The sequence below is a fragment of the Lissotriton vulgaris genome, chromosome 6, assembly GCF_964263255.1.
Source record: "Lissotriton vulgaris chromosome 6, aLisVul1.2, whole genome shotgun sequence".
NCBI classification, from domain to species: Eukaryota; Metazoa; Chordata; class Amphibia; order Caudata; family Salamandridae; genus Lissotriton; species Lissotriton vulgaris.
This window is the reverse complement of record NC_141694.1, coordinates 421,623,370-421,767,548: the sequence shown is the minus strand read 5'-3', so window position 1 is coordinate 421,767,548 and position 144,179 is coordinate 421,623,370.

Here is a 144,179-nt window from a genome sequence, read left to right as displayed (position 1 = left end):
GGGCATGGATGGCATTGGATTGTGGTGATTTTTGTGTGCTTTTCGTTTTTTGGGGATGTTGTTCGGGCCTTTTGCCCAGGGGTTCTCAGTGGTGCATGGACTGAGTCTTTCTGTGGGGTCTCTTGAAAGTAAACATCGTGTAGGGCATGGAAGGAATTGGATTGCAGTGATTTTGGTGTGTTTTTTGATTTTTGGGCTGTTGTTGGGGCCTTTTGCCCAGGTGTACTCAGTGGTGCATGGACTGAGTCTTTCTGTGGGGTCTCTTTAATGTAAACATCATGGAGGGCATGAATGGCATTGGATTGTGGTGATTTTTGTGTGTTTTTTGATTTTTTGGGGTGTTGATGGGGCCTGTCCATGTGGGTGGGGGCCATTTTGAGGACTGGTACAGGCCGGGCCTGGCAATGTAGTGGGGGTCTAGGGGCCATTTTGAAGCCAGGCAGTGTGCTTTGTTGTGCCATACGCCTGCAGCCAGTCTGCCATGCTTTCATCCATTATGCACAGGGGTACTCAGTGGTGCATGGACCTAGTCTTTCTGTGGGGTGTCTTGAATTTGAACATGATTGAGGGCATGGATGGCATTGGATTGTGGTGATTATTGTGTGTTGTTCGATTTTTGGGGATGGTGTTCGGGGTTTTTGCCAGGGGTTCTCAGTGGTGCATGGACTGAGTCTTTCTGTGGGTTCTCTTGAATGTAAACATCATGTAGGGCATGGATGGCATTGGATTGCAGTGATTTTTTTGTGTTTTTAGATTTTTTGGCTGTTGTTTGGGCCTTTTGCCCAGGGGTACTCAGTTGTGCATGGACTGATTCTTTCTGTGGGTTCTCTTTAATGTAAACATCATGGAGGGCATGGATGGCATTGTATTGTGGTGTTTGTTGTGTGTTTTTTGACTTTTTGGGAGTTGTTGGGGCCTGTCCATGTGGGTGGGGGCCATTTTGAAGACTGGCCAGGCAGGGCCTAGCCATGTGGGTGGGGGTCTAGGGGCCATTTTGAAGCCAGGCAGTATGCTTTGTTGTGCCATAGGCCTACACCCAGTCTGCCATGCTTTCATCCATTATGCCCAGGGGTACTCAGTGGTGCATATGCCTAGTCTTTCTGTGGGGTGTCTTGAATTTGAACATTATTGGGGGAATGGATTGCATGGACTGTAGTGATTTTTGTGTGTTTTTCGATTTTTGGGCTGTTGTTGGGGCCTTTTGCCCAGGGGTACTCAGTGGTGCATGAACTGAGTCTTTCTGTGGGGTCTCTTTAATGTAAACATCATGGAGGGCATGGATGGCATTGGATTGTGGTGATTTTTGTGTGTTTTTTGATTTTTTGGGGTGTTGATGGGGCCTCTCCATGTGGGTGGGGTCCATTTTGAGGACTGGTACAGGCAGGGCTTGGCCATGAGGTTGGGGTCTGGGGCCATTTTGAAGCCAGGCAGTGTGCTTTGTTGTGCCAAAGGCCTGCACCCAGTCTGCCATGATTTCATCCATTATGCCCAGGGGTACTCAGTGGTGCATGGGCCCAGTCTTTCTATGGGGTGTTTTGAATTTAAACATGATTGAGGGCATGGATGGCATTGGATTGTGGTGATTTTTTTTATGTTTTTCGATTTTTTGTGGTGGTGTTGTGGCCTTTTGCCCAGGGGTACTCAGAGGTGCATGGGCCTAGTCTTTCTGTGGGGTGTCTTGAATTTGAACATGATTGAAGGCATGGATGGCATTGGATTGTGGTGATTTTTGAGTGTTTTTCGATTTTTGGCTGTTGTTGGGGCCTTTTGCCCAGGGGTACAAAGTGGTGCATGGGCTAAGTCTTTCTTTGGGATCTCTTTAATGTAAACATCATGGAGGTTATGGATGGCATTGGATTGTGGTGATTTTTGTGTGTTTTTCGACTTTTTGGGTGGTGTTGGGGACTGTCCATGTGGGTGGGGGCCATTTTGAGGACTGGTGCAGGCCTGGCCTGGCAATGTGATGAGGGTCTAGGGGCCATTTTGAAGCCAGGCAGTGTGCTTTGTTGTGCCATAGGCCTGCACCAAGTCTGCCATGCTTTCATCCATTATGCCCAGGGGTACTCAGTGGTGCATTGGGCCTAGTCTTTCTCCGGGGTGTCTTGAATTTGAACATGATTGAGGGCATGGATGGCATTGGATTGTGGTGATTTATGTGTGTTTTTTGATTTTTGGGGGTGGTGTTGGGGCCTTTTGCCCAGGGGTTCTCAGTGGTGCATGGACTGAGTCTTTCTGTGGGGTCTCTTTAATGTTAACATCATGGAGGGCATGGATGGCATTGGATTGTGGTGATGTTTGTGTGTTTTTTGATTTTTTGGCTGTTGTTGGGGCCTTTTGCCCAAGGGGTACTCAGTGGTGCATGAACTGAGTCTTTCTGTGGGGTCTCTTTAATGTAAACATCATGGAGGGCATGGATGGCATTGGATTGCGTTGATTTTTGTGTGTTTTCTGATTTTTTGGGGTGTTGATGGGGCCTCTCCATGTGGGTGGGGTGCATTTTGAGGACTGGTACAGGCAGGGCTTGGCCATGTGGTTGGGGTCTGGGGCCATTTTGAAGCCAGGCAGTGTGCTTTGTTGTGCCATAGGCCTGCACCCAGTCTGCCATGATTTCATCCATTATGCCCAGGGGTACTCAGTGGTGCATGGGCCCAGTCTTTCTGTGGGGTGTCTTGAATTTGAACATGATTGAGGGCATGGATGGCATTGGATTGTGGTGATTTTTTTATGTTTTTCGATTTTTTTGTGGTGGTGTTGGGGCCTTTTGCCCAGGGGTACTCAGAGGTGCATAGGCCTAGTCTTTCTGTGGGGTGTCTTGAATTTGAACATGATTGAGGGCATGGATGGCATTGGATTGTGGTGATTTTTGTGTGTTTTTCGATTTTTGGGCTGTTGTTGGGGCCTTTTGCCCAGGGGTACAAAGTGGTGCATGGGCTAAGTCTTTCTTTGGGGTCTCTTTAATGTAAACATCATGGAGGTTATGGATGGCATTGGATTGTGGTGATTTTTGTGTGTTTTTCGACTTTTTAAGTGGTGTTGGGGACTGTCCATGTGGGTGGGGGCCATTTTGATGCCTGGTCCAGGGAGGGCCTGGCCATGTGGGTGGGGTTCTAGGGGCCATTTTGAAGCCAGGCATTGTGCTTTGTTGTGCCATAGGCCTGCACCCAGTCGCCATCCTTTCATCCATTAGGCACAGGGGTACTCAGTGGTGCATGGACCTAGTCTTTCTGTGGGGTGTCTTGAATTTGAACATGATTGAGGGCATGGATGGCATTGGATAGTGGGGATTTTTGTGTGCTTTTCGATTTTTGGGGATGTTGTTCGGGCCTTTTGCCCAGGGGTTCTCAGTGGTGCATGGACTGAGTCTTTCTGTGGGGTCTCTTGAATGTAAACATCGTGTAGGGCATGGAAGGCATTGGATTGCAGTGATTTTGGTGTTTATTTTTTATTTTTGGGCTGTTGTTGGGGCCTTTTGCCCAGGTGTACTCAGTGGTGCATGGACTGAGTCTTTCTGTGGGGTCTATTTAATGTAAACATCATGGAGGGCATGAATGGCATTGGATTGTGGTGATTTTTGTGTGTTTTTTGATTTTTTGGGGTGTTGATGGGGCCTGTCCATGTGGGTGGGGGCCATTTTGAGGACTGGTACAGGCCGGGCCTGGCAATGTAGTGGGGGTCTAGGGGCCATTTTGAAGCCAGGCAGTGTGCTTTGTTGTGCCATACGCCTGCAGCCAGTCTGCCATGCTTTCATCCATTATGCACAGGGGTACTCAGTGGTGCATGGACCTAGTCTTTCTGTGGGGTGTCTTGAATTTGAACATGATTGAGGGCATGGATGGCATTGGATTGTGGTGATTATTGTGTGTTTTTCGATTTTTGGGGATGGTGTTCGGGGTTTTTGCCCAGGGGTTCTCAGTGGTGCATGGACTGAGTCTTTCTGTGGGTTCTCTTGAATGTAAACATCATGTAGGGCATGGATGGTATTGGATTGCAGTGATTTTTTTGTGTTTTTTGATTTTTTGGCTGTTGTTTGGGCCTTTTGCCCAGGGGTACTCAGTTGTGCATGGACTGAGTCTTTCTGTGGGGTCTCTTTAATGTAAACATCATGGAGGGCATGGATGGCATTGGATTGTGGTGATTTTGTGTGTGTTTTTCGATTTTTTGGGGGGTTGATAGGGCCTGTCCATGTGGGTGGGGGCCATTTTGAGGACTGGTGCAGGCCTGACCTGGCAATGTGGTGGGGTCTAGGGGCCATGTTGAAGCCAGGCAGTGTGCTTTGTTGTGCCATAGGCCTGCACCCAGTCTGCCATGCTTTCATCAATTATGCCCAGGGGTACTCAGTGGTGCATGGGCATAGTCTTTCTGTGGGGTGTCTTGAATTTGAACATGATTGAGGGCATGGATTGCATTGGATTATGTTGATTTTTGTGTGTTTTTCGATTTTTCGGGTTGGTGTTGGGGCCTTTACCCAGGGGTACTCAGTGGTGCTTGGGCCTAATCTTTCTGTGGGGTGTCTTGAATTTTAACATGATTGAGGGCATGGATGGCATTGGATTGTGATGATTTTTGTGTGTTTTTCGATTTTGGGGCTGTTGTTGGGGCCTTTTGCCCAGGGGTACTCAGTGGTGCATGAACTGAGTCTTTCTGTGGGATCTCTTTAATGTAAACATCATGGAGGGCATGGATGGCATTGGATTGTAGTGATTTTTGTGTGTTTTTTGACTTTTTTGGGGTGTTGATGGGGCCTCTCCATGTGGGTGGGGTCCATTTTGAGGACTGGTACAGGCAGGGCTTGGCCATGTGGTTGGGGTCTGGGGCCATTTTGAAGCCAGGCAGTGTGCTTTGTTGTGCCATAGGCCTGCACCCAGTCTGCCATGATTTCATCCATTATGCCCAGGGGTACTCAGTGGTGCATGGGCCCAGTCTTTCTGTGGGGTGTCTTGAATTTGAACATGATTGAGGGCATGGATGGCATTGGATTGTGGTGATTTTTGTGTGTTTTTCCATTTTTGGGCTGTTGTTGGGGACTTTTGCCCAGGGGTACAAAGTGGTGCATGGAGTGAGTCTTTCTGTGGGGTCTCTTGAATGTAAACATCATGTAGGGCATGGATGGTATTGGATTGCAGTGATTTTCGTGTGTTTTTCGATTTTTTGTCTGTTGTTTGGGCCTTTTGCCCAGGGGTACTCAGTGGTGCATGGACTGAGTCTTTCTGGGGGGTCTCTTAAATGTAAACATCATGGAGGGCATGGATGGCAATGGATTGTGGTGATTTTTGTGTGTTTTTCGACTTTTTGGGTGGTGTTGGGGACTGTCCATGTGGATGGGGGCCATTTTGATGCCTGGTCCAGGGAGGGCCTGGTCATGTGGGTGGGGTTCTAGGGGCCATTTTGAAGCCAGTCAGTGTGCTTTGTTGTGCCATAGGCCTGCACCCAGTCTGCCATGATTTCATCCATTATGCACAGGGGTACTCAGTGGTGCATGGACCTAGTCTTTCTGTGGGGTGTCTTGAATTTGAACATGATTGAGGGCATGGATGGCATTGGATTGTGGTGATTATTGTGTGTTTTTCAATTTTTGGGGATGGTGTTTGGGCTTTTTGCCCAGGGGTTCTCAGTGGTGCATGGACTGAGTCTTTCTGTGGGGTCTCTTGAATGTAAACATCATGTAGGGCATGGATGGCAATGGATTGTGGTGATTTTTGTGTGTTTTTCGATTTTTTGGGGTGTTGATGGGGCCTGTCCATGTGGGTGGGGGCCATTTTGAGGACTGGTGCAGGCCTGGCAATGTGGTGAGGGTCTAGGGGCCATTTTGAAGCCAAGCGGTGTGCTTTGTTGTGCCATAGGCCTGCACCCAGTCTGCCATGTTTTTATCCATTATGCCCAGGGGTACTCAGTGGTGCATGGACCTAGTCTTTCTCTGGGGTGTCTTAAATTTGAACATGATTGAGGGCATGGATGGCATTGGATTGTGGTGATTTTTGTGTGTTTTTTGATTTTTGGGGTTGGTGTTGGGGCCTTTTGCCCAGGGGTTCTCAGTGGTGCATGGACTGAGTCTTTCTGTGGGGTCTCGTTATTGTAAACATCATGGAGGGCATGGATGGCATTGGATTGTGGTGATGTTTGTGTGTTTTTTGATTTTTTGGGGTGTTGATGGGGCCTTTTGCCCAGGGGTACTCAGTGGTGCATGAACTGAGTCTTTATGTGGGTTCTCTTTAATGTAAACATCATGGAGGGCATGGATGGCATTGTATTGTGGTGATTGTTGTGTGTTTTTTGACTTTTTGGGAGTTGTTGGGGCCTGTCCATGTGGGTGGGGGCCATTTTGAAGACTGGCCAGGCAGGGCCTGGCCATGTGGGTGGGGGTCTAGGGGCCATTTTGAAACCAGGCAGTATGCTTTGTTGTGCCACAGGCCTGCACCCAGTCTGCCATGCTTTAATCCATTATGCCCAGGGGTACTCAGTGGTGCATATGCCTAGTCTTTCTGTGGGGTGTCTTGAATTTGAACATTATTGGGGGAATGGATGGCATGGACTGTAGTGATTTTTGTGTGTTTTTCGATTTTTGGGCTGTTGTTGGGGCCTTTTGCCCAGGGGTACTCAGTGGTGCATGAACTGAGTCTTTCTGTGGGGTCTCTTTAATGTAAATATCATGGAGGGCATGGATGGCACTGGATTGTGGTGATTTTTGTGTGTTTTTGATTTTTTGGGGTGTTGATGGGGCCTCTCCATGTGGGTGGGGTCCATTTTGAGGACTGGTACAGGCAGGGCTTGGCCATGTGGTTGGGGTCTGGGGCCATTTTGAAGCCAGGCAGTGTGCTTTGTTGTGCCATAGGCCTGCACCCAGTCTGCCATGATTTCATCCATTATGCCCAGGGGTACTCAGTGGTGCATTGGGCCTAGTCTTTCTCCGGGGTGTCTTGAATTTGAACATGATTGAGGGCATGGATTGCATTGGATTATGTTGATTTTTGTGTGTTTTTCGATTTTTCGGGTTGGTGTTGGGGCCTTTGCCCAGGGGTACTCAGTGGTGCTTGGGCCTAATCTTTCTGTGGGGTGTCTTGAATTTTAACATGATTGAGGGCATGGATGGCATTGGATTGTGATGATTTTTGTGTGTTTTTCGATTTTGGGGCTGTTGTTGGGGCCTTTTGCCCAGGGGTACTCAGTGGTGCATGAACTGAGTCTTTCTGTGGGATCTCTTTAATGTAAACATCATGGAGGGCATGGATGGCATTGGATTGTGGTGATTTTTGTGTGTTTTTTGACTTTTTTGGGGTGTTGATGGGGCCTCTCCATGTGGGTGGGGTCCATTTTGAGGACTGGTACAGGCAGGGCTTGGCCATGTGGTTGGGGTCTGGGGCCATTTTGAAGCCAGGCAGTGTGCTTTGTTGTGCCATAGGCCTGCACCCAGTCTGCCATGATTTCATCCATTATGCCCAGGGGTACTCAGTGGTGCATGGGCCCAGTCTTTCTGTGGGGTGTCTTGAATTTGAACATGATTGAGGGCATGGATGGCATTGGATTGTGGTGATTTTTGTGTGTTTTTCTATTTTTGGGCTGTTGTTGGGGACTTTTGCCCAGGGGTACAAAGTGGTGCATGGAGTGAGTCTTTCTGTGGGGTCTCTTGAATGTAAACATCATGTAGGGCATGGATGGTATTGGATTGCAGTGATTTTCGTGTGTTTTTCGATTTTTTGTCTGTTGTTTGGGCCTTTTGCCCAGGGGTACTCAGTGGTGCATGGACTGAGTCTTTCTGGGGGGTCTCTTAAATGTAAACATCATGGAGGGCATGGATGGCAATGGATTGTGGTGATTTTTGTGTGTTTTTCGACTTTTTGGGTGGTGTTGGGGACTGTCCATGTGGATGGGGGCCATTTTGATGCCTGGTCCAGGGAGGGCCTGGTCATGTGGGTGGGGTTCTAGGGGCCATTTTGAAGCCAGTCAGTGTGCTTTGTTGTGCCATAGGCCTGCACCCAGTCTGCCATTATTTCATCCATTATGCACAGGGGTACTCAGTGGTGCATGGACCTAGTCTTTCTGTGGGGTGTCTTGAATTTGAACATGATTGAGGGCATGGATGGCATTGGATTGTGGTGATTATTGTGTGTTTTTCAATTTTTGGGGATGGTGTTTGGGCTTTTTGCCCAGGGGTTCTCAGTGGTGCATGGACTGAGTCTTTCTGTGGGGTCTCTTGAATGTAAACATCATGTAGGGCATGGATGGCAATGGATTGTGGTGATTTTTGTGTGTTTTTCGATTTTTTGGGGTGTTGATGGGGCCTGTCCATGTGGGTGGGGGCCATTTTGAGGACTGGTGCAGGCCTGGCAATGTGGTGAGGGTCTAGGGGCCATTTTGAAGCCAAGCGGTGTGCTTTGTTGTGCCATAGGCCTGCACCCAGTCTGCCATGTTTTTATCCATTATGCCCAGGGGTACTCAGTGGTGCATGGACCTAGTCTTTCTCTGGGGTGTCTTAAATTTGAACATGATTGAGGGCATGGATGGCATTGGATTGTGGTGATTTTTGTGTGTTTTTTGATTTTTGGGGTTGGTGTTGGGGCCTTTTGCCCAGGGGTTCTCAGTGGTGCATGGACTGAGTCTTTCTGTGGGGTCTCGTTATTGTAAACATCATGGAGGGCATGGATGGCATTGGATTGTGGTGATGTTTGTGTGTTTTTTGATTTTTTGGGGTGTTGATGGGGCCTTTTGCCCAGGGGTACTCAGTGGTGCATGAACTGAGTCTTTCTGTGGGTTCTCTTTAATGTAAACATCATGGAGGGCATGGATGGCATTGTATTGTGGTGATTGTTGTGTGTTTTTTGACTTTTTGGGAGTTGTTGGGGCCTGTCCATGTGGGTGGGGGCCATTTTGAAGACTGGCCAGGCAGGGCCTGGCCATGTGGGTGGGGGTCTAGGGGCCATTTTGAAGCCAGGCAGTATGCTTTGTTGTGCCACAGGCCTGCACCCAGTCTGCCATGCTTTAATCCATTATGCCCAGGGGTACTCAGTGGTGCATATGCCTAGTCTTTCTGTGGGGTGTCTTGAATTTGAACATTATTGGGGGAATGGATGGCATGGACTGTAGTGATTTTTGTGTGTTTTTCGATTTTTGGGCTGTTGTTGGGGCCTTTTGCCCAGGGGTACTCAGTGGTGCATGAACTGAGTCTTTCTGTGGGGTCTCTTTAATGTAAATATCATGGAGGGCATGGATGGCACTGGATTGTGGTGATTTTTGTGTGTTTTTGATTTTTTGGGGTGTTGATGGGGCCTCTCCATGTGGGTGGGGTCCATTTTGAGGACTGGTACAGGCAGGGCTTGGCCATGTGGTTGGGGTCTGGGGCCATTTTGAAGCCAGGCAGTGTGCTTTGTTGTGCCATAGGCCTGCACCCAGTCTGCCATGATTTCATCCATTATGCCCAGGGGTACTCAGTGGTGCATGGGCCCAGTCTTTCTGTGGGGTGTCTTGAATTTGAACATGATTGAGGGCATGGATGGCATTGGATTGTGGTGATTTTTTTTATGTTTTTCGATTTTTTGTGGTGGTGTTGGGGCCTTTTGCCCAGGGGTACTCAGAGGTGCATGGGCCTAGTCTTTCTGTGGGGTGTCTTGAATTTGAACATGATTGAGGGCATGGATGGTATTGGATGGTGGTGATTTTTGAGTGTTTTTCGATTTTTGGGCTGTTGTTGGGGCCTTTTGCCCAGGGGTACAAAGTGGTGCATGGGCTAAGTCTTTCTTTGGGGTCTCTTTAATGTAAACATCATGGAGGTTATGGATGGCATTGGATTGTGGTGATTTTTGTGTGTTTTTCGACTTTTTGGGTGGTGTTGGGGACTGTCCATGTGGGTGGGGGCCATTTTGAGGACTGGTGCAGGCCTGGCCTGGCAATGTGATTAGGGTCTAGGGGCCATTTTGAAGCCAGGCAGTGTGCTTTGTTGTGCCATAGGCCTGCACCAAGTCTGCCATGCTTTCATCCATTATGCCCAGGGGTACTCAGTGGTGCATTGGGCCTAGTCTTTCTCCGGGGTGTCTTGAATTTAAACATGATTGAGGGCATGGATGGCATTGGATTGTGGTGATTTATGTGTGTTTTTTGATTTTTGGGGGTGGTGTTGGGGCCTTTTGCCCAGGGGTTCTCAGTGGTGCATGGACTGAGTCTTTCTGTGGGGTCTCTTTAATGTTAACATCATGGAGGGCATGGATGGCATTGGATTGTGTTGATTTTTATGTGTTTTTCGATTTTTGGGCTGCTGTTAGGGCCTTTTGCCCAGGGGTAGTCAGTGGTGCATGGACTGAGTCTTTCTGTGGGGTCTCGTTATTGTAAACATCATGGAGGGCATGGATGGCATTGGATTGTGGTGATGTTTGTGTGTTTTTTGATTTTTTGGCTGTTGTTGGGGCCTTTTGCCCAGGGGTACTCAGTGGTGCATGAACTGAGTCTTTCTGTGGGGTCTCTTTAATGTAAACATCATGGAGGGCATCGATGGCATTGGATTGCGTTGATTTTTGTGTGTTTTTTGATTTTTTGGGTTGTTGATGGGGCCTCTCCATGTGGGTGGGGTCCATTTTGAGGACTGGTACAGGCAGGGCTTGGCCATGTGGTTGGGGTCTGGGGCCATTTTGAAGCAAGGCAGTGTGCTTTGTTGTGCCATAGGCCTGCACCCAGTCTGCCATGATTTCATCCATTATGCCCAGGGGTACTCAGTGGTGCATGGGCCCAGTCTTTCTGTGGGGTGTCTTGAATTTGAACATGATTGAGGGCATGGATGGTATTGGATTGTGGTGATTATTGTGTGTTTTTCAATTTTTGGGGATGGTGTTTGGGCTTTTTGCCCAGGGGTTCTCAGTGGTGCATGGACTGAGTCTTTCTGTGGGGTCTCTTGAATGTAAACATCATGTAGGGCATGGATGGCAATGGATTGTGGTGATTTTTGTGTGTTTTTCGATTTTTTGGGGTGTTGATGGGGCCTGTCCATGTGGGTGGGGGCCATTTTGAGGACTGGTGCAGGCCTGGCAATGTGGTGAGGGTCTAGGGGCCATTTTGAAGCCAAGCAGTGTGCTTTGTTGTGCCGTAGGCCTGCACCCAGTCTGCCATGTTTTTATCCATTATGCCCAGGGGTACTCAGTGGTGCATGGGCCTAGTCTTTCTCTGGGGTGTCTTAAATTTGAACATGATTGAGGGCATGGATGGCATTGGATTGTGGTGATTTTTGTGTGTTTTTTGATTTTTGGGGTTGGTGTTGGGGCCTTTTGCCCAGGGGTTCTCAGTGGTGCATGGACTGAGTCTTTCTGTGGGGTCTCGTTATTGTAAACATCATGGAGGGCATGGATGGCATTGGATTGTGGTGATGTTTGTGTGTTTTTTGATTTTTTGGGGTGTTGATGGGGCCTTTTGCCCAGGGGTACTCAGTGGTGCATGAACTGAGTCTTTCTGTGGGTTCTCTTTAATGTAAACATCATGGAGGGCATGGATGGCATTGTATTGTGGTGATTGTTGTGTGTTTTTTGACTTTTTGGGAGTTGTTGGGGCCTGTCCATGTGGGTGGGGGCCATTTTGAAGACTGGCCAGGCAGGGCCTGGCCATGTGGGTGGGGGTCTAGGGGCCATTTTGAAGCCAGGCAGTATGCTTTGTTGTGCCATAGGCCTGCACCCAGTCTGCCATGCTTTCATCCATTATGCCCAGGGGTACTCAGTGGTGCATATGCCTAGTCTTTCTGTGGGGTGTCTTGAATTTGAACATTATTGGGGGAATGGATGGCATGGACTGCAGTGATTTTTGTGTGTTTTTCGATTTTTGGGCTGTGTTGGGGCCTTTTGCCCAGGGGTACTCAGTGGTGCATGAACTGAGTCTTTCTGTGGGGTCTCTTTAATGTAAACATCATGGAGGGCATGGATGGCATTGGATTGTGGTGATTTTTGTGTGTTTTTTGATTTTTTGGGGTGTTGATGGGGCCTCTCCATGTGGGTGGGGTCCATTTTCAGGACTGGTACAGGCAGGGCTTGGCCATGTGGTTGGGGTCTGGGGCCATTTTGAAGCCAGGTAGTGTGCTTTGTTGTGCCATAGGCCTGCACCCAGTCTGCCATGATTTCATCCATTATGCCCAGGTGTACTCAGTGGTGCATGGGCCCAGTCTTTCTGTGGGGTGTCTTGAATTTGAACATGATTGAGGGCATGGATGGCATTGGATTGTGGTGATTTTTTTATGTTTTTCGATTTTTTGTGGTGGTGTTGGGGCCTTTTGCCCAGGGGTACTCAGAGGTGCATGGGCCTAGTCTTTCTGTGGGGTGTCTTGAATTTGAACATGATTGAGGGCATGGATGGCATTGGATTGTGGTGATTTTTATGTGTTTTTCGATTTTTGGGCTGCTGTTAGGGCCTTTTGCCCAGGGGTAGTCAGTGGTGCATGGACTGAGTCTTTCTGTGGGGTCTCGTTATTGTAAACATCATGGAGGGCATGGATGGCATTGGATTGTGGTGATGTTTGTGTGTTTTTTGATTTTTTGGCTGTTGTTGGGGCCTTTTGCCCAGGGGTACTCAGTGGTGCATGAACTGAGTCTTTCTGTGGGGTCTCTTTAATGTAAACATCATGGAGGGCATGGATGGCATTGGATTGCGTTGATTTTTGTGTGTTTTTTGATTTTTTGGGGTGTTGATGTGGCCTCTCCATGTGGGTGGGGTCCATTTTGAGGACTGGTACAGGCAGGGCTTGGCCATGTGGTTGGGGTCTAGGGGCCATTTTGAAGCCAGGCAGTGTGCTTTGTTGTGCCATAGGCCTGCACCAAGTCTGCCATGCTTTCATCCATTATGCCCAGGGGTACTCAGTGGTGCATTGGGCCTAGTCTTTCTCTGGGGTGTCTTGAATTTGAACATGATTGAGGGCATGGATGGCATTGGATTGTGGTGATTTATGTGTGTTTTTTGATTTTTGGGGGTGGTGTTGGGGCCTTTTGCCCAGGGGTTCTCAGTGGTGCATGGACTGAGTCTTTCTGTGGGGTCTCTTTAATGTTAACATCATGGAGGGCATGGATGGCATTGGATTGTGTTGATTTTTATGTGTTTTTCGATTTTTGGGCTGCTGTTAGGGCCTTTTGCCCAGGGGTAGTCAGTGGTGCATGGACTGAGTCTTTCTGTGGGGTCTCGTTATTGTAAACATCATGGAGGGCATGGATGGCATTGGATTGTGGTGATGTTTGTGTGTTTTTTGATTTTTTGGCTGTTGTTGGGGCCTTTTGCCCAGGGGTACTCAGTGGTGCATGAACTGAGTCTTTCTGTGGGGTCTCTTTAATGTAAACATCATGGAGGGCATGGATGGCATTGGATTGCGTTGATTTTTGTGTGTTTTTTGATTTTTTGGGGTGTTGATGGGGCCTCTCCATGTGGGTGGGGTCCATTTTGAGGACTGGTACAGGCAGGGCTTGGCCATGTGGTTGGGGTCTGGGGCCATTTTGAAGCCAGGCAGTGTGCTTTGTTGTGCCATAGGCCTGCACCCAGTCTGCCATGATTTCATCCATTATGCCCAGGGGTACTCAGTGGTGCATGGGCCCAGTCTTTCTGTGGGGTGTCTTGAATTTGAACATGATTGAGGGCATGGGTGGCATTGGATTGTGGTGATTTTTGTGTGTTTTTCGATTTTTGGGCTGTTGTTGGGGCCTTTTGCCCAGGGGTACAAAGTGGTGCATGGGCTAAGTCTTTCTTTGGGGTCTCTTTAATGTAAACATCATGGAGGTTATGGATGGCATTGGATTGTGGTGATTTTTGTGTGTTTTTCGACTTTTTAGGTGGTGTTGGGGACTGTCCATGTGGGTGGGGGCCATTTTGATGCCTGGTCCAGGGAGGGCCTGGCCATGTGGGTGGGGTTCTAGGGGCCATTTTGAAGCCAGGCATTGTGCTTTGTTGTGCCATAGGCCTGCACCCAGTCTGCCATCCTTTCATCCATTAGGCACAGGGGTACTCAGTGGTGCATGGACCTAGTCTTTCTGTGGGGTGTCTTGAATTTGAACATGATTGAGGGCATGGATGGCATTGGATTGTGGTGATTTTTGTGTGCTTTTCGTTTTTTGGGGATGTTGTTCGGGCCTTTTGCCCAGGGGTTCTCAGTGGTGCATGGACTGAGTCTTTCTGTGGGGTCTCTTGAATGTAAACATCGTGTAGGGCATGGAAGGCATTGGATTGCAGTGATTTTGGTGTGTTTTTTGATTTTTGGGCTGTTGTTGGGGCCTTTTGCCCAGGTGTACTCAGTGGTGCATGGACTGAGTCTTTCTGTGGGGTCTCTTTAATGTAAACATCATGGAGGGCATGAATGGCATTGGATTGTGGTGATTTTTGTGTGTTTTTTGATTTTTTGGGGTGTTGATGGGGCCTGTCCATGTGGGTTGGGGGCCATTTTGAAGACTGGTACAGGCCGGGCCTGGCAATGTAGTGGGGGTCTAGGGGCCATTTTGAAGCCAGGCAGTGTGCTTTGTTGTGCCATACGCCTGCAGCCAGTCTGCCATGCTTTCATCCATTATGCACAGGGGTACTCAGTGGTGCATGGACCTAGTCTTTCTGTGGGGGTCTTGAATTTGAACATGATTGAGGGCATGGATGGCATTGGATTGTGGTGATTATTGTGTGTTTTTCGATTTTTGGGGATGGTGTTCGGGGTTTTTGCCCAGGGGTTCTCAGTGGTGCATGGACTGAGTCTTTCTGTGGGTTCTCTTGAATGTAAACATCATGTAGGGCATGGATGGCATTGGATTGCAGTGATTTTTTTGTGTTTTTTGATTTTTTGGCTGTTGTTTGGGCCTTTTGCCCAGGGGTACTCAGTTGTGCATGGACTGAGTCTTTCTGTGGGTTCTCTTTAATGTAAACATCATGGAGGGCATGGATGGCATTGTATTGTGGTGATTGTTGTGTGTTTTTTGACTTTTTGGGAGTTGTTGGGGCCTGTCCATGTGGGTGGGGGCCATTTTGAAGACTGGCCAGGCAGGGCCTGGCCATGTGGGTGGGGGTCTAGGGGCCATTTTGAAGCCAGGCAGTATGCTTTGTTGTGCCATAGGCCTGCACCCAGTCTGCCATGCTTTCATCCATTATGCACAGGGGTACTCAGTGGTGCATATGCCTAGTCTTTCTGTGGGGTGTCTTGAATTTGAACATTATTGGGGGAATGGATTGCATGGACTGTAGTGATTTTTGTGTGTTTTTCGATTTTTGGGCTGTTGTTGGGGCCTTTTGCCCAGGGGTACTCAGTGGTGCATGAACTGAGTCTTTCTGTGGGGTCTCTTTAATGTAAACATCATGGAGGGCATGGATGGCATTGGATTGTGGTGATTTTTGTGTGTTTTTTGATTTTTTGGGGTGTTGATGGGGCCTCTCCATGTGGGTGGGGTCCATTTTGAGGACTGGTACCGGCAGGGCTTGGCCATGTGGTTGGGGTCTGGGGCCATTTTGAAGCCAGGCAGTGTGCTTTGTTGTGCCATAGGCCTGCACCCAGTCTGCCATGATTTCATCCATTATGCCCAGGGGTACTCAGTGGTGCATGGGCCCAGTCTTTCTATGGGGTGTCTTGAATTTGAACATGATTGAGGGCATGGATGGCATTGGATTGTGGTGATTTTTTTTATGTTTTTCGATTTTTTGTGGTGGTGTTGGGGCCTTTTGCCCAGGGGTACTCAGAGGTGCATGGGCCTAGTCTTTCTGTGGGGTGTCTTGAATTTGAACATGATTGAGGGCATGGATGGCATTGGATTGTGGTGATTTTTGAGTGTTTTTCGATTTTTGGGCTGTTGTTGGGGCCTTTTGCCCAGGGGTACAAAGTGGTGCATGGACTAAGTCTTTCTTTGGGGTCTCTTTAATGTAAACATCATGGAGGTTATGGATGGCATTGGATTGTGGTGATTTGTGTGTGTTTTTCGACATTTTGGGTGGTGTTGGGGACTGTCCATGTGGGTGGGGGCCATTTTGAGGACTGGTGCAGGCCTGGCCTGGCAATGTGATGAGGGTCTAGGGGCCATTTTGAAGCCAGGCAGTGTGCTTTGTTGTGCCATAGGCCTGCACCAAGTCTGCCATGCTTTCATCCATTATGCCCAGGGGTACTCAGTGGTGCATTGGGCCTAGTCTTTCTCCGGGGTGTCTTGAATTTGAACATGATTGAGGGCATGGATGGCATTGGATTGTGGTGATTTATGTGTGTTTTTTGATTTTTGGGGGTGGTGTTGGGGCCTTTTGCCCAGGGGTTCTCAGTGGTGCATGGACTGAGTCTTTCTGTGGGGTCTCTTTAATGTTAACATCATGGAGGGCATGGATGGCATTGGATTGTGTTGATTTTTATGTGTTTTTCGATTTTTGGGCTGCTGTTAGGGCCTTTTGCCCAGGGGTAGTCAGTGGTGCATGGACTGAGTCTTTCTGTGGGGTCTCGTTATTGTAAACATCATGGAGGGCATGGATGGCATTGGATTGTGGTGATGTTTGTGTGTTTTCTGATTTTTTGGGGTGTTGATGGGGCCTCTCCATGTGGGTGGGGTCCATTTTGAGGACTGGTACAGGCAGGGCTTGGCCATGTGGTTGGGGTCTGGGGCCATTTTGAAGCCAGGCAGTGTGCTTTGTTGTGCCATAGGCCTGCACCCAGTCTGCCATGATTTCATCCATTATGCCCAGGGGTACTCAGTGGTGCATGGGCCCAGTCTTTCTGTGGGGTGTCTTGAATTTGAACATGATTGAGGGCATGGATGGCATTGGATTGTGGTGATTTTTTATGTTTTTCGATTTTTTTGTGGTGGTGTTGGGGCCTTTTGCCCAGGGGTACTCAGAGGTGCATGGGCCTAGTCTTTCTGTGGGGTGTCTTGAATTTGAACATGATTGAGGGCATGGATGGCATTGGATTGTGGTGATTTTTGTGTGTTTTTCGATTTTTGGGCTGTTGTTGGGGCCTTTTGCCCAGGGGTACAAAGTGGTGCATGGGCTAAGTCTTTCTTTGGGGTCTCTTTAATGTAAACATAATGGAGGTTATGGATGGCATTGGATTGTGGTGATTTTTGTGTGTTTTTCGACTTTTTAGGTGGTGTTGGGGACTGTCCATGTGGGTGGGGGCCATTTTGATGCCTGGTCCAGGGAGGGCCTGGCCATGTGGGTGGGGTTCTAGGGGCCATTTTGAAGCCAGGCATTGTGCTTTGTTGTGCCATAGGCCTGCACCCAGTCTGCCATCCTTTCATCCATCAGGCACAGGGGTACTCAGTGGTGCATGGACCTAGTCTTTCTGTGGGGTGTCTTGAATTTGAACATGATTGAGGGCATGGATGGCATTGGATTGTGGTGATTTTTGTGTGCTTTTCGTTTTTTGGGGATGTTGTTCGGGCCTTTTGCCCAGGGGCTCTCAGTGGTGCATGGACTGAGTCTTTCTGTGGGGTCTCTTGAATGTAAACATCGTGTAGGGCATGGAAGGCATTGGATTGCAGTGATTTTGGTGTGTTTTTTGATTTTTGGGCTGTTGTTGGGGCCTTTTGCCCAGGTGTACTCAGTGGTGCATGGACTGAGTCTTTCTGTGGGGTCTCTTTAATGTAAATATCATGGAGGGCATGGATGGCACTGGATTGTGGTGATTTTTGTGTGTTTTTGATTTTTTGGGGTGTTGATGGGGCCTCTCCATGTGGGTGGGGTCCATTTTGAGGACTGGTACAGGCAGGGCTTGGCCATGTGGTTGGGGTCTGGGGCCATTTTGAAGCCAGGCAGTGTGCTTTGTTGTGCCATAGGCCTGCACCCAGTCTGCCATGATTTCATCCATTATGCCCAGGGGTACTCAGTGGTGCATGGGCCCAGTCTTTCTGTGGGGTGTCTTGAATTTGAACATGATTGAGGGCATGGATGGCATTGGATTGTGGTGATTTTTTTTATGTTTTTCGATTTTTTGTGGTGGTGTTGGGGCCTTTTGCCCAGGGGTACTCAGAGGTGCATGGGCCTAGTCTTTCTGTGGGGTGTCTTGAATTTGAACATGATTGAGGGCATGGATGGCATTGGATTGTGGTGATTTTTGAGTGTTTTTCGATTTTTGGGCTGTTGTTGGGGCCTTTTGCCCAGGGGTACAAAGTGGTGCATGGGCTAAGTCTTTCTTTGGGGTCTCTTTAATGTAAACATCATGGAGGTTATGGATGGCATTGGATTGTGGTGATTTTTGTGTGTTTTTCGACTTTTTGGGTGGTGTTGGGGACTGTCCATGTGGGTGGGGGCCATTTTGAGGACTGGTGCAGGCCTGGCCTGGCAATGTGATTAGGGTCTAGGGGCCATTTTGAAGCCAGGCAGTGTGCTTTGTTGTGCCATAGGCCTGCACCAAGTCTGCCATGCTTTCATCCATTATGCCCAGGGGTACTCAGTGGTGCATTGGGCCTAGTCTTTCTCCGGGGTGTCTTGAATTTAAACATGATTGAGGGCATGGATGGCATTGGATTGTGGTGATTTATGTGTGTTTTTTGATTTTTGGGGGTGGTGTTGGGGCCTTTTGCCCAGGGGTTCTCAGTGGTGCATGGACTGAGTCTTTCTGTGGGGTCTCTTTAATGTTAACATCATGGAGGGCATGGATGGCATTGGATTGTGTTGATTTTTATGTGTTTTTCGATTTTTGGGCTGCTGTTAGGGCCTTTTGCCCAGGGGTAGTCAGTGGTGCATGGACTGAGTCTTTCTGTGGGGTCTCATTATTGTAAACATCATGGAGGGCATGGATGGCATTGGATTGTGGTGATGTTTGTGTGTTTTTCTGATTTTTTGGCTGTTGTTGGGGCCTTTTGCCCAGGGGTACTCAGTGGTGCATGAACTGAGTCTTTCTGTGGGGTCTCTTTAATGTAAACATCATGGAGGTTATGGATGGCATTGGATTGTGGTGATTTTTGTGTGTTTTTCGACTTTTTGGGGTGTTGATGGGGCCTCTCCATGTGGGTGGGGTCCATTTTGAGGACTGGTACAGGCAGGGCTTGGCCATGTGGTTGGGGTCTGGGGCCATTTTGAAGCAAGGCAGTGTGCTTTGTTGTGCCATAGGCCTGCACCCAGTCTGCCATGATTTCATCCATTATGCCCAGGGGTACTCAGTGGTGCATGGGCCCAGTCTTTCTGTGGGGTGTCTTGAATTTGAACATGATTGAGGGCATGGATGGTATTGGATTGTGGTGATTATTGTGTGTTTTTCAATTTTTGGGGATGGTGTTTGGGCTTTTTGCCCAGGGGTTCTCAGTGGTGCATGGACTGAGTCTTTCTGTGGGGTCTCTTGAATGTAAACATCATGTAGGGCATGGATGGCAATGGATTGTGGTGATTTTTGTGTGTTTTTCGATTTTTTGGGGTGTTGATGGGGCCTGTCCATGTGGGTGGGGGCCATTTTGAGGACTGGTGCAGGCCTGGCAATGTGGTGAGGGTCTAGGGGCCATTTTGAAGCCAAGCAGTGTGCTTTGTTGTGCCGTAGGCCTGCACCCAGTCTGCCATGTTTTTATCCATTATGCCCAGGGGTACTCAGTGGTGCATGGGCCTAGTCTTTCTCTGGGGTGTCTTAAATTTGAACATGATTGAGGGCATGGATGGCATTGGATTGTGGTGATTTTTGTGTGTTTTTTGATTTTTGGGGTTGGTGTTGGGGCCTTTTGCCCAGGGGTTCTCAGTGGTGCATGGACTGAGTCTTTCTGTGGGGTCTCGTTATTGTAAACATCATGGAGGGCATGGATGGCATTGGATTGTGGTGATGTTTGTGTGTTTTTTGATTTTTTGGGGTGTTGATGGGGCCTTTTGCCCAGGGGTACTCAGTGGTGCATGAACTGAGTCTTTCTGTGGGTTCTCTTTAATGTAAACATCATGGAGGGCATGGATGGCATTGTATTGTGGTGATTGTTGTGTGTTTTTTGACTTTTTGGGAGTTGTTGGGGCCTGTCCATGTGGGTGGGGGCCATTTTGAAGACTGGCCAGGCAGGGCCTGGCCATGTGGGTGGGGGTCTAGGGGCCATTTTGAAGCCAGGCAGTATGCTTTGTTGTGCCATAGGCCTGCACCCAGTCTGCCATGCTTTCATCCATTATGCCCAGGGGTACTCAGTGGTGCATATGCCTAGTCTTTCTGTGGGGTGTCTTGAATTTGAACATTATTGGGGGAATGGATGGCATGGACTGCAGTGATTTTTGTGTGTTTTTCGATTTTTGGGCTGTGTTGGGGCCTTTTGCCCAGGTGTACTCAGTGGTGCATGGACTGAGTCTTTCTGTGGGGTCTCTTTAATGTAAACATCATGGAGGGCATGAATGGCATTGGATTGTAGTGATTTTTGTGTGTTTTTTGATTTTTTGGGGTGTTGATGGGGCCTGTCCATGTGGGTGGGGGCCATTTTGAGGACTGGTACAGGCCGGGCCTGGCAATGTAGTGGGGGTCTAGGGGCCATTTTGAAGCCAGTCAGTGTGCTTTGTTGTGCCATACGCCTGCAGCCAGTCTGCCATGCTTTCATCCATTATGCACAGGGGTACTCAGTGGTGCATGGACCTAGTCTTTCTGTGGGGTGTCTTGAATTTGAACATGATTGAGGGCATGGATGGCATTGGATTGTGGTGATTATTGTGTGTTTTTCGATTTTTGGGGATGGTGTTCGGGGTTTTTGCCCAGGGGTTCTTAGTGGTGCATGGACTGAGTCTTTCTGTGGGTTCTCTTGAATGTAAACATCATGTAGGGCATGGATGGCATTGGATTGCAGTGATTTTTTTGTGTTTTTTGATTTTTTGGCTGTTGTTTGGGCCTTTTGCCCAGGGGTACTCAGTGGTGCATGGACTGAGTCTTTCTGTGGGGTCTCTTTAATGTAAACATCATGGAGGGCATGGATGGCATTGGATTGTGGTGATTTTGTGTGTGTTTTTTGATTTATTGTGGGGTTGATAGGGCCTGTCCATGTGGGTGGGGGCCATTTTGAGGACTGGTGCAGGCCTGGCCTGGCAATGTGGTGGGGGTCTAGGGGCCATTTTGAAGCCAGGCAGTGTGCTTTGTTGTGCCATAGGCCTGCACCCAGTCTGCCATGCTTTCATCCATTATGCCCAGGGGTACTCAGTGGTGCATGGGCATAGTCTTTCTGTGGGGTGTCTTGAATTTGAACATGATTGAGGGCATGGATTGCATTGGATTATGTTGATTTTTGTGTGTTTTTCGATTTTATGGGTTGGTGTTGGAGCCTTTGCCCAGGGGTACTCAGTGGTGCATGGGCCTAGTCATTCTGTGGGGTGTCTTGAATTTTAACATGATTGAGGGCATGGATGGCATTGGATTGTGATGATTTTTGTGTGTTTTTCGATTTTTGGGCTGTTGTTGGGGCCTTTTGCCCAGGGGTACTTAGTGGTGCATGAACTGAGTCTTTCTGTGGGATCTCTTTAATGTAAACATCATGGAGGGCATGGATGGCATTGGATTGTGGTGATTTCTGTGTGTTTTTTGACTTTTTTGGGGTGTTGATGGGGCCTCTCCATGTGGGTGGGGTCCATTTTGAGGACTGGTACAGGCAGGGCTTGGCCATATGGTTGGGGTCTGGGGCCATTTTGAAACCAGGCAGTGTGCTTTGTTGTGCCATAGGCCTGCACCCAGTCTGCCATGATTTCATCCATTATGCCCAGGGGTACTCAGTGGTGCATGGGCCCAGTCTTTCTGTGGGGTGTCTTGAATTTGAACATGATTAAGGGCATGGATGGCATTGGATTGTGGTGATTTTTGTTTGTTTTTCTATTTTTGGGCTGTTGTTGGGGCCTTTTGCTCAGGGGTACAAAGTGGTGCATGGACTGAGTCTTTCTGTGGGGTCTCTTGAATGTAAACATCATGTAGGGCATGGATGGTATTGGATTGCAGTGATTTTCGTGTGTTTTTCGATTTTTTGTCTGTTGTTTGGGCCTTTTGCCCAGGGGTACTCAGTGGTGCATGGACTGAGTCTTTCTGGGGGGTCTCTTAAATGTAAACATCATGGAGGGCATGGATGGCAATGGATTGTGGTGATTTTTGTGTGTTTTTCGACTTTTTGGGTGGTGTTGGGGACTGTCCATGTGGATGGGGGCCATTTTGATGCCTGGTCCAGGGAGGGCCTGGTCATGTGGGTGGGGTTCTAGGGGCCATTTTGAAGCCAGGCAGTGTGCTTTGTTGTGCCATAGGCCTGCACCCAGTCTGCCATGTTTTTATCCATTATGCACAGGGGTACTCAGTGGTGCATGGACCTAGTCTTTCTGTGGGGTTTCTTGAATTTGAACATGATTGAGGGCATGGATGGCATTGGATTGTGGTGATTATTGTGTGTTTTTCAATTTTTGGGGATGGTGTTCGGGCTTTTTGCCCAGGGGTTCTCAGTGGTGCATGGACTGAGTCTTTCTGTGGGGTCTCTTGAATGTAAACATCATGTAGGGCATGGATGGCATTGGATAGCAGTGATTTTCGTGTGTTTTTCGATTTTTTGTCTGTTGTTTGGGCCTTTTGCCCAGGGGTACTCAGTGGTGCATGGACTGAGTCTTTCTGGGGGGTCTCTTAAATGTAAACATCATGGAGGGCATGGATGGCAATGGATTGTGGTGATTTTTGTGTGTTTTTCGATTTTTTGGGGTGTTGATGGGGCCTGTCCATGTGGGTGGGGGCCATTTTGAGGACTGGTGCAGGCCTGGCCTGGCAATGTGGTGAGGGTCTAGGGGCCATTTTGAAGCCAAGCAGTGTGCTTTGTTGTGCCATAGGCCTGCACCCAGTCTGCCATGTTTTTATCCATTATGCCCAGGGGTACTCAGTGGTGCATGGGCCTAGTCTTTCTCTGGGGTGTCTTAAATTTGAACATGATTGAGGGCATGGATGGCATTGGATTGTGGTGATTTTTGTGTGTTTTTCGATTTTTGGGCTGTGTTGGGGCCTTTTGCCCAGGGGTACTCAGTGGTGCATGAACTGAGTCTTTCTGTGGGGTCTCTTTAATGTAAACATCATGGAGGGCATGGATGGCATTGGATTGTGGTGATTTTTGTGTGTTTTTTGATTTTTTGGGGTGTTGATGGGGCCTCTCCATGTGGGTGGGGTCCATTTTCAGGACTGGTACAGGCAGGGCTTGGCCATGTGGTTGGGGTCTGGGGCCATTTTGAAGCCAGGTAGTGTGCTTTGTTGTGCCATAGGCCTGCACCCAGTCTGCCATGATTTCATCCATTATGCCCAGGTGTACTCAGTGGTGCATGGGCCCAGTCTTTCTGTGGGGTGTCTTGAATTTGAACATGATTGAGGGCATGGATGGCATTGGATTGTGGTGATTTTTTTATGTTTTTCGATTTTTTGTGGTGGTGTTGGGGCCTTTTGCCCAGGGGTACTCAGAGGTGCATGGGCCTAGTCTTTCTGTGGGGTGTCTTGAATTTGAACATGATTGAGGGCATGGATGGCATTGGATTGTGGTGATTTTTATGTGTTTTTCGATTTTTGGGCTGCTGTTAGGGCCTTTTGCCCAGGGGTAGTCAGTGGTGCATGGACTGAGTCTTTCTGTGGGGTCTCGTTATTGTAAACATCATGGAGGGCATGGATGGCATTGGATTGTGGTGATGTTTGTGTGTTTTTTGATTTTTTGGCTGTTGTTGGGGCCTTTTGCCCAGGGGTACTCAGTGGTGCATGAACTGAGTCTTTCTGTGGGGTCTCTTTAATGTAAACATCATGGAGGGCATGGATGGCATTGGATTGCGTTGATTTTTGTGTGTTTTTTTTATTTTTTGGGGTGTTGATGGGGCCTCTCCATGTGGGTGGGGTCCATTTTGAGGACTGGTACAGGCAGGGCTTGGCCATGTGGTTGGGGTCTAGGGGCCATTTTGAAGCCAGGCAGTGTGCTTTGTTGTGCCATAGGCCTGCACCAAGTCTGCCATGCTTTCATCCATTATGCCCAGGGGTACTCAGTGGTGCATTGGGCCTAGTCTTTCTCTGGGGTGTCTTGAATTTGAACATGATTGAGGGCATGGATGGCATTGGATTGTGGTGATTTATGTGTGTTTTTTGATTTTTGGGGGTGGTGTTGGGGCCTTTTGCCCAGGGGTTCTCAGTGGTGCATGGACTGAGTCTTTCTGTGGGGTCTCTTTAATGTTAACATCATGGAGGGCATGGATGGCATTGGATTGTGTTGATTTTTATGTGTTTTTCGATTTTTGGGCTGCTGTTAGGGCCTTTTGCCCAGGGGTAGTCAGTGGTGCATGGACTGAGTCTTTCTGTGGGGTCTCGTTATTGTAAACATCATGGAGGGCATGGATGGCATTGGATTGTGGTGATGTTTGTGTGTTTTTTGATTTTTTGGCTGTTGTTGGGGCCTTTTGCCCAGGGGTACTCAGTGGTGCATGAACTGAGTCTTTCTGTGGGGTCTCTTTAATGTAAACATCATGGAGGGCATGGATGGCATTGGATTGCGTTGATTTTTGTGTGTTTTTTGATTTTTTGGGGTGTTGATGGGGCCTCTCCATGTGGGTGGGGTCCATTTTGAGGACTGGTACAGGCAGGGCTTGGCCATGTGGTTGGGGTCTGGGGCCATTTTGAAGCCAGGCAGTGTGCTTTGTTGTGCCATAGGCCTGCACCCAGTCTGCCATGATTTCATCCATTATGCCCAGGGGTACTCAGTGGTGCATGGGCCCAGTCTTTCTGTGGGGTGTCTTGAATTTGAACATGATTGAGGGCATGGGTGGCATTGGATTGTGGTGATTTTTGTGTGTTTTTCGATTTTTGGGCTGTTGTTGGGGCCTTTTGCCCAGGGGTACAAAGTGGTGCATGGGCTAAGTCTTTCTTTGGGGTCTCTTTAATGTAAACATCATGGAGGTTATGGATGGCATTGGATTGTGGTGATTTTTGTGTGTTTTTCGACTTTTTAGGTGGTGTTGGGGACTGTCCATGTGGGTGGGGGCCATTTTGATGCCTGGTCCAGGGAGGGCCTGGCCATGTGGGTGGGGTTCTAGGGGCCATTTTGAAGCCAGGCATTGTGCTTTGTTGTGCCATAGGCCTGCACCCAGTCTGCCATCCTTTCATCCATTAGGCACAGGGGTACTCAGTGGTGCATGGACCTAGTCTTTCTGTGGGGTGTCTTGAATTTGAACATGATTGAGGGCATGGATGGCATTGGATTGTGGTGATTTTTGTGTGCTTTTCGTTTTTTGGGGATGTTGTTCGGGCCTTTTGCCCAGGGGTTCTCAGTGGTGCATGGACTGAGTCTTTCTGTGGGGTCTCTTGAATGTAAACATCGTGTAGGGCATGGAAGGCATTGGATTGCAGTGATTTTGGTGTGTTTTTTGATTTTTGGGCTGTTGTTGGGGCCTTTTGCCCAGGTGTACTCAGTGGTGCATGGACTGAGTCTTTCTGTGGGGTCTCTTTAATGTAAACATCATGGAGGGCATGAATGGCATTGGATTGTGGTGATTTTTGTGTGTTTTTTGATTTTTTGGGGTGTTGATGGGGCCTGTCCATGTGGGTGGGGGCCATTTTGAGGACTGGTACAGGCCGGGCCTGGCAATGTAGTGGGGGTCTAGGGGCCATTTTGAAGCCAGGCAGTGTGCTTTGTTGTGCCATACGCCTGCAGCCAGTCTGCCATGCTTTCATCCATTATGCACAGGGGTACTCAGTGGTGCATGGACCTAGTCTTTCTGTGGGGTGTCTTGAATTTGAACATGATTGAGGGCATGGATAGCATTGGATTGTGGTGATTATTGTGTGTTTTTCGATTTTTGGGGATGGTGTTCGGGGTTTTTGTCCAGGGGTTCTCAGTGGTGCATGGACTGAGTCTTTCTGTGGGTTCTCTTGAATGTAAACATCATGTAGGGCATGGATGGCATTGGATTGCAGTGATTTTTTTGTGTTTTTTGATTTTTTGGCTGTTGTTTGGGCCTTTTGCCCAGGGGTTCTCAGTTGTGCATGGACTGAGTCTTTCTGTGGGTTCTCTTTAATGTAAACATCATGGAGGGCATGGATGGCATTGTATTGTGGTGATTGTTGTGTGTTTTTTGACTTTTTGGGAGTTGTTGGGGCCTGTCCATGTGGGTGGGGGCCATTTTGAAGACTGGTCAGGCAGGGCCTGGCCATGTGGTTGGGGGTCTAGGGGCCATTTTGAAGCCAGGCAGTATGCTTTGTTGTGCCATAGGCCTGCACCCAGTCTGCCATGCTTTCATCCATTATGCACAGGGGTACTCAGTGGTGCATATGCCTAGTCTTTCTGTGGGGTGTCTTGAATTTGAACATTATTGGGGGAATGGATTGCATGGACTGTAGTGATTTTTGTGTGTTTTTCGATTTTTGGGCTGTTGTTGGGGCCTTTTGCCCAGGGGTACTCAGTGGTGCATGAACTGAGTCTTTCTGTGGGGTCTCTTTAATGTAAACATCATGGAGGGCATGGATGGCATTGGATTGTGGTGATTTTTGTGTGTTTTTTGATTTTTTGGGGTGTTGATGGGGCCTCTCCATGTGGGTGGGGTCCATTTTGAGGACTGGTACAGGCAGGGCTTGGCCATGTGGTTGGGGTCTGGGGCCATTTTGAAGCCAGGCAGTGTGCTTTGTTGTGCCATAGGCCTGCACCCAGTCTGCCATGATTTCATCCATTATGCCCAGGGGTACTCAGTGGTGCATGGGCCCAGTCTTTCTATGGGGTGTCTTGAATTTGAACATGATTGAGGGCATGGATGGCATTGGATTGTGGTGATTTTTTTATGTTTTTCGATTTTTTGTGGTGGTGTTGGGGCCTTTTGCCCAGGGGTACTCAGAGGTGCATGGGCCTAGTCTTTCTGTGGGGTGTCTTGAATTTGAACATGATTGAGGGCATGGATGGCATTGGATTGTGGTGATTTTTGAGTGTTTTTCGATTTTTGGGCTGTTGTTGGGGCCTTTTGCCCAGGGGTACAAAGTGGTGCATGGACTAAGTCTTTCTTTGGGGTCTCTTTAATGTAAACATCATGGAGGTTATGGATGGCATTGGATTGTGGTGATTTGTGTGTGTTTTTCGACTTTTTGGGTGGTGTTGGGGACTGTCCATGTGGGTGGGGGCCATTTTGAGGACTGGTGCAGGCCTGGCCTGGCAATGTGATGAGGGTCTAGGGGCCATTTTGAAGCCAGGCAGTGTGCTTTGTTGTGCCATAGGCCTGCACCAAGTCTGCCATGCTTTCATCCATTATGCCCAGGGGTACTCAGTGGTGCATTGGGCCTAGTCTTTCTCCGGGGTGTCTTGAATTTGAACATGATTGAGGGCATGGATGGCATTGGATTGTGGTGATTTATGTGTGTTTTTTGATTTTTGGGGGTGGTGTTGGGGCCTTTTGCCCAGGGGTTCTCAGTGGTGCATGGACTGAGTCTTTCTGTGGGGTCTCTTTAATGTTAACATCATGGAGGGCATGGATGGCATTGGATTGTGTTGATTTTTATGTGTTTTTCGATTTTTGGGCTGCTGTTAGGGCCTTTTGCCCAGGGGTAGTCAGTGGTGCATGGACTGAGTCTTTCTGTGGGGTCTCGTTATTGTAAACATCATGGAGGGCATGGATGGCATTGGATTGTGGTGATGTTTGTGTGTTTTCTGATTTTTTGGGGTGTTGATGGGGCCTCTCCATGTGGGTGGGGTCCATTTTGAGGACTGGTACAGGCAGGGCTTGGCCATGTGGTTGGGGTCTGGGGCCATTTTGAAGCCAGGCAGTGTGCTTTGTTGTGCCATAGGCCTGCACCCAGTCTGCCATGATTTCATCCATTATGCCCAGGGGTACTCAGTGGTGCATGGGCCCAGTCTTTCTGTGGGGTGTCTTGAATTTGAACATGATTGAGGGCATGGATGGCATTGGATTGTGGTGATTTTTTTATGTTTTTCGATTTTTTTGTGGTGGTGTTGGGGCCTTTTGCCCAGGGGTACTCAGAGGTGCATGGGCCTAGTCTTTCTGTGGGGTGTCTTGAATTTGAACATGATTGAGGGCATGGATGGCATTGGATTGTGGTGATTTTTGTGTGTTTTTCGATTTTTGGGCTGTTGTTGGGGCCTTTTGCCCAGGGGTACAAAGTGGTGCATGGGCTAAGTCTTTCTTTGGGGTCTCTTTAATGTAAACATAATGGAGGTTATGGATGGCATTGGATTGTGGTGATTTTTGTGTGTTTTTCGACTTTTTAGGTGGTGTTGGGGACTGTCCATGTGGGTGGGGGCCATTTTGATGCCTGGTCCAGGGAGGGCCTGGCCATGTGGGTGGGGTTCTAGGGGCCATTTTGAAGCCAGGCATTGTGCTTTGTTGTGCCATAGGCCTGCACCCAGTCTGCCATCCTTTCATCCATCAGGCACAGGGGTACTCAGTGGTGCATGGACCTAGTCTTTCTGTGGGGTGTCTTGAATTTGAACATGATTGAGGGCATGGATGGCATTGGATTGTGGTGATTTTTGTGTGCTTTTCGTTTTTTGGGGATGTTGTTCGGGCCTTTTGCCCAGGGGCTCTCAGTGGTGCATGGACTGAGTCTTTCTGTGGGGTCTCTTGAATGTAAACATCGTGTAGGGCATGGAAGGCATTGGATTGCAGTGATTTTGGTGTGTTTTTTGATTTTTGGGCTGTTGTTGGGGCCTTTTGCCCAGGTGTACTCAGTGGTGCATGGACTGAGTCTTTCTGTGGGGTCTCTTTAATGTAAATATCATGGAGGGCATGGATGGCACTGGATTGTGGTGATTTTTGTGTGTTTTTGATTTTTTGGGGTGTTGATGGGGCCTCTCCATGTGGGTGGGGTCCATTTTGAGGACTGGTACAGGCAGGGCTTGGCCATGTGGTTGGGGTCTGGGGCCATTTTGAAGCCAGGCAGTGTGCTTTGTTGTGCCATAGGCCTGCACCCAGTCTGCCATGATTTCATCCATTATGCCCAGGGGTACTCAGTGGTGCATGGGCCCAGTCTTTCTGTGGGGTGTCTTGAATTTGAACATGATTGAGGGCATGGATGGCATTGGATTGTGGTGATTTTTTTTATGTTTTTCGATTTTTTGTGGTGGTGTTGGGGCCTTTTGCCCAGGGGTACTCAGAGGTGCATGGGCCTAGTCTTTCTGTGGGGTGTCTTGAATTTGAACATGATTGAGGGCATGGATGGCATTGGATTGTGGTGATTTTTGAGTGTTTTTCGATTTTTGGGCTGTTGTTGGGGCCTTTTGCCCAGGGGTACAAAGTGGTGCATGGGCTAAGTCTTTCTTTGGGGTCTCTTTAATGTAAACATCATGGAGGTTATGGATGGCATTGGATTGTGGTGATTTTTGTGTGTTTTTCGACTTTTTGGGTGGTGTTGGGGACTGTCCATGTGGGTGGGGGCCATTTTGAGGACTGGTGCAGGCCTGGCCTGGCAATGTGATTAGGGTCTAGGGGCCATTTTGAAGCCAGGCAGTGTGCTTTGTTGTGCCATAGGCCTGCACCAAGTCTGCCATGCTTTCATCCATTATGCCCAGGGGTACTCAGTGGTGCATTGGGCCTAGTCTTTCTCCGGGGTGTCTTGAATTTAAACATGATTGAGGGCATGGATGGCATTGGATTGTGGTGATTTATGTGTGTTTTTTGATTTTTGGGGGTGGTGTTGGGGCCTTTTGCCCAGGGGTTCTCAGTGGTGCATGGACTGAGTCTTTCTGTGGGGTCTCTTTAATGTTAACATCATGGAGGGCATGGATGGCATTGGATTGTGTTGATTTTTATGTGTTTTTCGATTTTTGGGCTGCTGTTAGGGCCTTTTGCCCAGGGGTAGTCAGTGGTGCATGGACTGAGTCTTTCTGTGGGGTCTCGTTATTGTAAACATCATGGAGGGCATGGATGGCATTGGATTGTGGTGATGTTTGTGTGTTTTTTGATTTTTTGGCTGTTGTTGGGGCCTTTTGCCCAGGGGTACTCAGTGGTGCATGAACTGAGTCTTTCTGTGGGGTCTCTTTAATGTAAACATCATGGAGGTTATGGATGGCATTGGATTGTGGTGATTTTTGTGTGTTTTTCGACTTTTTGGGGTGTTGATGGGGCCTCTCCATGTGGGTGGGGTCCATTTTGAGGACTGGTACAGGCAGGGCTTGGCCATGTGGTTGGGGTCTGGGGCCATTTTGAAGCAAGGCAGTGTGCTTTGTTGTGCCATAGGCCTGCACCCAGTCTGCCATGATTTCATCCATTATGCCCAGGGGTACTCAGTGGTGCATGGGCCCAGTCTTTCTGTGGGGTGTCTTGAATTTGAACATGATTGAGGGCATGGATGGTATTGGATTGTGGTGATTATTGTGTGTTTTTCAATTTTTGGGGATGGTGTTTGGGCTTTTTGCCCAGGGGTTCTCAGTGGTGCATGGACTGAGTCTTTCTGTGGGGTCTCTTGAATGTAAACATCATGTAGGGCATGGATGGCAATGGATTGTGGTGATTTTTGTGTGTTTTTCGATTTTTTGGGGTGTTGATGGGGCCTGTCCATGTGGGTGGGGGCCATTTTGAGGACTGGTGCAGGCCTGGCAATGTGGTGAGGGTCTAGGGGCCATTTTGAAGCCAAGCAGTGTGCTTTGTTGTGCCGTAGGCCTGCACCCAGTCTGCCATGTTTTTATCCATTATGCCCAGGGGTACTCAGTGGTGCATGGGCCTAGTCTTTCTCTGGGGTGTCTTAAATTTGAACATGATTGAGGGCATGGATGGCATTGGATTGTGGTGATTTTTGTGTGTTTTTTGATTTTTGGGGTTGGTGTTGGGGCCTTTTGCCCAGGGGTTCTCAGTGGTGCATGGACTGAGTCTTTCTGTGGGGTCTCGTTATTGTAAACATCATGGAGGGCATGGATGGCATTGGATTGTGGTGATGTTTGTGTGTTTTTTGATTTTTTGGGGTGTTGATGGGGCCTTTTGCCCAGGGGTACTCAGTGGTGCATGAACTGAGTCTTTCTGTGGGTTCTCTTTAATGTAAACATCATGGAGGGCATGGATGGCATTGTATTGTGGTGATTGTTGTGTGTTTTTTGACTTTTTGGGAGTTGTTGGGGCCTGTCCATGTGGGTGGGGGCCATTTTGAAGACTGGCCAGGCAGGGCCTGGCCATGTGGGTGGGGGTCTAGGGGCCATTTTGAAGCCAGGCAGTATGCTTTGTTGTGCCATAGGCCTGCACCCAGTCTGCCATGCTTTCATCCATTATGCCCAGGGGTACTCAGTGGTGCATATGCCTAGTCTTTCTGTGGGGTGTCTTGAATTTGAACATTATTGGGGGAATGGATGGCATGGACTGCAGTGATTTTTGTGTGTTTTTCGATTTTTGTGCTGTGTTGGGGCCTTTTGCCCAGGTGTACTCAGTGGTGCATGGACTGAGTCTTTCTGTGGGGTCTCTTTAATGTAAACATCATGGAGGGCATGAATGGCATTGGATTGTAGTGATTTTTGTGTGTTTTTTGATTTTTTGGGGTGTTGATGGGGCCTGTCCATGTGGGTGGGGGCCATTTTGAGGACTGGTACAGGCCGGGCCTGGCAATGTAGTGGGGGTCTAGGGGCCATTTTGAAGCCAGTCAGTGAGCTTTGTTGTGCCATACGCCTGCAGCCAGTCTGCCATGCTTTCATCCATTATGCACAGGGGTACTCAGTGGTGCATGGACCTAGTCTTTCTGTGGGGTGTCTTGAATTTGAACATGATTGAGGGCATGGATGGCATTGGATTGTGGTGATTATTGTGTGTTTTTCGATTTTTGGGGATGGTGTTCGGGGTTTTTGCCCAGGGGTTCTTAGTGGTGCATGGACTGAGTCTTTCTGTGGGTTCTCTTGAATGTAAACATCATGTAGGGCATGGATGGCATTGGATTGCAGTGATTTTTTTGTGTTTTTTGATTTTTTGGCTGTTGTTTGGGCCTTTTGCCCAGGGGTACTCAGTGGTGCATGGACTGAGTCTTTCTGTGGGGTCTCTTTAATGTAAACATCATGGAGGGCATGGATGGCATTGGATTGTGGTGATTTTGTGTGTGTTTTTTGATTTATTGGGGGGTTGATAGGGCCTGTCCATGTGGGTGGGGGCCATTTTGAGGACTGGTGCAGGCCTGGCCTGGCAATGTGGTGGGGGTCTAGGGGCCATTTTGAAGCCAGGCAGTGTGCTTTGTTGTGCCATAGGCCTGCACCCAGTCTGCCATGCTTTCATCCATTATGCCCAGGGGTACTCAGTGGTGCATGGGCATAGTCTTTCTGTGGGGTGTCTTGAATTTGAACATGATTGAGGGCATGGATTGCATTGGATTATGTTGATTTTTGTGTGTTTTTCGATTTTTTGGGTTGGTGTTGGAGCCTTTGCCCAGGGGTACTCAGTGGTGCATGGGCCTAGTCATTCTGTGGGGTGTCTTGAATTTTAACATGATTGAGGGCATGGATGGCATTGGATTGTGATGATTTTTGTGTGTTTTTCGATTTTTGGGCTGTTGTTGGGGCCTTTTGCCCAGGGGTACTTAGTGGTGCATGAACTGAGTCTTTCTGTGGGATCTCTTTAATGTAAACATCATGGAGGGCATGGATGGCATTGGATTGTGGTGATTTCTGTGTGTTTTTTGACTTTTTTGGGGTGTTGATGGGGCCTCTCCATGTGGGTGGGGTCCATTTTGAGGACTGGTACAGGCAGGGCTTGGCCATATGGTTGGGGTCTGGGGCCATTTTGAAACCAGGCAGTGTGCTTTGTTGTGCCATAGGCCTGCACCCAGTCTGCCATGATTTCATCCATTATGCCCAGGGGTACTCAGTGGTGCATGGGCCCAGTCTTTCTGTGGGGTGTCTTGAATTTGAACATGATTGAGGGCATGGATGGCATTGGATTGTGGTGATTTTTGTTTGTTTTTCTATTTTTGGGCTGTTGTTGGGGCCTTTTGCTCAGGGGTACAAAGTGGTGCATGGACTGAGTCTTTCTGTGGGGTCTCTTGAATGTAAACATCATGTAGGGCATGGATGGTATTGGATTGCAGTGATTTTCGTGTGTTTTTCGATTTTTTGTCTGTTGTTTGGGCCTTTTGCCCAGGGGTACTCAGTGGTGCATGGACTGAGTCTTTCTGGGGGGTCTCTTAAATGTAAACATCATGGAGGGCATGGATGGCATTGGATTGTGTTGATTTTTATGTGTTTTTTGATTTTTTGGCTGTTGTTGGGGCCTTTTGCCCAGGGGTAGTCAGTGGTGCATGGACTGAGTCTTTCTGTGGGGTCTCGTTATTGTAAACATCATGGAGGGCATGGATGGCATTGGATTGTGGTGATGTTTGTGTGTTTTTGGATTTTTTGGCTGTTGTTGGGGCCTTTTGCCCAGGGGTACTCAGTGGTGCATGAACTGAGTCTTTCTGTGGGGTCTCTTTAATGTAAACATCATGGAGGGCATGGATGGCATTGGATTGCGTTGATTTTTGTGTGTTTTCTGATTTTTTGGGGTGTTGATGGGGCCTCTCCATGTGGGTGGGGTCCATTTTGAGGACTGGTACAGGCAGGGCTTGGCCATGTGGTTGGGGTCTGGGGCCATGTTGAAGCCAGGCAGTGTGCTTTGTTGTTCCATAGGCCTGCACCCAGTCTGCCATGTTTTTATCCATTATGCACAGGGGTACTCAGTGGTGCATGGACCTAGTCTTTCTGTGGGGTTTCTTGAATTTGAACATGATTGAGGGCATGGATGGCATTGGATTGTGGTGATTATTGTGTGTTTTTCAATTTTTGGGGATGGTGTTCGGGCTTTTTGCCCAGGGGTTCTCAGTGGTGCATGGACTGAGTCTTTCTGTGGGGTCTCTTGAATGTAAACATCATGTAGGGCATGGATGGCATTGGATAGCAGTGATTTTCGTGTGTTTTTCGATTTTTTGTCTGTTGTTTGGGCCTTTTGCCCAGGGGTACTCAGTGGTGCATGGACTGAGTCTTTCTGGGGGGTCTCTTAAATGTAAACATCATGGAGGGCATGGATGGCAATGGATTGTGGTGATTTTTGTGTGTTTTTCGATTTTTTGGGGTGTTGATGGGGCCTGTCCATGTGGGTGGGGGCCATTTTGAGGACTGGTGCAGGCCTGGCCTGGCAATGTGGTGAGGGTCTAGGGGCCATTTTGAAGCCAAGCAGTGTGCTTTGTTGTGCCATAGGCCTGCACCCAGTCTGCCATGTTTTTATCCATTATGCCCAGGGGTACTCAGTGGTGCATGGGCCTAGTCTTTCTCTGGGGTGTCTTAAATTTGAACATGATTGAGGGCATGGATGGCATTGGATTGTGGTGATTTTTGTGTGCTTTTCGATTTTTGGGGATGTTGTTCGGGCCTTTTGCCCAGGGGTTCTCAGTGGTGCATGCACTGAGTCTTTCTGTGGGGTCTCTTGAATGTAAACATCATGTAGGGCATGGAAGGCATTGGATTGCAGTGATTTTGGTGTGTTTTTTGATTTTTGGGCTGTTGTTGGGGCCTTCTGCCCAGGTGTACTCAGTGGTGCATGGACTGAGTCTTTCTGTGGGGTCTCTTTAATGTAAACATCATGGAGGGCATGAATGGCATTGGATTGTGGTGATTTTTGTGTGTTTTTTTGATTTTTTGGGGTGTTGATGGGGCCTGTCCATGTGGGTGGGGGGCATTTTGAGGACTGGTACAGGCCGGGCCTGGAAATGTAGTGGGGGTCTAGGGGCCATTTTGAAGCCAGGCAGTGTGCTTTGTTGTGCCATACGCCTGCAGCCAGTCTGCCATGCTTTCATCCATTATGCACAGGGTTACTCAGTGGTGCATGGACCTAGTCTTTCTGTGGGGTGTCTTGAATTTGAACATGATTGAGGGCATGGATGGCATTGGATTGTGGTGATTATAGTGTGTTTTTCGATTTTTCAGGATGGTGTTCGGGGTTATTGCCCAGGGGTTCTCAGTGGTGCATGGACTGAGTCTTTTTGTGGGTTCTCTTGAATGTAAACATCATGTAGGACATGGATGGCATTGGATTGCAGTGATTTTTTTGTGTTTTTTGATTTTTTGGCTGTTGTTTGGGCCTTTTGCCCAGGGGTACTCAGTGGTGCATGGACTGAGGCTTTCTGTGGGGTCTCTTTAATGTAAACATCATGGAGGGCATGGATGGCATTGGATTGTGGTGATTTTGTGTGTGTTTTTGATTTTTTGGGGGGTTGATAGGGCCTGTCCATGTGGGTGGGGGCCATTTTGAGGACTGGTGCAGGCCTGGCCTGGCAATGTGGTGGGGGTCTAGAGGCTATTTTGAAGCCAGGCAGTGTGCTTTGTTGTGCCATAGGCCTGCACCAAGTCTGCCATGCTTTCATCCATTATGCCCAGGGGTACTCAGTGGTGCATTGGGCCTAGTCTTTCTCCGGGGTGTCTTGAATTTGAACATGATTGAGGGCATGGATGGCATTGGATTGTGGTGATTTATGTGTGTTTTTTGATTTTTGGGGGTGGTGTTGGGGCCTTTTGCCCAGGGGTTCTCAGTGGTGCATGGACTGAGTCTTTCTGTGGGGTCTCTTTAATGTTAACATCATGGAGGGCATGGATGGCATTGGATTGTGTTGATTTTTATGTGTTTTTTGATTTTTTGGCTGTTGTTGGGGCCTTTTGCCCAGGGGTAGTCAGTGGTGCATGGACTGAGTCTTTCTGTGGGGTCTCGTTATTGTAAACATCATGGAGGGCATGGATGGCATTGGATTGTGGTGATGTTTGTGTGTTTTTGGATTTTTTGGCTGTTGTTGGGGCCTTTTGCCCAGGGGTACTCAGTGGTGCATGAACTGAGTCTTTCTGTGGGGTCTCTTTAATGTAAACATCATGGAGGGCATGGATGGCATTGGATTGCGTTGATTTTTGTGTGTTTTCTGATTTTTTGGGGTGTTGATGGGGCCTCTCCATGTGGGTGGGGTCCATTTTGAGGACTGGTACAGGCAGGGCTTGGCCATGTGGTTGGGGTCTGGGGCCATGTTGAAGCCAGGCAGTGTGCTTTGTTGTTCCATAGGCCTGCACCCAGTCTGCCATGATTTCATCCATTATGCCCAGGGGTACTCAGTGGTGCATGGGCCCAGTCTTTCTGTGGGGTGTCTTGAATTTGAACATGATTGAGGGCATGGATGGCATTGGATTGTGGTGATTTTTTTATGTTTTTCGATTTTTTTGTGGTGGTGTTGGGGCCTTTTGCCCAGGGGTACTCAGAGGGGTCATGGGCCTAGTCTTTCTGTGGGGTGTCTTGAATTTGAACATGATTGAGGGCATGGATGGCATTGGATTGTGGTGATTATTGTGTGTTTTTCGATTTTTGGGCTGTTGTTGGGGCCTTTTGCCCAGGGGTACAAAGTGGTGCATGGGCTAAGTCTTTCTTTGGGGTCTCCTTAATGTAAACATCATGGAGGTTATGGATGGCATTGGATTGTGGTGATTTTTGTGTGTTTTTCGACTTTTTAGGTGGTGTTGGGGACTGTCCATGTGGGTGGGGGCCATTTTGATGCCTGGTCCAGGGAGGGCCTGGCCATGTGGGTGGGGTTCTAGGGGCCATTTTGAAGCCAGGCATTGTGCTTTGTTGTGCCATAGGCCTGCACCCAGTCTGCCATCCTTTCATCCATTAGGCACAGGGGTACTCAGTGGTGCATGGACCTAGTCTTTCTGTGGGGTGTCTTGAATTTGAACATGATTGAGGGCATGGATGGCATTGGATTGTGGTGATTTTTGTGTGCTTTTCGTTTTTTGGGGATGTTGTTCGGGCCTTTTGCCCAGGGGCTCTCAGTGGTGCATGGACTGAGTCTTTCTGTGGGGTCTCTTGAATGTAAACATCGTGTAGGGCATAGAAGGCATTGGATTGCAGTGATTTTGGTGTGTTTTTTGATTTTTGGGCTGTTGTTGGGGCCTTTTGCCCAGGTGTACTCAGTGGTGCATGGACTGAGTCTTTCTGTGGGGTCTCTTTAATGTAAACATCATGGAGGGCATGAATGGCATTGGATTGTGGTGATTTTTGTGTGTTTTTTGATTTTTTGGGGTGTTGATGGGGCCTGTCCATGTGGGTGGGGGCCATTTTGAGGACTGGTACAGGCCGGGCCTGGCAATGTAGTGGGGGTCTAGGGGCCATTTTGAAGCCAGGCAGTGTGCTTTGTTGTGCCATACGCCTGCAGCCAGTCTGCCATGCTTTCATCCATTATGCACAGGGGTACTCAGTGGTGCATGGACCTAGTCTTTCTGTGGGGTGTCTTGAATTTGAACATGATTGAGGGCATGGATGGCATTGGATTGTGGTGATTATTGTGTGTTTTTCGATTTTTGGGTATGGCGTTCGGGGTTTTTGCCCAGGGGTTCTCAGTGGTGCATGGACTGAGTCTTTCTGTGGGTTCTCTTGAATGTAAACATCATGTAGGGCATGGATGGCATTGGATTGCAGTGATTCTTTTGTGTTTTTTGATTTTTTGGCTGTTGTTTGGGCCTTTTGCCCAGGGGTACTCAGTGGTGCATGGACTGAGTCTTTCTGTGGGGTCTCTTTAATGTAAACATCATGGAGGGCATGGATGGCATTGGATTGTGGTGATTTTGTGTGTGTTTTTTGATTTATTGGGGGGTTGATAGGGCCTGTCCATGTGGGTGGGGGCCATTTTGAGGACTGGTGCAGGCCTGGCCTGGCAATGTGGTGTGGGTCTAGGGGCCATTTTGAAGCCAGGCAGTGTGCTTTGTTGTGCCATAGGCCTGCACCCAGTCTGCCATGCTTTCATCCATTATGCCCAGGGGTACTCAGTGGTGCATGGGCATAGTCTTTCTGTGGGGTGTCTTGAATTTGAACATGATTGAGGGCATGGATTGCATTGGATTATGTTGATTTTTGTGTGTTTTTCGATTTTTCGGGTTGGTGTTGGGGCCTTTGCCCAGGGGTACTCAGTGGTGCATGGGCCTAGTCTTTCTGTGGGGTGTCTTGAATTTTAACATGATTGAGGGCATGGATGGCATTGGATTGTGATGATTTTTGTGTGTTTTTCGATTTTTGGGCTGTTGTTGGGGCCTTTTGCCCAGGGGTACTTAGTGGTGCATGAACTGAGTCTTTCTGTGGGATCTCTTTAATGTAAACATCATGGAGGGCATGGATGGCATTGGATTGTGGTGATTTCTGTGTGTTTTTTGACTTTTTTGGGGTGTTGATGGGGCCTCTCCATGTGGGTGGGGTCCATTTTGAGGACTGGTACAGGCAGGGCTTGGCCATGTGGTTGGGGTCTGGGGCCATTTTGAAGCCAGGCAGTGTGCTTTGTTGTGCCATAGGCCTGCACCCAGTCTGCCATGATTTCATCCATTATGCCCAGGGGTACTCAGTGGTGCATGGGCCCAGTCTTTCTGTGGGGTGTCTTGAATTTGAACATGATTGAGGGCATGGATGGCATTGGATTGTGGTGATTTTTGTTTGTTTTTCTATTTTTGGGCTGTTGTTGGGGCCTTTTGCTCAGGGGTACAAAGTGGTGCATGGACTGAGTCTTTCTGTGGGGTCTCTTGAATGTAAACATCATGTAGGGCATGGATGGTATTGGATTGCAGTGATTTGCGTGTGTTTTTCGATTTTTTGTCTGTTGTTTGGGCCTTTTGCCCAGGGGTACTCAGTGGTGCATGGACTGAGTCTTTCTGGGGGGGTCTCTTAAATGTAAACATCATGGAGGGCATGGATGGCAATGGATTGTGGTGATTTTTGTGTGTTTTTCGACTTTTTGGGTGGTGTTGGGGACTGTCCATGTGGATGGGGGCCATTTTGATGCCTGGTCCAGGGAGGGCCTGGTCATGTGGGTGGGGTGCTAGGGGCCATTTTGAAGCCAGGCAGTGTGCTTTGTTGTGCCATAGGCCTGCACCCAGTCTGCCATGTTTTTATCCATTATGCACAGGGGTACTCAGTGGTGCATGGACCTAGTCTTTCTGTGGGGTTTCTTGAATTTGAACATGATTGAGGGCATGGATGGCATTGGATTGTGGTGATTATTGTGTGTTTTTCAATTTTTGGGGATGGTGTTCGGGCTTTTTGCCCAGGGGTTCTCAGTGGTGCATGGACTGAGTCTTTCTGTGGGGTCTCTTGAATGTAAACATCATGTAGGGCATGGATGGCATTGGATAGCAGTGATTTTCGTGTGTTTTTCGATTTTTTGTCTGTTGTTTGGGCCTTTTGCCCAGGGGTACTCAGTGGTGCATGGACTGAGTCTTTCTGGGGGGTCTCTTAAATGTAAACATCATGGAGGGCATGGATGGCAATGGATTGTGGTGATTTTTGTGTGTTTTTCGATTTTTTGGGGTGTTGATGGGGCCTGTCCATGTGGGTGGGGCCCATTTATAGGACTGGTGCAGGCCTGGCCTGGCAATGTGGTGAGGGTCTAGGGGCCATTTTGAAGCCAAGCAGTGTGATTTGTTGTGCCATAGGCCTGCACCCAGTCTGCCATGTTTTTATCCATTATGCCCAGGGGTACTCAGTGGTGCATGGGCCTAGTCTTTCTCTGGGGTGTCTTAAATTTGAACATGATTGAGGGCATGGATTGCATTGGATTGTGGTGATTCTTGTGTGTTTTTTGATTTTTGGGGTTGGTGTTGGGGCCTTTTGCCCAGGGGTTCTCAGTGGTGCATGGACTGAGTCTTTCTGTGGGGTCTCGTTATTGTAAACATCATGGAGGGCATGGATGGCATTGGATTGTGGTGATGTTTGTGTGTTTTTTGATTTTTTGGCTGTTGTTGGGGCCTTTTGCCCAGGGGTACTCAGTGGTGCATGAACTGAGTCTTTCTGTGGGTTCTCTTTAATGTAAACATCATGGAGGGCATGGATGGCATTGTATTGTGGTGATTGTTGTGTGTTTTTTGACTTTTTGGGAGTTGTTGGGGCCTGTCCATGTGGGTGGGGGCCATTTTGAAGCCTGGCCAGGCAGGGCCTGGCCATGTGGGTGGGGGTCTAGGGGCCATTTTGAAGCCAGGCAGTATGCTTTAAAGTGCCATAGGCCTGCACACAGTCTGCCATGCTTTCATCCATTATGCCCAGGGGTACTCAGTGGTGCATATGCCTAGTCTTTCTGTGGGGTGTCTTGAATTTGAACATTATTGGGGGAATGGATGGCATGGACTGTAGTGATTTTTGTGTGTTTTTCGATTTTTGGGCTGTTGTTGGGGCCTTTTGCCCAGGGGTACTCAGTGGTGCATGAACTGAGTCTTTCTGTGGGGTCTCTTTAATGTAAACATCATGGAGGGCATGGATGGCATTGGATTGTGGTGATTTTTGTGTGTTTTTTGATTTTTTGGGGTGTTGATGGGGCCTCTCCATGTGGGTGGGGTCCATTTTGAGGACTGGTACAGGCAGGGCTTGGCCATATGGTTGGGGTCTGGGGCCATTTTGAAACCAGGCAGTGTGCTTTGTTGTGCCATAGGCCTGCACCCAGTCTGCCATGATTTCATCCATTATGCCCAGGGGTACTCAGTGGTGCATGGGCCCAGTCTTTCTGTGGGGTGTCTTGAATTTGAACATGATTGAGGGCATGGATGGCATTGGATTGTGGTGATTTTTGTTTGTTTTTCTATTTTTGGGCTGTTGTTGGGGCCTTTTGCTCAGGGGTACAAAGTGGTGCATGGACTGAGTCTTTCTGTGGGGTCTCTTGAATGTAAACATCATGTAGGGCATGGATGGTATTGGATTGCAGTGATTTTCGTGTGTTTTTCGATTTTTTGTCTGTTGTTTGGGCCTTTTGCCCAGGGGTACTCAGTGGTGCATGGACTGAGTCTTTCTGGGGGGTCTCTTAAATGTAAACATCATGGAGGGCATGGATGGCATTGGATTGTGTTGATTTTTATGTGTTTTTTGATTTTTTGGCTGTTGTTGGGGCCTTTTGCCCAGGGGTAGTCAGTGGTGCATGGACTGAGTCTTTCTGTGGGGTCTCGTTATTGTAAACATCATGGAGGGCATGGATGGCATTGGATTGTGGTGATGTTTGTGTGTTTTTGGATTTTTTGGCTGTTGTTGGGGCCTTTTGCCCAGGGGTACTCAGTGGTGCATGAACTGAGTCTTTCTGTGGGGTCTCTTTAATGTAAACATCATGGAGGGCATGGATGGCATTGGATTGCGTTGATTTTTGTGTGTTTTCTGATTTTTTGGGGTGTTGATGGGGCCTCTCCATGTGGGTGGGGTCCATTTTGAGGACTGGTACAGGCAGGGCTTGGCCATGTGGTTGGGGTCTGGGGCCATGTTGAAGCCAGGCAGTGTGCTTTGTTGTTCCATAGGCCTGCACCCAGTCTGCCATGTTTTTATCCATTATGCACAGGGGTACTCAGTGGTGCATGGACCTAGTCTTTCTGTGGGGTTTCTTGAATTTGAACATGATTGAGGGCATGGATGGCATTGGATTGTGGTGATTATTGTGTGTTTTTCAATTTTTGGGGATGGTGTTCGGGCTTTTTGCCCAGGGGTTCTCAGTGGTGCATGGACTGAGTCTTTCTGTGGGGTCTCTTGAATGTAAACATCATGTAGGGCATGGATGGCATTGGATAGCAGTGATTTTCGTGTGTTTTTCGATTTTTTGTCTGTTGTTTGGGCCTTTTGCCCAGGGGTACTCAGTGGTGCATGGACTGAGTCTTTCTGGGGGGTCTCTTAAATGTAAACATCATGGAGGGCATGGATGGCAATGGATTGTGGTGATTTTTGTGTGTTTTTCGATTTTTTGGGGTGTTGATGGGGCCTGTCCATGTGGGTGGGGGCCATTTTGAGGACTGGTGCAGGCCTGGCCTGGCAATGTGGTGAGGGTCTAGGGGCCATTTTGAAGCCAAGCAGTGTGCTTTGTTGTGCCATAGGCCTGCACCCAGTCTGCCATGTTTTTATCCATTATGCCCAGGGGTACTCAGTGGTGCATGGGCCTAGTCTTTCTCTGGGGTGTCTTAAATTTGAACATGATTGAGGGCATGGATGGCATTGGATTGTGGTGATTTTTGTGTGCTTTTCGATTTTTGGGGATGTTGTTCGGGCCTTTTGCCCAGGGGTTCTCAGTGGTGCATGCACTGAGTCTTTCTGTGGGGTCTCTTGAATGTAAACATCATGTAGGGCATGGAAGGCATTGGATTGCAGTGATTTTGGTGTGTTTTTTGATTTTTGGGCTGTTGTTGGGGCCTTCTGCCCAGGTGTACTCAGTGGTGCATGGACTGAGTCTTTCTGTGGGGTCTCTTTAATGTAAACATCATGGAGGGCATGAATGGCATTGGATTGTGGTGATTTTTGTGTGTTTTTTTGATTTTTTGGGGTGTTGATGGGGCCTGTCCATGTGGGTGGGGGGCATTTTGAGGACTGGTACAGGCCGGGCCTGGAAATGTAGTGGGGGTCTAGGGGCCATTTTGAAGCCAGGCAGTGTGCTTTGTTGTGCCATACGCCTGCAGCCAGTCTGCCATGCTTTCATCCATTATGCACAGGGTTACTCAGTGGTGCATGGACCTAGTCTTTCTGTGGGGTGTCTTGAATTTGAACATGATTGAGGGCATGGATGGCATTGGATTGTGGTGATTATAGTGTGTTTTTCGATTTTTCAGGATGGTGTTCGGGGTTATTGCCCAGGGGTTCTCAGTGGTGCATGGACTGAGTCTTTTTGTGGGTTCTCTTGAATGTAAACATCATGTAGGACATGGATGGCATTGGATTGCAGTGATTTTTTTGTGTTTTTTGATTTTTTGGCTGTTGTTTGGGCCTTTTGCCCAGGGGTACTCAGTGGTGCATGGACTGAGGCTTTCTGTGGGGTCTCTTTAATGTAAACATCATGGAGGGCATGGATGGCATTGGATTGTGGTGATTTTGTGTGTGTTTTTGATTTTTTGGGGGGTTGATAGGGCCTGTCCATGTGGGTGGGGGCCATTTTGAGGACTGGTGCAGGCCTGGCCTGGCAATGTGGTGGGGGTCTAGAGGCTATTTTGAAGCCAGGCAGTGTGCTTTGTTGTGCCATAGGCCTGCACCAAGTCTGCCATGCTTTCATCCATTATGCCCAGGGGTACTCAGTGGTGCATTGGGCCTAGTCTTTCTCCGGGGTGTCTTGAATTTGAACATGATTGAGGGCATGGATGGCATTGGATTGTGGTGATTTATGTGTGTTTTTTGATTTTTGGGGGTGGTGTTGGGGCCTTTTGCCCAGGGGTTCTCAGTGGTGCATGGACTGAGTCTTTCTGTGGGGTCTCTTTAATGTTAACATCATGGAGGGCATGGATGGCATTGGATTGTGTTGATTTGTATGTGTTTTTTGATTTTTTGGCTGTTGTTGGGGCCTTTTGCCCAGGGGTAGTCAGTGGTGCATGGACTGAGTCTTTCTGTGGGGTCTCGTTATTGTAAACATCATGGAGGGCATGGATGGCATTGGATTGTGGTGATGTTTGTGTGTTTTTGGATTTTTTGGCTGTTGTTGGGGCCTTTTGCCCAGGGGTACTCAGTGGTGCATGAACTGAGTCTTTCTGTGGGGTCTCTTTAATGTAAACATCATGGAGGGCATGGATGGCATTGGATTGCGTTGATTTTTGTGTGTTTTCTGATTTTTTGGGGTGTTGATGGGGCCTCTCCATGTGGGTGGGGTCCATTTTGAGGACTGGTACAGGCAGGGCTTGGCCATGTGGTTGGGGTCTGGGGCCATGTTGAAGCCAGGCAGTGTGCTTTGTTGTTCCATAGGCCTGCACCCAGTCTGCCATGATTTCATCCATTATGCCCAGGGGTACTCAGTGGTGCATGGGCCCAGTCTTTCTGTGGGGTGTCTTGAATTTGAACATGATTGAGGGCATGGATGGCATTGGATTGTGGTGATTTTTTTATGTTTTTCGATTTTTTTGTGGTGGTGTTGGGGCCTTTTGCCCAGGGGTACTCAGAGGGGTCATGGGCCTAGTCTTTCTGTGGGGTGTCTTGAATTTGAACATGATTGAGGGCATGGATGGCATTGGATTGTGGTGATTATTGTGTGTTTTTCGATTTTTGGGCTGTTGTTGGGGCCTTTTGCCCAGGGGTACAAAGTGGTGCATGGGCTAAGTCTTTCTTTGGGGTCTCCTTAATGTAAACATCATGGAGGTTATGGATGGCATTGGATTGTGGTGATTTTTGTGTGTTTTTCGACTTTTTAGGTGGTGTTGGGGACTGTCCATGTGGGTGGGGGCCATTTTGATGCCTGGTCCAGGGAGGGCCTGGCCATGTGGGTGGGGTTCTAGGGGCCATTTTGAAGCCAGGCATTGTGCTTTGTTGTGCCATAGGCCTGCACCCAGTCTGCCATCCTTTCATCCATTAGGCACAGGGGTACTCAGTGGTGCATGGACCTAGTCTTTCTGTGGGGTGTCTTGAATTTGAACATGATTGAGGGCATGGATGGCATTGGATTGTGGTGATTTTTGTGTGCTTTTCGTTTTTTGGGGATGTTGTTCGGGCCTTTTGCCCAGGGGCTCTCAGTGGTGCATGGACTGAGTCTTTCTGTGGGGTCTCTTGAATGTAAACATCGTGTAGGGCATAGAAGGCATTGGATTGCAGTGATTTTGGTGTGTTTTTTGATTTTTGGGCTGTTGTTGGGGCCTTTTGCCCAGGTGTACTCAGTGGTGCATGGACTGAGTCTTTCTGTGGGGTCTCTTTAATGTAAACATCATGGAGGGCATGAATGGCATTGGATTGTGGTGATTTTTGTGTGTTTTTTGATTTTTTGGGGTGTTGATGGGGCCTGTCCATGTGGGTGGGGGCCATTTTGAGGACTGGTACAGGCCGGGCCTGGCAATGTAGTGGGGGTCTAGGGGCCATTTTGAAGCCAGGCAGTGTGCTTTGTTGTGCCATACGCCTGCAGCCAGTCTGCCATGCTTTCATCCATTATGCACAGGGGTACTCAGTGGTGCATGGACCTAGTCTTTCTGTGGGGTGTCTTGAATTTGAACATGATTGAGGGCATGGATGGCATTGGATTGTGGTGATTATTGTGTGTTTTTCGATTTTTGGGTATGGCGTTCGGGGTTTTTGCCCAGGGGTTCTCAGTGGTGCATGGACTGAGTCTTTCTGTGGGTTCTCTTGAATGTAAACATCATGTAGGGCATGGATGGCATTGGATTGCAGTGATTCTTTTGTGTTTTTTGATTTTTTGGCTGTTGTTTGGGCCTTTTGCCCAGGGGTACTCAGTGGTGCATGGACTGAGTCTTTCTGTGGGGTCTCTTTAATGTAAACATCATGGAGGGCATGGATGGCATTGGATTGTGGTGATTTTGTGTGTGTTTTTTGATTTATTGGGGGGTTGATAGGGCCTGTCCATGTGGGTGGGGGCCATTTTGAGGACTGGTGCAGGCCTGGCCTGGCAATGTGGTGTGGGTCTAGGGGCCATTTTGAAGCCAGGCAGTGTGCTTTGTTGTGCCATAGGCCTGCACCCAGTCTGCCATGCTTTCATCCATTATGCCCAGGGGTACTCAGTGGTGCATGGGCATAGTCTTTCTGTGGGGTGTCTTGAATTTGAACATGATTGAGGGCATGGATTGCATTGGATTATGTTGATTTTTGTGTGTTTTTCGATTTTTCGGGTTGGTGTTGGGGCCTTTGCCCAGGGGTACTCAGTGGTGCATGGGCCTAGTCTTTCTGTGGGGTGTCTTGAATTTTAACATGATTGAGGGCATGGATGGCATTGGATTGTGATGATTTTTGTGTGTTTTTCGATTTTTGGGCTGTTGTTGGGGCCTTTTGCCCAGGGGTACTTAGTGGTGCATGAACTGAGTCTTTCTGTGGGATCTCTTTAATGTAAACATCATGGAGGGCATGGATGGCATTGGATTGTGGTGATTTCTGTGTGTTTTTTGACTTTTTTGGGGTGTTGATGGGGCCTCTCCATGTGGGTGGGGTCCATTTTGAGGACTGGTACAGGCAGGGCTTGGCCATGTGGTTGGGGTCTGGGGCCATTTTGAAGCCAGGCAGTGTGCTTTGTTGTGCCATAGGCCTGCACCCAGTCTGCCATGATTTCATCCATTATGCCCAGGGGTACTCAGTGGTGCATGGGCCCAGTCTTTCTGTGGGGTGTCTTGAATTTGAACATGATTGAGGGCATGGATGGCATTGGATTGTGGTGATTTTTGTTTGTTTTTCTATTTTTGGGCTGTTGTTGGGGCCTTTTGCTCAGGGGTACAAAGTGGTGCATGGACTGAGTCTTTCTGTGGGGTCTCTTGAATGTAAACATCATGTAGGGCATGGATGGTATTGGATTGCAGTGATTTTCGTGTGTTTTTCGATTTTTTGTCTGTTGTTTGGGCCTTTTGCCCAGGGGTACTCAGTGGTGCATGGACTGAGTCTTTCTGGGGGGGTCTCTTAAATGTAAACATCATGGAGGGCATGGATGGCAATGGATTGTGGTGATTTTTGTGTGTTTTTCGACTTTTTGGGTGGTGTTGGGGACTGTCCATGTGGATGGGGGCCATTTTGATGCCTGGTCCAGGGAGGGCCTGGTCATGTGGGTGGGGTGCTAGGGGCCATTTTGAAGCCAGGCAGTGTGCTTTGTTGTGCCATAGGCCTGCACCCAGTCTGCCATGTTTTTATCCATTATGCACAGGGGTACTCAGTGGTGCATGGACCTAGTCTTTCTGTGGGGTTTCTTGAATTTGAACATGATTGAGGGCATGGATGGCATTGGATTGTGGTGATTATTGTGTGTTTTTCAATTTTTGGGGATGGTGTTCGGGCTTTTTGCCCAGGGGTTCTCAGTGGTGCATGGACTGAGTCTTTCTGTGGGGTCTCTTGAATGTAAACATCATGTAGGGCATGGATGGCATTGGATAGCAGTGATTTTCGTGTGTTTTTCGATTTTTTGTCTGTTGTTTGGGCCTTTTGCCCAGGGGTACTCAGTGGTGCATGGACTGAGTCTTTCTGGGGGGTCTCTTAAATGTAAACATCATGGAGGGCATGGATGGCAATGGATTGTGGTGATTTTTGTGTGTTTTTCGATTTTTTGGGGTGTTGATGGGGCCTGTCCATGTGGGTGGGGCCCATTTATAGGACTGGTGCAGGCCTGGCCTGGCAATGTGGTGAGGGTCTAGGGGCCATTTTGAAGCCAAGCAGTGTGATTTGTTGTGCCATAGGCCTGCACCCAGTCTGCCATGTTTTTATCCATTATGCCCAGGGGTACTCAGTGGTGCATGGGCCTAGTCTTTCTCTGGGGTGTCTTAAATTTGAACATGATTGAGGGCATGGATTGCATTGGATTGTGGTGATTCTTGTGTGTTTTTTGATTTTTGGGGTTGGTGTTGGGGCCTTTTGCCCAGGGGTTCTCAGTGGTGCATGGACTGAGTCTTTCTGTGGGGTCTCGTTATTGTAAACATCATGGAGGGCATGGATGGCATTGGATTGTGGTGATGTTTGTGTGTTTTTTGATTTTTTGGCTGTTGTTGGGGCCTTTTGCCCAGGGGTACTCAGTGGTGCATGAACTGAGTCTTTCTGTGGGTTCTCTTTAATGTAAACATCATGGAGGGCATGGATGGCATTGTATTGTGGTGATTGTTGTGTGTTTTTTGACTTTTTGGGAGTTGTTGGGGCCTGTCCATGTGGGTGGGGGCCATTTTGAAGCCTGGCCAGGCAGGGCCTGGCCATGTGGGTGGGGGTCTAGGGGCCATTTTGAAGCCAGGCAGTATGCTTTAAAGTGCCATAGGCCTGCACACAGTCTGCCATGCTTTCATCCATTATGCCCAGGGGTACTCAGTGGTGCATATGCCTAGTCTTTCTGTGGGGTGTCTTGAATTTGAACATTATTGGGGGAATGGATGGCATGGACTGTAGTGATTTTTGTGTGTTTTTCGATTTTTGGGCTGTTGTTGGGGCCTTTTGCCCAGGGGTACTCAGTGGTGCATGAACTGAGTCTTTCTGTGGGGTCTCTTTAATGTAAACATCATGGAGGGCATGGATGGCATTGGATTGTGGTGATTTTTGTGTGTTTTTTGATTTTTTGGGGTGTTGATGGGGCCTCTCCATGTGGGTGGGGTCCATTTTGAGGACTGGTACAGGCAGGGCTTGGCCATGTGGTTGGGGTCTGGGGCCATTTTGAAGCCAGGCAGTGTGCTTTGTTGTGCCATAGGCCTGCACCCAGTCTGCCATGATTTCATCCATTATGCCCAGGGGTACTCAGTGGTGCATGGGCCCAGTCTTTCTGTGGGGTGTCTTGAATTTGAACATGATTGAGGGCATGGATGGCATTGGATTGTGGTGATTTTTTTTTATGTTTTTCGATTTTTTGTGGTGATGTTGGGGCCTTTTGCCCAGGGGTACTCAGAGGTGCATGGGCCTAGTCTTTCTGTGGGGTGTCTTGAATTTGAACATGATTGAGGGCATGGATGGCATTGGATTGTCGTGATTTTTGTGTGTTTTTCGATTTTTGGGCTGTTGTTGGGGACTGTCCATGTGGGTGGGGGCCATTTTGATGCCTGGTCCAGGAAGGGCCTGGCCATGTGGGTGGGGTTCTAGGGGCCATTTTGAAGCCAGGCATTGTGCTTTGTTGTGCCATAGGCCTGCACCCAGTCTGCTATCCTTTCATCCATTAGGCACAGGGGTACTCAGTGGTGCATGGACCTAGTCTTTCTGTGGGGTGTCTTGAATTTGAACATGATTGAGGGCATGGATGGCATTGGATTGTGGTGATTTTTGTGTGCTTTTCGATTTTTGGGGATGTTGTTCGGGCCTTTTGCCCAGGGGTTCTCAGTGGTGCATGCACTGAGTCTTTCTGTGGGGTCTCTTGAATGTAAACATCATGTAGGGCATGGAAGGCATTGGATTGCAGTGATTTTGGTGTGTTTTTTGATTTTTGGGCTGTTGTTGGGGCCTTCTGCCCAGGTGTACTCAGTGGTGCATGGACTGAGTCTTTCTGTGGGGTCTCTTTAATGTAAACATCATGGAGGGCATGAATGGCATTGGATTGTGGTGATTTTTGTGTGTTTTTTTGATTTTTTGGGGTGTTGATGGGGCCTGTCCATGTGGGTGGGGGGCATTTTGAGGACTGGTACAGGCCGGGCCTGGAAATGTAGTGGGGGTCTAGGGGCCATTTTGAAGCCAGGCAGTGTGCTTTGTTGTGCCATACGCCTGCAGCCAGTCTGCCATGCTTTCATCCATTATGCACAGGGTTACTCAGTGGTGCATTGGGCCTAGTCTTTCTCCTGGGTGTCTTGAATTTGAACATGATTGAGGGCATGGATGGCATTGGATTGTGGTGATTTATGTGTGTTTTTTGATTTTTGGGGGTGGTGTTGGGGCCTTTTGCCCAGGGGTTCTCAGTGGTGCATGGACTGAGTCTTTCTGTGGGGTCTCTTTAATGTTAACATCATGGAGGGCATGGATGGCATTGGATTGTGTTGATTTGTATGTGTTTTTTGATTTTTTGGCTGTTGTTGGGGCCTTTTGCCCAGGGGTAGTCAGTGGTGCATGGACTGAGTCTTTCTGTGGGGTCTCGTTATTGTAAACATCATGGAGGGCATGGATGGCATTGGATTGTGGTGATGTTTGTGTGTTTTTGGATTTTTTGGCTGTTGTTGGGGCCTTTTGCCCAGGGGTACTCAGTGGTGCATGAACTGAGTCTTTCTGTGGGGTCTCTTTAATGTAAACATCATGGAGGGCATGGATGGCATTGGATTGCGTTGATTTTTGTGTGTTTTCTGATTTTTTGGGGTGTTGATGGGGCCTCTCCATGTGGGTGGGGTCCATTTTGAGGACTGGTACAGGCAGGGCTTGGCCATGTGGTTGGGGTCTGGGGCCATGTTGAAGCCAGGCAGTGTGCTTTGTTGTGCCATAGGCCTGCACCCAGTCTGCCATGATTTCATCCATTATGCCCAGGGGTACTCAGTGGTGCATGGGCCCAGTCTTTCTGTGGGGTGTCTTGAATTTGAACATGATTGAGGGCATGGATGGCATTGGATTGTGGTGATTTTTTTATGTTTTTCGATTTTTTTGTGGTGGTGTTGGGGCCTTTTGCCCATGGGTACTCAGAGGTGCATGGGCCTAGTCTTTCTGTGGGGTGTCTTGAATTTGAACATGATTGAGGCCATGGATGGCATTGGATTGTGGTGATTTTTGTGTGTTTTTCGATTTTTGGGCTGTTGTTGGGGCCTTTTGCCCAGGGGTACAAAGTGGTGCATGGGCTAAGTCTTTCTTTGGGGTCTCTTTAATGTAAACATCATGGAGGTTATGGATGGCATTGGATTGTGGTGATTTTTGTGTGTTTTTCGACTTTTTAGGTGGTGTTGGGGACTGTCCATGTGGGTGGGGGCCATTTTGATGCCTGGTCCAGGGAGGGCCTGGCCATGTGGGTGGGGTTCTAGGGGCCATTTTGAAGCCAGGCATTGTGCTTTGTTGTGCCATAGGCCTGCACCCAGTCTGCCATCCTTTCATCCATTAGGCACAGGGGTACTCAGTGGTGCATGGACCTAGTCTTTCTGTGGGGTGTCTTGAATTTGAACATGATTGAGGGCATGGATGGCATTGGATTGTGGTGATTTTTGTGTGCTTTTCGTTTTTTGGGGATGTTGTTCGGGCCTTTTGCCCAGGGGTTCTCAGTGGTGCATGGACTGAGTCTTTCTGTGGGGTCTCTTGAATGTAAACATCGTGTAGGGCATAGAAGGCATTGGATTGCAGTGATTTTGGTGTGTTTTTTGATTTTTGGGCTGTTGTTGGGGCCTTTTGCCCAGGTGTACTCAGTGGTGCATGGACTGAGTCTTTCTGTGGGGTCTCTTTAATGTAAACATCATGGAGGGCATGAATGGCATTGGATTGTGGTGATTTTTGTGTGTTTTTTGATTTTTTGGGGTGTTGATGGGGCCTGTCCATGTGGGTGGGGGCCATTTTGAGGACTGGTACAGGCCGGGCCTGGCAATGTAGTGGGGGTCTAGGGGCCATTTTGAAGCCAGGCAGTGTGCTTTGTTGTGCCATACGCCTGCAGCCAGTCTGCCATGCTTTCATCCATTATGCACAGGGGTACTCAGTGGTGCATGGACCTAGTCTTTCTGTGGGGTGTCTTGAATTTGAACATGATTGAGGGCATGGATGGCATTGGATTGTGGTGATTATTGTGTGTTTTTCGATTTTTGGGTATGGTGTTCGGGGTTTTTGCCCAGGGGTTCTCAGTGGTGCATGGACTGAGTCTTTCTGTGGGTTCTCTTGAATGTAAACATCATGTAGGGCATGGATGGCATTGGATTGCAGTGATTCTTTTGTGTTTTTTGATTTTTTGGCTGTTGTTTGGGCCTTTTGCCCAGGGGTACTCAGTGGTGCATGGACTGAGTCTTTCTGTGGGGTCTCTTTAATGTAAACATCATGGAGGGCATGGATGGCATTGGATTGTGGTGATTTTGTGTGTGTTTTTTGATTTATTTGGGGGTTGATAGGGCCTGTCCATGTGGGTGGGGGCCATTTTGAGGACTGGTACAGGCCGGGCCTGGCAATGTAGTGGGGGTCTAGGGGCCATTTTGAAGCCAGGCAGTGTGCTTTGTTGTGCCATACGCCTGCAGCCAGTCTGCCATGCTTTCATCCATTGTGCACAGGGGTACTCAGTGGTGCATGGACCTAGTCTTTCTGTGGGGTGTCTTGAATTTGAACATGATTGAGGGCATGGATGGCATTGGATTGTGGTGATTATTGTGTGTTTTTCGATTTTTGGGTATGGTGTTCGGGGTTTTTGCCCAGGGGTTCTCAGTGGTGCATGGACTGAGTCTTTCTGTGGGTTCTCTTGAATGTAAACATCATGTAGGGCATGGATGGCATTGGATTGCAGTGATTCTTTTGTGTTTTTTGATTTTTTGGATGTTGTTTGGGCCTTTTGCCCAGGGGTACTCAGTGGTGCATGGACTGAGTCTTTCTGTGGGGTCTCTTTAATGTAAACATCATGGAGGGCATGGATGGCATTGGATTGTGGTGATTTTGTGTGTGTTTTTTGATTTATTGGGGGGTTGATAGGGCCTGTCCATGTGGGTGGGGGCCATTTTGAGGACTGGTGCAGGCCTGGCCTGGCAATGTGGTGGGGGTCTAGGGGCCATTTTGAAGCCAGGCAGTGTGCTTTGTTGTGCCATAGGCCTGCACCCAGTCTGCCATGCTTTCATCCATTATGCCCAGGGGTACTCAGTGGTGCATGGGCATAGTCTTTCTGTGGGGTGTCTTGAATTTGAACATGATTGAGGGCATGGATTGCATTGGATTATGTTGATTTTTGTGTGTTTTTCTATTTTTCGGGTTGGTGTTGGGGCCTTTGCCCAGGGGTACTCAGTGGTGCATGGGCCTAGTCTTTCTGTGGGGTGTCTTGAATTTTAACATGATTGAGGGCATGGATGGCATTGGATTGTGATGATTTTTGTGTGTTTTTCGATTTTTGGGCTGTTGTTGGGGCCTTTTGCCCAGGGGTACTTAGTGGTGCATGAACTGAGTCTTTCTGTGGGATCTCTTTAATGTAAACATCATGGAGGGCATGGATGGCATTGGATTGTGGTGATTTCTGTGTGTTTTTTGACTTTTTTGGGGTGTTGATGGGGCCTCTCCATGTGGGTGGGGTCCATTTTGAGGACTGGTACAGGCAGGGCTTGGCCATGTGGTTGGGGTCTGGGGCCATTTTGAAGCCAGGCAGTGTGCTTTGTTGTGCCATAGGCCTGCACCCAGTCTGCCATGATTTCATCCATTATGCCCAGGGGTACTCAGTGGTGCATGGGCCCAGTCTTTCTGTGGGGTGTCTTGAATTTGAACATGATTGAGGGCATGGATGGCATTGGATTGTGGTGATTTTTGTTTGTTTTTCTATTTTTGGGCTGTTGTTGGGGCCTTTTGCTCAGGGGTACAAAGTGGTGCATGGACTGAGTCTTTCTGTGGGGTCTCTTGAATGTAAACATCATGTAGGGCATGGATGGTATTGGATTGCAGTGATTTTCGTATGTTTTTCGATTTTTTGTCTGTTGTTTGGGCCTTTTGCCCAGGGGTACTCAGTGGTGCATGGACTGAGTCTTTCTGGGGGGTCTCTTAAATGTAAACATCATGGAGGGCATGGATGGCAATGGATTGTGGTGATTTTTGTGTGTTTTTCGACTTTTTGGGTGGTGTTGGGGACTGTCCATGTGGATGGGGGCCATTTTGATGCCTGGTCCAGGGAGGGCCTGGTCATGTGGGTGGGGTTCTAGGGGCCATTTTGAAGCCAGGCAGTGTGCTTTGTTGTGCCATAGGCCTGCACCCAGTCTGCCATGTTTTTATCCATTATGCACAGGGGTACTCAGTGGTGCATGGGCCTAGTCTTTCTCTGGGGTGTCTTAAATTTGAACATGATTGAGGGCATGGATGGCATTGGATTGTGGTGATTTTTGTGTGTTTTTCAATTTTTGGGGATGGTGTTCGGGCTTTTTGCCCAGGGGTTCTCAGTGGTGCATGGACTGAGTCTTTCTGTGGGGTCTCTTGAATGTAAACATCATGTAGGGCATGGATGGCATTGGATAGCAGTGATTTTCGTGTGTTTTTCGATTTTTTGTCTGTTGTTTGGGCCTTTTGCCCAGGGGTACTCAGTGGTGCATGGACTGAGTCTTTCTGGGGGGTCTCTTAAATGTAAACATCATGGAGGGCATGGATGGCAATGGATTGTGGTGATTTTTGTGTGTTTTTCGATTTTTTGGGGTGTTGATGGGGCCTGTCCATGTGGGTGGGGGCCATTTTGAGGACTGGTGCAGGCCTGGCCTGGCAATGTGGTGAGGGTCTAGGGGCCATTTTGAAGCCAAGCAGTGTGCTTTGTTGTGCCATAGGCCTGCACCCAGTCTGCCATGTTTTTATCCATTATGCCCAGGGGTACTCAGTGGTGCATGGGCCTAGTCTTTCTCTGGGGTGTCTTAAATTTGAACATGATTGAGGGCATGGATGGCATTGGATTGTGGTGATTTTTGTGTGTTTTTTGATTTTTGGGGTTGGTGTTGGGGCCTTTTGCCCAGGGGTTCTCAGTGGTGCATGGACTGAGTCTTTCTGTGGGGTCTCGTTATTGTAAACATCATGGAGGGCATGGATGGCATTGGATTGTGGTGATGTTTGTGTGTTTTTTGATTTTTTGGCTGTTGTTGGGGCCTTTTGCCCAGGGGTACTCAGTGGTGCATGAACTGAGTCTTTCTGTGGGTTCTCTTTAATGTAAACATCATGGAGGGCATGGATGGCATTGTATTGTGGTGATTGTTGTGTGTTTTTTGACTTTTTGGGAGTTGTTGGGGCCTGTCCATGTGGGTGGGGGCCATTTTGAAGCCTGGCCAGGCAGGGCCTGGCCATGTGGGTGGGGGTCTAGGGGCCATTTTGAAGCCAGGCAGTATGCTTTAAAGTGCCATAGGCCTGCACACAGTCTGCCATGCTTTCATCCATTATGCCCAGGGGTACTCAGTGGTGCATATGCCTAGTCTTTCTGTGGGGTGTCTTGAATTTGAACATTATTGGGGGAATGGATGGCATGGACTGTAGTGATTTTTGTGTGTTTTTCGATTTTTGGGCTGTTGTTGGGGCCTTTTGCCCAGGGGTACTCAGTGGTGCATGAACTGAGTCTTTCTGTGGGGTCTCTTTAATGTAAACATCATGGAGGGCATGGATGGCATTGGATTGTGGTGATTTTTGTGTGTTTTTTGATTTTTTGGCGTGTTGATGGGGCCTCTCCATGTGGGTGGGGTCCATTTTGAGGACTGGTACAGGCAGGGCTTGGCCATGTGGTTGGGGTCTGGGGCCATTTTGAAGCCAGGCAGTGTGCTTTGTTGTGCCATAGGCCTGCACCCAGTCTGCCATGATTTCATCCATTATGCCCAGGGGTACTCAGTGGTGCATGGGCCCAGTCTTTCTGTGGGGTGTCTTGAATTTGAACATGATTGAGGGCATGGATGGCGTTGGATTGTGGTGATTTTTTTATGTTTTTCGATTTTTTGTGGTGATGTTGGGGCCTTTTGCCCAGGGGTACTCAGAGGTGCATGGGCCTAGTCTTTCTGTGGGGTGTCTTGAATTTGAACATGATTGAGGGCATGGATGGCATTGGATTGTCGTGATTTTTGTGTGTTTTTCGATTTTTGGGCTGTTGTTGGGGACTGTCCATGTGGGTGGGGGCCATTTTGATGCCTGGTCCAGGAAGGGCCTGGCCATGTGGGTGGGGTTCTAGGGGCCATTTTGAAGCCAGGCATTGTGCTTTGTTGTGCCATAGGCCTGCACCCAGTCTGCTATCCTTTCATCCATTAGGCACAGGGGTACTCAGTGGTGCATGGACCTAGTCTTTCTGTGGGGTGTCTTGAATTTGAACATGATTGAGGGCATGGATGGCATTGGATTGTGGTGATTTTTGTGTGCTTTTCGATTTTTGGGGATGTTGTTCGGGCCTTTTGCCCAGGGGTTCTCAGTGGTGCATGCACTGAGTCTTTCTGTGGGGTCTCTTGAATGTAAACATATGTAGGGCATGGAAGGCATTGGATTGCAGTGATTTTGGTGTGTTTTTTGATTTTTGGGCTGTTGTTGGGGCCTTCTGCCCAGGTGTACTCAGTAGTGCATGGACTGAGTCTTTCTGTGGGGTCTCTTTAATGTAAACATCATGGAGGGCATGAATGGCATTGGATTGTGGTGATTTTTGTGTGTTTTTTTGATTTTTTGGGGTGTTGATGGGGCCTGTCCATGTGGGTGGGGGGCATTTTGAGGACTGGTACAGGCCGGGCCTGGAAATGTAGTGGGGGTCTAGGGGCCATTTTGAAGCCAGGCAGTGTGCTTTGTTGTGCCATACGCCTGCAGCCAGTCTGCCATGCTTTCATCCATTATGCACAGGGTTACTCAGTGGTGCATGGACCTAGTCTTTCTGTGGGGTGTCTTGAATTTGAACATGATTGAGGGCATGGATGGCATTGGATTGTGGTGATTATTGTGTGTTTTTCGATTTTTCGGGATGGTGTTCGGGGTTATTGCCCAGGGGTTCTCAGTGGTGCATGGACTGAGTCTTTTTGTGGGTTCTCTTGAATGTAAACATCATGTAGGACATGGATGGCATTGGATTGCAGTGATTTTTTTGTGTTTTTTGATTTTTTGGCTGTTGTTTGGGCCTTTTGCCCAGGGGTACTCAGTGGTGCATGGACTGAGGCTTTCTGTGGGGTCTCTTTAATGTAAACATCATGGAGGGCATGGATGGCATTGGATTGTGGTGATTTTGTGTGTGTTTTTGATTTTTTGGGGGGTTGATAGGGCCTGTCCATGTGGGTGGGGGCCATTTTGAGGACTGGTGCAGGCCTGGCCTGGCAATGTGGTGGGGGTCTAGGGGCCATTTTGAAGCCAGGCAGTGTGCTTTGTTGTGCCATAGGCCTGCACCAAGTCTGCCATGCTTTCATCCATTATGCCCAGGGGTACTCAGTGGTGCATTGGGCCTAGTCTTTCTCCGGGGTGTCTTGAATTTGAACATGATTGAGGGCATGGGTGGCATTGGATTGTGGTGATTTATGTGTGTTTTTTGATTTTTGGGGGTGGTGTTGGGGCCTTTTGCCCAGGGGTTCTCAGTGGTGCATGGACTGAGTCTTTCTGTGGGGTCTCTTTAATGTTAACATCATGGAGGGCATGGATGGCATTGGATTGTGTTGATTTTTATGTGTTTTTTGATTTTTTGGCTGTTGTTGGGGCCTTTTGCCCAGGGGTAGTCAGTGGTGCATGGACTGAGTCTTTCTGTGGGGTCTCGTTATTGTAAACATCATGGAGGGCATGGATGGCATTGGATTGTGGTGATGTTTGTGTGTTTTTGGATTTTTTGGCTGTTGTTGGGGCCTTTTGCCCAGGGGTACTCAGTGGTGCATGAACTGAGTCTTTCTGTGGGGTCTCTTTAATGTAAACATCATGGAGGGCATGGATGGCATTGGATTGCGTTGATTTTTGTGTGTTTTCTGATTTTTTGGGGTGTTGATGGGGCCTCTCCATGTGGGTGGGGTCCATTTTGAGGACTGGTACAGGCAGGGCTTGGCCATGTGGTTGGGGTCTGGGGCCATGTTGAAGCCAGGCAGTGTGCTTTGTTGTGCCATAGACCTGCACCCAGTCTGCCATGATTTCATCCATTATGCCCAGGGGTACTCAGTGGTGCATGGGCCCAGTCTTTCTGTGGGGTGTCTTGAATTTGAACAGGATTGAGGGCATGGATGGCATTGGATTGTGGTGATTTTTTTATGTTTTTCGATTTTTTTGTGGTGGTGTTGGGGCCTTTTGCCCAGGGGTACTCAGAGGTGCATGGGCCTAGTCTTTCTGTGGGGTGTCTTGAATTTGAACATGATTGAGGGCATGGATGGCATTGGATTGTGGTGATTTTTGTGTGTTTTTCGATTTTTGGGCTGTTGTTGGGGCCTTTTGCCCAGGGGTACAAAGTGGTGCATGGGCTAAGTCTTTCTTTGGGGTCTCTTTAATGTAAACATCATGGAGGTTATGGATGGCATTGGATTGTGGTGATTTTTGTGTGCTTTTCGACTTTTTAGGTGGTGTTGGGGACTGTCCATGTGGGTGGGGGCCATTTTGATGCCTGGTCCAGGGAGGGCCTGGCCATGTGGGTGGGGTTCTACGGGCCATTTTGAAGCCAGGCATTGTGCTTTGTTGTGCCATAGGCCTGCACCCAGTCTGCCATCCTTTCATCCATTAGGCACAGGGGTACTCAGTGGTGCATGGACCTAGTCTTTCTGTGGGGTGTCTTGAATTTGAACATGATTGAGGGCATGGATGGCATTGGATTGTGGTGATTTTGGTGTGTTTTTTGATTTTTGGGCTGTTGTTGGGGCCTTTTGCCCAGGTGTACTCAGTGGTGCATGGACTGAGTCTTTCTGTGGGGTCTCTTTAATGTAAACATCATGGAGGGCATGAATGGCATTGGATTGTGGTGATTTTTGTGTGTTTTTTGATTTTTTGGGGTGTTGATGGGGCCTGTCCATGTGGGTGGGGGCCATTTTGAGGACTGGTACAGGCCGGGCCTGGCAATGTAGTGGGGGTCTAGGGGCCATTTTGAAGCCAGGCAGTGTGCTTTGTTGTGCCATACGCCTGCAGCCAGTCTGCCATGCTTTCATCCATTATGCACAGGGGTACTCAGTGGTGCATGGACCTAGTCTTTCTGTGGGGTGTCTTGAATTTGAACATGATTGAGGGCATGGATGGCATTGGATTGTGGTGATTATTGTGTGTTTTTCGATTTTTGGGTATGGTGTTCGGGGTTTTTGCCCAGGGGTTCTCAGTGGTGCATGGACTGAGTCTTTCTGTGGGTTCTCTTGAATGTAAACATCATGTAGGGCATGGATGGCATTGGATTGCAGTGATTCTTTTGTGTTTTTTGATTTTTTGGCTGTTGTTTGGGCCTTTTGCCCAGGGGTACTCAGTGGTGCATGGACTGAGTCTTTCTGTGGGGTCTCTTTAATGTAAACATCATGGAGGGCATGGATGGCATTGGATTGTGGTGATTTTGTGTGTGTTTTTTGATTTATTGGGGGGTTGATAGGGCCTGTCCATGTGGGTGGGGGCCATTTTGAGGACTGGTGCAGGCCTGGCCTGGCAATGTGGTGGGGGTCTAGGGGCCATTTTGAAGCCAGGCAGTGTGCTTTGTTGTGCCATAGGCCTGCACCCAGTCTGCCATGCTTTCATCCATTATGCCCAGGGGTACTCAGTGGTGCATGGGCATAGTCTTTCTGTGGGGTGTCTTGAATTTGAACATGATTGAGGGCATGGATTGCATTGGATTATGTTGATTTTTGTGTGTTTTTCGATTTTTCGGGTTGGTGTTGGGGCCTTTGCCCAGGGGTACTCAGTGGTGCATGGGCCTAGTCTTTCTGTGGGGTGTCTTGAATTTTAACATGATTGAGGGCATGGATGGCATTGGATTGTGATGATTTTTGTGTGTTTTTCGATTTTTGGGCTGTTGTTGGGGCCTTTTGCCCAGGGGTACTTAGTGGTGCATGAACTGAGTCTTTCTGTGGGATCTCTTTAATGTAAACATCATGGAGGGCATGGATGGCATTGGATTGTGGTGATTTCTGTGTGTTTTTTGACTTTTTTGGGGTGTTGATGGGGCCTCTCCATGTGGGTGGGGTCCATTTTGAGGACTGGTACAGGCAGGGCTTGGCCATGTGGTTGGGGTCTGGGGCCATTTTGAAGCCAGGCAGTGTGCTTTGTTGTGCCATAGGCCTGCACCCAGTCTGCCATGATTTCATCCATTATGCCCAGGGGTACTCAGTGGTGCATGGGCCCAGTCTTTCTGTGGGGTGTCTTGAATTTGAACATGATTGAGGGCATGGATGGCATTGGATTGTGGTGATTTTTTTTTGTTTTTCTATTTTTGGGCTGTTGTTGGGGCCTTTTGCTCAGGGGTACAAAGTGGTGCATGGACTGAGTCTTTCTGTGGGGTCTCTTGAATGTAAACATCATGTAGGGCATGGATGGTATTGGATTGCAGTGATTTTCGTGTGTTTTTCGATTTTTTGTCTGTTGTTTGGGCCTTTTGCCCAGGGGTACTCAGTGGTGCATGGACTGAGTCTTTCTGGGGGGTCTCTTAAATGTAAACATCATGGAGGGCATGGATGGCAATGGATTGTGGTGATTTTTGTGTGTTTTTCGACTTTTTGGGTGGTGTTGGGGACTGTCCATGTGGATGGGGGCCATTTTGATGCCTGGTCCAGGGAGGGCCTGGTCATGTGGGTGGGGTTCTAGGGGCCATTTTGAAGCCAGGCAGTGTGCTTTGTTGTGCCATAGGCCTGCACCCAGTCTGCCATGTTTTTATCCATTATGCACAGGGGTACTCAGTGGTGCATGGACCTAGTCTTTCTGTGGGGTTTCTTGAATTTGAACATGATTGAGGGCATGGATGGCATTGGATTGTGGTGATTATTGTGTGTTTTTCAATTTTTGGGGATGGTGTTCGGGCTTTTTGCCCAGGGGTTCTCAGTGGTGCATGGACTGAGTCTTTCTGTGGGGTCTCTTGAATGTAAACATCATGTAGGGCATGGATGGCATTGGATAGCAGTGATTTTCGTGTGTTTTTCGATTTTTTGTCTGTTGTTTGGGCCTTTTGCCCAGGGGTACTCAGTGGTGCATGGACTGAGTCTTTCTGGGGGGTCTCTTAAATGTAAACATCATGGAGGGCATGGATGGCAATGGATTGTGGTGATTTTTGTGTGTTTTTCGATTTTTTGGGGTGTTGATGGGGCCTGTCCATGTGGGTGGGGGCCATTTTGAGGACTGGTGCAGGCCTGGCCTGGCAATGTGGTGAGGGTCTAGGGGCCATTTTGAAGCCAAGCAGTGTGCTTTGTTGTGCCATAGGCCTGCACCCAGTCTGCCATGTTTTTATCCATTATGCCCAGGGGTACTCAGTGGTGCATGGGCCTAGTCTTTCTCTGGGGTGTCTTAAATTTGAACTTGATTGAGGGCATGGATGGCATTGGATTGTGGTGATTTTTGTGTGTTTTTTGATTTTTGGGGTTGGTGTTGGGGCCTTTTGCCCAGGGGTTCTCAGTGGTGCATGGACTGAGTCTTTCTGTGGGGTCTCGTTATTGTAAACATCATGGAGGGCATGGATGGCATTGGATTGTGGTGATGTTTGTGTGTTTTTTGATTTTTTGGCTGTTGTTGGGGCCTTTTGCCCAGGGGTACTCAGTGGTGCATGAACTGAGTCTTTCTGTGGGTTCTCTTTAATGTAAACATCATGGAGGGCATGGATGGCATTGTATTGTGGTGATTGTTGTGTGTTTTTTGACTTTTTGGGAGTTGTTGGGGCCTGTCCATGTGGGTGGGGGCCATTTTGAAGCCTGGCCAGGCAGGGCCTGGCCATGTGGGTGGGGGTCTAGGGGCCATTTTGAAGCCAGGCAGTATGCTTTAAAGTGCCATAGGCCTGCACACAGTCTGCCATGCTTTCATCCATTATGCCCAGGGGTACTCAGTGGTGCATATGCCTAGTCTTTCTGTGGGGTGTCTTGAATTTGAACATTATTGGGGGAATGGATGGCATGGACTGTAGTGATTTTTGTGTGTTTTTCGATTTTTGGGCTGTTGTTGGGGCCTTTTGCCCAGGGGTACTCAGTGGTGCATGAACTGAGTCTTTCTGTGGGGTCTCTTTAATGTAAACATCATGGAGGGCATGGATGGCATTGGATTGTGGTGATTTTTGTGTGTTTTTCGATTTTTGGGCTGTTGTTGGGGACTGTCCATGTGGGTGGGGGCCATTTTGATGCCTGGTCCAGGAAGGGCCTGGCCATGTGGGTGGGGTTCTAGGGGCCATTTTGAAGCCAGGCATTGTGCTTTGTTGTGCCATAGGCCTGCACCCAGTCTGCTATGCTTTCATCCATTAGGCACAGGGGTACTCAGTGGTGCATGGACCTAGTCTTTCTGTGGGGTGTCTTGAATTTGAACATGATTGAGGGCATGGATGGCATTGGATTGTGGTGATTTTTGTGTGCTTTTCGATTTTTGGGGATGTTGTTCGGGCCTTTTGCCCAGGGGTTCTCAGTGGTGCATGCACTGAGTCTTTCTGTGGGGTCTCTTGAATGTAAACATCATGTAGGGCATGGAAGGCATTGGATTGCAGTGATTTTGGTGTGTTTTTTGATTTTTGGGCTGTTGTTGGGGCCTTCTGCCCAGGTGTACTCAGTGGTGCATGGACTGAGTCTTTCTGTGGGGTCTCTTTAATGTAAACATCATGGAGGGCATGAATGGCATTGGATTGTGGTGATTTTTGTGTGTTTTTTGATTTTTTGGGGTGTTGATGGGGCCTGTCCATGTGGGTGGGGGGCATTTTGAGGACTGGTACAGGCCGGGCCTGGCAATGTAGTGGGGGTCTAGGGGCCATTTTGAAGCCAGGCAGTGTGCTTTGTTGTGCCATAGGCCCGCACCCAGTCTGCCATGCTTTCATCCATTATGCCCAGGGGTACTCAGTGGTGCATGGGCATAGTCTTTCTGTGGGGTGTCTTGAATTTTAACATGATTGAGGGCATGGAAGGCATTGGATTGTGGTGATTTTTGAGTATTTTTCGATTTTTGGGGGTGGTGGTAGGGCCTTTTACCCAGGGGTTTTCAGTGGTGCATAGACTGAGTCTTTCTGTGGGGTCTCTTTAATGTAAACATCATGGAGGGCATGGATGACATTGGATTGTGGTGATTTTTGTGTGTTTTTCTATTTTTGGGCTGCTGTTAGGGCCTTTTGCCCAGGGGTAGTCAGAGGTGCATGGACTGAGTCTTTCTGTGGGGTCTCTTTAATGTAAACATCATTGAGGGCATAGATTGCATTGGATTGTGGTGATGTTTGTGTGTTTTTCGATTTTTGGGCTGTTGTTGGGGCCTTTTGCCCAGGGGTACTCAGTGGTGCATGGACTGAGTCTTTCTGTGGGTTCTCTTTAATGTAAACATCATGGAGGGCATGGATGGCATTGTATTGTGGTGATTTGTGTCTGTTTTCTGTCTTTCTGGGAGTTGTTGGGGCCTGTCCATGTGGGTGGGAGCCATTTTGAGGCCTGGTCCAGGCATGGCCTGGCCATGTGGGTGGGGGTCTAGGGGCCATTTTGAAACCAGGCAGTGTGCTTTATTGTGCCATAGGCCTGCACCCAGTCTGCCATGCTTTCATCCATTATGCCCATGGGTACTCAGTGGTGCATGGGCCTAGTCTTTCTGTGGGGTGTCTTGAATTTGAACATGATTGAGGGCATGGATGGCATGGACTGTGGTGATTTTTGTGTGTTTTTCGATTTTTGGGGTTGGTGTTGGGGCCTTTTGCCCAGGGGGTCTCAGTGGTGCACGGACTGAGTCTTTCTGTGGGGCCTCGTGATTTCTGTGTGTTTTTCTATTTTTGGGCTGCTGTTAGGGCCTTTTGCCCAGGGGTAGTCAGTGGTGCATGGACTGAGTCTTTCTGTGGGGTCTCTTTAATGTAAACATCATGGAGGGCATGGATGGCATTGTATTGTGGTGATTTTTGTGTGTTTATCAATTTTTAGGGTTGGTGTTGGGGCCTTTTGCCCAACGGTACTCAGTGGTGCATGGACTGAGTCTTTCTGTGGGGTCTCTTTAATGTAAACATCATGGAGGGCATGGATTGCATTGAATTGTGGTGATTTTTGTGTGTTTTTCAATTTTATGGGGTGTTGATGGGGCCTGTCCATGTGGGTGGGGGCCATTTTGAGGATTTGTACAGGCAGGGCCTGGCCATGTGGTGGGGGCCTAGGGGCCATTTTTAAGCCAGGCAGTGTGCATTGTTGTGCCATTGGCTGGCACCCAGTCTGCCATGCTTTCATCCATTATGCCCAGGGGTACTCAGTGGTGCATGGGCCTAGTCTTTCTGTGGGGTGTCTTGAATTTGAACATGATTGAGGGCATGGATGGCATTGGATTGTGGTGTTTTTTGTGTGTTTTTCGATTTTTGGCCTGTTGTTGGGGCCTTCTGCCCAGGGGTACTCAGTGGTGCATGGACTGAGTCTTTCTGTGGGGTCTCTTTAATGTAAACATCATGGAGGGCATGGATGGCATTGGATTGTGGTGATTTTTGTGTGTTTTTTGATTTTTTGGGGTGTTGATGGGGCCTGTCCATGTGTGTGGGGGCCATTTTGAGGTCTGGTCCAGGCAGGACATGGCCATGTGGTGGGGGTCTAGGGGCCATTTTAAAGCCAGGTAGTGTGCTTTGTTGTACCATAGGCCTGCACCCAGTCTGCCATGGTTTCATCCATTATGCCCAGGGGTACTCAGTGGTGCATGGACCTAGTCTTTCTGTGGGGTGTCTTGAATTTGAACATGATTGAGGGCATGGATGGCATTGGATTGTGGTGATTTTTGTGTTTTTCGATTTTTGGGGTGGTGTTGGGGCCTTTTGCCCAGGGGTACTCAGTGGTGCATGGACTGAGTCTTTATGTGGGGCCTCCTTAATGTAAACATCATGGAGGGCATGGATGGCATTGGATTGTGGTGATTTGTGTGTGTTTTTCGATTTTTTGGGGTGTTTATGGAGCCTGTTCGTGTGGGTGGGGGCCATTTTGAGGACTGGTACAGGCAGGGCCTGGCCATGTGGTTGGGGTCTTGGGCCCATATTGAAGCCAGGCAGTGTGCTTTGTTGTGCCATAGGCCTGCACCCAGTCTGCCATGCATTAATCTATTATGCCAAGGGGTACTCAGTGGTGCATGGGCCTAGTCTTTCTGTGGGGTGTCTTGAATTTGAACATGATTGAGGGCATGGATGGCATTGGATTGTGTTGATTTTTGTGTGTTTTTCAATTTTTGGGGGTGGTGTTGGGGCCTTTTGCCCCAGGGTACACAGTGGTGCATGGACTGAGTATTTCTGTGGGGTCTCTTTAATGTAAATATCATGGAGGGCATGGATGCATTGGATTGTGGTGATTTTTGTGTGTTTTTCGATGTTTGGGCTGTTGTTGGGGCCTTTTGCCCAGGTGTACTCAGTGGTGCATGGACTGAGTCTTTTGTGGGGTCTCTTTAATGTAAACATCATGGAGGGCATGGATGGCATTGGATGGTGGTGATTTTTGTGTGTTTTTCGATTTTTTGGGGTGTTGATGGGGCCTGTCCATGTGGGTGGGGGCCATTTTGAGGACTGGTCCAGGCAGTGCCTGGCCATGTGGGTGGGGGTCTAGGGGCCATTTTGAAGCCAGGCAGTGTGCTTTGCTGTGCCATAGCTTTGCACCGAGTCTGCCATGCTTTCATCCATTATGCCATGGGGTACTCTGTCAGTTCTGCATTTTATTGGCCTTTCCATTTTGGGAGGTGGGTATGATAAAAATGCTTACTTGCAAACTATTAATTGAAGCGCTACATATGCAACATTTATTTAACTGATGTTCCTCTGGCTTCATTTGCTTTTAGGTGCAGAAAGACGAATCATCAGCCTCATCGTTCCTCATCAGTGCCATGAACAAGTCCTGCTGCGGTGTGTGCAGCACAACGTCACGTGTGGCCACCGACAACTCTGCAACTTGTGCAACTGCGGCCTGCTGTTCTGACATCTGAAGAAGATGGCCCCAAAACAAGTTGCCCATAGCTCCTCTAGCAAGAAAGTTGCCAGTAAAGAGCAGAAGAAGCAAGTGGCGCCACTTACCAATGAGACTGGTGTGCCGTCCGCCGCATTTTTGGGGAAAAAAAAGTACGCCTGCAGCAGCAGCGGGGTCTGCTGGGGACCAAGTTTGGAGCAGCACCCCCGCTCCATTGGACTCAGTGCCACCACCACCACGCCAATTTAAGTCCAAGCCCTTGAGTGCTGCAGAGGCAGCCAGTATAGTTGTTCAATCACCATCGACTAGTGATGTTGGCTCATCGCAAGAAAGTAGCAGCATCCCTCAATCAACACAGGTTGTTGTAACTCATCTGACGAGTGTTCAACAACCACAGCCGCAACAACAACCACATGTACAAGTACAAGCCCAAGTACATGTGGAAGGAGAGGCGGCACAAGGAGATGCGCAAGCAGAGGTGCATGGAGCCGCACAAGTGTCCACAATAGTTGTTCCTCCCAAAGTAGAGGCACATCAGGAAATCGCCATTCAAGCCGAGGTATCATTCGAGGAAGACACTCCTCCTGATCATTCATTGTCTTCCAGATCCCTAGCAACGAAAAGATCAAGGATGGTGTCTACATCTTCTTCAAGCCCCCTTCCTTCTGATGATATGGATGAAAATTCGGAACCACCACGGCCGTCTGAGAGTGAGGCACACCATGATCTGACAAAGGTAGCTAAGCGTAAAAGGAAGGTCCCCGAAAGTCTCATAGTTATGGAGTGTGATATTGACGCTGAACAAGAAGTGGCGTATGTTCCGGCTGATGAAGACTCTCACGGCGACGACGCAGTCATCATAGACGTCACTGCAGCCTCAGCGGGCATGCAGCAAACAGACATTTTTACCCTAGCCCGAAATGCTGCTGAGCGTGATGTTGGTGACGTGGCAATGGGACAGCCACCAATGCAGTTAACTAGTATACCACCACCAACCGCTTCCATATTTTCTCACCAGAAGGGACCTCCATCCACCTCGACCTCCATTTCCTCAATTAGTGGTGCTGTAAGTGCACAACGTTGTAAATTTCGGCAACACACATCCTCCACTTCATCTGGCATTAGCATTCCCAGTATCGCCTCCTCCGCCCCCCACAGACATTTGAAGTCTGCAGTTTGGGACTTCTTTAGTGTTAGCCCAACAAGGGAAAACATAGCCATTTGTACCATTTGTAAGCTTCGAGTTAGTCGTGGTAAGCTTGTTACCAACTATGGTACCAGAGGCCAGAGAGGTCAAATTGAGAGACAGCACACTGTCAAATGGCATGCGCACCTAAAGGAGATCCATTCCATTTGATAACTTTATGTCGGCCAGAAGACCATAAAAGTGCAATAAAATATATACAGGCACAACAGTAAAATCACAAATACAGTTGAATTAAAAAAGTATTAAACAAAGAGTTATCAAGGAATAAGTGTATGAGTAAAAATGAGACATTATTTCATGCTAAAAAGGGTTCTTCTCCACCACATGCCATATAAAAAACGGGAAACAGCAAAAACAATGAGAGGGGCAGTATTGTAGGTTAAAACTCTTAAAGCTTGAGCACATTGTCTAAAACCCAGATTTTTACACAGTGGAAGGATCCAGCATTTCCGAATTCCACTGTATGCGGGGCAGAAGAAAAGTATATGTACAAAGTCTTCCCTCCAATGGTTGCAAGCAGGGCAAATGGCCTCCATCGAGTGTGACCATCTGGATGTTAGTGCCCCTATCGGTAGGGAGCCATGCCTCAGTTGAATATACAGTTTTCTTGCGAATGGGGGCTGTATGAAGTCCAAAAACACCTCCCTCCTGGGGCTAACTTTCGTCAATAAAAACTCCGTGGCCAGCCTTCCCAAGGAGGTTGAGCAGTGTAGGGTTTTTAGGTTGTATGACCTTACAGCCGCCACTATTTGAGACCTTTGCGTCCTCATGCAGCTGTCTTCAGGTGCATCCCAGAGTTGTGACATACCAATTTGATGAGAAAAAGCCTTAACATGGGCCAGCCAAGGTATGTTCTTAAGCTGTAGCTGACCCCAGATTGCAGTGAACTCTGCCCTAAAGGATACAAGCTCCGGCACAGACCAAAGCCTTCTCCAATAGAGCAGCGGTCGTGCAGCTGCCAGCTCGTCGATGGGTTCCAAGCCTAGGTCTAGGCGTAGTGGTATGAGGGGAGTACTTTGTGGGAGAGCAACCAGGTGGCGCATGAAGGAATGTTCAACCTTCAATAGCTCATGTACTTTCATGTGTCCCCAAAGTTCTGCGGCATACAAAGCTGCTGGCCTGACCTGTATTTTGTAAATCTCAAGGGCAGGAGTGACAGGTTTAAAAGTCGAAGCACTATGGAATCTACCTATGCCTCCCATAATCTGGGCCAGTCTCAAGGATGATTTAGAAATTTGGTGATCCCAAGTGAAATGTTCAGTCAATGTGACCCCCAGGTATACAAAAGTCTTTACACGCTCCAGGGGGGTTCCATTCAGCGTAGGATTTGGGCGGGTATGTCTCGGGGGATTGAAGATCATGAACTTAGTCTTCTCCAAGTTGACCTCCAACCCCCGTGAGGCACAGAAAGACACAAACCCGTCCAAAACCCACTGGATGCCCGTTGATGTTCGCGATAACAATAAGGTGTCATCCGCGAACATCAGGGCAGGCACCCTGCCAGTGGCCAGGCGAGGAGCATTGTTGTCCCTGACGCCAGGAAGTACATCTATCAGACCATTGACATACAGGCTAAAGAGTGTGGGGGCCAGTACACAGCCCTGGCTTACACCCCTGGTAATGGGGAAACAAGCTGATAGTTCCCCGTTCCTTCCACATCTCACCTGTGCAAAATTCCCTGTATGGAGTCTGATGAGGGCTTCTAACAAATAGGGAGGGAGACCAAGCTCCTCCAAAACCGTCCAGAGCCTCTCCCTGGGAACCAGATCAAATGAGGCCCACAGGCCCAAAAAAACAAGGTAGAGGCTGCCACACTCTATTCTTGCAGTTTTCCAGTATAGGACCTGGAGTCGGAAGATCTGGTCCATGGTCAAGACCCCTGTTCTAAATCCGGCTTGGAGGGTGGTTAAGACTTTATTCTCCTCCATCCAACCCAATAATCTATCGAGTAGGATTCGCCCCATCAGCTTCTGGGTAGTGTCAATTAAGCTAATTGGCCTATAGTTAGATGGAGCGAGTCGACATCCCTTTTTAAAAATTCGAACAATCTCAGCTCCAAGCCAGGTCTCAGGCAATGCCGAACCTTGTAGAACGGCATTGAACAAGACCATCAGGTATGGGGCCTAGATTTTAGGTTGGGAACGAAAAAGATCTCCTGGGAGCCTATCAAGACCGGGATCTTTGTTTGGGGGCAACCTCTCGATTGCCTACTCCACTTCCTTAAGGGAAATAGAATCAAGATTAGGTATAGTAGACCTCTCTAGGGCACCCACTTGTCCCATCCTATCGCCAGGGCCCGAGACCCCTGGCAGTCTATACTCATGCGGGGAGTCTGGGGCCACGGAAGCCACAAGGGCTGGCTGGTTGTCCTTGCTCTTACAAATTGGATCCCCGGGACCCAAAACCCCCGGCAGTCGACGCTCGTGCAGGGCGTCTGGGGTCGTAGAAATCCCAAGAATGAGGGTAGTGTCTTGATTTTTACAGGGGAGAGTCCCAGAAACCCAGACCCCCGGCAGTCTACACTCGTGCGGGCGGTCTGGGGCCGTAGGAGCCCCTGGGACCAGCATAGTGTCCTGGATATTACAGAGGGAAACCCCGTACCCCCAGGCCCCCGACAGTCCATGCTCATGCAGGGGGACCATGGCCATACAAATCCGGGGGGGTAAAGTCGCTCTAGGCAAGTTGTCCCGCCCTTGGCGATCAGGTATCCCTGACTCAGGGCTAGTATAAAGTGACCTAAAATGCGTCTCCCAGACTCTGGGGGCGATGTTCGAGACCCCACTATCTCGCTCACCACCCGCCGAGGAGGTAGCAATGGCCCAAAAGTTCTTAGAATCTTTTAAGAGGAGGGACTGTCTCATTTCAGCCCATCTAGCTTCCTCCCACTCACTCTTAGCCCTGTTAAGTTCCTTTTTATTAAGCAGTCTTGTGGCTTTAATATTAGTGGTGTCCTTGGATTTAATTGCCATGAGAAGGTCTTTCTTGGATTTCTTACAGGCATAGTCATGCCAAGGGTGTGTTTTAATCCTGCGCGGTTTCATCTTGCTAACAGGATAAAATACATCCCCTAGGCTCACAACTAGCTTCCTATGAGACTTAATAATTTGTCCATGGGAAGTAGCACTCCCCATATCGCTTATGAGTGGGGTGGCAATCTGATAGATTTCGGCAAGTCGACTTGGGGAGTCCACACACGAAGGCCATTTAACCCTTCTCCTATTGTTGGATATAATGTAGGAAGGCACTACCATATTATTGCTAGGGACAGGATTGGTTAGGCCAAAAGATCCAGGCTTAAGCGTCAGGACCAACGCATTGTGGTCACTGTCGTGCCTTGGGATGACCTTAAAATCTTTAAGCCTGTCCCAATGTTTGGCTTCTAGCAAAAGATAATCAATGGTGAAAGTACGGTTGGTCCGGTTGTATGTGAACATAGAAGGAATCGAGCACTATTAAAGCGCTCTCCCATTTCCTCCAAACACTTGACCCGGTAACTTCGATAATCCTTGGTGGCGATTTTAATTGTCAGTTCGAGGCTCTGGTAGGACCCGAGCTATGCGATGAGGATGAGGTTGATTTGGTTTGGCACATTCCTGCCCCAAGGATCGCTCCCGTAAGGGCTTGGACCCCGCTAGTACTGCAAATTAAATCTTTGACCCTTGCAACGTCCCTGCGGGCTTGCAATGGAAGGACCAATAACGATAGTTCAGATTTGTTCACATACAACCGGACCAACCGTACTTCCACCATTGATTATCTTTTGCTAAAGGAGATCAAGGCAGCCCGAATTGCATGTCAACAAATTGTATCCGTTGATGTTTTATCTGATGATGACGAGGAGGAAGAAGCGTCAAACATTTCTTCACTTACAACCAGTACCCCTGTCAGCAGCACACCCCCTGCAAGATATATGAGCCACACTAACACCTTAGCTGCTTTGGAATGTCCAGCTCCAGTGCTGAACGTTCCATTGTGCAGGTGCAGCTGGAACGTCCAACGGCCGACGGCAGCACTCCCGAGGTAGTGGTGCCGTCGGCCGTCGGTATGGGCGCAGCACTTAAGAGGCTAAGAGTGTGGGAGAGAGTGAGACACCAATGCGAAAAAGTTCATCATCACCGAGCGTAACTGGGCTGAATAAGTCATCATCCCGTAAAATGGTCCAGCCCACTATTAGAAGCATGTTGTTTTCAGATGCGCCATTTGAACACAACCACCCAATGACACGTCTGTATAACACTAAGCTGGCTAAAATGCTAGCGCTGGACCTTCTCCCTTTTTCTTTTGTGGAAGGGGTGGGTTTTCTTGAATTAGTGGCAACGCTCTGCCCTAAATGGAAGGTTCCTAGCCGGTTCTATTTTGCCAGAGTTGCGGTTCCAGCACTACATGAAGATGTGCTGGAGGTGATTGGGGCAGCTTTGGAGAAGAGTGCTGTCCACACTATACATCTGACAACAGACATGTGGACCAGTTGCCAAGCCATTGATTACATGTGCATCACTGCACACTGGGTCTCTTTTTCAGGGGTTAAAGCAAAGGTACCCGCAGGTGTTGACCCGGACAAAATTTATAAAGCTGCTCGGAAACTTGCAACACTAGCCATGTTTGCCATGGAGAAAAATCATACAGGAGAAAACATTTTGCATGAGTTTAACACAACAGTCTTTCAATGGCTGTCCTCAAGAAAATGCATGATTAGTTATGTTTCCACTGATAATGGCGCCAATGTAGTTAAGGCCATGGATAAGGGTAACTATTTCAGATTTCCGTTTTTGGCGCACTGTATAAACCTGGTTGTTAAAAAAATTCTTGAGTGAAGAAAGTCCAGTGTGCGAGTTACTGACCACCTGCGGAAGAATGTGCACACATTTCAACCATTCTTTTAAGGCCCGGAAGCAGCTGAGGTGCCTGCAACATGAATGTAAACTGCCAGTGAAAGCACTCATCCAGGAGGTGGTAACACGTTGGAACTCAACCTTCTACATGCTTGAGCGTCTGTATGAGCAGTATGCGGTAGTTGATCGGTATTTCTTTACACTGGGTACACCTATGATGGACCTGAGGATACAGGCGGATCACTGCAAGCTAGTTAAAAGCCTGACAGAGATGCTTCGTCCTTTTGAGGTCTTCACGCGTGCAGTCAGCAGGGAGGACAGTAATTTGGGGAAAGCTATCCCATTGTTGCGCATGCTAGAGCACCAACTGAAGGCTGTGTCTTCTACATTTCAAAAAGATGGAAAACAAGAAGCATTTGATTTGGTGGAGTAGTTATTACAGCGCCTACTTTGCGATGAACGTCTTCAAAAGATCCACACAGAACAGCATTACATTTGTGCTACTATTCTGGATCCACAGTACAAAAAGGCAGTGGCAGGCAGAGTATTCTTTCCTTTTGATGACGCAGATGTTACAAAGTACAAACATTGGCTAGCTGTGTCAGCCAGTCAATTTGAAAGAGAACGGCAGGAAATTGAAGGAAAAGGCAGTACATCAGCATCAGCAGGCCATCCGGAGTCAAAAAAATCCACTTCTGCATCTGTGGCTGTGGCAGAAGTGAGTGATTTTCTCTCTCAGCCGTTAAAGACACCAGCAACCGTATCATCTGCGCGAGACACAACAGTAACATTGTGTGAAGAAGAGGATTGGCTAACTCAGCTTGGGTTTGCTTCTCAAAAGGTCCCAGCAAAAAGTAAGCAAAGTGGAGGAACCCTGAAGAACCTTGAGTCGATGGTGCAGGACTATCTGAACGACTCAACAGAGGTCTATGTTCATGATGACCAATTGGCGTATTGGCATGGGAAAAGAGAATTGTGGCCAGAGATCACCAACCTGGCTATAAATTACTTGTCTTGCCCACTCACAAGCATGTCTTCTGAATGTGTTTTCAGTGCTGCTGGTGGCATTGTAACTTCCAAAAGGACCCGCCTCTCGCCCAAAAAATGTGGAGAGGTTAACAATGATCAAGATGAATCAGCACCTCATACCACCAGATTACAAAATACGAAAATGCACGCAGGAAGAAGACGAGGAAGACACCAACTTTAGTGAGGGAAGTTCTTCTCTGTTAAGTGACCTACTCCCGTCTGAATTCGCAGAGTTTGAGGACGAGCTCTTCTTCCCTGACACCGAGCCCTGAAAATGAGTCAATGAATCACTAACTTTCTTTTTCGTCCTTATTCACTTTTATTCCTGTGTGTCTGTCTTTCTTTGTTTTGCAAAATCTATATAAAAAAACTTAAATCACCTAATCACAAAAACAAGCCCATCAGCAGAACTGTCTTCACTTATTTGCTTATTGATTTGAAGGTGCCGCAGTCTGCATTCCTCACGTTCACAAGTTCACAAGAACATGCTCCTCTATCCTCCTCCTCCAGACTCCTATTTCCCTCAAAGCAGATGGCTGGATTACACCCAATGAAGAAAGACACTGCACTTGTGGGGATGTTCTACTTCTTTGCGGGTGAGTTGACATGTTTGGGGCATTGCTGTGAAGGTCTAATACCGCACAAAGTGGTTTGGAGAAAATCGGAGCAGAAAAAGATTTTGCGCTTTTGATCACTTGCCTGTCTTTGGGGTGCTGTTTGGCGGGCTTTTAGGTTGTTGGGGGTGGGTTTTGGGGTCTGGTAGCTGCACAGCGTATTTGGACTGAATTGAAGGTACTAGGCCCATTTTTGCTTTTTACCTGTTTGGGGGTGTTCTGCTTTTTTGTGGGTGGCTGCAGGGGTCTGGGGCCATTTCTGGGAATGTCTAATACCGGATGAAAGTGGTTTGGACAAAATCAGAGGAGAATTGTTTGTGGGTGGGTTTTGTGGTCTGGGAGCACTGCTGGGTATGGATACTTTTGATTGCAAAAGGTTTGAAGCAAATCCATGGTGGCAAAGGGGAGTTAGGGCCTAGCTGCAGAGCGCGCATGGAGTGATTTTGGAAATTTGCCTGAAATTTTCGAAGTCCTCCTTTTGTAGTTTTGCTTTTTGGCTGTTTTGGGGTCTTCTACTTCTTTCCGCGTGGGTTGATGGGTCTGGGGCCATTGCTCGGAATGTCTAATACCAGATAAAAGTGGTTTGGACAAAATCGGAGGTGAAAGATTTTTTGCGTTTATGCTGACTTGCTTGTCTTTGAGGTGCTGTTTGGGGGGTCTCGGGTGTTTGTGGATGGGTTTTGGGGTCTGAGAACACTGCTGGCACAGTCTAATGTTGATTGCATTTGTTTTTCAGGAAATCCATGGTGGAAAAGGGGAGTTAGGGCCTAGCTGCACAGCGCATTTGGACTGAATTGAAGGTAGTAAGCCCATTTTTGCTTTTTGCCTGTTTGGGGGTGTTCTGCTTTTTTGCGGGTGGCTGCAGGGGTCTGGGGCCATTGCTGGGAATGTCTAATACCGGATAAAAGTAGTTTGGACAAAATCGGAGGTGAAATTTGTTTTGCGTTTTTGCTGTCTTGCTTGTCTTTGAGGTGCTGTTTGGGGGGTTCCGGGTGTTTGTGGGTGGGTTTTGGGGTCTGGGAGCACTACTGGATATGGATACTTTTGATTGCAAGAGGTTTGAAGCAAATCCATGGTGGCAAAGGGGAGTTAGGGCCTAGCTGCAGAGCGAGCATGGAGTGATTTTGGAAATTTGACTGAAAATTTCTAAGTCCCCATTTTTAAAGTTTTGCTTTTTGGCTGTTTGGGGTTCTTCGACTTCTTTCCGCCTGGGTTGACGGGTCTGGGGCCATTACTGGGAAAGTCTAATACCGGATAAAAGTGGTTTGGACAAAATCGGAGGTGAATTTGTTTTGCGTTTTTGCTGACTTGCTTGTCTTTGAGGTGCTGTTTGGGGGGGTGCCAGGTGGTTTGGAGAAAATCCATGCTGAAAAGCGTTTTGGGACTTTTTTTTAACTTAGGGCTCGTTAGGGTTAGCACTAGCAGCAGGATTGCATTTGTTTCGGGGTGTTCTAGATTTTTCCAACTGAGTTCTGGTGTCTTAGAGCACTTGTGGGAATGTGTAATTTTGGTTGCAAGTGGTTTGAAGAAAATCCATGGGGGGAAAGGGGGGTTTTGGCCTAGTTAAAGAAAGCGTTTGCCACTATTCTTAACTTAGGGCTCGTTAGGGTTAGCAGTATTGTATTGCATGTGTTTGGGCGGGTGTTCTAGATTTTTACGACTGGGTGGTGTCTTGGAACACTTGTTGGAATGTGTAATTTTTATTGCAAGTTGTTTGAAGATAATCCATGGGAAAGGGGATTTTTGGGCATACTTTCTGAGTGCGTTTTGGCCAGATTTGAAATTAGGCCTCTGCGAGGTAGCAGCAGTATCCTGCACGTTTTTGGGAGGGTAATGTGGGATGTTCTAGATTTTGGGGATTGTCATCTCTGAAAGTGACAGTATAATTTTTGCACTACACAGCGTGCCTTATATATTTTTTTCTCCGAGGTGTCTTTAACACTTACTGTTGTGTTTTTCCATCATCAATTACAGGCAGGCTTTTACCCTGTGCCATCGATGTACTACTCAGGCTTACAATTAACGATCCGCAAATCCGCATCAGGCAGGCAGTGAACAGTGTATCTGGTCACCAAGATTGATCGACGGAGCATCCAATGGAATGAAGGAGTACCGCAAATAAGAGGAATGGCTGGTTGCATCAACTTCACAAATTCAAGGGGACAACTACAAAAAACAGTAAAAGTATCCAAAATTCTACCTTATCTTTTAAATGATATTCTTGTGAACTTGAACTTACTTCTACGAGTGTGACTCCGTGCATTTGTTTGATCTCTGCTTCAAATTCATCCCTCCAGCTATTTGATACGTCTTTGCTATGTTTAACACTAATTTTACATTCTAAGTGTTTATTCTCTCTGAGGGCAGAGAGGTAAGTGCGTAATGACTGCAGCCCTGTACTGTCAACTTGTTTCTTCGTACTTACTAGTAAGTTGCAGTAAGTAGCAGTACAACTTTTCAGTAACCTACCCACCCATTTAGTACTTCTGGCATGCAGTAGTGCACTTCCTTTATGTCCCTTTAAAGATTTATCAATATCTTCTAATCCAAAGATTTGTTTCTCTTCATTTGTTGTTTGAGTGTCCATGCTGTGCTTTTTTTCCTCTCTACCAAACTTTCCCAATTCCCATCCAATTTTCAAACCCTAACCCTCTTCCCCCTGGCTGTGTGGTATTTCATTGAGGTGTGACTGACAACAACAATAAATTCCACACACCTGCTGGGGAGGATAAGGTCAAAGCAACCAGAAGTTCATGTGTGCCATCGTGGATTGATAAGAACATCCTCCTCCTACACGACGTGAACAATCAAATGCTTAATGCTTACCTTACGTTGGCACTGCTTAGGCTACAATTTAGGGCACTGTTCTGTACCGTACTATCTATTGTACTGTTTCTAATGCCACGCTCAGGCCACTCAATGTTTAATTTCCTCTTTTTTTCATATGGTGATACTGCCAGTGTGTACCACTACTGCAACCAGCACAACAATGACATTGCATCCGTCGAGGATTCAAGTCAACAACCAACCTTAATCACCATTTGCAATGCAGCCAGCCCTGGGGCTACCCCGATTGTCAAACACAAATCACAGGTAAGATAAGCATATTGGAGAGGTAGTAGAATAATGGGCTAGGAGGACTAAGTTGGGAGGAGACTAGGAGAGCAGAGAATGACAGTACTAGGAGTAAAGTACAGTAGTAGGGCTACTAAATTAACTAACTCGGTTACTTGCATTTTGGTAGATTTCAAGACTAGATGTTTCATTCATGCTGGTAAGTTTGAAGAAAACAAACGTTGAGTAACCACCGCCAACCCTCACACAAAATAATATATGAATGCGTATACTGTGTTTTTGAAAGAAAATTATTAGAAAATATATATTAGTGTTGTTTTCAGCACAACAATAATAAAATAAATTACCCAAACTCACCCCCCCTCCCGAACCCAACCAATGTCAAAAAGTCCAAAAGTCCCCTTTCCCAAACACCCAATACCCACCCCCCCAACAGTCTTTAAAAAAGGGGCAAGGGACAGTCACTTCCTCCGGTGACGTAGTTTGGTAAGCTGTTGCTGCATGTCCCGCTCCTCTATGTGGAGGTCCCGAGCTGGCGCTGATGTTTTTGGGCCGACCGCTCCAGGTAGTCCGCTCTTCTGCGTAGCCGGCGCACACAAACCATCCAGGATATGGGGGAGGCAGCTGATGTTGTTGCTGCTGTGCGGCGGCGGCGGGAGGCTGTCGGGCCACGGCTCCATTTTGCTGGAGGCTTCTGGTTGGTGGACCCGGGGGCAGTGGAGGAGGATATAGATGTTGATGTCTCCTCATGCTCCCGAGCCCACAACCGCCGATACTCGGCACAAATAGCCTCCAGCTTACGGGCCCTGGCCCTGACAGCCATCTCCTTACGGGTGATCTTTTTAGGAGTAGCATCTATGAATAAAGAAAGAAAAATACTGTAGCCAATAGTTTTGAACATAAAGTCAAAATAAATCAACGGAAGATTGACACTCAGTAACACCAGCAAGCAGCAAACACAGTATAACATTTTGGCATGTATCTTTCCGCTGTCTTTGTAAGCATGTGACACTGTGAGTTTCAGGAATTCCACTAGCAGCACTATAGGTGGACTCACTACTACATACATAGTTAGAGAGTACTAAAAAAAGGCCTTTTTTCCTTTTTTTCTCTTGTTTTGCAAAATAAATTACTGGTATGTGAACTTGTGGCAGCCGCCATAATGACAGCTCATTCAGCTTTCACCCAAGAAATACAGACACAGGCCAAGATGATACAGACTCGCAGTACTTTAAGCAGTACATGCAGGTGGGTATAGGAATGTCTTACTTTTCTATAGGGGTGGCACTGCCACTGGCCATACTTCATCCACTCAGCGTCTGCTCTACTACATCATACACCTCTGCTATCGATGAGGAGGATAAGAAGATAACATCCAGGCTTCCAAAGTACGTCTATGATTCTTCTTAATGTCTCAACTGTACCAAAATGTATTTTTGTCAACAACCAACTAACACCCTTTTCATAATATTTTTCAAAACCGCCGTCTTCTTTCTTATGTTGAATTGCATTCAACAAAACCATTCTTTACAGTCATAAATATTAAGACTCCCTCGTCCTTCGTTTCACCCTTCTTTAACTTTTCGTTCCTCACATCCCTAAACTACATCTGATATGACTTGGCTTCACAATAAAAATTTGCCAGCTGAGTTGAAGTGAAACAGAGGGTGCCAATGGTTACCAGAGAAGTACCGCCGCTAATGCTATTAAAAGTCAAGGTTGACTGTTTTCTCCGTGATAGCCCAAAAAGTAGTTCTAAATTAGTAAATGTTCTTGACAGTACAGTGCACTTGTACTGTGTACTACTGTACAGTACATCATACACTCCTTTGCAAGCCTACTCAAAAAAAATTCAATAAGTAAGGTGTATAATAACTTACCACCATCTGCCGCTGCTGAGTCTTTCCCCCCAGCTCCTCCTGTTGGCGCCGCCGCATCCAGAGTGGACCTATCCACACTGCTGGCCCCGGCACTGGTGGTCATCTGTGCTGCATCAAATGTTGTGACGTCTAGGAAAAACATGTCACATTTTCAGATGCCATACACAACCCCCTATTTTGTCTCGTAATGGAAGAAAATGTTACATAACACATTTTTTATTAATGGGATTGAAAAAAAGTAACGGTTTTGGGGAGGGTGTTAACCTTTTATATGCTTATTCCATTAAATGCTACACTTCTTCTTATGACAACTGATGAATGCTTGCTTAGCGTGCACCATTTTTCTCATTACAGAAAGAAGATTCCATTGCCCTTCTGCCAGACGAATCACCAACTACTACTAAGTCATCACCAGCAGTACTTTAAGTACTTTAAAGAAGGTGGGGGCTCCCGCACAGTTATTCTAATAATTTCATGTGTCTGTTAACTATTATTAAGTTTGAGTCATACTAATTTCATTCATGGGAACGTTGTTTAAACTTTAACTCCTTCAATAAATAAATCAGGCCTAAAATCCAAATCTACATGGACCCCACAAATTGGACAGATAAATAAAGATATAGAAGCCTTTGAGCGAGTGGTAGAAAAGGATGTCTCTGACCTTCTATATCACAAAAACTGGATCAACTTCAACCTAAAACTAGAGGAAAAAGAAGCCCTAAGTAAATTACAGAATTGCCACACACTGACTATCAAGCCCGTGGACAAAGGCGGTAGTATAGTCATTATGTCCATGGAACAATATAATGATAAAATGACTTCACTATTAACAAATGTGGATCACTACCAAAAAGTGAATAGAAACGACTGGTTACAATTTAAAGATACTGTCAAAAGAATGTTAGACTTAGCAAAGGAAGACGAGGTAATATGTGATGATGAATATAAATTTCTTTATAATAACAATCCCATTGTGCCTGCACTGAATGGTTTACCCAAAGTGCACAAAAATCTCACAAACCCTCCAATGAGGCCTATAGTCTCAAGTATCAGTTCACTTACTGAGCCTCTAAGTAAATATGCAGACATCTTTCTGCAACCTTATGTTATTGCTCAAAAAACATATATTAAAGACACATCAGCTATAATTCAAAAAGTGGAAGGGTTACCTTTCAATACCGATACCCAATTGCTAGTCACCCTCGATATCGAGGCACTTTACACTAACATTCCACAGGACAGTACAATAGAAATGATAGAATCCCTTTTACATACTGAAGACAGAGACCTAAACTCACATGAAACATTCATTATTGACTGTGTCACTGTAGTTTAAAAAAATAACATATTCATGTTCAATAAAGATTATTTTAAACAAGTGAAAGGCACGAGCATGGGAGCAACCTGTGCTCCTAGTCTAGCCTGTCTTTACGTAGCAAAATTTGAAGACACCCATATATTTAATCCTATATATCGATGACGTTTTTTTTATTTGGACTGGATCATTAGACTTACTAAATGAATTTACATCATGGTTAAACCTTGGTGACACCAATCTGAGATTTACCTCCAATTATGACAAAAATCACTATGAGTTCCTCGATATAATAATTAAACACGAGGAAGGGACACTGCAGGTTGAGCTCTTTACTAAACAAACAGACTGCAACACTATGTTGCATTATAAGAGCCACCATGTCGTAATTTGACAACGGCCGGGTTAGCGCTTAGCTGTGCTACACGTTTTCCCGCTTAACTTGGCCATACTTGGAAACGCCATCTTGTTTGTTACGGCGGCCATCTTAGATCATGAGCGGCCTCATGGCCAGCGTGCCCTTTAGTCCGTTGTCCGTGCCACTGGCCACTCGAGTTTGCCCAGCAACAGGCTATTTTTAGTAACGGTCAAGCCTGTACATGCGCAGTCCCAACTGACCAGTCACCCCTCAGGAATGTGCCGCCAAACTGACCAGCGGGGTTGTAACCCCTCCAATGAGCTGGCTGTGTTCCAAAAATGACCATATATGTACATAACGCTCTGTAATTCTGTACCGCCTATCGTTTTATTACCTGCAAATTGTATAAAAGAACGGGTCACACCGATGTTCGGTGTGATACTTCTTGCATTACCGAAGGGTGCTGTAGGAATGTACCACCACCCCATGGGGTCTTAATAAACTTGTTCTTTGAATTTTTCAGTTTCCGTGCCAACAGTTCTTTCAATGTAAGTGGGTTATCTTCGGAGCATGTAGGCCTTGGGAACCCGATACTACAAATTGGCGACCACGAAGGGACTCATCGGCGACTCGGATGCCCAAAGGAGAGGTCGTGACGAAGGTTTGGAAACTCGCCATGGACGCGCGCGCTGCCACTGAGTGACCCGAGTCTTGGCACCCACGGTGTTTCTTCCCTTCCTTCCGATCTGACCTTCCAGGTGGCGCCGGTCTCCGACTGAGTTCTTGATCGTCTGCGTTGCTGGATAAAGTGCCGTTTGGCTGATTCGATTAAAAGACCTTGGCAGTTGGAATCTGGACCTTTGAGACTTTGGGTAAGATTTGTGATCGGTAAGGTAGTCTGCGGACGCTTACTGAAGTTCTATGATTCTGTGATCGGTGATGTAGTCTCCGGACGCTCGCCGAAGTTCTATGACTTGTGACTTTGATTTGAGTTAGCTAACATTTGTGAATTTGTGAACTTTGAATCTATATGTGTAGTGCACTTCACATAGGCAGGCATGTAGAGATGTTTCTCTAATTTAGTTTTTTTCCTCTGAGCGGCACGTTTTGTGTGAAGTACTGTAAGTGCCATTTTATACGGTATCACGCTTTTGTGATACTTTTCGAACATGCCTGTTTTAAGCACACTCCGAGGGATGTGCTGTCTTGGGAATGGTACCACAATTAGGTTAGCGGAATCACAGCCGGCTCCCCCAGAAGGTACACCAAACCACGAGATGTACATTAAATTCGGCCTTCCCCCTATAATGTACAGTAAACTATGGCATAAATACACTGAATCAGATCCTGAATTGCAATGGCCACTACATGGGTCGTTCGATTTACGTAAGGTTCAGTTTGTGGAGCAATGTTTGTTTCAACGAAGGTCTAGACAAAATATGTTTGATTGTGTACGAATGTGGGAGAAAGCGGTGCGTGAACGTATGAAATGTGAAATTGCCTTGGCGGACAAAGAGCAGCGCAAGGCTGCTCGAGATAAGGCTTTACAGCTTGAGGAAAAGGAGGCGCAGGAGAAGAAAGAGAGGGAGGAACGGGAACGTAACTTGCAAACGACTGGTCAATTTCCTATTCGCCGACCACTTTATCCTGTCCTTAATAATGAGATTGATGATTTTTCATTGCTAGATCGATCACCGCCTCCGTACGTCTCGCCTACGGCTCCAACTGCAGACTCTGATGACGAAGGACAGGATAAGCCAGGAAAAAGGGATACGTCTGGTGTCAGGTTTTCTGCGGAGAAATCCGCAAATTTGCGTAGTTGGGCTCGTAAAGTGAATACGAATTTTGTTACTCAGGCCGAGGTTGTTACTGAAAGGGGTCAATGGACAGAACAAGAATTACTGTATTTTTTGGCTACTTTGGCAGATGAAGTTGTTACTACGTACCGTAAATTTTCGGATACGCTAGAATCTAAGGCTGTGTCAGTTCATCGTGAGAATTTGGAAAAAGGTGTATTTGATCTTTCAGATGTTGATGCCTTTTACAAGCAACTGATCCAGCTGCGGGATGAGACGTCCAGATTGCGGGACGAGCGGAAAAAGAATAAGGAGTCCGGGCCGGAGTCTACTGGGCAATCTAAGGAGTGTTCTCTCCGGGGTTCAGATAAGAATTCTAACATGCATGTTATGCCTATGCGTGAAGCTGCACCTTTGTATGTTCCGCCTAAAGGGGAGGGTACAGATGATGATAAAATGTCAAAGGATGCGAAGGGATATTTTATATATAATTGGGTGTATACGCCTTGGAATAGAGCGGATGTTATGGCGTTGAAAAATTCTTTGCCTGACCTTCGTAAAAATCCGGCAGCATTTTATGAAGGGGTTGAAGGGGCTATTTCGTCTTGTGTTATGACTTTGGTTGATATAGATTTGTTTTTTGGGCTAATTCTTCCGCCTGATATGTGGAGACTAATTCGAAAAAATAATGATGAAACAATACTTGGAGGAACATGGAAAGAAATAAATGCAGCTGATTTAGATAGGGAACCGGCATGTAAGCCATGTCAGTTGATTTTAGACCTCCCGACGGCTATTTTGATTAAATAAAAAACGCTTGTCCCATCTAAAAAGATCGATTGGACCATGTTAGCTTCATGCAAACAAAAGCCAGATGAAACGGTCTCAGATTTCTTTACACGCTTCGAAGAGGCGTTTCGTGATTACAGTGGTCAATCGTTAACAGACGATACGGGTAGGCATTTGTTTGTAGATAAGTATGTGGCTAATCTCCTACCGGAGATTGCAAAATGATTGAAATCGAGTGAAAGTTCCTGGGCCACGGCGACCCCTGCTTCTTTGCTAACTATGGCTCAGTATTATGAGCGACAGGAATTGGAGGCTAAGGAAAGGGTTGATAAGAAAGCGAAGGAATTGAAAACAAAGGTGATGTTGGCGCAGGTTCGGGGAACGCAATCTAGAGGGTATGGTAGAGACAGACGAGGAGGGGGTAATGCGTCGTATGGGCGTACGGATATAGCGGAGGATCAATGTGCCTATTGTAAGGAGTTTGGGCATTGGGCTGATGATTGCCCGGTACTTCGTGAGCAACGTAGTCAGCGTGGTCGTGGAGGGGGACGGTCGAGGGGAAGTTATTCGGGGGCGAGAGGTAGTGGAGGTGATCGTGGCAGGTTTGAGGAGAGGGGCCGTGGCCAGGATGAGCGTAACACCTTTGATAGACGGAATCAGTACCAGATATCGGAAGGCGAGAATGTGGAGCATCAGGATTATGTACATGCATAGGATTGCGTAGGATGGGGTAAGGAATCAGTTGAAGTGCCAGTAGATCAGAGTGGTCCATATGTATCAGCGGGCATCTTGGGTTCTACTGATCAGTTTCTAGTCGACACAGGGGCTACTCGTAGCGCTTTGTCTAAAAACTTGGTTCCGAGGGCTCCCCTGTCTGGCGATATGATTACATGTATTGGGTTTGATGGCACACCCACTCCCAGCCCATTATCGAAGCCCCTTGCACTTTGCCTCGATAAATTTTTCAGTTTTGGTCAATTTTTGCTATCTCCCCATACACCAGATAACATCTTGGGCATTGACCTGCTTAAATACTTCCGAGCGACTATACGCTGCGCTCCCGAGGGAGTGCGGGTTATCCTGAATGACAATTATCCTGAATTACATAGGTTTTGCACTATACTAGACATTCCAGCTTTGGCATCTCTCCCGCATATGGGCAACCTCAGACACGGATGTGGGAGAGATGCGTATTCCGCCTATTCGAATTACTGTAAAGGAAGGAGCCTCTCTGCCACGTGTGCCACAGTATAAGATTTCCAGGGAAGGTGAAATTGCCCTGACACACATTGTCCAAGATTTGATAACTGCATGAGTGGTGGAGGAGGTTCCTTACAATGTTTGCAACAGCCCTATTCTTCCGATCCTTAAGAGAGATACTGACGACAAAGTCTATCGATTTATTATTGATTTGAGAGAAATTAACAAAATTGTCATTCCCCAATACCCGGTGGTGTCCGACATCACGACTTTGCTTACACTGGTGCCACCAACGGCAACGACCTTTAGTGTCATTGACCTGAAAAACGCGTTCTTTTCCATTCCCATTCATCCTGACAGCAGATACTTATTCGGCTTTACGTTAAATAATAAATCGTATAGATTTTGTCGTGTTCCTCAAGGTTACACTGAGAGTCCGAGTATCTACAGCCAGGCTTTAAAAAGACAGCTTGATTCCTTTCAATTGCAATCTGGAGTCGCCCTTATCCAGTATGTCGACGATCTTTTGTTGGCTGCTGATACTTATGCTCAATGCGAGGAGAGTACGATTGCTTTGCTCTCCTTTTTGGCTCAAAATAATCATAAAGTCTCGAAGAAAAAGCTCCAATACTGTAGACCCAAGGTGACCTACCTCGGTCATCTTTTGTCTAAGGAGGGGCGTGCATTAACATCGGATCGAATCCAGGCAATTTTAGATACACCAGTCCCCCGCAGACAGAGAGATGTACGTGCTTTCATAGGATTGACGTCCTTTTGTAGACAGTGGATCATGGGGTTTTCACATATTATTAAACCGTTGTTGGCGTTGCTGTCCAAAACTACACCTATGCCTCTTGAATGGGCAGATGAATGTCAAAATGCCTTTGAACAATTGAGACAAGCTCTTTGTTCTACATCCGTGTTAGGTACACCAGATTACACAAAGATTTTCACATTGTACGTGCACGAGAAAGATGGGTGCGCGTTATCAGTGTTAGTGCAAGCACACGGGGACAAACAAAGGCCATGCGCATACTTCTCGGCGGTTCTTGACCCTGTAGCACGAGGGTTACCTGGGTGTTTTCGAGCAGTTGCAGCAACAGCAGTAGCTATACGACAGAGTGAGGGAATAGTTTTATCGCACAAATTGTTGGTGTTAGTTCCCCATGCAGTCGATGCCCTGTTGAATCAGACGAAAACCCAGTATCTCACAAGTGCACGGTTGACAGGATATGAGCTTACACTTCTGGCGCCACATATCACACTGAAAAGATGTGCTACTCTGAACCCTGCCACTTTATTGCCCTATCCGGTTAAGGAGGGTCAGGAAGAAAAACATCATGACTGTGTTTTCCTGACAGAGGAACAGACAAAGGGTTGTGTCGACTTACAGGATATGCCACTTTCAGATGTGGATGGGGAACTCTGGGTTGATGGATCGTGTGTGAGGCTGCCAGATGGTACGACTTCCGCAGCCTATGCGATCACGACACTTAAGACAGTGGTAGAAACAGCACGGATACCACAGAAATCAGCTCAGGCAGCAGAGCTGATAGCTTTGACGAGAGCCTGCGAATTGAGTGCTGGCCTATGTGTGAATATCTACACAGACAGCCGGTACGCCTTCGGAGTGGCACATGACTTTGGACTACTCTGGAGGGAACGCAGGTTTTTGACTTCTCATGGAGTACACATTATGCACGGAGAACTAGTGCGTGATCTCCTAAACGCGTTGCTTTGTCCAAAGAAAATAGCGATAATCAAATGTCGTGCCCATAAAAAGATCACTGATAAAGTGGGTCAGGGAAATGCTTTTGCGGATAGCATAGCGAGACAAACGGCTATGTCCCGAACTGACTCCCCCATGTACGTAACACAATCACAGGCTGAGCGATGGTATGATGCTAGAGCAGAGATACTAGATATTCAGAAATCAGCTACTGAATCAGAACTTGCGGCATGGGCAGCAGAAGGGGTGCTAGATGATGAAGGTTGTTGGAGAAGTAAGGACATGGAGAGATGGAAATTGCCTGCAGCTAACATGCAAGCGATGGTCCAGATGACACATGGGCTGGCGCACGTGGGGGCTCTTGCAATCACTCGATTATTAACACGAGTTTGGGAGCATCCCGAGATTGCCAATAATGCAAAGAGAGTAGTGCAGACCTGCCTGATATGTTTGCAGCACAATCCTGCAAAGGGGACCCATACTCCGAAAGGAGGGTTCGTTCCACCCTCTGCACCATTCGAGGTACTCCAAATGGATTATATCCAGCTTGAGCGTTGCAACAACCTGAAGTATGTTTTAGTGGTGGTATGTGCTTTTAGCAAATGGGTTGAGGCTTTCCCCACGAAAGACAATACTGCTTTGACAACAGCTAAGGTGTTGCTTAAGGAGTACTTCCCTCGATTTGGAGTTTGCAAATTTTTGTGGAGCGTTAATGGGCCTCATTTTGTCGGGAAAATTGTGGAGTATGTGCTGAAAGGCCTGGGGATTCAGCAGAAGTTTCATGCTGTGTTCCACCCTCAGTCGGCAGGTCTTGTTGAGCGGTATAATGCTACGTTGAAACTAAAACTGGCTAAGATTGTGGCGTTTACGACATTGAAGTGGCCGGATGCCTTACCGCTAGCATTGCTCTCTCTCAGATCAGTGCCCCACTCTCGAACAGGCCTCACACCATATGAAGTGGTGTTTGGAAGGCCTATGAATATTTGGGGAGTGCCTAAGCCGCGATTGATACATGATGTGCCTTGTATAATGATGAACGATTATTTGGTACGATTAACAAATGATTTGCTTTCTATTCATCAACAGGTTCAAGAAGCGCTCCCTGACAACTCTACTGGAGAGGGCCACGATCTTCACCCTGGCGACTTTGTTATGATAAAGTCGTTTGAGAGGACGAACAGCTTGGAACCGAGGTGGCGTGGCCCCGAGCAGGTCCTTCTGGCAACTCGAACAGCTGTACGAGTGACCAACAGGAAGCGGTGGGTGCACTCAACCCACTGCCGTCGTGTTTCTCCTGATCTGGTGAATCCTGCTGTGTTGACCGACTACAAGGAGATTCTGGAGAAGGAAAAGAACCCAGCTGTGACATCAGCCGAAGTTGAGGGAGCCTTCCCGGACCACACTGCTTCTGGACGAGAGCACTATAATCTGCGGCCACGATAAGAAGATTTTTTTTGGTTTTCGAGACTGGTTGGTTACCGCTCTGGGGTTTGTGAAACGGAAGCCGGGAATCTCAAGGGGGGGGGATCAGTTCTGCCAAGAGTAGCAACACCCGTCTTGACCCCGGAGAAGAAAACAACGGCTACCTCGGAGCTCAGCACCGTATTTTTCCTTTTTTAGGTGTAAATACACACATATGTATATTTGAGACTTTGTGAACTTTTCGAACTATTTAAGACTTTGAGAACTCATTGAACTATGACGTCTTCTGCATCACGAGACAAAAGAATACTGGGTGCCATCCTTTTTGTCTTGACAATTGTGGTAATAGCAGTGATAGCTTGGGTAGTTGAACTTGTGGTGCCTGCACGAGAACATTTGTTGCCGACTACCCCGGCTCCATCTGAACATTTTCACTTCACTTTGCCTTACCATGAAGAACGGCACCGATGGACTTATTTGAACAATAGCTTTATTCAGATCCTACATCATACGCATAACATGACAAATACGTCTAATTGTTGGGTGTGTGGGATGTTGCCTGGGCACCAGAAGAAAGGGGGCACTCCACTCATTCCACTCCCGTTCTCGCATAATGGATCTTGCAATGCCTGGTACTCTCTTCTCTTCACTTTGAGATGGCCAACGAAGGGGGGGGGTGCTTTTCCGTTTGAATAAAATTTGCTACCATGACCGGGATGGGTATCCACGAGCTGAGGGTACTCGATTTGAATGGGAGGAGTACCGCCCCGATAATGCGTCTGCCCCACGTGTTTACAGCAACCAACGGAACATCAACGTATCCAGTTCACATGTTATTAATGTTATTGCTACTAAAGCTGATTTGTGTATACGCAATTAAGGTACAATTCCGGTTGGGAAAAGTGAATGCAACACTACACTTACGGTTGACAGCCCAAATGGCATATCGTTTGTAGCATCTCGCAATACTTATTTTATTTGTGGAACGAAGGGTTATCATCAGCTCCCGTTGGGATGGTTAGGCACTTGTTATGTATCTTTTGTATTGCCCCCTGTATTCATTGCCCCACCAATGTATCATAATGACTATGTTCTTTATCACGACTTCGTGTTGAATCGTGTTAAACGTGCTGTTGTTCTGGACGACATCGACCAGACTGACACTGCTTTGCAACAGTATGTGGATTTTAATTTGGGACTTTTGGGACTGTTTTCCTTTGTGGGGGCTGCTTTGAATAGTAGGAAGATACGACGACTGACCCGTGTTGTTGAGGCTGTAGCCAACGATACTGCTATTGCCTTAGGGAATATTACTGAAGAACTCCAGATTTCTAGGATTGTTACGCTCCAGAACAGAATGGTTCTAAGTGTAGTTCTAGCTGACCATGGGGGGGCATGTAGAATCATTGGAAGTAGTTGTTGTGTATATGTGTCCGATAACTCACCATCTGTTTATGATGCCATTTCAAAACTGCATAAGATCGCTGCTGAAATACACCCGGACAATGGAACTTGGACTCTTTCAGGGTGGTTCTGGTCAATGCTTACCACTTGGGGTTGGAAACTGTTAACGATTCTATGCATCATTGTTGGGATACTATCCTTTGTATGTTTATGTATACAATGTGGCCCAGCATTATGTTCCATGTGCTTATCGGCTTGCATACCATCAAGACGAGCTCTTGCTCACAACAAAATGATGCTTCATAAAGAAGTAGCTCAAATAATGCTAATTGATATTGAAGATGAACACCCTGATTATGTTCACTATGAGGTAGCTTCAGCTAAACGCTAAAAGGGTCGTCTGTCGTAATTTGACAATGGCCGGGTTAGCGCTTAGCTGTGCTACACGTTTTCCCGCTTAACTTGGCCTTACTTGGAAACGCCATCTTGTTTGTTACGGCGGCCATCTTAGATCATGAGCGGCCTCGTGGCCAGCGTGCCCTTTAGTCCGTTGTCCGTGCCACTGGCCACTCGAGTTTGCCCAGCAACAGGCTATTTTTAGTAACGGGCAAGCCTGTACATGCGCAGTCCCAACTGACCAGTCACCCCTCAGGAATGTGCCACCAAACTGACCAGCGGGGTTGTAACCCCTCCAATGAGCTGGCTGTGTTCCAAAAATGACCATATATGTACATAACGCTCTGTAATTCTGTACCGCCTATCGTTTTATTACCTGCAAATTGTATAAAAGAACGGGTCACACCGATGTTCGGTGTGATACTTCTTGCATTACCGAAGGGTGCTGTAGGAATGTACCACCACCCCATGGGGTCTTAATAAACTTGTTCTTTGAATTTTTCAGTTTCCGTGCCAACAGTTCTTTCAATGTAAGTGGGTTATCTTCGGAGCATGTAGGCCTTGGGAACCCGATACTACAACCACCCTCCATGCCAGCGGGATAATATCCCTTTCGGACAGTTTTTAAGACTTAAACGAAACTGCACACAGACCAAAGATTTTGATAACCACGCGAAAGTACTAACTGATAAATTTATTGGCAGAGGTTATTCCAAACGTATGGTGAAGCATGCATATAAAAGAGCGAAATACTTTAACAGAGACAATCTGTTTCAGAACAAAAAGAAGGAGACACAAAAAGAGAAACCATTAATTTTTGTTACCAACTATAGCTCGATTAGCACCAAGATTAAAAACATTATAAATAGAAACTGGCACTTGATCACCAACAAAAACAAGGAGAAACTCCCTAAACTGATGTTTGCATTTAGGCGAAATCAGACAATAAGAAACAGTTAGTGCACACTTACAGAGAAGAGGAAACTAGAACACAAGCAAGCATTAATAATGCCCCCTTACCGGTATACAACGTTTAGCACGCATTTTTTACCACGCACTACCATTACAACGCAGGCATTACCACGCATACCATTACAACGCATTGCGCTGGGGGGCGCTCTAGGATAGGGAATAAGTTTAATTTTATATCCAACACCTTCCCTAGTGTCCACGGGGACTGGAGTTGAAATATAAAATTATACTTACCACTATCCAGCACCTCAAAGCGCTATGCGTTGTAACGGTATTCGTTGTAAATACCGCGTTGTAAAGGTATGCGTGGTAATAGTATGCGTGCTAACGTCATACATCCCCCCTTACCCACTGGGACGTTCCCATGTGGCAACTGTTCAAACTGTACACATGTCATTAAAGGGGCCTGTGTTGACCATAACAGTATAAAACATAGAGAAAAGTCATTCATCAATTGCAGGTCAAAAAATATCATATATTTCATCAAATGCCCCTGCAATCTGGCATACATAGGTGAAACCTCTCGTGAAATCCGATTCCGAATAAATGAACATAAATCAGTGATTGGGACTAAAAAAAGAGGGGCCCCATTAACAGATCATTGGCAGGAAGCGCAGCACACGATAAATGATCTAGTGTGGTGTGGTCTAGAAACTTTCCAGATGAACGCCAGAGGGGGTGACATGGATTTAAAAAGGAAAAAACAAGAGCAATTTTTTATGTCTCGTTTCAAGACAGTAAAGAAAGGATTAAATACAAAAGAGGACTAGGAACGCATTCTGTAAAGTAGGATGTGGTGACCTTTGGTCTGATTTAATGCCATCTTTCGCTGCTAATATATGATGAAATTACACCATTGTATATAAATAGCGGTTAAAAAATACCATAGAAACGTGGTATGAGTAATGTATTAATTAGAAAGTCAATTAAAAGCCCCTATTTTTTCCATAATATATGGCCACCAGTCTATCGATCAATAAGTACAAATATATATGGTAAAAGTTGATGAGAATCTTAAATAATAGTCTGTTTACATAATTTACTTTTTGTGGTAATTTTATGTGGAAAAGTAAGCACTATCGAACTATCACAATAACTGTTGTACAGTTAGAAAAACTACTCAAGTAGTTCGAGAGTTAAAACATCGGTCCTATCAACATTTCCTGGTTATTATATCAATAGCGATAACCCCGCTTAGTTAAGAAATGCCTTCAAAACTAAAAACTTGTAGATGTTACTAAAAGTGAGGCTACCCCGTTAGGAGACCAATATAAAATAACGGAATTTGTCGGGGCGATCGTAAAATAGTGCAGAACCCTTGAAAACTACTGGAGTAGTCCTTTAAGATACCGGTCGCACAGGAAGTGACACAATTATTCACGGGAAATAGTTTGAAGCAGGATATCCGATTACGGATATAAACACCGGGCTAATTCAGGCATTTTATCACCCCAACGAGACGAGGTTCGAGCGGAGCAGGGAGGCCGGAATATTACAGTAAGGTAAGCAAGAAGGAACATAATGCGGGAGGAATAATACTCAGGAATAATATTCAGGAATAGACGAGATAATAAGAATGTAATGATGGGGAAAGGATGTCTCCCAACAAACAGGAATATTTCAGAATAAGATAGCGAGCTCTTGTTAAATGTAGCAAGACAGAAAAGGGTTAGAAAATGAATGAAATAATGTTTTCTGTTTTTAATCATAGGCATTAATTTAATAGGAACCGTTACTAGGAGAGAGTATGGTGCATGTCACTGTATAAAGTAAGATTAAAGTCGGGAGAATGAGGGGTTATACCAGGAGAGTGGTCCTATGACCTAGATTACTATAGAGAATCAGATTAATAGAGGAATACTTAATATGCATCTACCCTATTCTTTCTGAGATAGGGTCAATGATCTAAAACAGCCAGCATGACATGGAGAGTTAAATTATAAGCCCAGTAACAGCGGGTTTTTCAAATTAACAAAGATGATCGAGATGTAAGATTATAGACCAAAAACAGGATCCCCAAAAGAACATTAGTACATATAGTGAATTGCATTATTAGCCACAATAAGAGTAGAACAGTAACACTGTATACTGCTAATTTTATATTTTAGAGCCGGATAATTAAAAAAATCCTGGTACCAAAGTTGAATTACAGGACGACGCGACAATATATAAAAGCGCATATTAAACAACGCTATTGTCAAGCGCATCCAGTCATAAGCTGTCTCATCGCCCTCCCCAGATACGTGGGTGAGTAAGGTTTATCTGTCCTTTTTAGCAATCTAGCTACATGAATTCAAATGAATAAAGAGTAAAAATCTCTCCCTCTTTTTATTAAAGCACCAGCCCTGCATCATTATAATACGGTGGCTCCCTTGACCCTCCTAAAAGAACACATCTGTTACATATTGAAAGGTAAAGATGGCTTACTACTTTTGTGTGGAGAAAAGGATAAATGGTTAATTAATGAACTAATTCGAGATACCATTTACTCCTCAGCAAAGGTCTGTGCACTATGTAGAAGCAACCTGACTTCCAACCAATTGCACCTATCCCTAGGAAGGTGACAAAAAATAGAAACAAGAAGACAACCTCAAATTGATTAAAGAGGCGGAAAATTATTCCATTTTCTAGAAAGGTATGCATGCATGAAGTTCATAAATGCCTTAATGTGAGGTTATAGGCTACAACAACTAGTTCGTTTTATAGATATTAATCTCTCCCTTCAAAAACCAAACCCAACAAACCACATGTTTTGATAAACAATAAGAGTGCCTTGAATGTCCACATTTTGTCGTATAAGAAAGTCTGGTGTTACAACTGTAAGCTTTGTCAACAAGCATTGTGTTAAAAAAAGAAAACATTGTATGTATCTAACTGTATGTTTCTTTTTAACCAGAACTTTGTCCTGATCCTGATGAAGGTGCTATAACAAAACCGAAACGCTGTGTCGAAAACTTTGTATTTTTTAACTGTTCTTCATGTGAATTTGACACATTTTTAATTGTATTTTATGGCACTAAAACTGTGTATGAATGTATTGTTTTATATCGCATAAATTTTACAATTATTCTATTATCATTTTAAATAGTTTTTTTGTTTTTTCTATTTGATGTGGTTCAATAGTAATGTTGTTATGGTACCAATGGGTTTGTGAGTTTATGAAGGGTTGTATTGCAATTGCTTTTCCAGGTTTGGAAAAATAGGGACTTTCTTTTCAATACTGTTTAAACTTTAACGTCATCTTCATCCATTAGAATACTACGCTATTAAAAATAAAGAAATAATGTTTTTATTTCTTAATTGAAAATGAAACTTTAAAAATAATAAACACTGTGTGGTTTTTGTTTACGAGTGAGTGAGTCAGCGGAAAGGTTTGAACTACTGCACTTGGCAGTCATGTGACAGTGACTCAGATAGGCCGGGACTCGGAGGTACTCTTCTTCTGTTCTTCTGGGTCGTAAAATCATTGGTCAGACATTCTAGATAGTCGGTCAGGGGATTGGGGGTTCAACTTCGGTTCGGACTGAGGTATGTCGAAAGTCGAACTGCACCTATCATCAACAATGTCCTATTTAGCTTGTCCATACTTCTTTGTGTGCAGAATAGTCCCTGAAAAACTAGCGGTATGAGATGTGCTCCTCTCAAATCAAAAAGGCAACTGTTACCTTTTACTTGGTGTAAACAATGACATTTTGTTGTTGGAAATTGTCAAAGCACTTACATTAAGAAGACTGGAATAGACAGCAAGGGCAACCCAGAGGACAGCACTCAGTGCCTATAGCTATTGCTGTATCAGAGTTTTGTTTCACACAGTTTGCCGAATGGGCAAGCTTAGCTACCTACACAGACCGACTTATAATTGTAAATAGTAGTAGCACAGAGAGTGATGGTAGAGCAAGGATAAGAATGTAGAAAGTAGTCTACATTAGAAGAAGATCAAAGACTATTTTGTAAAACATAGAATTATTAGGAACCAGTTTATAAGGAATAGGAGCTGTAAAAGTTAGGGAAGTATAAGTATTAATATAACAATAAAACAACTTACTGGGGCCAGCCGAAAAGCCTGCAAGGGATTGCTCCTGTCCAACTTCTGCCACCGGAGTCTCTGTCGCCGCCGGCGCCTTGCCCCTGGGAGTTGCTGGTGATCATGAAATAAAGAAACGCAACATGGATGATTGTTTTTTGGGAAATATTTGATATCTTTGTACTCAATCTAAAATTGTGTCAGGTAAACAAATTAACATCAATTGCATCTGATCTGGTCAACTAGGAGGATAGTAGTACAGTATTGCAGGATTCGCAGACCGTCTAATAGGAAAGTTATGTAATTCACTAACTACATCAACAACAAAAAGGTTCTACTACGACTGCCATCACTCAGCAGCACGAGACGTCATGTGGCAGACACAGTCCGTCATCATGATCATGATTGCAGACCACTAACAAATGTCCTATAACAAGTAATAAATAATATACTCAACGTAGCAATCCACCACTATCTCTTCAAAGTGGCAGCAGCAGGATTACAAAGAAGGACTAGACTTGAGTCTACTGTCTCTAGCATTACGTAGTAATGCTCTCAAAGGACCAAAAAGTTGCAAACAAAGAAGCATAGTAGCAACGCCAATAACCAAGGCGAGCACCTACAATGATAGAAGTTATTTAAACATTAATTTCCTACAATGTAATCTAATCAGCAGCATTCGTACTCTTCAGGAAAAAAATAGATTAGCAATGTAACAGAGCAGAAGGAAAAAAAGTAGTTATTAAAGAGCTACTTACCAAGGCCAGGGATCTCCACACCGAGCAGGTCGATCATGTCATGCTCCCTGTCCAAGATGTCACTCCACCGGTGCGTCACTTGGTGGTAGGTGCACCGGACCCCAGACTCCTTATACATGCACCGGCACACCTTCTCCCACAGCTGGCGACGCTCCCGGAGGATGTACCCGGAAGCAATCCGCCCACCTGCTGCCACGGTCTTAGGGAGGTGGACTTGCACAAAAACCATCAAGGCAGCCACCTCCACCACAGAGAAGATCTCCCTGGGCTGCACTTCCTCCCCCCTCCAACACCCGCAAGGGAGCCGGGTACGTGGTGCTGGGCCCATCCCTTTGCCCTTGTCGCCTCCCTTAGCCATGGTCCTGGGCACCAGAAGAAGGAAAGAAGAATAGGTGTGAAACAAATAAGAGAGAGAGCGAAAGAAATAAAGTAGGTAATAAAGTAACAAAAAGTAAAAAAAAACACAAAATATAGATGTAGGAAATTGAAGAGAGAGATAATAGCCAAACAAAAACAAAAAGATGTTCAGAAAAACATAGGATTACAAAGATGTAAGGTGGATAGAAAGGTAGCATGCCCAAAACCATAGCAGTGAATGAAAAACAAGATGGCCGCGCCCATAGAGGACCGTGTGGGTAAGTTTGCGCGATATTTCCCCCGCGAGCACACAAAAATGCCCACAAATACGTAATTGCGCACCGCATACGACGCAAGCATGCAACGAGTGCCCGGAAATGGAAACACGTCACGCAAACAAGATGGCCGCGCCCGTACACGACCGCATGGGCAACCTCAGGGTTGGTGCGCTGCAAGCGGTCTGCGAATAAGCAAAAAACCGCCTGAACACGCAAAAAAAAAGAAATCATCAAATTCGAACGAATTTGCGGATTGCAAGATCGATTTCGAACGATTTTGCGTCCCGCGAATCTCGCGAAATGGCAAAAAAACTAATTCTGGAAAACTGAAAGCACTTAGCAGGTGCAAAAGTTCAAGCTAATTTGTAACCATTCCCTGTAGTGCTTCCTGAGGGACCCCTCCAGAGTTCAGTGCCTACTTTCAACTATTATCTGACCCTGCTCTGACCCTCAAAGCCGTGTCAGAGAATAGTTACACGTATGGCACAATGCTCTTGTAAAAAAAATAATTGCAACAGAAAGGTCTTACAGCTAAGGAAGCAGGTGTCAGACTTGAAGCACAAATTCAGTGACACATTAACCAGCCCCAAATTAATTCATCTCAGTTGAGGCTGGGAAGGTGTGCTTTGCTTTCCCCCCATAATCTACAGTGGTGAACAAGAGGGTGGTAGTGGTGAACCAGAGGGTGCTGTGATAAACCAGAGGGGGACAGTGAGGATCCAGAGGGTGGCAGTGGCAACCCAGAGGGTGGCAGTGATGAACCAGAGGGTGGCAGGGATGTACCAGAGGATGGCAGTGATCAACCAGAGGGTGGCAGTGATGAACCAGAGGGTGGCAGGGATGAACCAGAGGATGGCAGTGATGAACCAGAGGGTGGCAGCCTTGAACCAGAGGGTGGCAGTGATCAACCAGAGGTTGGCAGTGATGAACCAGAGGGTGCTGTGATAAACCAGAGGGTGACAGTGATGATCCAGAGGGTGGCAGTGGCAAGCCAGAGGGTGGCAGTGATGAACCAGAGGGTGGCAGGAATGAACCAGAGGATGGCAGTGATCAACCAGAGGAAGGCATTGATGAACTAGAGGGTGCTGTGATAAACCAGAGGGGGACAGTGATGATCCATAGGGTGGCAGTGGCAAACCAGAGGGTGGCAGTGATGAACCAGAGGGTGGCAGGGATGAACCAGAGAATGTCAGTGATCAACCAGAGGGTGGCAGTGATGAACCAGAGGGTGCTGTGATAAACCAGAGGGGGACAGTGATGATCCAGAGGGTGGCAGTGGCAAACCAGAGGGTGGCAGTGATGAACCAGAGTGTGGCAGGGATGAACCAGAGGATGGCAGTGATCAACCAGAGGGTGGCAGTGATGAACTAGAGGGTGCTGTGATAAACGAGAGTGGGACAGTGATGACCCAGAGGGTGGCAGTGGCAAACCAGAGGGTGGCAGTAATGAACCAGAGGGTGGCAGGGATGAACCGGAGGATGGCAGTGATCAACCAGAGGGTGGCAGTGATGAACAAGAGGGTGGCAGGGATGAACCAGAGGATGGCAGTGATCAACCAGAGGGTGAGAGTGATGAACCAGAGGGTGCTGTGATAAACCAGAGGGGGACAGTGATGAACCAGAGGGTGGCAGTGGCAAACCAGATGGTGGCAGTGATGAACCAGAGGGTGGCAGGGATGAACCAGAGGATGGCAGTGATCAACCAGAGGGTGGCAGTGATGAACCAGAGGGAGGCAGGGATGAACCACAGGGTCGCAAACAGGCTGGACACGTAGAAACAACATGGTCGCGACCGTTACGACCACACAAGTAAGTTCGCGTTCCCAAACGTGTAAAAAATCCTCGCGAACTGGCAAAAACCCTCGCGAATGCGCAAAAAAAGCAATTTCACAAATTCGCTAAAGTTCGCAAATTTTGCGGATTGCGAATTCGTGAATACGCAAATCCGTGAATCGCGAATTCGCAAAATTCGCCCATGCTTAGTTCTGAGTGCCCCCTTTTGTGAGGTCAGCAGTATCAGCGAGGTAAAGGCAGTATAAGAGGTTGCCCAGGGAACACAGGAAATAGGGGAGGCATGGATAATCATATCAGATATGAGCCAGCTGAAACTAATCCTACTTCTTTTCAGACCTTTTACAGACAAAACCAATACCAAATGTCTGATTACTTGGCTGATGGCCCTAAGGATTCTGATTATGCATAGGAATGTCTAGGATGGCGTAAGGAACCAGTTGAGGTCCCAGTATAACAGAGGGGTCCCTATGTCGATGTAAACGTTTTGGGTTCTACTGATTGTTTCTGGTTGATGCAAGAGCTACTCATAGTGCTCTGTCTAAACAATTGGATCCTAGGGCTCCCCTGTCTGGTTTAATGATAACATCGATAGGATTCGATGGGACATCTTCCCTTATCCCACTGTCACAGCCACTTGCCTTCAGTCTTGATAAATTCACCACGGTATTTCAATTTCTGCTTTCCCCCAACACACTGGATAATATTGTAGGTATAGATATGCTCAAACATTTTCGTGCTACAATACATTGTTTCCCAGAAGGTGTGTGTGTTATTATAAATGACAACTATCCCATGGTTGAAAGGTGGGGGTTGTGGAAGAAGACCCCTATAATACCTGTAATAGCCCTATTCTTCCCATTTTGAATACACTGATACTAAGGTTTATAGATTTATCATTGACCTGCGAGAGGTAAACATGATAGTCGTTCCTCAATATCCTGTAGTCTGTGGCATCACAACACTTCTTACAAGGATTCCTCCTACTGCAACTACATTTAGTGAGATCAATTTGAAGAAGGCTTTCTTCTCAAAATCTATTCATCCTGACAGCCATTACTCATTCTGATTCACTTTGAATAATCGATCCCTCCGATTCTGTTGAGCTCCACAGGGCTATACAGAGAGTCCTAGCATTTATAGCCAGCCATTGAAAATACTGCTAGATTATTTCCCTGTGCCAAAATGGGCGGCTCTTATTCAATAGGTCGATGATATCTTGTTGACAGCTGATACCCCTGAACATCGTGAAGACGGAACACTGTTATTGCTTTCATTTGTGGCATCTCATCATCACAAGGCCTCTCAAAAGAAATTGCAGTGTTGTAGACAGCAGGTTACCTATTTAGGTCACCTCCTGTCTAAGGAGGGACGTGCACTCATACCAGATCGCATTCAAACTATTTTGAACACGCCTGTGCCCTGTACTCAAAAGGATGTTCGTCCACTGATTGGCCTTACTTCTTTCTGTAGGTAATGGATTCCTGGCTTCTCCCACATTGTTAAGCCCTTGTTGGCCCTTTTGACTAAAGACACTCCAATGTCTCTCCCATGGACTACTGAATGTCGGAATGCTTTTCAGCAGTTACATCAAGCTCTTTGTTCTGCAGCAGTATTAGGATCTCCAGATTACACTAAGGCCTTCACACTCTATGTACACGAGAGGGAAGATTGTGCTCTCTTGGTATTAACCCAGATACACTGTGATAAGCAGGGTCCCGGTGCCTATTTCTGGCTGTTCTTCATCCAGTCGCTCGTGCGTTTCCTGGGTGATTTCGAGTGGTAGCAGCGACAGCTGTGGCCATACGTCAGAGTGAGGGAATAGTCTTGTCACACAGATTGATTGTGTTAGTGCCCCATGCAGTTGATGCCCTTTTGAACCAAAGAAAAACAAGGATCAGTGACTTAATATCTAGGGTCAAAATATTGACTTGACAAAATATAGATGCCAAATTATCGAAAACCACAATATCGACCACCAATACTAAAAAAAACACTAAAATATCGAACCAACTATATCGACTACAATGAATATAGTTTCTGACTTTATCGAACATCAAAATATCATACTAAAATTAATTTAAAAACATTCACAAAACCAACAGAGAGCCATTATATCAATACTCTAAATATAGACAGCCAATATTATCATTTCTTTAATAAAATCGAATAAGTGAAAAACAATTAATTAAATATATCTTCATATAAAACAGACATTTTCACAATATAAACATAAACAACACAGTTAATAAATATAAAAATATATTTTATAAACACATTAACACCCAAAAAATGATGTTTGCAAATATCACTTGTGTCCTAAAAATAAATACTTTACTCATATAATTCACCAAATATATAACATTTTATTCATTATAAAACACATTTCAACAACAGAATATAGTAAAAAAACTTCTTCTTAATTAGCATCTTCCATATAAGGAAACAAACTGATAAGAAAAATCAAAACCTGCACAACAACACATAGAATGCTAGCACTAACAAAAAGGACCAATCACATAAACAAACAAATAATTAAACAGTATAAAACCCCCCAAAAAGTTTTGTTCATTTACAGTTCAACACTACAAGAAAAAAGAAGAGGAAAGTCTGGCAGATTGCTTCCAGATCACAACATTTATTTTAAAAACATAGGGGGTCATTGGTATGGCGGAAGGATCGCCACCGCCCATATGGAGGTGGCGAACCTCCCGCCATAAACCACTGCCCGCCTTCAAATTCCTCCTCTTCTTTACCGTGGCGGAGGAGACACCAGCGGACGTAAAGACTGTCTGCGTGTTTTCTCCCCAAACGAAGAGTCAACCGGGTGGAAAAGCTGCTAACATGGTGGTGGTGTCTGGGAGACGCTGCCATCCATATTAGCATGTCTACTGGGACATTCCTTTCTGTGGCGGCATTGCCGGCATGGAATGGCAGGCAGTTCATGCAATTGGGGGCCCTAGCAGGCCCCCATGAATTCTGGGGGGTGCACATGGGGGTACCTATGGTACCCCCCTGCACTTCCATGCACAAAATGGCAGGCACCGCGCAGTGCCTGCCACATGTGCATGGAAGTACACAACATGCCTTTCTTGGCATTGCAGCGGGTGGTGCTGAGAGCACCGCCGCCGCAATTCCAAAAATACAGGATGCGCCCGACAGTGTGGCGGGCGCATCCTAATGTCACCAACAGGATCCCCCCTCAATGGTGGATGGTCCCATTTCACGCCCACCATCCTAGTGACCCCCAAAGCTTTGAAACTACATTAAGTAAGTAAATTAACATTTACAATAGTCCAATACTGCTAACATTCTCTAAAATATATATCAACATCATAATAAACTAGAATATATCTTTATTTATTTATATCTCCTCTACAGAATTTACCAGCAGCAGGAAAAATTATCTACAACAGCTAAGAAAATAAAGTTAATCAAAATGTAAGTATATTAAATACCTATTTTAAACAACACCCTAAATTTAGCAAATTAAAACATACTCATTCTCAATTCTTCTATCACCCACAAAAAAATATTAAAATATCTAAACATTATTTTTTCTTCAACAGATATATCTTCAACATTCTGAAAATAGCAGCTTCAACACATCAAAAGAAAATGTTTCTTAACATCAAATTCAACATTGTAAGTATATTGCAACAAATGTATTTTTTCCAAACAAAATAATGCACTGTATCATATTAACTAAATTCTATATACATTTTCTTTAGCATGAAAGAGACCACCATGACTGAAGGCGCACAATTCGTAGAGTCCCAGAAGGGAAAAATTCTCCTATGTTGTATGGCAGCGTTTCCCAAACTGTGGTCCGCGGACCCCCAGGGGTCCGTGAGACATTCCCAGGGGGTCCGCAGGACTCGAGTGCCTATCATCGTAGTGAAAAATGAAACGCCCTTGCGTCCTCACAGCACACAAGAGCTGTAAATGTTGGCGCAGGGGCGAGAGACTTCAACAATACAATTGGGAGGCGGGGGCAGCAAATGGGCAGAGGGCAGTCAGGGGGGCGGGGCCGTAGGAGGCACAGTGGCTGGGGAAGCGAGTGGAACAGAAGGCAAAAGGGGCACCAAAACAAGGAAAAAACGAGTGGCACAGGAGGCAGAAGGGCACAAAAAAATGAGTGGAACAGAGGGCAGACGGGTACTAAAAAATGAGGGAAAAACGAGTGGAACAGAGGGCAGAAGGGCACAAAAAACGAGGGAAAAACTAGTGGAACAGAGGGCAACAAGGCACAAAAACAAGGGGAACAGAGGGCAGAAAGGCACAAACAAGAGTGAAAAACTAGTGGAACAGAAGGCAAAAGGGGCACAAAAACGAGGGAAAAGCGAGTGGCACAGAGGGCAGACGGGCACAAAAAACGAGTGGCACAGAGGCAAAATACAGAATACAGAAATATAGGGGCAGCTAAGAACAGAAAGCAGAACGGACAGAGAGGTATGGGGACAGCAAGGCGAACAGAAGGGAAAACCAAGCAGATACACGGGGCAGCAAGGGGTACAGAAGGAAAGACCGGGCAGAGAGAGCACGGGGACAGCGAGGGGAACAGAGGGAAGAAAAAGGGGCACAGACCACGTACAGGCAGCGGGGGAAGACAGACAACAGCAGTCACAGACTCAACAATGAAAATACAGGCAATACCAATAAAAGCAATAAAGCGTTGAAAGGCACATGTGTATAGGTTAACGTTACTTGGCAGGCAGGTAAAAATAGAAGCCAGGATCAGCAGTAGGATTTTCGTGCTGCTGTCTGATTGCTCACTTTCCACAAGCCCTTGGGTGAATTATGTGTGCTGTCAAGCTATCATATTCAGACATTTCAAGATCTTATTCTGTGTAACTTTTGCATTTTTTTGTTGGCAAGGGATGGGGCAGTGGGCATCCTAACAGGAGAGAATCATGTCAGGTGCCACGCGAAGCCTCTCTGAAATACGCCTTAACTGCACAGCTCACCCCTTGGTGGTAAAATGTTGTTCTGCAGTTTGTGACTAAAGATTACATCTAACAGGGGTTTATGGTAATTGGCATAGCATTGTTCCATGATCTCGCTGAAAAATATGCCTCCTGTGCAAATACCTTCCTGCCATCTCTTACACTTCCATGATGAACTCCTAATATAGACCTTGAATTTGTCAGTACACTGGACTCATCACTTTGTGCACTATCTTGTTAGAATTTTCACAATATTCATTGCTCCTTGGGGCATGTCTTTATTATAAAATGCTTCATAATTGTATAATATTTTAGACCTTCTTAAACTGTGAATAGGTAAACATTCAAATAATTCACAATCATTCAACCTGTTGCTGTAAGGAAGGGTCACCACTCCAAGATTCTGGAATGAGAATGTAGAGGTGCTGCTATGGCTGATAGCAGGAGACTTGTACCACTAAATAATACACTGCTGTATGCATACATGTCCATGCCAATAGACCCAATTCAGGCTGTCTCCCTCTTGAAATTGCCTTTGCTTCAAAAGGCGTTTTTAAAAAGAAATTTAAATTGTACAAATTGCTTGTGAGTAAAAAGTTTGGGAACCACTGTTACATGGGTTGTGTATATACACAAGGAAAGCAGAAAGAATTAAAAGTGTTCTGGGAATGTAGCAAGTACTGATCCAACAAATGCTATGGAAGAGTCATAACCCAAGAAACTACTGTTTTATCTGTGAAAGAGGATAGGATAGGATGTGAATTTGTAGAGCGCGAAATGCTGCCCGGAGGCGTCCAAGCGCTAAGAGTACCATGAACCCGCAAGATAGCCCAAGAAGGGAGGGAAGGTAAGAGTTAGTTAGACCGGATGAAATAAAAAGGTTTTCAGCTGTTTGCGAAAAAAAAAGAGCACAACGACCCCCCAAATATAACGGAAATTGAGATTAGGGAAGCTCTACAAAATATTAAAGAAGCAAGCAGTAGTACAGACAAACCCACTAGTGGAATATTAACAGAACAACTACTTAAAGTACCCCAACATGCATCTGGACAACTACCATCCATAGATGCATTAAAAAAAGTTATAATTAGACAGAAAAAGAAAACAACAACTACCATACCTGTCCCTAAAACATTCCAAGAAGTACTTATTCCACCTGAACTAAGCTTTAGCCATAATAACAAATCATTTATTTTCTTTGACAATCAAAACAGTGAACAATTATGTTTGCCCCTGCAAATAACTGAATAAAATTACAGCAATGCAACACCTGGAGGAGGGATGGGACATTTAAAATATGTCTCAAACCATTTTATCAGCACTGCCCACCACAATGCTAAAAATGCATGTCCTGCATGTGCATGCAAAACGTGGCAGGCACCGCGTGGTGCCTGCCATGTTTTGCATGCACATGTAGGGGGTACCATAGGTATCCCCCATGTGCTTCCCCCACCCCCCCACCATCCTTGGGGCCCGCAACGGGCCCCCAAACTAGAAGACCGCATGCCCGCCACGGAAAGGCCTCTTCTAAAGCCCATACTAATATGGCTGGCGGTGTCTGATAGACCCCGCAACCATATAAACCCTTTTCTGCCGCTGTCGGAAGGCGACCAGGGTGGTAAAGCGGCGGACGGTGTTTCCGTCTGCCGCTGTCCGCCCCGCCATAGTAATACGGAGGGGGGAAATGGGTGGCGGGCGAGCAAAGATGTCGGGTGGATTGCCACCGCTTGCATGGCGGTGGCGTTCCACCCGGCATTCTAATGGGCCCCAAAGTTACCAAGAACTTCGAATGCAACAATCCATTACACTAATTGGACCAAAACTAACTAAACAAACTATGTCAAAATTAAGAGGGTGTTAGATAAAGATTAGTTTACAAAACTAATACACACCTCTTTAAAAAAAACGCAATCTTCTCAAAAATGCTACGGCATCAAACTAAACTCTGTAAAAAAAAGAAAAACATAACAACCCACACAGAAATACGCATATACAACTTCAAAATACGTTTAATAACTGTTTAAAAATAATACACATAAAGTTATTGGCATATACTACACTCAAAACGCTCGGGGGCTCATTAGTATGGCGGGCCCATACTTCTAGTAAATGGGACCGCCCGCTAAGGGTGCGGCGGTCCCACACATCCCATTAGGATGTGTCCGTCACACTGGCGGGCCCATCCCGAATCGCCAGCCGCAGTGCCAGAAATGCAAGTTGTGCATTTCCCAACACAACGTGACAGGCACTGCGAGCTACCTGCCGCTTGGTACTGGCATATGCAGCACCACCACCCAGAATCCCTGGGGGCCACCACGGGAACCCAATGCTGGGAACCGCATGCCTCAATGCCGCCACGGAATGGCATGTCCCCGCATCCATGCTAATATGGATGGCGGTGTCTACCTGACATCTCCACCATATTAACAGCTTTTCTGCCCGGTAGGCAATTGGATGGATTGCCTACCGGCGGGAAACCGGCAGACGGTCTTTCCGTCCGTTGGGGTCCCCCCTGCTATAGTAATATGGCGAGAGGAATTTTCATGCGGCGAGCACTAATGTTGGGTTGGATCGGCACCACCATGCAGGAGGTAGCGATGCGACCGACATGCTAATGAGGCCCTTGGCCTCAAACACCAAATCTAGTCAAAAGTAAACAAATCGAACATACACCTAAAACACACCAAAAACACAATTACCTAACACTAAATATACTACACACCACCTAACTACATCCAAATTAAAGTAATAACTTAGCCTAAAATTACTCTTACCTGGCTCAAAGCAATGCAGCTCCCCTCCGTGATCTGATCCCCAGAGAAATAACCCAAAACGACAGATAGTGGTTACGAAATTAGTCCCCCTGAACAAAAATTGCTGATTAAATATTATTGTTAAAGTTAAATGATATGCCCTAAAGTTATCAATAAATAACAAATATATTTTGTAAAAATGTAACAATTTTTGTATACATAGTAAAAATATTGTAACATTTTCTAAACATTGTTAATTTATAATAATAAATAATATATCATATATATTAATTAATATTATAAAATAATTTTAGTATTACTTACTATACTTAAAAAAAAATTATACACAATATACATGCAAATGTTAAATAAATACATATCTTTTTACCAAAAACATAGGGGCCGATTACGATGGCGGGCAGTCCGCCACCGCCGGGCCAGCAGTGAGGACCGCCAGCCTGGCAGACCGCCCGCTATCAACATGAATATTCCCACCACCAAATTAGGATGGCGGTGGGAATGGGAATGGTACCGCGGTGGAGGGAAAGACTGTCCGCCATGGTCCTTCAAGGCGGTCCTTTACTGCCCACCTTGCGGGATGCGGTACAATGGGGCAATGGCTTCGGTTCCGTGCAGGCACCGCCATGGGCATAGCAATGCCTGTCTTTTTCGGTGGAGATCCCGCCGCAAAAGACAGGTGGAGAATGCCTTTAGGGGCCTGTAGCGGGCACCCTGGGGGTGGGGGGTGGAGTGCTACACGTGGGGGGTACCTATGGTACCCCCCCTGCATTTGCATGTACAAGGTGGCAGGCACCGCACAGTGCCTGTCACTTTGTACATACAAAAGCACAACATGTATTTTTACATTGTGGCGGGTGCTGCCACCCGCTGCAATGGCGGGTGCATCCTAATTCATATAGCGGGACCGCCGCACCTATGGCAGGCATTCCCTTTTGCAGTTTTAATTTGTATAAAACAAATGTTTGTCACAAAAATGAAAAAAACTATTTTATGTTACCAATTATCAATACATAACATTGTATAAATTATATATGTTAAAAATATATATTGTAAACATTGTAATATGTTCGAAAAATTTAATGCAAAAAAATAAATTGTGTAAATATTTTCAACATGTCTTCATCAATACATCATTTACCTAATACAATTTATTTTTTTCATCTAACTATATCCTAATAAAAATAAAATATTTGTTCACCCTATTTCAAAGTCTGATTATTTTGCAATGTTTGTGTTTTTATTAAATGTTTATTATAAATACATTTATTTAACAAAAATAATATTGCACATCAATAACAATTTCCCAAAAGATGTAATAAAATTGATTAAACAAGAAACAAATAATATTATAATACACACACAGACCAACTCATTATTTTTAAATATATATTATGCACATATATACAAATGTATGTAATTTAATTAATCTACACCAAATACTATTAAAGCAAATAGTGTAATAAACTCTACACATATATAAATTATCACATTAATTATGGATTTAAAAAAAATTAAATATACTGAATAACTATAATGTAGTAGTCCCATTCCACTTACTATTAAGGGGCCGATTTCCGATTCGGTAAACCAATCGTATGACTGAATCGAATCCGTAGCCCTTTCCGTACGACTCGTACAATTCCGTCCGAATTGCGTAGTGCGATTCGTTTGAAAGATATACGACCGAATCGTATGAAAAGCAAGGGAAAATCCACACGACACGGACCCTCACAGTGAACCGTGTGAATCGTAAACATGCTGTACGTCCCGCAAGTACGATCTGGACCGCGGAATGAGAATGCGATTCGTACAGAAAACATCACGTATGAGCGATTCGTACGGAGAGCCACACAATCACATACGCACTGTACCCCTGCAATCATGGGGTGTACGCACCGTACCCCTGTAATCATGGGGTGTATGCACCATACCCCTGTAATCATGGGGTGTACGCGCCATACCCCTGCAATCATGGGGTGTACGCACCGTACCCCTCAGCACTGTACTCCTGCAATCATGGGTGTACGCATCGTACCCCTGCAATCATGGGGTGTATGCACCGTACCCGGGGGGTCCGTTTCGTACGCAGTTTGAGTCGAAATCTGCTTTTCCGGACGTTTTGAGCTTCCGTAGAAAAAGAGTCGAATGGAGTGTTGACAAGACGAATCGTACATGCTGAGTCAGAAAAGCTGCTTCGATCTGTACGGACGTCGTGTACTGCGTTTTCCGAATGCGTTTTGTACAGATTTTAAGTCATTGGTCTTTCGTATGATTCGTACGGTGATCTGCTTTGGGTCCGAATCGTACTTCAACGTACGTACGGGGACATTTAAGGGTACGATTCGTATGGGAAATATGCTCCATACGGCTGTTTGTAAGGGATTTTACTGAATCAGAATCAGCCCCTAAATGAGTGATGGTGTTAAACAGTAAATAAATATAATTTACTATTCCCACTCCACTTAGTATTAAAGCAGGGAAGGTGCTGAATAGTAAATAATACAATTTACTATTCCCACTCGAGTTAGTATAAAATCAGGGAAGGTGCTGGATAGTAAATAAATATATAATATTTATTCCCACTCTAGTTAGTATAAAATCAGGGAAGGTGCTGGATAGTAAATAAATATAATTTACTATTTCCACTCCAGTTAGTATTAAATCAGGGAAGGTGCTGGATAATGAATAAATATAATTTACTATTCCCACTCCAGTTAGTAATAAATCAGGGAAGGTGCTGGATAGTGAATAAATATAATGTAGTAGTCCCACTCCACTTACTATTATATGAGTGAAGGTGTTAAACAGTAAATAAATATAATTTACTATTCCCACTCCAGTTAGTATAAAATCAGGGAAGGTGCTGGATAGTAAATACATATAATGTACTATTCCCACACCAGTTAGTATTAAATCAGGGAAGGGGCTGGATAGTAAAAAAAAAAAAATTACTATTTCCACTCCAGTTAGTATTAAATAATGTAAATTTGTAATTTCGAAAATATAAAATAAAAAATGAATTTATAATTAATATATCATAATATTTAAATTAACCACACTATAGATTTCACAAATACATTTACTCTCATAATTATACTATGAATGTTGATAATATATACAATTTTTGTAACAGTTTTGTAACAGTCCTAATTTATTTAATCTATTAATTAATTATAAATACAACAAACCCAACAGTACAAATAACATATTTTGTTATATAATCCAATTAAATATAAACATTAATCAAATATTTATATTTGATAAGAAATTACATAATAATTTTTAAAATATTTTAAAAAAATACATCACAATTTACAAATAATTCTAAAATAATTATTTACTCTAAACAAAATTTATTTTTAAATGAATTGTTCTTAATTTCAAAATATTTCACATTTTCAAGCTGTTCATTTAAAAAACTTTCATAAATATTTATTTACTCTCAAAAAAAATATTTTATTTCAATTTTCTCTCCCCATCCTTATCCCCTAATAACTAAGGGTGAGCGAAGTTCGCGTAGCGGGGCTACGCGAAGCTCCGCAATGTGGGATGGGCACTTTGCCCACCCACACACTTCGCGTAGCCCCACTACGTGCCGGCCGCCTCCCTCCCGCCCTCTTCTACACCCGTATTTTTACTATTAAACACAGTAAAATAAAAGAAAACAGAACTTACCTTGATGCGGCGTCCGGGGGCTCCCTCTTCTTGTTGATGCGCCGACTTCTTCAAAGGAATGCGCATGCGCGGGCGCACACGCATGCACATTTCTTGCGAGGAATGGCCGTGCGTGGGTGCCCGCGCATGCGCATTCCTCTGAAGAAGTTGGCGCGTCAACAAGAAGAGGGAGCCCCAGGACGCCGCTTCAAGGTAAGTGTTGTTTTCTTTTATTTTATTGTGTTTAATAGTAAAAGTACAGGTGTAGAAGAGGGCGGGAGGGAGGCGGGTGGCGGGCAACTTCTCACCGTCACTAAGTGGGCGTAGTGTTGCCTACTATGCCTACTTTGCGAAGCGTGAAGTAGGCAACACTACGCCCACTCTGTGGGCGGAGCTAAGTCCTTTGCCCAGGGTTAATAATAACCTAACATACCGCTCCTAAAATGTATAATACAATTTTTTTTAATTAATTTAAACAAATATTATTTAATATATTTTTACATTTCTTATTATTACATTAATAACATTTTGATATTTGAACATTCCGATATTTTAACACTCTATATTATCATTTTCTATATTTCTTACCTTTACAATATAACTATATTTTGTCATTAAGATATTTTGAACTCAATATTTTAGGATTCAATTTTTCAGGGGGGGGACAATATTTTGACATTTGATATACATAACATCAATATTTTCGTATTTTCAATATTAAAAACTCGATATTATGTCATTTCGATATTTTTAATTCAATATTATGTCTGTTCACCCAAAAACACAACACTTAACTAGTGCTTGCTTGACAGGATATGAATTGACACTTTTGGACCCTCATATCACAATAAAAAGATGTTTGACCCTAAACCCTTCTACACTATTGCCATTTCCAGTTACTCAGCCTCAGTTACAAGAGTCACATGACTGTATATTCCTTACTGAAGAGCAAACAAAGTGTCGTGTTGACCTACAAGAAATGCCCCTTTCTAGTGTTGACGGGGAACTGTGGGTTGACAGGTCTTGTTTGAAATTGCCCGATGGCACAACATCTGCTGCTTATGCAATTACGACACTTCAGACTGTAGTTGAGAGAGCTCGCATTCCACAGAAGTCAGCCCAGGCAGCCTAATTGATAGCGCTCACAAGAGCGTGTGAGCTTAGCACTGATCTGCTTGTTAACATCTATACCGACAGCCGATATGCTTTTGGAGTGGCTCACGATTTTTGGCTCCTTTGGAAGGAAAGAGGCTTCCTTACATCACACGGGATGCAAATAGTGCATGAGGAATTAGTGCATAATTTTCTTACTACTTTGACATACCCATAGAAAATAGATTGTTAAGTGTAGCGCACACATGAAAGTGACTGAAAAATTGGACAGGGCAATGGTTTTGCAGAATACACAGCCTGTGAGACTGCAATGCAGCGAAGCACTACAACTATGTACGTGGTTAAGTCTCAGGCTGAACGATGGCATGATGCCAGGCAAGAGGTACTGGAGATGCAGGGTTCTGCCTCTGCTGATAAATTAGACCAGTGGTCTAAGGAGGGAACATTGGATGATGAGGGCTGTTGGAGGACTAAAGACATGACCAAGTGGAAATTGCCCACAGCCTACTTACATCCTAAGATTCACATGGTATATGGGCTGGCACATGTTGGAGCATCCTCAATAGCAAAACTAGTTATGCAGGTTTGGGATCATCCAGATATAGCCGGCATAGCTAAGATAGTCCACTCTTGTCTGATTTGTCTCCAGTATAATCCTGGAAAGGGAACACAAACTCCAACAGGAGCATTTGCAATACCAAGTGCACCTTTTGAGGTTCTGCAAATGAATTACATCCAGCTAGAACACTGTAATAATTTGAATTATGTCTTAGTGGTGGTCTGTGCCTTGAGTAAGTGGATTAAGGCATACTCTATGAAGGATAATACAGCTCTTACTACAGATTTGGTGTTTGTCGACTTTTGTGGAATGACAATGGACCTAATTTCAGTGGACATGTTGTTGATTATGTCTTGAAAGGATTGGGGATTAAGCAGAAGTTTCATGCTGCTTTTCACCAGCAGTCAGCAGGCGTGGTGGAGTGTTACAAATCTACATTGAAATTGAAACCCGCTACAATTCTAGCTTCCACATCTCTGAAACGGCCTGATACATTGCCTCTAACTTTGCTCTCCATTAGATCAATAACACATACACGATCTGGCCTCCCACCGTATGAGGTGGTATTTGGAAGGCCAATTAACATTGGGGGGTTCCTAAGCCATGCCCTATACATGATGTACCTTATGTGTTGATGAGTGTCTACTTGTCTCAGTTGACTGTCAGCTTGCTTTCAATTAATCAACAGGTTTGCGAAGCTCTTCCTGACAGGTCGCAAGGTGATGGTTATGATCTGCAGCCCGGTGACCAGGTGATGGTGAAGGTGTTAAAGCGGTCGAGCAGCCTGGAACTGAGATGGCGAGGACCTGAGCAAGTTCTTCTATCTACCAGAACTGAAGTCCGAGTAACCAATCGATAGAATTGGATCCACTCCACCCATTGCAAAAGGATGCAGTTCACCTTGGTGGAACCTGCTGCGCTTAAGGATCACCGCAACATCCTGGACACAGAGAGAGGCCGAGCTGCGTCACCTGCAGGACCTGAGGAAGTCTTCAAAGACCATACCATCCCTGGTGCATCCCAATATCAGCTGCGACCCCGGAAAAGAGAAACTTTATTGTTGAAAAAGACTGGTTGAGTCACCGTCCTGGTGTCGTAGGGATTCCGTGCTCAGACAGAACTGTGCATAGAAGCTTGGAACCTCAGTGAATTAGGGTGTGCCAAAACTCACCTTAGTACCCAAAAATCCCCTACCAAACTAGCTACAGTGTCTCATTGGTTATCACAAACTCCCAATGCTTATACAAACCAGAACATGGACTTAGTACACCTCAGGTAACGTGGAACACATGAACACTCTTTCGTTATACAATCATTTCAATCCAGAACAAGGAGTAAAACAGGACACGCGCATATTTGAAATGTTTATTCACTAATGCAGTGTTCTCAAACGCAGTATCTTAGCTAATACAAGCAAACATATTATAAGAAACAAAGTAAACATCATAGTCACTAGTCCATAGAACACAAACGGTGAAAGCATGATATTATGCTAAAATGAATAGGGTTTACCAAAACCTAATTCTCACCCTCCCTAGCCAGTATATTATATTATATCTAAGAAGGTCTCTTTGGGTTTTAGCAGGGCGGCTCCATACCTCAAGATCCTAGTGGTAAGGGATCACATCATCTTCCACCAGCTCTCTGCATGCAAAGCACCATCAAGTGTGATTGTATGCTCTTGTGCAAAGCAATATAAAACGCGCCTAAAGCCAGAACTTGGCTGCAGCTGCATGTATGTTATGTCTAGGAACGTGCGAAGATCAGTGCTCACAACAACCACTGCGTTGAGATATCCTTGAAGGTTTCTGCACTCACCGTACAGACACAGCTCGCCAAGCAAGGCTGATATCAGAGTAACAACATATTATTCTTGCATGAATCAAAAACATTTTACTAGGCTCAAAGCTGAAGCAACAGCTATGTATCGTGTGCAAAAACAGCAGAAAGGTAATATGGCGTTTAAACTCCTAAAAAGCTCATGCTAACTTAACACAGCATACAGGCTATATTGATCTATATGACACCCTCCCTTGATCTGAGCACAGTTTAGATTAGATAAGATAAGATAAGATAAGATAAGATAAGATAAGATAAGATAAGATAAGATAAGATAAGATAAGATAAGATAAGGGACTCAATGTTGAAAGCAGAGTTCAATAAAATATTCAGTTCAAATTCAAGTCGGTGAGGAAAAAAAATTGTGTCCGCCCAAAAATCCAAAATCTCACCATCATGACAACGTAATGTCCACTGTTATTAAAGCCAATAGGTCTGATATAAAAAATTGTCCATGATAATTTCGAAAAGAAAAATTTTGAGAGAGAGTGAAAATCATGACATCAAAGGCCTCAATAGGAGTCAGCCTAAAACTGAGTATGCGAAATAAGCAGCAACCGCTTCCAAAAGGAAGTCACTGTTATCATCCGAAAATAACTCAGCCATCCAATTCAATAGTGAGAAAGAACATACACGCTCTTCAATTACCGGATCCTCTAGTACCATCAGAGGACAACTCGGTGGGTTTTCAATGAAGCTGTGTGCCAAGAAATCTTGCGCCGCTGCGAATATATTCCAACGACCCAGTATTCCATGCATCACAGCAAAGGCCATAATCCCTCCGGTAGAACAAAGCAATTCATGAGTAACTAAGGGACTCATGAGATGATTAATTTCCACTTCAGGAGACACCGAATTGCAGAGACACAAATCCAGGGCCCAGTCGAAATCGCAGCTCAGGCAATGAAAGACAGGCTGGACACAGGTGAAATAGGAAAATCGAAACGATAATCCATATGCTGCACTTAAGGTGGCAAGGGGCAGTGCACCATAGTATTCAAGCATCCTGTTGCGAAACCGTCTAACTGCGCCAGCTCCTCTGCGAACACAGGACGGGCATCCATTTTGAATAAAACAAAACAGCAACAAAAAGCCAGCAGCCAGCGCCAGTGAAACGGGAAATCCACCAAATAGGCTGGAAAAGATCGAATGGAAGAAAGCAGGAATTACTCCAAATATCTTTTGGAAGGAAGTCACTAGACCACTGCTCACTACTTTAAAGAAATTAGCCAGACCAGAAGTTGAGGACACGTTAAAGATTGTATGAATCAGCTCACCGAAATGTAAAGGAAGGTCAGTATTTAATTAAGCATGCACTTCTTTGCGGGTGTTAGCTACGTGAAGGACAAATGTTTTGGTGCAGATGTCAGGGCAACTTCTTTTTGTAACAATAAGGCTCTTATTCTGCTCATTCTATTGAACTCTGACTTCAAGGTCGGAATCCTCGGCCAGATGGAAACATCCAGCTTTACCATGCGTGGGTGGATACAACACATTTGTACAGCAAACCACCCACTCACTGACTGTTACAACATAAGCTATGCCTTTCAATAACACACAGCAATCTTCATTATTTAAAAGTAAATAACTCCTGTTTGCTAATAAAGTAAAAGTCGGGGCAATATCGGGCACAGGTGTACCTTTTAAAACACATGCTAAATTAGGCCGTTCCTGATTACAAGAGCCATGCAATTGTATGTGTCTACACATTAATGAGTGATCTGGTGTTTCCGTACACTCCCTCCCCTTCAGATAAACTTCCTTTCCATCTTCAAGGCACCTGTAAGTTTAAGGGAGTGACCAGGCTTCATGTAAATAGGAGCTACCAAGAGGCACGTACCTACCAATGGCAAAATATTTCATGCAGTTTGTAAACTGGAAAAGCGCAAATGGTAAAGTTATTCATCCGTGGATAAGCCACGTTGCAGCAGTGGCCTCTGCCACTGAAAAGGGTAAAGACTCCAAGCAGCTCTCTGCATGCAAAGCACCATCAAGTGTGATTGTATGCTCTTGTGCAAAGCAATATAAAACGCGCCTAAAGCCAGAACTTGGCTGCAGCTGCATGTATGTTATGTCTAGGAACGTGCGAAGATCAGTGCTCACAACAACCACTGCGTTGAGATATCCTTGAAGGTTTCTGCACTCACTGTACAGACACAGCTCGCCAAGCAAGGCTGATATCAGAGTAACAACATATTATTCTTGCATGAATCAAAAACATTTTACTAGGCTCAAAGCTGAAGCAACAGCTATGTGTCGTGTGCAAAAACAGCAGAAAGGTAATATGGCGTTTAAACTCCTAAAAAGCTCATGCTAACTTAACACAGCATACAGGCTATATTGATCTATATGACACCCTCCCTTGATCTGAGCACAGTTTAGATTAGATAAGATAAGATAAGATAAGATAAGATAAGATAAGATAAGATAAGATAAGATAAGATAAGATAAGATAAGATAAGATAAGATAAGATAAGATAAGGGACTCAATGTTGAAAGCAGACTTCAATACCTTTTAAAACACATGCTAAATTAGGCCGTTCCTGATTACAAGAGCCAGGCAATTGTATGTGTCTACACATTAATGAGTGATCTGGTGTTTCCGTACACGCCCTCCCCTTCAGATAAACTTCCTTTCCATCTTCAAGGCACCTGTAAGTGAAAGGGAGTGACCAGGCTTCATGTAAATAGGAGCTACCAAGAGGCACGTACCTACCAATGGCAAAATATTTCATGCAGTTTGTAAACTGGAAAAGCGCAAATGGTAAAGTTATTCATCCGTGGATAAGCCACGTTGCAGCAGTGGCCTCTGCCACTGAAAAGGGTAAAGACTCCAAGCATTCAATGTGTAACATGGAAAAAGAAGCATCTCTCATTGAAAGCAAATGTTGTTTTTCAGTCAAATTAAAAGGGGCAAATAGAGATGAGACATTAATGTAATTCCAAGGCACTTTTCCGTTTTTCAGTGTCTGCAGGGTCCCTGCAAACTGCATAATAGAACGCAATTGATTTTGACCATGGTACAAAACAGACACTTCATCCTGTACAATTTCAACAACAGATGACACAATATTATCCAATGTGTAAATGCGGGAAGAAAGTGTGTTAATGCTGTTATCCACTACTGCAAGCACTTTTTCCAAATTAGCTTGATCAATAGCCCTAAGGCGGGTAGCCGCTTTAATCTGTGATGTTTTCCAAATTTCATTATAAACGGCATAGATCCATCTTTTAGATCTACCTTTAGCCGGGCCTTTTATGAAATCATTCAAGTCAACCTCGTCAGTCAGTTTAGACAAATGCAGTTTTACTGACACCAATGTAGAGTATTTGAGCCAATTCTGACACAATTTGCCTACTGAATAAGTGGTTACAGAATGGTCACTCTCAAAACGGGGATCTACTCTGACCTGCGTAAAACCCTCAGCCAGGCCCAAAAAATGATGTTGGCATGAATCTGCACTCCTGTGCCACATCAACCAACCCTTGGGATCCAAACTGGATATGTTAAAGGATGAATTTAGCAATAGGGTCTGCAACTCTCTAATCAAAATTTTAGTTGAATTTTCCCGACCCGAATATTCTTCCAAATCAGGGAAAGAAGGAGCATTAAATTTTTTAGAAGTAGCCAATCCAAAGAATGTTGTCTGTGAAATAGTAGAATTCAAAAACAATATATGACTTTGGATGAGACATGCACGGTGCAAAGCCTCAGTGCCTTGTACCGGCCAACTTTTAGAACCACAAACTGATTTAAGGTCAATAGTTTCCTTCCACAACTCGTAGCCATCATCAGCTACCTGGTCTAGAAAGGACTTTGAATACAATAACTTAGTATCGGTAAGTCTAACTTTGGATATGGATTTATCTGTCATTTTAAAATAAAAGGAAGCGGGATTGGACTGATTAAAGTCAGTAAAACAAGTGTACTTTTTATTCGAGCTGCCTCTAAGGAGCCGGGCAATGTTTCCACTGGGTATAATTCACAGTACTTCTCCCAGAATTAGTTTTATGTAAGTAGTGATTGCCAAAATGTTGGAAGCAAAACAAATCACCATAATTAGCAGATTCTAAATATAAATCCTCAGCCTCAAAGGCAGCATAATATTTCAAATCAGCAAACAAAGCCTCTATGGCCTGAACATCCCAATAATCAGAACAAATGTTTTGTTGAACCACTTCCCCCATGTTAACTCTAAGCACATTAGGAACATTATTAACTTCCGTCGGGCCATGGATTTGAAATTTAACTGCATCCCAGACTATACCATCCAAGACAGGCAACGCGGTGATGTTAACAAAGGCCAAGTCTCTTTTCAATCTGTGGGCTGAATGTGATGAGGAGTGGGGAGCCAATGTTCCATTCAGATGTCTAATGCATGTTCTCTCCTCGACATAATGTCCATTAATGGAGCGGAAAAAATAAAACACAAACCCAATTGACATAAAAGATAGAGAGCAAAAAGCCCCAGCCAAATATAAGTCCAAGGGGGAATCAAATTTATTATTTTAAACAAAGTCGCGTAGACCCTTAGCCTCGTGGGCTTCCCTGAAGTATGTGAAATAGTGTCAAATGAAAATCGGAATTCTTTGGCTAAACGAGTTTGTAAATCAGGCATCGATAAGTCAGTTGGTCAGGTAGTCTGTATCATCAAGGTGAGTACCAGGCAAATCACTCAATAAAGGACTTGAAACTGCAGGCATCTCAAGGGCCACCTCCGGTGCACGATCCGAAGCAGAGGCCAATACAGAATTTCTCACCATCGAAGGACATGAGACTGCCGGTGTCATGATAAGAAGAATCGTCCACTCTGTGTATTTCGACATTGTCAATGGAGATATACCTGTTCTCTTTACGACCTGGAAGTGGTGGTAAAATGACTGTTCTTGTGCCCTTCACACCGAGCACGGGAACCGGAGCACGGTATGAGGGACCAAATTCCTTCTTGTTATCGATCTTCTCTCGAACCAGTTCTCCAACTTTGAGTAGCCAGCCAACTACCGGGATCTGCTGTTAAAACCTAGACTGCAGTGTCAACATTATTGGCGCCATCTTGCCCCCTTTTTGAGCCCATTCATGCGCGTAAGCGGCAGCCATTTTAAAATACCATGGCCTCTCTGCCCATCGCCCACAGCCAGCGCGTCTCTCTCTTTCTCCTGACCTTGCAGGCATCCCCCGCGCGCTGACAGCCCCCGCTCTCACATGCCTTGGGCCATAAACCCCTCTTCAGCGCAACTCTGCCTCGGCACCCCATCCTGTTCCCAGCTCAACACCTCCCTCCATTCCTTTCATGATCCTGAGTCCTTTGATAAAACCCCCCCTTTCCTTTATGCCCGATTGTCTTACTCGTTCCCAGGCCGCCACCTGGCCCTGCGGATGCTGTTTATTGCCCCCCCAGACAATAGGAAGCTTCTCCCATCAAAGGATCCCCGAGTTGATCAAAGCCCCCACCCCATGAGATCCGATCAACCACATACATTCCGTTAATCGGCGGAATTCCCAGCTGCGCAACAATCGTCACCTGTTGTGACCGGGGTGGGGACTTCAACTGTAAATGTGTGTGGGAACGGGCCTGAAGCGGGGATTCCAAGGATGTCCTTTCATACTTCAAAGCATCTGCAAGAATGTGCCACATGCAATAAACTGTAATAAAGATCATAAACCTGTGTATAAGAGGCCAGGCCTCAGAGATGCGATTAGAGCACCTTGAGAAGATACCCTGTTGTCTGATTTTGATGTGTTCTGCTCCGTCGGAATAAAACTTCTGTTTCCCGCCTTCCAGTTTCCAGCGTCTGCCTCTTTGTTTGATAACTTGAGTGGTAATAGAGGCGGTTAACGCCGGGCAACTCTGAAAAAGGTCATCGGCCCTACCTTTTTACACAATTGGTGTCCCATACGTGGGGCCCATCAGCGACTCGTGGATCCAGTGGGAGAGGTCCTGACGACAGAGTGAACGACTGCAACGATCGGGAGTGCACCTGCCCGATAGACCCTCGTCTGGCAGCCGATCATCCGAACTTCACTGGTTCCAAACAGACCTCTCTCGAGTGATCTACGGTCCTGACTGGGAACCATCAGGAGTGCCGCGAAGATCACGAAGAAATAGAGGACGATCGGGCGCTGGATTCGGAAGACAAGAAACTGTCCATGCGGTCCGGGTAAGGTCGTGTAACGCGACAAATTGCGAAATGATTGTTTGATTTGGATAATACTAGTATTACTCTTTTGTTGGTTCTTTCGGAGATTCACTGTCTGCAAACGGAGAAACAACAGGCTCTCTCTTTGCAAGCAGTGAAGGATAGGTAACGCAGACTTTTGTCCCCGTTGTAATCCGTCGTGCCTATCTTCCTCTCCCACTGATTGATTGTTTGGCCCGAACTGTTGTTCGCGGATTGTTTTCTGGAGATTCTCTGTCTGCAAACAGGGAAGAACAGGTTCTCTCTTTGCAGGTAGTGAAAGGGTAGGTAACGCAGACTTTTGTCCCCGTTGTAACCCGTCGTGCCTATTTATTCTCCCCATTGATTGTTTGATTGACCGAACATTGACTGTTCGATATTGGTTCTTTTGAGGTAATTACCGCCTGCAAACAACGAAGAATAGAAATATTCTGTCTAGTCTTTGCACGCAGTGATAAGATAGGTAGGTAGTGCAGACTTTTGTCCCCGTTGTAATCCATCATGCCTATCTTCTTCCCACTGATTGGTAGCCTGTTTAGCCCAGACCGCTTATTAGAGATGAACTATCCGGCTCCACTGGAAGGCACCCCTAATAAGGACATGTTCATGAAGCATGGATTGATCGCTATAGCTTATAGCAAGCTGTGGCATAAATATACGAAGAAGGATCATGAAAGTCAGTGGCCACTGATAGGATCCTTCGACGAAGATAAAATAAGCGCGCTAGAAACAGCCCTTGGGAAACACAAGACAACGCCCACTATGCTTGATAGCCTCGGCATGTGGCGCAAAGAAACCGAACAGCGTAAAAAGAGAAATTAAAGTAGGTTGGGAAGAGAGCTGCGAAAGGCAGCCCACCTAGCTGCTAAGAAATTAGAAGAAGAGATTAAGGAACGAGAAGAAGCCAAACAGAAACTAGAGGTAGAGACATCAAGCCAGTGTCCGGTTAGAACACCCTCTACGCTCTATCCTGAATTGCCCTTGAAACAGCGACCCAACGATGATCTTTTGTTAGGTCCTCCGATCATCTACATGCCCCCTCCATATGCCCCTTCCCAACCCTTAGCACAGCACTCGCTACCCCCGAGCACAGACGAGAGTAGTACCAGAGCTTCGGTCTCCGTGGCCTCCGCGCCGGCTGAACCCCTTGTACTAGATACAGCACAAGCGACAGTGTTAGATGACTCAGAGACCCGAAAGGCAGATTCCGCAAGAACGAACAGATTAAGCAAGGATGAGCGAGCAGGGATTGACAAGATAGTGATGACACTGGTAGAAAGAAAGGAAAGTGAGGAGCACATCACGGATATGTTCAACTCATATGCAGGGAGCCACAGACGGCATTTTGCCGTACGACTGTATTATCATGCCCTGAATGCGTATGAGGACGGATATCGAGACAAAGGTCCTGAGAGCCTAACAACTCTGTATAGAAAGGTCGATATCGGGGATGAGGGCGAGTGTGACGTGACGGACCTCCTTACGCGTACGCTTGAGGTTTTCCGCCACCTCACTGAACAGGAATCGGAAGCTAAACCCACGACACACGTAGCAACCGAACCACGAACTGAGCGAGCTAGCACCATGATGCCTATAAGAGAGGCTGCCCCCTACTGGGTTCCTCCACGAGGTCTAGGAACACAAGATGACGTCAACCACCAAGATGCAAGAGGGAGGGTAGTGTACAACTGGGTCTACCAGCCATGGGATCGGCAAGATATTCTGACGTTCCGGAAATCTCTGCCCGATTTACGTAAAAACCCCACTGCCTTCTACACTGAAATAGGTACAGCCCTAGGTTCAACTATTATGACCCTGGCTGACATCGACTTGTTTTTCGGGTTATGTCTGCCAGCTGATGTGTGGAAGCAAATCCGGAAAGTCGACCACCTTAAACTGTTTGGACATACCTGGTCACAACTCAATGACATTGATAGGCAACTAGAACCTGGACAGAAGCCTTTGAAATCCATTTTAGACCTCCCAGACAAAATTGTACAGAAATTGAAAACCCTGATCCCAGAAAAGAAAGTGGACTGGGCGATAGTAACGGCTTGTCGTCAGAAACCCCAGGAAGATGTATCGGACTACTTCTCCCGGTTTGAAACGGTGTTCTCCAATTACAGCGGCCAGGACATGACCACTGCAACCGGACACCATCTGTTTGTCCAGAATTATGTAAAGGGTTTGTCGCCGGAGGTCTCTCAGAAACTGCAGGCCAGATGGCCCCATATTACGAGCACCAGAAAAATTAAAACGATAGAGCAACAGAGAAAAAGAAGAAAGACTTAAAAGAGAGGGTAATGATTGCGCAATTGCAAGGGGTGACCATAGGACGAGAGCAATGCAAAGGAAACTACCAGACAAATATCCCTAGGAACGCACCTCCTAAAGACCGCACCCCAACACCCCACATTGGCCGCAGAGACATTAGCGAGGACCAGTGTGCCTTCTGCAAAGGATTCGGTCATTGGAAATCCCAGTGCCCGGTTCTATTGGAGATGAACAGAAATAGGTACCCCAAGGATGTAGCGGGTGGACCGAGAAATAGAGGACAGCAACGAGGGTCCGCAAATGACACGACTAACGATAGATCAAACAGACCAAATACATTTGACCGACCCCGACAGAACCAGTACCAGCAGTCTGACTGCGACGATGCCGACGACTTCGCATAGGACTGCCAAGGGCGAGGGAGGGATCCAGTCGAGCTCTATGTTGACCAGCAAGGTCCTTATGTCACCGCTAAGGTCATGGGTACAAATTCTCCATTTCTGGTAGACACTGGGGCGACACGTAGTGCATTATCTAAACGACTGATTCCAAGGGCACCCTTGTCTGGCTCACTTGTAACATCGATAGGTTTTGATGGAAGGCCCTCCACTAACCCTTTGTCCACACCGATCTCCTTTGACCTAGAGAACAACACAACTGACACGACGTTTTTGCTTTCTGCCAATACTCCTGACGCCATTATGGGACTTGACTTGCTGAAGCATTTCCGAGCGACTATTAGATGTTCCCAAGACGGAGTTCGAGTCTTTCTGTACGACAACCCCATTCTGCTCAGACATTGCCCTTCCCGACGCATGTTTTCTATCACTGACACTGACTCGTCCCTACTTGATACTCTGCCTCCGTATCTGTGGGCCAAGACAGATTCGGACGTAGGGCGCATGATGATTGACCCAGTGCACATCACTGTTCGACCAGACGCAATACTCCCGAAACTCACACAATATCGGATATCGCCCGAGGGCGAGAAGGCATTGGTAAAGATTATTCAGTCACTGATAGACGCAGGAGTGGTAGAGGAAGTGGTTAGCAACGTTTGCAACAGCCCTATCTTGCCCATCATCAAGAAACAAGGAGAGGGAGATGAGAAAGCATACCGCTTCATCATCGACCTTCGAGAGATCAACAAAGTAGTTGTACCCCAGTACCCCGTGGTCTCAGACATCACCACTATCCTGATGTTGATTCCTACTACTGCCACCACCTTCACTGTCATTGACCTCAAAAACGCATTTTTCTCTATCCCCATCCACCCAGACAGCCGATATCTCTTCGGCTTCACCCTAAAAGCCCGCTCATATAGATTCTGTCGAGCACCCCAAGGCTACACAGAAAGCCCCAGCATCTACAGTCAGGCCCTCAAGAGACAACTGGATGAGGTCCAGTTACCCGACGGAGTGGTGTTGATACAATATGTCGATGACATCCTCTTGGCGGCCGACACCACTCCACTAGCACTCACCGCCACCATTCAACTCCTGCACTTCCTTGCGGAAAATGGCCACAAGGTCTCCAAGAAGAAGTTGCAATTCTGCCAACCCCAGGTAACTTACTTAGGCCACCTTTTGTCCAAAGACGGAAGGAAACTTACTCCCGACCGGATCCAAACCATTCTTGAAACCCCTGTCCCTAAGACTCAAAAACAGGTCCGCTCCCTACTAGGCCACACCTCCTTCTGTCGGCAGTGGTTGCCAAACTTCAGCCTCATTGTGAAACTGCTGCTTTCTCTGCTGGCTAAGGATGTCCCCTTCCCACTCCCTTGGACCCCTGAATGTCAATCCTCCTTCATAGAGCTACGAGATGCCCTTTGTGAAGTAGTGTGGCTCACTAGTTAGAGGCGGCAGACCCGAGAGCAGAGGACGGCCCGGGACCAGGGTTCGATTCCCGGCGCGGCAGGTTTCTGGACCAGGATCAGCGGACTCGATAATTCTCTCGCCTCGGTGCCCACTCTGATCAGTGTTCACACTCGGCAACTCTGGGCATTAGATTGCCTCATCTTCACTAACGGCCCCACCAGACCGCCGGGGATGCCTGGTCTCACCCTGGAGATACCCATTAAGGGACCATCTCTCAGGGAAGCCAGGAAGGGTTTTGCAGCGGTCGAAGCGCCTTGGGACCCTCCGGGTAAGTAGCGCGCTATATAAATGCCTATACATACATACATACACATTTGTTCAGCCCCGGTCCTAGGAACCCCCGACTACACGAAGCCCTTCTCCCTCTATACTCACGAAAGGGAGGGGTGTGCTTTATCTGTCTTGACCCAGTCCATTGGCCCAAAGCAACGACCATGCGCTTATTTCTCTGCCACTCTTGACCCCGTAGCCAGAGCCTTGCCTGCCTGCCTTCGAGCTGTACCTGCCACTGCTATCTCTATCCGACAGAGTGAGGGGATCGTGCTCTCGAATTCCCTCACGGTATTAGTACCTCATGCAGTTGACACCCTCCTGAACCAAACTAAGACTCAACACTTGACGAGTGCACGATGGTCTGGTTACAGTACCGAATCTGCACTCATTGAGATGTCTGATGCTGTAAGATGGAGCTTGGATGGGGGGTGTAGAGCGGTGTTGGTGCTGCTTGACTTGTCAGCAGCATTCGACACCGTTTCCCACCCCCTGCTCCTTGAACGCCTGCACTCTAAGGGCGTTCGGGGTACAGCGTTAGGGTGTATATCTTCCTTCCTGTCCAACCGAACCCAGGCGGTGTTCACTCCCCCGTTTACCTCTGAAAGCCGTCCGCTCCGGTGGGGAGTCCCTCAGGGATCCTCCCTGAGCCCGCTTTTATTCAATATATATTTTTCCCCACTTTTTGATATCATTGCTCAAATGGGTATAAAAGTCACTTCTTATGCTGATGATATCCAGCTTTTGTTTTCGTTTAACAGCATCACTCCCACCACTTTTGACCCCTTAAAAAACTGTTTACGAACCATCGCCCAGTGGATGGATCATAACTTCTTGAGGTTGAATGCTGGAAAGACGGAGGTCCTTTTCTTCCATCAGCCAACCCCCTTGGACCCTAACATCTGGTGGCCTCTGGATTTAAGTGTACCTCCCATCCCCAAGGACTCAGTGAAAAATCTAGGAGTCAGATGGGATTCCAACCTCTCTTTTAACCATCAAGTTCACACAGTTTCCATGGCCTGTTTAGCAAAAATTCGAATGATAAAGAAGTTTATTCATTTTCTGCCCAGTAACACCAGGAAGACAGTGGTACAGGCGTTAATCACTTCACACCTTGATTACGCCAATGGCCTTTACACTGGTCTGTCTGTAGGACTTTGCCACCGCCTTCAGACGGTCCAGAATGCCGCGGTGCGACTGGTCCGCGGCATCCCTCTGCGTGAGCACATAACCCCTCATCGTCGCGACCTTCACTGGCTTCCAGTTCATAAGAGGGCAGAATTTAAAGCTCTGGTCTTGGCTCATCGAGCCTTGCGAGGCAAGGGCTCTGCTTATCTCTCCACGTGCCTTATTCCCTATAACAACTCCAGGACCCTTCGTTCTTCTGGCAAAAACTTACTTTCCGTACCCAGATTCAGGAAAACCCGCTCTGGGGGGAAATCCTTCCCAGTACTGACAGCGGCCATCTGGAATAAATTACCCAATGCCATTCGGCTGATCAAGGATGAACAACCCTTCCGGAGAGCTTTAAAAACCTACCTGTTTTGCTGATTCTCTTCTTTTTCAACCATCTCATGCAGCATGAAGTTACTCAGAAGCGTTGGGACACCCCGTTGGGGTAGCTGTACGCTATATCAAGATACACTTAAATAAATAAATAAATACGAACTGACTCTGCTCGCACCCCACATCACCCTGAAAAGATGCACCACACTGAACCCGGCAACTTTGTTGCCCCTACCAGAAAACGATCCCAATGTGCCCCCTGTACATGACTGTGTGACCCTCACGGACGAACAGACTAGAAGTAGGGTTGTCCTCAGAGACACGGCTTTTCCTGACCCTGACGGAGAGCTGTGGGTGGACGGCTCTTGCATCAAACTCCCCGATGGCACCACTTCAGCTGCCTATGCAGTCACCACGGCCCGAACTGTAGTAGAGACAGCCCGTATCACACAACGATCTGCACAGGCAGCAGAACTGATTGCCCTGACACGAGCATGCATCCTAGCAGCAGGAACCACAACGAACATTTACACCGACAGCCAGTATGCCTTCGGGGTGGTTCACCATTTTGGGCTCCTTTGGAAGGAAAGGGGATTCTTGACCTCACACGGCACCCCCATCTTACATGGAGATCTAGTCTCCGCCCTGATCGAAGCCGTCCTTCTCCCCAAAAGACTTGCGGTCATCAAATGCCAGGCACACAAGAAAGTGACAGACATTATTGGACAGGGAAATGCACTAGCTGACATCACTGCTTGAACCACAGCTGAAAATAGGACGACGACACGCATGTACGTGACCAGGTCCCAAGCAGAGAAATGGACCGACTCTAGGGACACTATTAGGGACATTCAAATGGCTAGCTCACAACACGAATTGACTGAATGGGCACGGGTGGGACTGAAAGACGATGAAGGCTGCTGGCAGACAAAAGACACGAACAAATGGTTGCTACCTGACTCATACCTGATTCCCATACTGACTATGGCACACTCCCCTGCTCACATAGGATCAGCCCCCATGATTGAACTTGTCTCCAGAGTTTGGCACAATGACAAAATCACAGACTCTGCCAAACGTCTGGTCCAACAATGCTTGATATGCTTGCAACATAACCCCGGGAAAGGAACTGTGGTACCCCGGGGAGGGTTTGGGGTTCCCAATCACCCGTTTGAAGTCCTGCAAATGGACTACATCCAACTAGACAGATGCCAAGGCCTGAAATACGTACTTGTTGTGGTGTGTGCATTCAGCAAATGGGTGGAAGCATACCCAACCCATGATAACACTGCTATGGCCACTGCAAAAGTACTGTTAAAAGAATTTTTCCCTTGCTGCGGCCTTTGTCGAATTTTATGGAGCGACAATGGCCCCCACTTCGTAGCCGAAGTTATCCAGCTTATCTTGAAAGGGCTGGTTGTAAAACAGAAGTTCCACGCAGTCTTCCACCCTCAGTCTGCTGGACTTGTTGAGCGACACAATGCCACACTAAAATTAAAACTAGCCAAGATAGTGGCTACCACAGGACTGAAATGGCCTGACGCTCTCCCACTGGCATTGCTATCGATGCGTTCCACCCCCACCAAACACCACTTGACACCTTACGAGGTCGTTTTCGCCAGACCCATGAGCGTCGGGTCTGCACCAAAACCGACTTCCATTCATGACGTCCCGGACGTCCTAATGTCTGATTACTTGTATAAATTGACTGAAACTCTGTCTGTCATTCACCAACAGGTGCTGCATGCCATCCCTGATGCTTCCAGGGGTCCCGGACACAACCTGCAACCTGGGGACTTCATACTGATAAAGAACTTCCAGCGCGCCAAGAGTCTGGAACCCCGGTGGACGGGCCCCTGGCAAGTCCTACTCACCACCACAACAGCTCTTCGAGTGGAAGGAAAGCGGACCTGGGTGCATGCGCACCATTGCAAGCGGATTCCCCCGACTCCGACGACGACCGAAGACGTGACCGCCCAGGAAGAGCTCCTGAACAAAGACCGACCATCGCTGAATTGCTACCCAGACACAGAGACTCTTGAACTTGCAAAGATTCCTGACCCCACCGTGCCATCCAAAGAAGGGTATAACCTGCGACGAAAGGAGAGAGTTTCGGCTAAGCAGACCATTGACTAAGTCATAATTCTCAGATCGGTGGCCTAACACTACAAAGGCTGTTAGGAGAGAAAGCCGGACGAGGTTTTTGGTTCTGCCCGCTACCGAGCTCCCTTGAAGATGATGGAAGCACCCGATAAGAAAGTGATGGAAGCAACCGGACATCCGAAAATTCAATACAGAAATCCAAAGACAGACAGAATCCACAGTTCAAAGACAATTGCACTTTTTATCACGATCCTCTTCTGCCTTCTCTTCATGACCACACTCTGGATTGTGGAAGAAAACGCACCCGCTCATGAGACATTCCTGACCACTGCACAGCCTACCACCATGAAGGAACATTATTTGATTTCTCTCTCTCCCCAACTCAGAGAAAGGCGAAAGGAGTTTTGGAACAACTGCTTTGTGCAGCTACTGCACCAACACAATCTTGCCACCAATGCCACCAACTGCTGGATCTGTGGGTTGCTACCCCACGCCACTGGACATTCGATACCCTTCATCCCTTCACCCTTCTCAATTCACGGCTCTTGCCTTGCTTGGCTGATCCTCCTACAAGAGAGCTATAGGGACAATGCCACCTCCAGCAAAACCATGACGCATTTCTTTCATGAGGTCTGGTGAAACAAAACGAAGACACATTTCTGCCCGCAGACCTCCAATGACTCTATCCACATGGACATCCCTGCCAAAGAACGAATTGAAATGCAGGTGTTCAACAATCCGACCAGACCCACCTTCTCCTACCTTCGGAAGCGAACAGCCGCCACCCTGACTGTGGCCCTATCTGTCATCAACGTCACAGGCCTTATGTGCATAGAAGGGCTTGGGACACAGCTGGTGGGCCGCAGTGCTTGCCGCATCACCAGAACTTTGGATTCCACCGATCCACCTTCCTTTGTATCCTCTCCAAACATGTACTTTGTTTGCGGTACGAAAGCTTACACCTGGCTCCCCAAAGGCTGGGGGGCACTTGTGTTATCTCCTTCATCCTTCCTCCGACCTATGTGGCTCCGGCGAACCACCATAGACAAAAACGAGCCAAGGACATTGAACAAGCCGACTCTACAGGAGCACAGTTCCTCGATGCAATGAAGGGACTTGTTCCACTCTGGGGCCCGATGGCAAACAGCTGTGCCATCCGACATCTGACTCAGGCAGTCGAGACAACAATGAACATCACAGCTGGTATCCTTGCAAACAACACAGCCGAGCTTCAAGCGGTCCGCCTGGTGGCTCTCCAGAACCGCCTTGTTCTAGATGTGGTTCTAGCGGATCCTGGTGGAGCATGCCGCATTATTGGGCCCAGCTGCTGTACATATATACCGGACAATTCACCCTCAGTGTACAAGGCCATCGAACATCTCCACAGGCTCTCCTCAGAAGTTCACCAGGAGCAGGAAGAATGGTCGCTTGGTGGATGGTTTTGGAGCACTGTTAAGAACTGGGGCTGGAAAGGAACGCATGGGAGCACTGTATGATGTTGAGGTTAGGAATTTAATGCAGATAGACCTTGAGTAGACAAGCTGGCTAGATATGTTGAAAAGGGAGGACTGTTAAAACCTAGACTGCAGTGTCAACATTATCGGCGCCATCTTGCCCCCTTTTTGAGCCCATTCATGCGCGTAAGCGGCAGCCATTTTAAAATACCATGGCCTCTCTGCCCATCGCCCACAGCCAGCGTGTCTCTCTCTTTCTCCTGACCTCGCAGTCATCCCCCGCGCGCTGACAGCCCCGCTCTCACATGCCTTAGGCCATAAACCCTTCTTCAGCGCAACTCTGCCTCGGAACCCCATCCTGTTCCCAGCTCAACACCTCCCTCCATTCCTTTCATGATCCTGAGTCCTTTGATAAAAACCCCCTTTTCCTCTATGCCCGATTGTCTTACTCGTTCCCAGGCCGCCACCTGGCCCTGCGGATGCTGTTTATTGGCCACCCATACAGTAGGAAGCTTCTCCCATCAAAGGATCCCCGAGTTGATCAAAGCCCCCACCCCATGAGATCCGATCAACCACATACATTCCGTGAATCGGCGGAATTCCCAGCTGCGCAACAATCTTCACCTGTTGTGACCGGGGTGAGGACTTCAACTGTAAATGTGTGTGGGAACGGGCCTGAAGCGAGGATTCCAAGGATGTCCTTTCATACTTCAAAGCATTTGCAAGAATGTGCCACATGCAATAAACTGTAATAAAGATCATAAACCTGTGTATAAGAGGCCAGGCCTCAGAGATGCGGTTAGAGCACCTCGAGAAGATACCCTGTTGTCTGATTTTGATGTGTTCTGCTCCGTCGGAATAAAACTTCTGTTTCCTGCCTTCCAGTCTCCAGCGCCTGCCTCTTTGTTTGATAACTTGAGTGGTAATAGAGGCGGTTAACGTCGGGCAACTCTGAAAAAGGTCATCGGCCCTACCTTTTTCCACACTGTGACGCATCATCCGAGGTGGAGGGCAAATGTTCCTTTGCAAGACTGTCTCTCGTCTCTTGTAGAGTCTGTAAAACATTGCAATGTTCATCTACGTCAAAGGAGGCAGCCAAACCAACCGTGTCTAGACGGTCAAGGTCTGGGACATACATCTTGATACCAAAGAGCCTTTCGTATGAGGTCCGCCCACCCAGAGTCCTTCTAGGGAGATTATTAAGAGCACGCTGCACGCCATTAAGATGGGCCAGCTAGTTTCTGCCAGTGCCTATAACTCGAGCTGTCAGTGATTGCTTTAAGTCACGGTTCATTTGTTCCACAAATCTATTACCCTCAGGTCGGTATGGAGCCGGAAAATTTGACTTGGACCCCCATGGAAGCCATGGCATCCCTATACGGCTTAGAGGCGAAAGCAGGTCCCTGATCTGAATGGAAGGTACCACAGGCAAAAATCCCTACAAAGACACACAAATCCCTGATAACAGTCCGTGAATCAGCGCTGCGATGAGGCCAGACCCATAGAGCGTGTGCATGAATCAACTGCTACTAAGATGTACTCATACGCAGTATCAGATGAAAAAGGACCGCAGTGATCTAAATAAACACAACCTAATGGGTTATCAGAAATGAGCAACTGTGTTTGGGGAGGACGCGTTTCAATTGAAGGCTTAATCTGCTGGCAAATGTCACATTGAAGGACATAGTCACGCGTCTGTTTGTACAGTCCCCACCACCAAAAACGTTGTTGTAATTGCGACACAGTGAATGAAACGCCCGCATGCGCAGACGTAACACCTTCATGGGCCGCTGTGATCAGTGTATACCTGCGATCCAAGTTGGGAATCAACCTCTCCCCAACCTCTGGAAATTTCACATAAGGAACCTTATCGGCACTTAAGTGGTATGTGTACTTCAAAGGGAACCCCGTAGGATATTTACCTCCCTTCTCAGTGGCAGCAACAGCCACCAAGATATCATCATCAATCTTACTTTTGCACTGTGTGACTGCTGCAACTAAATATATCGATACTGCTGATTTTGCTGCTTCATCAGCAAGCGAGTTGCCAACAGCGTGGACCCCCACACGCTGGTGACCGAGAGTATGAATTACAAACACAAGTGGCAACTGCTCTTTAAGCACAGCCACTCGGACCCAGATCATTTTATGTTTTATTGTACTACCTTTGGAATCACGAAAATCATTTTGAATCCAAAAGAACAAGTTCTCATTGTAAGACTTGACACAGTATTGAATCACTTAGGATAAGTGTTGTCACACTAGGATCAGCGTACTCCAATGCAAGCATCAGAGCACGAAGCTCTGCTAATTGTACGGTGTAGTCCCCTAGAGACTGCGCGTGCACGACACTGGACTTGAACTCATCGTTCACCATGGCACCTACCACAATGGCGCATGCGGAAACGTAGGCGTGTTTAGAATCATGCGCAACCTGCGCCGGACCATCAGTGTATATGATGCAATGGAAATCCTCCAAAGCCGCATAGCCAAAGGTGCAGGATGAACAAACTCATATTGCAAAAACTCCTGCGACCGTAAGGAGGCATCAAAAATGAACGTCACATCCGGAGACATCAATGATGCTGCCCATTGTATCCACGAGGGTACAAAGCTTTAGAATTAGGTACACTGGCTTTTGTAACTGCCTCCAAAGCAGGACACGGGGTAACCACCAACATGCTTTTTCCCTGTGACAGAGCACGTTCCTTCAGAATCGCCATCTGCACAGCCGTCAAAACTTTCTCCACAGTGGAAAATCGCATTTCAGCCGAAGTGTACAAGTGTGACTTATAAGCAATAGGTACTGTATCTCCTTCGTTAAAAATAAGGTAGGTGAAACCCACCGTCCCTGGGATGATTCTTATCACCAGGTTGGTATGATTATCACGAGTCAATAAGTATTTAGAAGCGAGCAGATCAACCTGCAAAGATTGCAGTATAGCCGAGTGCTCAGGCAGCCAGTTTGATTTTGTAAAATTTGGTTGTATCAAAGCATACAAGGGCTTGATACGCTGGGCATATTCAGTTATGTATGTCCTCCCGAAATTTAAAAATCCCAGTAAAGACTGTAATTTTTTCAGTGTTGTCGGAGCGCGCAATTGAGCACATTTCTCCAGGAAGAGAGGAGCTAATCCCCGACCTTCATTGTCGAGCTCGTAGCCCAGGAACAACACTGTGTACTCCGCAATGTGCGATTTTGCAAAGTTTAATTTGGAACCGAAGTCTGCAAAGCTACAAATTAAGTGGTCAACTCGACACAGATGCTCCCACAGTTCGTTATCTGTGAGATAATTGTCATCCACATACGAACAAGCATCCGGGTCAACTCTCTCCAAGAGAGAGACTATGCGGGCAGCAAACACTCCCGGGCAATTTTATAGCCCATCGGTAAACGTTTGAAATGTTTTAGACACCGTTGCAAGTAAAGGAGGTCCATTGGGAACTCAGACCATCCAAATGGTGGGCATAAAAACCGTTGGAAATGTCAAGATTGGTCTTAAACCGCTTTCGCACGAGACTATCCAGTAAAGCGGAGCCGTGAGCATTCTGTACTGCACAGGTTCAGCAATGCGAGTTTAAATGCCTGTAATCCAATACCAAACGATATGAACCGTCAGGCTTGGTCACAGTAAAAAGAGGGTTATTCATTGGTGACACACAAGTTTCAATCACTCCTTGATATTCCAATTGTTCAAGGATTTCCCCAACGGAAGCCTTCGCTTCGCACTTTATGGGATATTGAGGTTGAGGCTGAGGCATGGACCGCAAAGGAATTTTGTGGTGTGGGGAAAATTTATCCCATCCACAGTGTGTACGGTACAGAGCCGGCGCAAGGGCTTTAGCCCACTCTTCTGCAAAATTCAGTGCATGCTCCTTCGAGACAGTGTGCGCGAAACTAGGGAGGATTACCTCCTCCCCTCTCGGAGCCGCGAGCACAAAAGGTGGGGTCCAGTCAGCCTCCGCTAACAAAATGTCATAGGTAGTCGTAAGATTCTCCCAAAATACTTCTTCTATGGTACGTTGAATGTCACCTTCAGTGAATAAGACTATTTCATAGAGTGTGTCAGGGGGAGATACTCTAGTGTCAGCTGTCTCCACAGCAACATAACGGTCAGTCGCTGTCACCTTCAGTAGTGGATGCAGGGCCTCTCGCACTATGGTAATCTCCACTGCGCTGTCTAGCAAGGTCAGAGCCCATGTCAGATTCTGAAGATGGGTTCTCACTATCTGTGGCATATCAGTGTGCTGTTAAAGCAGCAACTTTCTTTTTCTGAAACTGGGGTCTCTTCGGTGTAGAATCGTCCTGCTTGCGTTTACGGTCTTTCAGGCGGGGCTGGTCACGTCCTTGTTGACCCCCCCGACCCCTGCCGCCTCCTCCACCACCGGACAAAAAGGCCGATGACTCCTGAAAAGAACGAGGAGAGCGTTGGTCAGAAACCTGAAAACGATCAGATGATTTTATCATCTCGCAATCGCGTAAGAGATAAAAACGCGTTCTGTGGGTGCCGGCAATGGAGATGCAGGACGAGACTCCTGTTTCTGTTGTTGTTGTTTTCCCTGTTTCTGTTTTTTCGGCCAATTTTGTTTTTTAGACTTAGGCTGGTCGTCTGTCTCTGACTTCTGCCCTTGGGGTTGTTTTTTCTCTTTAGTAGAAAAAGGCTTGAGACCCCTACTATTGCGGCCCACGGTTTTATAAACCGCCACAATAATCCTCGCCAAGTGCCGGGGTTTTTCGGCCTCGGGAATTGCCTGCAATGCATTGGCAACCTGAAAGTTCACCGCATCCCCCTTGACATTAGCAAGAATGAGATCGGAAACCACATCAAAGGCGCCACAGAGACGCATACCCAATTCAACCACAGCCTCTGGTCCGTGTTCATCTTTAACAAGTTTAAGGACCATCGGCAGGACAGTCCTAGACGGAGTGCCGTAACACCTTGTGTAGACCACCGCAAATGTCTTTCCCCAGGTCTCACAGTCACCGACTTCAGGGGGTCAAGTCCTTTGGTAAGCTAATTGTCAGAATCCTGTGTTTCTCACCAGGAGACATGTTAGGAAATACTGCCTCCAGTTGGTCAAACTTCTCGGCAAGCCAGAAAGGAATATCATCCTTTTCTTGGGGGCGCTTGCCCATCACAGCGTTGACCATAATGGGACTGAACTTCATTTCGCCCTGTCCCGCAGGAAGCGCCGCACCACCCAGGGCCCCGCCCGGGAGGTTGTGGGTAATGTATTGCACTAACGACCTAATCACGCTAATTGCGACCACATGTAGTCGTCTTAACTCAGCCACGTTACATGCTCCGTGCTGAGGATGAGGAGTAAATCCAGCCAAAATAGGCCAAGTTGTGCCTGGAATGGACAAAGGACCTAACCTCGGAGCTGATAATGAATGTAGTCGGGCGCCATTAAACCAAACTCGATGCTGCCAAGTATCAATAGGAATTTCCTGTGCCCTATATGGTGCATATTCTGCTGGCACAGCCGTGGGAGTGTACATGTCGAACACACGTGTATCTGCATTCATAGCTGGGAAGGTCACCCATGAGTAGAAAATCTCATACGGGTAAGCCACCTTTGCACTCACTACCATGATCACGGCCATACCATCCTCCGGGACATTATAATTCTGCAAATGATTGCGCACCGCTATGCGGCTATTTTGCGCAATGTCCACCGCAGCCATAGTGACACAGAAAGAAAAAAGGTACAAAGGATACTTTGTAGCACAACTGGGTAGTAACTCAATGAAACCGCTTTAGAAAGATTCAAGCTTGAAAGGACCTATACGAATACAGGTAGGTTTGTCCGACACCACCGTTAACCGGAAACAACAGTGAAGGGGTTAAGGACTGAATGATGTACTACTCAAATATCATGCAATAAGACCACCAACTATTGAGCGCCATGTCGCAGGGATTCTGTGCTCAGACAGAACTGTGCATAGAGGCTTGGAACCTCAGTGAATTAGGATGTGCCAAAACTCACCTTAGTACCCAAAAATCCCCTACCAAACTAGCTACAGTGTCTCATTGGTTATCACAAACTCCCAATGCTTAGACAAACCAGAACATGGAATTAGTACACCTCAGGTAACGTGGAACACATGAACACTCTTTTGTTATACAATCATTTCAATCCAGAACAAGGAGTAAAAGAGGACACGCGCATATTTGAAATGTTTATTCACTAATGCAGTGTTCTCAAACACAGTATCTTAGCTAATACAAGCAAACATATTATAAGAAACAAAGTAATCAGCATAGTCACTAGTCCATAGAACACAAACGTTGAAAGCATGGTATTATGCTAAAATGAATAGGGTTTAACAAAACCTAATTCTCACCCTCCCTAGCCAGTTTATCATATTATATTTAAGAAGGTCTCTTTGGGTTTTAGCAGGACGGCCCCATACCTCAAGATCCTAGTGGTAAGGGATCACATCATCTTCCACCAGCTCTCTGCATGCGAAGCACCATCAAGTGTGTTTGTATGCTCTTGTGCAAAGCAATATAAAACGCTTCTAAAGCAAGAACTTGGGTGCAGCTGCATGTATGTTATGTCTAGGAACATGCGAAGATCAGTGCTCACAACAACCACTGTGTTGAGATATCCTTGAAGGTTTCTGCACTCACTGTACAGACACAGCTCGCCAAGCAAGGCTGATATCAGAGTAACAACATATTAGTCTCGCATGAATCAAAAACATTCTACTAGGCTCAAAGCTAAAGCAACTGCTATGTGTCGTGTGCAAAAACAGCAGAAAGATAAAATGGCGTTTAAACTCCTAAAAAGCTCATGCTAACTTAACACAGCATACAGGCTATGTATATCTATATGACACTGGGTTAGTGAAAGGCTGAGCTACAAAGGGGGGACCCTTGTAGTGATACCCACTTCAACCCTTAGTGAAGAATCAATGGCTGCCCAGGAGCTTGGGACTCCATCTGTTTTGTTTTCCCACATCGAGATGAATATGTCTGCAGAGAAGAGATCAACTGCTACGAGAATCTGTGATCGAAAGTCTATGTTTATTATTGGACTTACTTCCATTGTTATCACCAATGCTACAATAACATGGGTTGTAGAGGGAGTAACTCCTGCTCGAAATCTACTGACTGTCACTACTCCTGTCCCCATCGAGCACCAGTATTACACTCTCTCTTATCATGACATTACCAACTGTTGGGTGTGTGGAATGATGCCAGCCCATCAGAAAAAGGGAGGAATACCTTTTGTTCCTCTGCTGTTTTGACACAATGGTTCTTGCGAGGCTTGGTTTGCCCTGTTATGGGCATTTGAAGATGCTAACATTACTTATGCGGATGTAGGAAGACTACATTTTCAGCTAAATAAAGTGTATTATTATGATGAGGAAGGAGATCCACAGGCTAAAGGAACTGTATGGGAAATGGAGGAGTATCGCCGAGAAAACTCCACCTCATTCTATGTTTTCTCCAACACTCGAACAACTAAAGGAAATGGATCTCCTGTTACTGCTGTTACTATAAGCTCAAGCAGACCTATGTGTGAGCAGTATTGGTAGCATTCCCGTGGGGAAAAGTGATTGCACTAAAGCACTAAACATTACTGGAATAAAGAGTAGTAGTTTTTGGTCATCACACAACACGTATTTTATTTGTGGAAATAAAGGGTATTACCACCTACCTATTGGGTGGTCAGGTAGCTACTATGTGTCCTTTTTACTACCACCTGTGTTCTTGGATCCTGCATCCTACCACAAAGACTATAAACTGTATAATGAAACTTCTAACAACTGATAAAGGAGAACAATAAATCATGATGAGGTGGATCCAACTGATACTGCACTGCAGCAGTATGTTGACTTTATTTTGGGGCTATTCAACACGTGCTGTAACCAATCAGACAGCTATGGCACTTGGAAACCTCATGGAAGAATTACAAATTGTGAGAATTGTGTGCTCCAAAACAGAACTGTCCTCGATGTGGTTCTAGCAGACCGTGATGGATCATGCTGCATCATAGTGAGCAGTTCCTGTGTATATATCCCTGACCACGCCCCTTCAGTTGTTGAAGCAATTTCTAAATTACACAAGATAGCCACTGAAACCCACCCGGATTCAGGGATGTGGACTTGGACTGGATGGATCTGCCTTATGTATATTTGTTGCGATTCTGTGTACCTGTTGCCTGTGTATCCAATGTGGCCCAATGCTTTGTTCCCTATGTATTTTTACTTGCATTCCTTGTACACCAGTTAAACTTAATGTGCTGAAAATAAATGCCCAACTAGTAACTGATCAAAAGATTAGCCAGTTAATGCTAATTAATAAGGAAGATAATTTTCATGTATCATATATTGCATAGCGATGTCTTCAGCTAATGCTAAAAGGACCGTCTGTGGAAATAGCAGGAATTACTGTTAGCATGAGCTGAAGCCATTAGCTTGCGGCATCCATTTGCATTAGAAATGTGTTAGCCATGTGAATCTTCTGTCCTCACTGTTGCCTACCTTCCTACTCTGATTGAGTCATCAACTGTAGGTAACTCCTTCAGTACTGAGCCAGAGCACTGCGCAAGCTCAGAAAGGCCTCAGCTGCTAGAATGCACCTGTCTAAGAATGTAACTGTCAAGCTGCTTCAACTGACTAAGCTGTACTATGTCCCCTCCCAAGTTGCTGAGTAAGACGTTTTTGTCTGCACATGTTAGTCGATAGTTATTTTTGTATATGCTTGTACCTCCTCTTTGCGTCTGCATGCTTATTCAGCAACAAAGTGTGTATTAAAGGCCCCTGGTCTCTGTATTCCTTTTACTATCTCATACAGTGCTGAGGGTGCTGTATTGATGTAGTCCCACTCATGAGTGAATTATAAACTTGTTGTTTTGATATTTCAGCCTCTGTTCCAATCTCTATCTTGTTGTTTTAAGGATCAGGGGACAGATAAGGGTGAACACCTGCAGCAATGAGCCCCTAAAAAGGCTTATTCTTTCACACAAGGGGGTACCATTCCTATGATTGTGCACACTAGTAGTTCACATGCCTTATGCCCTGAGGTGCTACAGGAAGTCTGTGGGCTAATGTATACCTGGTGAACTGTGGGCATAATGTGTTTATGAAATGTACACTACTGCAAGTGTTTACTTTGGGTGCACTGTTGCTAAGGTTTAAGCATAATGCATTGTGCTGAAAGGTGATCCTACCAGTAGTTACTGGTCACCCTGATGATGCTATGACAGTTGCCCAATTGGCCTAATGATATGTGTGATCCTTGTAAAGTCATGACAAGTGCCTGGTTGCACAGTGTATATATGTGATAGTGTTCTAATGTGTTTTTATGGATAATACAAAGGCTTTTTTTACTTAACCTTGTGTGTAGTTTCTTTTGTGGTGTGCCTACTGTGTCGCTGCTGTGTGAGTTTGTTGCTCAATCCCTTTACACATTGCCTCTGGGATAAGCCTGATTGCTCTGCTAAGCTACCAAGGGGGTGAACAGAGGTTATCTAGGGTGTGTAACTAACTTACCCTGACTGGAGTTGTGGGTTCTGCCTGGCTTAGGCACATGCCTTAGCCAAGCGGAAACCCCATTTCTTACACAGACTGTTCCGACTTGTCATCACAGAGGCGGGGGAAGTAATGTACTCCACATGCCTTCAGTTCCATAAAAACAAGCTGGGCACCAAACAATCCCAGACCTACATCTAAATAAAAGGGACATTTCCTAACGGGTTAACTCTAGTAGTGTTAAATACAAAGCAATGTTGTGTGTTGCAAACATAGTATAGTAATAGCAGATAGTATGCTTACTGGCAGCTTCCTGAATCTTCAATGTAGGAAAATACTTCAAGAATCTATGCTTAACCAATTTTTTGGTTGAATTGGTGATCACATCAGGGGCGCCAAACACTTCTGGCAGGCCAATATCACCCATAGTTTTACATACGTTTCTCAGCCAAGGTGTAGTAGAGCCCTTAATGAATTTCAGGCAGTCTTCAATATCTGCCCTGTTTAGGGTAGCCTCCTTATTTCTCCAAACACTAAACCAAAACAAAAGGGGAGCTAATTTGATGCAATCTGCTATGTACTCTAATTTTAGTTCGGAGTGCAAAATAAAGTTAGCACTTGAGTGCAGGATATTTAGCAATTTCTTACAAATTCTGGTCTCTTCCACCTGGAAAGGTGCTGCTTTGTGAAACCCCTAAACCATATCGCCATAGGTGGCAGTACGTACACATTGCATTTGATAAATTGTATGAAAGGTGGAATTAGTAGCTATACCATCCCTCTTAGCAAGATTAATCAGGAGCCTGCTGCTCTTCCAAGTTTCCAACGGGTTGTGTTTACTTGCATCTGCCAGGAATTGCTTGCATCAAAAGCAAGCCCTAGGTAATGAAATGTATTGACTGCATTTAGCTGCTTGTCACCCGGATTCAATACAGGCACAACTTTCTTGAAAAACCCCACATTATGTGACTTTAAAAATTGTTTTTCACATCTAGGGTTTTCATAAAACAGAAAAAAGATTCCACCAAATTGCGGTTGCCTCAGGGGGTTCTAGCCAGCAACATAGCATTGTCGATGTATAGTTAAGCCGGCACAACTGAATTAGAGATTGTTGGTACATCCTTGGTCGACCCTAATAAGGATGCGTTCAAATCATTCATATATAAAATGAAAAGTAACAGTGCTAACATGCACCCCTGGCACACTCCCTTGGACAAGGTAAATGTTTAAGAGAGTTCACCTAATTGACCATACCGGACCTTTGCACAGTAATTTTCATGGAGACCATTAAAAAAATTTACCAATGCAATATCCGTCCCCAACTTAACTAGCATCAGCCATAGCTTGGTACTATTTACACAGTCAAAAGCGATGGAGTGATCCATGAAGGCTTGGTACAGTGGACAGAGCCTGGTTACAGTATACTTACTTACTATCAGATGTAAATTCAGCACTGATCTACAGTACCCAACCTGGCCAGAAACTGTATTGACAATTAGTTAAAATGCTAATATCTGCAGCTCATGTCTGCTGCCGGTTAAAAATAATTCTTCCCAGTATCTTTATGGAGCTGTCCACCGAAGATAAGTCTATAAAAATTGGGTGACAACCCAACACCTATTTTAAAGACAGGTACTATTATGGATAAGGACAACAACTCTGAATAATGCAACTTAATAAGTTATTAAAAAGATTTGTAAGTAGTGGTCCCCAGAGTTCGGGATTACATTTATAAAGATCAATGGGGATCCCATCAGGACCCGATGCCTTACTGCCAGAACTTGCTTGTATAGCATCTTCAATTTCACCGATGGTGAATTACGAAAAAATAATTTCAGGAGAAGAGATGAAGAGCTGTTTTAATTTAGGCTTGTGCTTGATATCCCTTACTAGATAGTTGATACAGGCAAAATGCTCAAGCCAGTCCTGACATTTGTTATTGCAGATCAAAAGGGGGTTCGAAGAGACATTATGTTAGAAGAGCCTATTTACTGTTTCCCCAAAAATCTTACTGCACATTTGCACCACTGCCAGTTCTACCATCTACCAGTCTTTAGAAAACAATAAATGTTTCCTTTCTTTGATAACAGATCTATAAAACTTCCTAGCCTCCTGGATCGCCACATATATCCCTAGGGGATGAGGCTAATATTTTTCTCAGATGGAGATTTGCCGTAGAACACTTCCCGTTAAACCACTGGAGGTTTTCGTACACAGATATACCAGGTTTCAGTAAAGAATTCTTGATAAAACAATGGGATAGCTCATCTCTAGATCCACCTTCTAGATACTACAAAATAAGTGGTATATTTTTCTTCAATAGATTCATTAAAGAGGCAGAGGGATCTTTCATATGACAGACTAGCCTCAAGCCCCTGTTGGAATGTTTATTTAGACCATCGTCCATTAATAGTCTTTTGTCCCTATATAATGGAAAAACTCCTTCGACAAGGAGGGCATTGTAATCACTCCACTATGTTTCAATTATAGAGCCCTACTGACTCCACTGCAACAAATATTTGGTGCAAATACATAATCAATAGTGGACACTTGCCCCATTCCTCTATGTGTTGGTTTAGCCCAGTTACTTCCCTGAAAATTACTAATCATATCTTCTAAATCCATTCGGGCAACTAAATACCTCATTGCCAGGCCCCTGGTGTCACACAAAACAGTATCAGTACCGGTACGTCGCATGTCCTCACCAACTGTTTCACTTCCCATTTTTGTATTAAAATCCCTGCAGATTAAAATCTTTGACATGGACACATTTTATATTGCCCATGGTTTTAAAGCTGCAATAAAATCAAATAATGCATGAAATAGGCTAAGATGAGACATTGAAATATCATTGTTACAACTGGCATTTCAGCAGGTTTACCCCAGATTTTTTGCTTATTGGTCTCCTGTTTCTGACCTGTTGGTTTTAAGACTCTGGGAGCTTTACCATTGCTGATCAGCTCTAAAGTGTATATGTTCTCACTGTAAACTGTGTTTATGGATTGGAATTTCCATGATTGGTGTGTTTTGTTTACTACTAAGGGCCTCATTACGATGTTGGCCGGAAACCAAACCACCCGACTCCTTGTTGGATTCGGTTCCAACCGACTCAAGGCCAGGGGTTTCGCACAACCGATTATGATGCTTCTGAACACCATTGAAAAGTCTCCCATTGATTTCAATGGGAGCTGACAACACAGGCTCCTATTGTAAAAAGGGGTGGTTGCAGAAAGCTTTGCAACCTGTGACAGGCACCCCATGGTGGCTGCCACACTATCGACGGTATTACAGGGGGGTCCCTTGGATATACCCTCAACTCCAAACCGGAGGCCCCAGGATGAAAGGGGGCTGCTAGGGGCCCCCAAAGTCAGTTTCTGACAACCTTTTCTGTTGGCTAGACTAAGTCAGAAAATCTGTTGGAATCCGGCATCGTAATCACTGGGTCGGAAACGCGTTCTGCAGAACTGTATGAATCAGTTCCGGCTGACTCAGACTCTCCGAATTCTGGTCAAAACTGATTCAGAATGACCAAACAGTTCCCCTGCATCGTAATCGGTCAGTTTGAATTGTTTCCGACCGAGTCGGGGGGATGGGTTCCAAGACGGTCAAGGAGATTCCGATTGTCTGTAATCAGGCCCTAGGTCCCTAGTACAGTGCACTGTGTGTGCCCAGGGCCCGTAAATCAAATGCTGCTAGTGGGCCTGCAGCACTGATTGTATCACCCACAAAAGCAGCCTTTCAAAGGGTTCTCAAACCTGCCACTACAGTGTCTGCATGTAGTTTCTACTGCCATGCTAACCCGGCAAGTGCATCCACTAGCCAGGCCATAACCTTCCCTTTTCTTACATGTCAATCACCCATAAAGTAGACCCAAGGTACCCCCATGGGCCGCGTGAAGTTTATGTGAAAAGTAGGACATGTACTGGTGTGTGTTACATGTCCTGATAGTGAAATACAGTCTATTTAGTTTTTCACTATTGAAAAGCCATCAGTCCCATGGGATAGAATGGGGAATACATTGTAACCTCTTACAAGTATAACGTCCCATGGGGACAAGATATAAAGCTGGAGTTTTGTATGCCTGAACTCAGAATATAAAAACACATCTTTAAGTAAAAGGTGATTTTTATATTGTGTGATAGAAAAAATTACCTATAAAAAGTTGCCATTTTCTTGATTAGCCATCCTATGTGCCTCTGATGGTTTGTGGATTGACTGTCTGGTTTTGGAGTGACAGGGGCTGGGGATGTGCATTCTTTTCAGACAACCACTGGGGAGTTGAAGTGTGTCCAGCCTTTCCTGGATGAGTCAGAGCCGGGCTGAATAGCATTTAGAGTAGTGGGAAGACATTAATATGCACCTGAATAAGCCCAGTCTGCTTTACACAATGCTGTCAATCCCTCCTGCCAGGTAGCTGGACCAGAGAGGACTGAACTTGCTTGGACTGAGCCAAGACACTCTCTGCCACAAGAGAACAAAGGAAAAAGTTGAATAAATATTGGGGCCCAGAACTTTTAATTACTTCTGGACTCAAGAGGAACCTCTGCTAATGAGAAGAGGTGGGAAGACTGAAGGAGAATTACTGCCCCTATTCTGTGTGCTGTGCAGGGTTGGCCTGCAGTCGCTGTTCTGCTAAGGAGAGGACCAATACTTTGCAGTGTGCTGTGTATGCTGCTTCAAGAAGATCTCCAATGGCTTGGTGTAGGGCTTGCCTCCTGTTCTGAAGTCTCAGGGACACAAATACTCAATTTCCTCTGTCCTCCTGTAACTAGAACTGCTGTTTCAGCTGCCACAGAGGGAAATAGCAACAGCAAAACCAGAGAGCAACTCCATGGCATGCATTGCAGCCGGAGGCACTGCTTGGTAAGTGCACAAGGCACCGCTCCGACTTGCACCTCAACCCTGATGACTGCCAACACTGTACTGCACAGTACCTACTCTTACCGAGTCACTGAGGCTGCTGCCTGCACCGGAGCCAAGGGCACCACTTTTGACGCTCACAATGCACCATCCCAACTCGCACTAGAGCCCCAACCTCACTGACAAAGGTGATTCATCATTGGGGGGCTAACGCCTGATGTTGGGGACCTCCAGAATCCCTCGACCCTGCATCGTCACAAGGAACCAACATCTCAGCACCACCACAACGTCACCTCCCCGGCAACAGTAAGGAATTTGCACCTCACCTCATGTCCCCTGTGGTCGTAAGTAACCGCCGCCACCTGGCATCAACAAAGCATCACCTCCGCGAAGCCGTGCAACATCTTTGTTTGCATTGTTTTCCAAGGTACTGGTCTTTGCGGGCCATAAGACTCCGGGCCAGACACCGTGCACAACGAGGTCGATGCTATACTTTGGGATTTTCAACCGTCACAAAGTTGTAATAGCCCCAGGTGGAGCTATCGGTTGCTACAAGCTTTATTTAAGTGAATAACCTGTTGTGGGTCATATCTTGATATGTATGGTGGATTTTTGTCGTTTTGTTCATCTTTTGATTAGATAAAGATTTCCTATTTTTCTAAACTAGTGTTGTGTCCATTTGTAGTGCTTTTACTGTGTTACTGTATGTGTGCACAAATGATGTACACACTGCCTCTGAGATATGTCTGTCTGATCATGCCAAACTACCAAGGGGTTGAGCAGGGGTTGTCTAAGGGCATAACTCCCTTACCCTGACTAGAATCAAGGGTCCCTACTAGAAACCCCCATTTCTAACAATAATTTTTATAAAAAATTAACCAAATTAAAAATTAAAAAGCTTCTGATGTCTTTAACTAACAGAGCCTGAAATACCGTGTTGCCCGTATTTATTATCGACATTTTAAGAATGTAAATTAAGCTTCGCCCAGATGGCAAGGCCTCCTTTTGCTCTCTCATAAGGGGCAGGACAAGAATATCATAAGAAAACATTGTAAGTTATAGGTTCAAAAGCCCAGGTTTCTTGGAAAGCAATGAAATCATAATTGTTTATGAAAGCAAGCCAGTCATGGTTAGAGATCTTCCTTTGGAGCAAAATTCCAGCTAATCAAAGCAAAATTATTGCGCACACTTAATTCTTCTCTCTGCATCACTGATATTTAAGATATGGAAATGTTAATTGAACTAGTAATGATTTCATTAACCACTATGTCTTCGACAGCAACAATTTTGTTATTACTTGTTTCCAAATCAACAATGCCAATATATCCAAAGGATAATTCATATGTATTGACCCAAATGGTCTTGGGTTGAGTCCTAATACCATTAACATGGGCAAAAGCAAAGCCATCATTACTCTTATGCAAAGCAATGGCATACCTTATTGTGGAGCTCAGTAAGAGACTAACAGGAAAGATTTGAGGCAGGGTGTATACCTGCTAAGACAACAACATATGGACAGCATTCAGGAGGCAGGCTAATCACTAGTATTTGGTGGTATCATCGGCTGTAAGACCCTAGCTGTGTTAGTCGATACTTGCATGGGGGTACCAGAGCTTGAGTGTGGAAGACTGAAGCTGGTATGACCGGGGGTTTATTATACTGCATATTAGGCTGCGTACGCAGTAGAGATATATGACATTAGCCTTTATTGGTGCCTAAGAACTATCACTAACTGAAAAAGGAAAAGAGTTCTGAACTGACATACCAACTGTGTTAACACTTTCATACAAGGCCTGGGGTCCTTTCCGGGAGGCCTTTTGATGCTCCTGGCTAACTGATACTAATTTCCAAACAGTTGACCCCAACCTATCCAATCTTTCACTTACAGGCTTCAAACAGTCATTTAAAATTACAGTATATTTTCACATAATTTCCCACATTGAGTGTTGCGTATCTCCCTTATGGTGTACAATGTCAGAACCTAGAATTTGGTGTCTCTAACTTTGTCTGTTTCTGTCTTCCTCCCTCCCTCTGTCTCCTTCCCTCTATCTCCCTCCCTCTGTCTCCCTCCTTTTGTCTCCCTCCCTCTGTCTGTCTCCCTCTGTCTGTCTCCCTCTGTCTGTCTCCCTCTTTCTTTCTCCCTCTCCCTCTCTCTGTCTTGCTCTCTCTATCTCTCCCTCTGTCTCCCTCTGTCTCCCTCTCTCTCTGTCTCCCTCCCTCTGTCTGCCCCCCTCTCTCCCTCTGTCTTCCTCCCTCTGTCTCCCTCCCTCTGTCTGTCTACCTCTCTCTGTTGCCGTCCTCCCTCTGTCTGTGTCCCTCTGTCGGTCTCCCTCTGTCTGTCTCCCCCTCTACCTCACTCCCTCAATCCCTACCTCTGTCTGTCTCCCTCTGTCTGTCTCCCTCTGTCTGTCTCTCTCTGTCTGTCTCCCTCTTTCTGTCTTCCTCCCTCTCTCTCTGTCTCCCTCTATGTCTCCCTGTTTCGGTCTGTCTCCCTCTGTCTGTCTCCCTCCATTTGTCACCCTCCGTCTGTTGCCCACTGTCTGTCGCCCTCTGTCTGTCGCCCTCTGTCTGTCTCCCTCTGCCTGTCTCCCTCCCTCTGTCTTCCTCCCTCTGTCTCCCTCCCCCTGTCTCCCTCTGTCTCCCTCTCTCTGTCTCCCTCTGTCTGTCTCTATCACCCTCCCTCGGTCTCCCTCTGTCTCCCTCCCTCCGTCTCCCTCCCTCTGTCTCCCTCCCTCTGTCTCACTCTCTCTCTCTCTGTCTCCCCCTGCCTCCCTGTTTCCCTCCTTCGGTCTTCCTCTCATTATGTCTCCCTCTCTCTGTCTCCCTCTCTCTCTGTATCCCTCGCTTTCCCTCTCTCTCAGTCTACCTCCCTCTTTCTGTCTGTCTCTGTCTGTCTCCCTCCCTCTATCACCCTCTATCTGCCTCCCTGTCTGTCTGTCTCCCTCCCTCTGTCGACCCTTCCCTTTGTCTGTCTCCCTTTGTCTGTCGCCATCTGTCTCCCTCCCTCTGTCTCCCTCCCTCTCTCCCTCCCTCTGTCTACCTCTGTCTCCCGTCCTATCTGTCTCCCTCTGGCTCATGCCCTGTCTCCCTCTCTCTCTATGTCACCCTCTCTCTCTCTCTATGATCCTCTCTCAATCAACCAGGAGACTGTTAAAGCGCAACTACTCACCCGTAAGGGTCTCAAGGCGCTAGGGGTGGGGGGGGGGCTGTGCAGGTTCCATTTCATCAAGGAGGGGGTCTGTCGAAGAGCAAGATTTTGAGGTTTCTTGCAAAGATGGGGAGCGATGTTGTCTGTCTGAGGTGGAGCGGAAGGGCGTCCATGCTTTGGCCACGA